This window comes from Xenopus laevis, chromosome 3S (genome assembly GCF_017654675.1).
Source record: "Xenopus laevis strain J_2021 chromosome 3S, Xenopus_laevis_v10.1, whole genome shotgun sequence".
Taxonomy (NCBI): Eukaryota; Metazoa; Chordata; class Amphibia; order Anura; family Pipidae; genus Xenopus; species Xenopus laevis.
Window position 1 is genome coordinate 54,213,083 of NC_054376.1, and position 119,255 is coordinate 54,332,337.

The 119,255-nt window shown below is 38.2% G+C and overlaps 1 protein-coding gene and 1 long non-coding RNA gene across 4 annotated transcripts; one reads left to right on the forward strand and one right to left on the reverse strand.

The window, feature by feature from the left end:
* Nucleotides 1-14,181: 14,181 nt before the first annotated feature.
* On the reverse strand, nucleotides 14,182-29,999 carry LOC108712934. Its single transcript, XR_001935076.2, has 3 exons — nucleotides 29,863-29,999; nucleotides 24,793-24,887; nucleotides 14,182-14,642 (listed from the first exon to the last, which is right to left on the reverse strand). It is a non-coding gene; the product is annotated as an uncharacterized LOC108712934 (long non-coding RNA).
* A 45-nt stretch (nucleotides 30,000-30,044) lies between these two features.
* cgnl1.S (cingulin-like 1 S homeolog) lies at nucleotides 30,045-101,051 on the forward strand. 3 transcript variants are annotated; one of them, XM_041588319.1, is made up of 20 exons: nucleotides 30,152-30,176; nucleotides 33,733-33,803; nucleotides 56,048-57,605; nucleotides 62,363-62,457; nucleotides 63,199-63,292; nucleotides 68,316-68,411; nucleotides 68,817-68,962; nucleotides 71,010-71,148; nucleotides 72,340-72,552; nucleotides 77,711-77,917; nucleotides 78,751-78,855; nucleotides 81,771-81,923; nucleotides 85,271-85,441; nucleotides 85,769-85,930; nucleotides 88,670-88,759; nucleotides 95,429-95,512; nucleotides 96,411-96,535; nucleotides 98,942-99,050; nucleotides 99,322-99,485; nucleotides 100,517-101,051. In XM_041588319.1, exons 3-20 carry the CDS (start codon nucleotides 56,067-56,069, stop codon nucleotides 100,650-100,652), a joined length of 3,828 nt encoding a protein of 1,275 aa, XP_041444253.1. In that variant the 5' UTR covers nucleotides 30,152-30,176; nucleotides 33,733-33,803; nucleotides 56,048-56,066; the 3' UTR covers nucleotides 100,653-101,051. The 3 variants fall into 3 exon arrangements, with proteins under 3 accessions (XP_018110961.1, XP_018110962.1, XP_041444253.1); XM_018255472.2 differs by lacking the exon at nucleotides 33,733-33,803 and having other exon boundaries at nucleotides 30,045-30,176; XM_018255473.2 differs by lacking the exon at nucleotides 33,733-33,803 and having other exon boundaries at nucleotides 30,045-30,176; nucleotides 100,520-101,051.
* The last annotated feature ends 18,204 nt before the right edge of the window (nucleotides 101,052-119,255 follow it).

Here is a 119,255-nt window from a genome sequence, read left to right on the forward strand (position 1 = left end):
TACCAAACCAGTAGGGGATTTCCAAACCAGCAGGGCATTTAACCCTATAGGTCCACACATTATTCAAAGAGGCAGTATTTACAAGTGCACAAAATATCAGATTGTACCAAAGAAAAAATACTGCTGTTTATTAATTCATTTTGAAGTATGTACTGTCTTATTCTTAAAAAAAAAAAAACTTTCCTATCTGCCTATACATCAAGTCAGAGCAAAGAAATTAGAGAGCTGATGAGAAATCCTAATTGGCTTTCCACGGATGGTGTCGCAGTGTTGATCCGATGCGACACGACTGTCACACCATCTGACAAAGCATTCACTTACCTTATTTCCGTCGAATGCGATTTGACGCTTGCATTTGTGGGCAGCGCATCGGAAAATGCCTGTGTAGTCCTACCCTAAAAAAGAAGGGTTATAGGGGCATTGTGAGAAGTTGTAATGCAGGAGTGGCCATATTTTACTAATATGAGGTGTACTTTTCGTGATGTTGTCCTATAATGATCTACATCCATAAAAGCATTGTTAGCATTCTTTTTCCATGGAGAATTACATGGAGAATTACTTAAACATTGATTTATGAGAAAATGTATATTGCTTTATTTAACAAACATCTATTTCTCATGCAACCTTAATGCTATAAATATCTGAATGAAAATTATGAAACAGGAGGGTGATTTTTTGTTGTCTGGAGATCTACTGATCATCAGCTAAAGGTCTACTGGCAGATTCTGATCTACCTTTTGGACACCCCTGTTGTAATGTATTTGAGCAAGTGGAAGATCTCGTAGATTTCAGTGCATAAGACAAGCCAGCAGAAATAGAATAGTATGTTACTAATTTTATGACCTATAGTCAAACACTCAGTTAAAGCCTTTACTGCCACCTAAATAATTAATGGTATTAAGATGCTTGGGAAGCTACAAGTATACATCTTTCCAACAACAGATGTTAATATGCCATGTGATGGGCAAACTGTGGTCCTCCAAATGACTTTTGATTAAAACTTGCAGCTTATTGACTGCCTGCTCTAATTCTACTACCCAATCAGAAGGTAGCATTTTATATATAAATATGTAATTATTTGCTTTTGGTTACTAGACCTGCAGCAAAAAATGTGTCTGCTGTTAAACTTTGGGTCTGTAAATGTTAGAGATTGGGGACTCATGGTTATGAAAATGAATAAAACTTGCTGACATTGGATGAAGGGAGTTGTAGTTCCATCATAATTCACCTGCGGGAAACCAGCAACCTACAGGTACTGTACTGTCCATAAACAATATTTTAGCCTGTGTGACTCCAAAAATGTAAAGCTGGCAATATTAAAAACAACAATGAGTAGACTTTTCAGGATAACTCTGTACAGGCAGGACAAGCACTTTATTCGTAAGGAGGTGATTCCCAGTTGCTTTATAGCAAGAAATCCATGTTACTGTGTCTACTAAAGTTTTCTGTGTACTAGGAAACACCACAAACCACATTTCCTTGTTGGTCCTGCAGCTGAAGAAATGGTTATACAGCAGTTTCAATTTCAAAATACAATATCTGGGAAAGTTTGTAATTCCTGTGTAAGAGGGATTGTGAGCATGTGTAAATCTCTCCCGGCTGAGAGAATGCCCAACTAACCCTCCAACTCAGCCTGAATGCTTGTGGCTTACAAGGATGCAGGATTTGCCTGCTTCAGAAAAAACAACCTTCATCATAATTCCCAGTGTCGCATTTGTGCGATGTGGTCAACAAGAAATAAATTGTGTGAACAACACAACAGTGAGATTTAAGTGCAACATCAGCCAGTTCAATGCAAAGCACAGGAATAACATGACATCTGATTGCAGGTACCTGTAACAGTTTGCTCCCAGTAGTAGAGACAAACATTCCTAAAACCATTCAGATGTTTTTGCATTTGACATTTGGTCACATGCCCCAATTTATAACAAAGTGACGGATAGTATAAATTAGTTCCATTGTGCAGCCATCTGAAGAGGTTGTGATGTAATCTGCATACTCATGTTCAACTAATAACAGCATTTAATAACAACACTGACAAATTAAAGTGTTTTAAAGTAATGAAAATATAATACTCTGTTGCACTGCACTGGTAAGACTGCTGTGTTTGCTTCAGAAACTCTACTATACTTTATATAAACAAGCTGCTGCGTAGTCTTGGGCAGGGGCGATCCTGGCCCCTCCGCCGCCTGAGGCAGCAGCAGTTGTTGCTGCCCCCCCCCCAAAAATTCGCTCTTAAAGTACCAGAAGCAGCATTTTTGCTGCCTCTGGTACCTAATAGGGCGCTTCTGCCTGAGGCGACAGCCTCAACTCGCCTCATTGGCGGAGCACCCCTGGTCTTGGGCATAGTTATTCAGTCTGAGAAAGGCACAGGTTATATAGCACATAACAGATAAAGCAGTGTGTTTAAACTCCAGTGTAAGAACTGAACCCATTGTATTCCACAGAGCTTTTCTGTTATCTGTTATGTAACCTGTGCCTTTTTGACCCATTCAACGTGGATGAATACCCTCATTGCACAGCAGCTTATTTATATAAACTATGGGGTTTTTCCTGAAACAAACACACCAGTTTTACCAACGCAGAGAAACATTAAATGGCACAGTGATGCACAGCATTAAACTGAACTTTGACTTTCAGCATTTGTTACTTCCAATATGAAATAGTGAGTTCCAGAATTAAATTGCACTGTGACTCCCAGCATTAAATGGTACCGAAGGTTCCTAGCATTAAATGGTAGTGCCCACCATGTTAAACCACTGTAACTTCTTTTAAAAGACATAGAAGCTCCTAGCATTAAATACCAGTGGCCCACAGCAATAAATTATACAGCAATCTACACAGTGAGGCACAGTGACATAAAAGGCACAGTGAACCCCACAATTAAATTCCACACTAGAGGGCAGATTTATCAAGGGTTGAAGTGAAAAATGTTTAAGTGGAATTGACTAGGGAATAGTTAAAATTTGATATGAGTTTTTAAAAAAATTCAAATTCGATTTTTGAAATTTGTCATGTACTGGCCCTTTAAGAATTCAAATTCGACTATTCGCTACCATAAACCTGCCGAATTGCTGTTTTAGCCTATGGGAGGCATAGAGAAAAAACTAATTGAATTTGATTCAAATTTGATTCGAGATTGCGAGCCGATCACATTCACCCGAGTTTGAAAAATCTTTTAATGTAAATTTGAATTGGTTGTTTTTATTCGAATTTCAAGTTCATGGGAGTTAATGGGAGTTTTTACAAACTCTAAATTCGAGCTGCCCCTAACTGTCAGCTACAGAACATGGTGTTTCTATAGAGATACTCAAAGTTGTAGTGCAACAACAGTTGCCAGGTCACATTTAGAATATTGAAAAATCTTTGCACAGTGCAATAATATTCAGTTTCCTTTTTAAAGACATTTTCATAGCAATAAGGCCTTATGGAATAGAAATAGTGGAAGCAGGTCCTGCATCTGCAACCATGCAAAAAAGTAAAGACCCTTTCCTGAAGTTTTTAGAAGACCCCAAAAATCATTTTGCTGGGGGGTTGCAGAAACTTCTAGTAACAGCATTAATTGGCCTGGTGCACATATCCTAAGAACTGGTGACAGATACTACCGCAAATAATACTGTCAAATAAACACTGATGGATAAAATACTAGCTAAAGACCCTTGCAGTTGCCATCCAACAAAACCCCCCACTTTTCATATGCAAACAGCTTGTCAGAGAATGATTGCTCTGTGCCATTGTTCGCCTTTACAAATGCTTATCTGTTAGAACTATAAATATAATCCCCGGTTTAATAGAAAAGGTGTGAAAGCTAAATGTGCCAGAAGCTTGATGTGTGAGGAAATAACATCACACAGCAAGATGTGTATGGATATAGCACCTATAATTCCCACAGATCACATGGCTGCAGATTAATTTCTATGCTTGCTAAGGAAGTGCACAGGATCCTAGTTAACCCTGTCATGCCACACAAAGCTGCACTAACTAGTCAGCTTCAAGTATTTAGGTTTCAGCAGGAATCAGCATGATTTGCTCACTTTTAATAGAAATGTATTTAATAAGTGAAATAAATTAGGCCAAGAAAGCAGGCAGTCAGGGGTTAGATCTGATTATCTTTCTAATTTCTGGTAAACAAACCCTCATTATACCCATTGGAGATGGATGATCTTTTGTGATAATCATTTCTGCAAACCTCCCCCCCCCCACCCACTGCTCTATACGCTTGGTTATATGATATTTCTTACACCAAGGGACAGATTTACTTAGGGTCGAATATTGACGGTTAATTAACCCTCGATATTCGACTGTCGAAGTTAAATCCTTTGACTTCGAATACTGAAGTCGAAGGATTTACCGCAATTAGTTTGATCGAAGGATTTTAATCCATGGATCGAAGATTTTTCTACGACCAGAAATTTGTTAGAAAGCCTATGGGGACCTTCCATTGCACTTCGATAGGTTTTAGGTGGCAAAGTAGGGGTCGAAGTTTTTTTTAAGGAGACAGTACTTCAACTATCGGATGGTCGAACGATTTTTAGTTCGAATCGTTCGTTTTGAAGTCGAATGTCGTAGTAGCCAAAAAAACACTTCGAAATTCGAATTTTTTTGCATTCAAATCCTTCACTCGAGCTAAGTAAATGTGCCCCCAATGTTAGGATAAACTGCCCCATACATTTTAAACAGTCTTACACATTTAAAATAATTTCCTGCATTTTGAAAATGTTCTTTCATCCCATCTCACCTTAAAACAGCCTCATTTATAATTATTTACATTCAGCCCTATTCTTAAAGGGGGTGTTTCACCTTTACGTTAACTGTTAGTATGTTATAAAATGGCTAATTCTAAGCAACTTTTCAATTGGTCTTCGTTATATATATATATATATATATATATATATATATATATATATATATTATTTTTTTTTTTAATTATTTGCCTTCTTTTTCTAACTCTTTCCAGCTTTCAAATGGGGGGTCACTGGCCCCATCTAAAAATACAAATGCTCTGTAAGGCTACAGATTTATTGTTATTGCTATTTTTCATTACTTACCTTTCTATTCAGGCCCTCTCCTATTCATATTCCAGGCTCTTATTCAAATCAGTTCATGGTTTCTAGGGGAATTTGGGCCACAGCAACCAGACTGCCGAAACTGTAAATTAGGGTGCTGCTTTAAAAAACCCTAAATAACTCAAACACCACAAATAATAAAACAAATTAAGAACAATTGCAAATTGTTTCAGAATATTACTCTCTACATCACACTAAAAAGTTAGTTCAAAGGTGAACAACCCCTTTAAAATCCTGTTATGATTATTAATTCAAAAGTTAAATGAAGTGAAATTACTTTTCTAGACATCCTGATGATATATTGCATATTCCCTGAGTGTTCCAGTTCATGTTCCTTTTGTTTGGCTGCCATGACTAATATTATCAGTCTTTTCATAACACACAGGGCTGGTTGTTGCCTACAATTCAGTGATTTCTGGCCAAATGTACGATTATTGTTTTGTCTGTAGGCTCCTCAATTATTATCCAAAAGAGAAAACTTGAGCCATCTCTAGGAATAATGGTTCTACAGGGTCTTATAAGCCAATGTTTTCACATGAGAGTCTTAGTGGACACCAAGTAACATACTTACACCAAGTTCTTGTGCCCACAGTTCATGAAATTACATGGGGGAAATATATTGCTTAGCAAGTTATTACAATATAAATTCTAGAAAAAACATGTATAAGTGTTCTGCATGACATTTTGATGGAAGTTCAGGTACTCTAGGTACACGGTCAAACGTCCATGTGTAAAGGCCGTAATATATTCTTTGGTCAAGAAACATAAGGAGCACCTGTTGGCCAGAAAAATTATCCGCAATCAAAGGTGCGGGCTAATAAAGCCCACAGTCCTGTTGGGGGTCACAGTATTTTTTTTAATTGCCTCCTGCCAGTGTTAGGAACTCACACTGTGAGGGAGCTCCCGATGCGAGCGGCTACGTTGTGCATAGCTCATGTGCATAATGCACTTCTGATGTCACATGCATGTGCATATTATGGTTGCCACCTTTCTGTTTGCCTGACTCCGGGCAGGGGGCGGGGCAGGTGATGTAGGGGGTGGGCCGGGTGATGTAGAAGGCGGTACCTTTGCTGTATAGACAGGGCTGATAATCCTAATTTGGAAATCTGAACAGGCAGTTTTCAGTCAAACAGCCCTTCTGGGTGAAAACCAGACAAGTGCAACCCTAGTGCATATAATGAGTACGTCGCGGCATTCGCTCATTACAGAATTCACTTTACTGTCCAGTGATCTGTACACTGAGAACCTATTAGCTACCTACTAGCCAATCTTAAATATTTTATTTAAAATTCACATATATCTAAAAATATTCCTAAATTTCCGCCTATTTACTGACTTGTATTTGGCTAGCAGAAATCTGTCTCTTGGTACCTCATCTCCATGTTTCCACTTGATGTCTCTTTTGTAGTGGAGTAATCATAGTTGTATATGCATGTGTTTTGCATGTGAATGATTAGCCTTTCATTTATGTCAGGATTATATGCTATAAATATCTCTTTAATCTTTTTCTGCATCATATTGTGACCACAGCAGACTACTTGCTATTTCTGCTCTTCCAACTGATGACTGCTGCTGAGTGACCAGGCAGGGGGCAGTTCATTCATTACAGGATGTACTGTAGAATCCAGCAAACCTTTTCCAAATTGCTTTTATAATTAACTGAAAGACATAGGAATTCTTTCTTTGCTTTCTGGAAATAGGGAATAAAATGAACAGCTGCTGGTGAGCTGAGACAACTGGATGAACATAAGTTGCTATAGAGGTTTAAATCCTACATACATACAGAAGCACACACACATATATACCCACCTATGGGATCTATTATGTGGAAACCTGTTATATTTCTCACTGGGGAATTGTATTTATACCCCTATTGTAGATATTCTGAATAAACAAAATAATCATTAAAATATTACATAAAACAAGCATATGAAGGCAGTTTTTATTAGTAATTTAAAGGAATTGTTCAGTAGAAAAAAACTGGTTAAATAGATAGGCTGCACAAAATAAAAAATATTTTCAATATAGTTAATTAGCTTTGCAGCGCTCTTGGTTTACACTAATTGGTTACCAGGCAGTAACCAATCAGTGACTTGAGGAGGGCCACATACTATATAAGAAACAATGTTTATTTTGCTATTTTGGCTATCTTTTTACCCAGTGTTTATTTTTACACTGAACTGTTCATTTAATATTTCATTCAGCATACAGGCATTATAGGAGGAAGTCCTGGAATCTGGAAATATGTATGGAAAACATCAGTGCTCCAGTGTGCTCAAATATCGCATCTAAAAAAAGTAAGTGTTATTCCCCTTGTACCTCCCTATCTGTCCATAAATTGTTATCATTGACCACCATTTTTATGACTTTGAGCTGGCTGCAGGTGACAGGTTTTGTAGCCTCTGCAAAGATGGGACATGCTTTGAAAAAGACTAAAGATTGACTTACAGACATTCAAAATGTCAAATATAAATTAATATTTGTGATAAATAATCCCCGTTGTTGAGTTCTAGAACATATTAACTATAATATAACCCTCTTTTTGACATCCAGTTTGGCTTATGTTGAAAGGTACATAAACACCATGTGAACTTCCAAAAATAAACCTGGTTCTACAGTGGGAAAAAAAGCATGATACTTATACAATACGACTAATTTCCCAACATGCTTTAGACAAACAATGTAATGCCCACCCCTACCTTGTTTCATTGCAAAGTGATAGATTCTAGGAAGTCTCTCTGATTTCCAGAGAATCTGTGCATCACAGAATTCTCTCGGGTGCCCCATGTTTTTTTCATTTTTTATTGCGGGTGACCTACAATTTCAGCTGGGGGTATAGGGGCCTGAAAAGAAATTGTGTTTGTAGGGGGGCCTGGCCCCCCAAAGTTATGCCAGCTGTTTCATTATTGTGTAAGTTTAATTGAGAATGGTTAATTGGTGTCTGTGTACAGAAATAGACTATCATGGTTTCTTGGTCTCTTTACTGTAGAAAAAATTAAATAAAAGTATATTTATTTTGGGAAGTTCAGTCTTTTTGCACCTTTTCTATATAGGCTGAAGAGAATAAGCTCAGGGGAGTAACTATAAAGAAAGCAGACCCTGTGGCTGCAGGGGGGCCAGGAGGTATAGGGGGCCCCATGGAACCCTAATTAATGAGCAATTTCAACATAAATTACTAAAACAGGATAACCTTTTGTTGGGGGTCCTAAAATTCATTTGATATGTGGCCCAATAACATATAGTTAAGCCACTGAATAAGCTCAAGGGGAAACTATTTTCTCCATAAGGCTGATTTAGTAAAGATGGAAATTTGGAATCCAGAAGGATTCTCAGCAATTAGATCTGTTTTAGTATTTTTTCAAAACTTTCCTGGCATACTTTCAACTAAAGGGAACAGCTAAAACTAGGTAAATCACCTGGAATGTTTTTTGCTTTTTGTTAATCTTGTTTTCTTGTCTGTTCTTCCAAATCTAAACTAATAAATAGCTTGCCAGGTTTAGGTGTCAAGCTTTTTGTTTTTGAAGAAGAAATGACAAAAGAAAATGTAAAAAAGCAAGGCAAAAAAATATTAAAAACTCACTCATGTTTTGTACTCCATTTTATCCACTCAAGTAAGATAAAAAGATAAATCAGCCCATATCGGCAGTGCTTGAGCATGGCAAATAACTTGTTAAAGGACCAATAACACCAAAGAAAGAAGGTTTTAAAGGAGAATTTAACCCTTAAGCTAAAAAGACCCATACCCCCCCCCACAAAGACCCCTCTTCCGGGTCTTCGTGTCTTCTTCCGGTGCTTCAGCAATTTCCGTCCATTTTGGCAGTTGTCGCAAACCAGTAAATTGCTCCGTCTCAGCTTACCGAAGACCCGAAAGATGGCTGCGTGGAATTCCGATGCCTGAATCTGCGCCGAGGGGTAAGTAAAAAGTTATGGGAATTTCCCCGGGGCAGCAGTTAGGCTAGAGGGAGGAGGGAGGGGGGAAGGTTTTTTTGCTAAAGGGTTGAATTCTCCTTTAAGGGAATGCCAATATAATGTACTGTTTCCCTGCACTAGTACAACTGGTGTGTTTGCTTCAGGAACTATACTAAGGTTTATATAAACAAGCTGCTGTGTAGCCATGGGTCAGCCATTGAAGCACAGGACACACTGTAGATAAAAGACATTTTTGATGAATCCCATTTTTATACAAAAGAGCTAATCTATTATCTGCTGTGTATCCTGTGCCTTTTTCAGCTTTGAATGGCTGCCCCCATGGCTACACAGCAGCTTGATTATATAAACTATAGTAGAGTTTCTGAAGCAAACACACCGGTTGTACCAGCACAGAGCAACAGGACAGTATATTTTCATTGCTTTAAAATACATTTATTTTTTGGTGCTACTGTTCCTTTAAAACCTTATGGTAATGATGCTAAGTTTTAAATCACCTTTTGTAGCCTGACCTGTTTTGAATCTTATCCCTGGAATCCATGCAAAATAATTTAAAAAATAAATATAGATTTCTGTTTTAAATTTTCCATGCAATAAAACCTATTTTTATATATTTATTGAAACACTTTATACAAACATACAATGGCAGAAAAAAGAAAAGCTAAAGGCATTTGGATTCAATATAAATATCAAACAAAGCCCTTGGATTTCAGTAATGAAACAAGCATAAATAGCCCTTTTGTAATCTTTCACCAGTATGGATCAAATATAACGCTCTTTCCATTGACGCATGGCTGCCTATCTAATTGCTTTGGATGCTAACAATGAGTTTAGGGTTGAATGCAAGAGAAGTCTAGTAAAAACACAATTATTATTAACATATTTCACAAAAAGGCAAATGAGCCAATATGGAATAACATCTTTCATTCTATAATGTCATAAATTAAGTGCATTTCATTGATAATTTATTGCTTTGAAGTCAGTCCGAGCTTGTTTTTTTTGGGGCCAATAAAGAATTTTTGTGACGCAATTATAATGTCCAACTTCTGTTTTCAAGACTCATACAAAAGTTCCCTTGTTTAGATGTGATGAGATCCCTAGATTCCTGTTGACTTTGATCTGAGCAGATAAATTGTAAACCAAAAAAAAGAGCTCAAATAGACAAGAATGACTCTCTCAAACGGAACACATAATAGGAAGTTTCTTGAATGCTGAACAAAGTAATTGTGATGTAGACAAGGACATGAAGCTTTGACATAGTCCACATAATTTTGTCGAATTGAATCCATCTGAGTGCTTTCAAGTACGTTTCTCTAATCCCTTCATTTAGCCTTTCATTCTGTGCTGAGACATAAGTGTTCTTGTTGCTGATGGAAGCAGATTCTCTGGAATCTTTTTTTTTTCTAGTTTGGCAGGCTGTTCTTCTACCAGTCATGTTTATTTTTTTCGGAGCCAACATTAAAGGTCCAAATGGTCCAAGCTTATGGAACATGTGCAGCCAGCAGTAAGTTGGAGAAAGGTAACACAGCAGTTTGTCAAGACTACTACGAATTACATGGACTCTGTGAGTTCTTTGAACTACAGTTTACCATATGGTAATGATTTGACTTCATAAGACATTTGGAGGAAGGTATAAAATCTATGTCAACTACAGTAAGAATACAAAAAGTGTACTTAATATTACCTGCCAGATAAGAGATAGTGTGTGTTGCTGAACCTAGGGTTCTGTCAATAAACTTGGCAAGGATTTAGACAATATTGCATCACAGTGGCATGCTGTTATATATTATAAACACATCACAGACAAAATATAGCTCACACAGTGACTTTGCTTTCCAAAAAGATCCTATTTCATAACAAAAGGTGCATCAATGAATGTCATCTGAGGCACTTACTGTAATTCCCTTGTGCAAAACACATATGTCAGATGACAAGTTTCTACTTTGGTGTATTTCGGATGGAGGAAAAAAACCTAAATTGTATGACGCGCCTCCTATCTGTAATACTTAAAGACAAGTAAGTTGCCCTTAGAGAATAAAAAAAAACTTGGTTTCTCACTGCTGTAACTTCAAAAGGGTTTAACTAAGCTGTACATTGAAGAAGAAAAAAAAATACAATTCTGCATACTTAAAAATAGGCAAATTGCTTGCAGCAGTCAGATAACTTGGTTAATTTGTACAAAATCAAATTTGTGGGAAATGGGAATAATTACACTGATAAAGATGAGATATTTTGCCTTGTGAATGGAAAGAATTAGGAATGTCCTGGAGTATATATTCATCACCCACTATTTTTTTCTATTCTGTTCTCAGGAAACTGGAGGTACTGCTGTTGTTTTCAAGAGGCTGGTACCAATCCAGATAATATCAACCAGATTAAAACTCTTTTTTTTTTGTTAGGTTACTTGGAAGCCACAGAAAGCATATTATAGTATACATTATAAAACTATGGAATGGAGAAGGTAGAGCCTGAAAGTCAGTTAGTGTGAGATATGGTGTGATATAGCGTGAGAGCTTGTTTAATGTGCTGAATATCACTGGAACTACAGATGGGTGACTTGAACTATGCTTTCATACACATGTTATTTTATCCTGAACTACCTTAGCCCAAACAAATAGTGGACCACAATGGATAGATTGGGCACAGAAATTCCCAAAAACCACACATATAGGCTGTCACAGCCTATGTATCTACAGTATATAAAATATGCTGGAGCTCCAGAATAAAAAAAGGACACTATTAATATACAGACCAGGATTTGTGGGTAGGCCACATCTGCACTGGGGACTGAGTGTTGACAGAGAATTAAATCTTCTGCCCAGTTCTCAGTGAAGAAGATAATGTTGGAGTGGTGGTTGGAGGGTGGCACAAGCAGACAGGGGTAAGTGCATGCTGGAGGGGGGAGCAAGCAGCTGGGGGGCCTAGGGGCGCACAATTTTTAAATCAAGCCCTGATTATATAAAGTGATATGCAGTGTTTTGGCTTGCTGCTTTACAGCACAGAAAATGAATGTCCTTCAACTTATAGGTTTCTTAGATACACTGAAATAAGATGTTCTCATGTTTAAAGCTGAAATGCTAAGGCAGGTACTCAGTCCTTCATATTATAAAACACTTGAAGGGGTTTTCAAACACTTTCTCAGTTCAGTAGCCTTCAGATTGTTCACTGGATATAAAGACTTCTTAAAACTGATTTCCATTTTTTTTCCAAAATTGAAGTTTTAAGGGTGAACAACCCAATTAAGGATAACCTAGTCCAAAAGATTTAATGGACCACAATCCAAATATAATGTAACTGCTGATAGAAACCTAGTGCCTTAGCAAATGATTTGGGAAAATATTGTAATATAAAGAGAATTTAACATAAGGAGAGATATCTTGATCCTGCCAAATTTTAATATCATCTAATAGTCTGTTTGATTGAGCAACATTACTTTAAAATTTGAATTATATTTTAATAAAATAAACTCAGGTTTTGAACTTAAACTCCATTAGAAATAAACGTGTGCCTACTTGCCCTTTGCTTTAAAAGCATACTATGCCAATTTGCCTGTGGTGTCTACTCTGAGGCACCAGACAAGGCACGAGTACAGGGGAACCCTGTATTAAAGGAGAAGGAAAGCTACGGAGGCATTTTATTGCCAATAGATTAGCTGCAATAGTGCAAGCTAGAATGCTATATTTATTCTGTAGAATGTTTTACCATACCTGAGTAAAAAGCTCTAGAAACTCTCTGTTTGTTTAGGATAGGAGCTGCAGTATTAATGTGGTGTGACATCACTTCCTGCCTGAGTCTCTCCATGCTCTGGGCTCAGATTACAGTAGAGAAGGGAGGGGAGGGGGGGGGAGAGAAGCAAACTGAGCATGCTCTTGCCCAGGGCAATGAGGTTTAAGCTGAAGGCAGGAAGTCTGATACAGAAGCCCATGTGTACACAATAGAAGGAAAGAAATGCAGTGTTTCTTTTGACAGGGGACTCAGAGCAACATTACTTTGGGGATTTACTGGTATATTTAAATGGACCTTTCTGATAAGGCTTACTTAGTTTTAACCTTTCCTTCTCCTTTAAATACATTCCCTAGTTTTGCCCATTCAGCGCTCACTATTGCAGCTGAGGGATATTAGGCAATTGAAGGCCAAGTTTACATGATGGGAAAAACTTGCTATTTATTGCACACAGTTAACAAATCTTTGCACATCACTAAGGGCACAATATGCACTAGTTTGCAGTGGGCACAATTAAGTTGGAATCCTGGAAAGAACCCTACATTGTGGGTAAAGACAAGGCTTTAGAAAGTAAAAAATGAAACTTTACACTTTAATATTAGAAAACCATCACAAATAGAAAAACAAAGTAATTGGAAAAAGTCTTTCTTCCTGGTAAACAATCTGAAGCCAACTGAACTAAAAAAATAGTTTGAAGGTGAACAACCCCTTTAATATGGGCCCCAGTTAAGTACCTGCTTACACAACTAAAATAATTTATATATTATAAGGACAATTTTAAATGTTTACATTTGGTAGACACTTGGAAATTAAACCAAGTTTTTAATCAAACTGAAATTTGAAGCTGGAAATCTCACAGAACACAATTATACTGTATGTAATTTAATCTATTCTTTTATGGATGTCAACATTTTTGTCAGAGAACATTTGGGGGCAGATTTATCAAAGTTCGAAGTGAATTTTCGAATTAAAAAACTTCGAATTTCGAAGTAATTTTTGGGTACTTCGACCATCGAATAGGCCAAATTCGACTACGATTCGAATTGGAAAACCTTCGAAAATTCGACCACTCGAAAATTTAAGTACTGTATCTTTAAAAAACTTCGACACTTCGTACACTTCCAAATACTGAAATTCGATGGTTGAATTTCGAAGTTTTTTTACTTTGAAATTCGATCCTTGATAAATATGTCCCATAGTGTTTAGTTTATTCTGAAGCATGTCAACCAATCTGCTCTAAATTAACAGATTTTGAGAAAAAACACATTCATTCTGCCCAGTGTCGGACTGGCCCACCAGGATACCAGGAAAACTCCCAGTGGGCCAAGGTGTCAGTGGGCCCTCCTGTTTCCAAACATTTGGCCTATTTCATGGTCATTACCAATTTCTACGAGAACAAAGAGGATAAATAGATGGATTAATAGATTATAATATGAGGAAGAGAAAGAATAATAGTACTGAGAGTAGGCCCCTGGTCTAAGGTCTTTGGGTGGGCCCCTGGTGTCCCAGTCCGACACTGTGCGGGGGCCCCCGAGGTAACAGTCCCAGTGGGCCCAGGACCCCAAGTCTGACACTGGTTCTGCCCATGTTACTATACTGTCAGTCTTTTTTTGCAAACAATATTTGCCTACATCTTACAAAATATCACTGAAGAAAGCATTTGATCATGTGCTAAATGACTATTCATACTGGAGGATTAAATGTATCTCTAAGCATTTACTGAAAGGCTGCACAGTCACATATACACACACAGATATGACTGCATCAGGGCCCTATATAAATAGCTGCATTTCTTTACAGTTATATAAATTAAGCAGCTGATGAAAAAAAGAAGTTAAAAGAATCCAGTAGCTGACATCTCTCTTGTACTTTATCTTGATGCTCAGAATGCTGCACTTTGTGATGAAGAACCTCCAGGGGGAATGTCTAAAAACCATTAACGGAAGATATATTTTGTTACTGATTGAAATTACTGCACAGTCACGAATCACAAAATGTGAACATGTCAGTCTGATGCAAAGTGTCAGCATTCAATTGCAATTTCCAGACTCATCACTAAGACTGTAGATCTCTCAATAGCAGAAAATCACTGTGTCGCTTATACGGCCAAAACTAATGAGGAAGCATTCTAGCCTTATTTATAATGTTAAAATTATACTTAGAGAGACTTTACAGTATTGTAATGTACAGTATATATGTGTGTGTATATATATATATATATATATATATATATATATATATATATATATATATATATATATATATATATATACAGGCAGTCCCTCTGTAGGTTTGGTCTTAAATTTAATTTGTATGTTAGTTAAAACATATACATGTACTTATTAAATGCAACTTAGACAGATGTCTGTCTTAACATATTATTTATTTGTACCTTTCTGTGCATATTTATTTGTACCTTTCTGTGCTCTGCAGCAGACAACACACACCAGAGAGGATTGGGGCAGGTGGTTTATTAAAGCTAAATACTAATAAAAGTCAAGCAAATCACAGTATGTTACTGTAATAGCCCCCGTTTGTAAGATTAAAGTTGTATGTAATTCGGGTGTTTGTACCTCGAGTACTCCCTGTATATATATAAATTACTAAGAATATTATCTTCACAAAATAAAAGTGACCCAGATAAGCATGTATTTATCTAAAGAAAAATAAATAAATATATATAATATATACAAGTTGCATGGATTAGCCAGCAATTGGTTGAGCTAAGCAAGAATTCCTTCTGTTTTCCAATTTGGTCCCTAGAGGGCAATGTTTCCCTTGAGTTAAGGAGGAGAGTAAAGGAAAACAATCCCAAAAATTAAAATATATGTATTCTAAATATGACCAATTTAAATTATTTCTAGAACAATCAAACTACTCCATGTTTGTGATAGTTTACCATTTACCATTTTGCTCCAACAATTATTAATATGGTAATTCACTGTTTTATAAGCAAAATTAGCCTAGAAAAAGCTGTCATAATATATATATATATATATATATATATATATATATTATTTTAATGGATTCACAGGAAGTGGAAACGTTACAACATCTTCTTAAAGGGGACTGTCACCTTAAGAAATAATTCCAAATTCTATTTTATGGTGTTAGTTAAAATAAATCTTACTTAAACGATCAATATTATTTAAATCTTGTTTTGTTATAGTCTTGGAATTCACACTCACAGCAAGATGGCAGGTGCTATTTTGCAGATGCTGTTATTAATACAAGCTTTGCATCACGCCAATATGTTGTTTATGCGCCACAATGGGGGGCCTGATGCCCCTGCCCGTCTCACTAGTAATGCGGCCCCCCTTTAACCCACTCCAACGCTGATTTTTTTAAGTGCGGAGCAAGATCGGGGGGGTGACAGCAGCCCCAAAATCGCCCCTGAGTACAGTACGGTTGACTTACTTTAGCTCAAGAGGAACACTAACTAGAATTAAATATAGAAAGAAATAATAAAAGTGTTCTTGCTACAGAAGAAATTATTTCCATGTGGTGTTATGAAATATAAAGAAACAAGTATTTATTTATCAAGAATGAATAAGAAACCAGTACTGTCACCATAATGAATACAATATTCACATTCTCTGTGTCCATGCACTTAAATATCTTCTTGGTTATAGTACTGCACCATTTCTTCTTTTAATCCAAAAAGTTTATGCTTGCATTGTTTATATTGGTCGTATATTTTAAATACCTCACAAACCTGGCATTTTATCCTTTATAGAGACAAGCCCTTTACTCTTAAATATCACATGATGCATTGTGTGCCTCATAAAACGGTGTAATTGCAAATGCAGACATGTGGAGAGCCAGTTAAATAGAACTAATGGCAAAAACACTTGTGTGTGGATTATCATGAGGCAAATTCAGTAATATTTACAATCTCTATGGAATACAAAAAAATGCAAAGTAAATCTGGTGTATTTTTTTTAAAGAAAATACAATGCATAAGATGTTAGCTATTCCATCAAAACATTGCTCGAACAGCTTTTTCATATGGCCTCTTTCCTGTTAATTTTGACTACCAGAAACAGGTATAGTTAATAAAATGCATTATGAAAAACAGAGTTGCATGAAGAGCCAAATGCTCTGGGATATTGCAGATATGAAACTCAATAGATAAGGGTAGCCTAGAAAAAGGGACGAATGAGACTCCAATGTTACTTACTGGATAGTCTAGAGAAGAAGGGGCCCAGGTAGTGCAGGAAGGCAAGGGCCCCCAGCTTGAGCTGAACCTATATACATAGTATGTCCAGTGTAATTATCCCAACTATTGCACTACAACTGTCCCAGGGTGTTGGTACAGTGCAACAACTCCTGGCGCACTGCTATTTAAAAGTGTACCTACAGCACCATCATAGCATTGTGGCACATATTCTTTAGAAGCACTGTAGCGCTTTTCAATTGGTCTTCATTATTTTTTATAGTTCTTTTTAATTATTTGCCGTCTCTTTATGACTCTTTACCCCTTTCAAATGGGGGTGTCACTGACGCCATCTAGAAACAAATGATCTGTAAGGCTACAGATTTATTGTTATTGCTTTTCTTTACTCATCTCTCTATTCAGGCCCTCTCCAATTCATATTCCAGTCTCTTGTTCAAATCAATGCATGGTTGTTAGGGTAATTTGGACCCTAGCAACCAGACTGTTGAAATTGCAAATTGTAGCGCAGCTGAAAAAAAGCTAAATAACTTAAAAACCACATAAAAAAAAGAAAACCAATAGCAAATTAACTCAGAATATCACTCTATAGGTCATGCTGAAAGTTAACTCTAAAGGTGAATAGCCCTTTTTTTCAATTTGTGACAGCTTTTCTAATATTGAAGTGTAAAGTTTAATTTTTCACCTTCTAAAGTGTTTCTGGGGTGGGTCGCCAAATCTTTTACTGTTGTAAATTGATACATTCAGGGGCATATTTATCAAGGGTCGAATTTTGAATTGAAAAAACTTCGAAATTCAAATTCAAAAAGACCAACCGAAATTAAGTCTTAGTTTTTTTTGGTCGAATAGGTCCAGTTTCGATCGAATAGGTCCGTAATCGACCGAATTAGAATTGTATGAATCGAAGGAATAACGCATTTGATCGAATTTGAATTTCCCAAAAAAACTTTGATTTTTTAAAGTCCACCAATTGACTCCAAATAGGTTCTAGGAGGTCCCCCATAGGCTAAAACAGCAATTCGACAGGTTTTAGATGGCGAATGGTCGAAGTCGAATTTTAAAAGACAGTACATGATAAATTTCGATATTCAAATTTTCCCAATTTTTTCAAATTCGAATAGAATTTGGACTATTCAATAGTCGAAGTACACAACAAACAGCTCGAAATTCCAAATTTTTTTCATTAAAAAATTCACCTCAACCTTTGATAAATCTGCTCCCTCAGTTGATACATTTGTTATAGGCCCTGCTGAGCAGAATCGGTGAGGTTTTTAAAGGCAGCTATTGAATTGATAACATAGCTGCTAATATTCCATAGATACTGCTGAGAAATATATCAACTAAATGTAGCAACAAATGTATCAAATTGTGACAGTTCAGAATGCTCTGGGATCACGGAGCTGCCAGACTTGGTGAATATAGTTCCTTAATATATAAATCTCTATGTTGCTGTTTATTATATGGGTTAGTCAGTATAACATGCAAAAACAATTACAGAGCCTTCTATCTATGGAAATAATTACTGATCAGCAGAAATGTTTCTGTTTCCAGAGTTGCCAAATCTTTTTTCTAAACATAGGCTGAGACTGATATAGATACTTTAAACATGCTGACAGCTACATATTAAAACTGTAAGGAAAGTAATGAGCCTTGAATCAGTTGTCACAAATAGTGTTTGTCTTCAGACATTCCCACGGGTATAATGCATACAGTACAGTCATGGACAGAAATATGTAACAAGTGCCTATGTAGAACATTTATTATTATTAAAATCAAAATGATGCCTTCATGTGTATAATTCCCTTGCTAATCAAGGTGAATGAGTGTTTTATATAGTAGTTGGGGAATATGACCTATTTCAGAATCCCACTCTGATTTGTCTGTGCTTCCCACTCTCATTTTATTCTGTGCATTTCCAGAATCCTGAACCCCATTCATAATTGAGTGTTGTAATTTACAGAGAGAGAGGGAGAGATTCATATACTACCTGGCCATTTCCAAACTTGTAGAAGGGAGTCTAAGCAGACTCTGCTGATAACGTTATTAATTGGGGGCAAAGATAATAAACATTGGAGAGTTAGTATTTTGACCTTGAGAACCCTACCCACACCCAAAAGCAGATTGTCCATAGAAAATCAATTAACATACCATAACATTTGTGTGTCAGGGCAGGGTCGGACTGGGGGGCCCGGGGCCCACCGGGGGCTGCTGTCCAGGGCCCCCCTACTGTGACGGTGCGCATGCGCAACGATGTGCCAGAAAAAAACATTTTTTTTTGGAAAAAGAGAGGAGAGGAAGTCTGGCTCGGCGGGGGCCCAGCAGGTTTTTTCCTGGTGTCCCGCCGGGTCAGTCCGACACTGTGTCAGGGTGTTGTGTGTAGAAGTGGATAGAGCAGGGCCGGAAGTAGGGGTAGGCAGAGTAGGCACATGCAAAGCTGGGAGGGCGCAAGACACGTACCTCCTCTGTCGCCTACCCCAAGTCTGGTTCCCTTCAAATGCCCGACGCTCTGCGTTTCTTCTCGCATTTTGTGCTTTTACGCACGCGAGCACAAATTCGTGCATGCACACGCGAGCGCAAATTTGCACACGTGAGCGCGAAACTCGCGCATGCGCACGCTAGGCCCGGAACTGGGATAGAGTGGTATTAAATCTTTGTGAATACATTCAAGTAATAGTAACATCTAAAAATAAAAGTGTTTTAACGTAATGACAATATAATGTTCTGTTGCACTGCACTGATAAATCTGGTGTGCCTGCTTCAGGTAGACTACTAAAGTTTATATAGTTTATTATAACAAGCTGTATATCAATGGGCAGCCATTCAATGACAGGATACATTGTAGATAACATATAAACTCTGCGGAATCCAGTTGTATATTACAGAGCTTATTTGTTATCTGCTACACAGTATATAACCTGTGCCATTTCTTCTTTTTCAGCTTTGAATGGCTGCCCACATGGCTACAAAGCAGCTTGTTTATATAAACGATACTATAGTATAGCACACTAGTTGTACCAGTTCAAAGTAACAGTTATATTTTTCATTACACTTTCTGTTACTGTTCCTTTAATGAACCATACTTGGCACATCAGTGCAAGTTATTTGTTTTTTTGTTTGCCTCTACAATGCTGGATAAAGAAGTGTTGTCTGCTGAAACAGAACTGAGTCTTTTTTTTCCATTTTTTTGCAGAACAGATTTACCTAGCTCATTTGGCCTGTAAACACTATTTTTTTTAATTTCCTACAATTTCCCATGGTGTTAGTCATGCAGTAATATCAGTTTGGTGGCCTTTGTTGTGTGTATATATATATATATATATATATATATATATATATATATATATATATATAATATATATATATATATATTGTGACAGCTAGATAGCCAGAGAAAGCTTTGATACAATGCATGCAATGTTCCTATAGTTGTGAAACCCTAAGTAAGCATCATTCTGCCCTCTAGTGTTAGTACTGCGCATCACAGGGGTGATTGGAACAGAAACCATCAGACATGACCAGGGAGCAAGTTTATGACGGCTTTAATTTAAAATTTAGAGGTAATGGTACATTTAAATAAGATTTAATAAAATCCAGAGGAGAAGGGCAAAGAAATGCCAGAAGTCTGGGTCATGTTATATCCCTTCCTCAAGGAATAGTAAACTGTGTTTATAAATTCCTAATACAAATGTAAACTTGCAACAGTGCAGTGGTGACATATATCAGTTAATTAATGTTTGCCTATTACAGCTGGAAATGATCTACATATAATAAAATGCTGGGCTAGCTATAGCTACTAATCAAGCATTAGAAGCAGTGTAACAAAGATTCCGAAGTATTGGCTCCCTTAAAATACCTACTATGGGTTCACTCCCTTGTGGGGGCTGATTGCATTGTAACAGAATCCTACCTTAAGCCATCTACACTCAAGGAAAAAAATCCATACAAAAAGGCTATAATATGTATATCTGTAAATCTTGCTATGTGCTATACATATTAAATAACTCTTGAGGTTATACTGTATGTAGGTGAGACAATGCATAAATTAACAGGGCAGTTCACCTTTGTGTTAACTTTTCAGTATGAAGTAATTTTTTTTAGTTATTGTGGGTTTTTTTTTAGCTATTCAGAGTAGTGGCTTACATTTTAGATAATAACTAAGGGTTAGATTGCTTACACAGGTTCCACATCTTTTCATCCTTGTCTGGGCAAACCCTGTTTATTTTTGATGTGCGGGTTTACTTGTGAGTCGGGCGAGTTCGGGCTGAAATTTTTTATCAAATTCGAATGGAATTTGTACTATTTCCTTGTTTGAATTAGAAAATTGACCTCGACCTTTGATAAATCTGCCCCTAAAAATTTTCTTTTTAAAATACGAATCTACATTAAAAGTTACATATAGGTCATGCTGATCTTTTTTCACTGATAGGTCTGCTTTTGTAAGTAATTATTATTTGAAGTTCCTTAAAGGAGAAAAAAAACCCTCCCCCGCCCCACATAGATCCCCCATCCGTCCTCCCCCCCAGCCTAGTTAGGGGAAATGTCCCTAACTTTTTACTTACCGCTCGGAGCAGAGTCACAGCATCGGAGTTCACCACAGCCATCTTTTCCATTTTGGCGCATTCGCAGTTGTCGCAAACAGGTAAATTGTCCCAACTGCGCATGCGCTGTTCGGCGTTCTCCGTCTCAGCTTACCGAAGACCCGGAAGATGGCAGCTTGGCTGGGAGGGTGGGGGGTCTACGTGGGGTGGGGGGGAGGGTTTTTTTTCTCCTTTAACCTGCTGTTTTGCCAACCTGAAACTTTTAACCTGTCAGTTAACAGTTTCTAATGCTAACGGACTACTACTGCACAAATATGGCAGCCCCCTTACAGATGAACATGGGGGTAAGAAAAGTAATGTAAACGCATCAGGCAAATACTTTTATGGCAAAATTATAAATAACTTTCAAAGACAATGTTATGACAGATTTTAAAAACGATTATTTTTTGGTGTCAGTATCTCTTTAAGTTACTATATGATGGGCAGTAGTCACATCTTAGGGTCCAGTAGTACTGGTGAGTCCATTACATTGTGTATACATTTTTTATTTAATAACAGTAGTCAACAGTTGCAGTGCAGGTTCAGATTAATCAGTGACATCTTCCTGCTAAATATGAGCACCACATTTCTGCCAGGTTATTTTGGAATATTGGGTACATTTAAAGGGATACTGTTGTGGGGAAAAAAATATTTCAAAATGCATCAGTTAATAGTGCTGCTCCAGCAGAATTCTGCACTGAAATCCATTTCTCAAAAGAGCAAACAGATTTTTTTATATTCAATTTTGAAATCTGACATGGGGCTAGACATATTGTCAATTTCCCAGCTGCCCCAAGTCATGTGACTTGTGCTCTGATAAACTTCAATCACTCTTTACTGCTGTACTGCAAGTTGGAGTGATATCACCCCCTCCCTTTCAAACAAAAGAACAATGGGAAGGTAACCCTAACACAAGATAACAGCTGCCTGGTAGATCTGAGAACAACACTCAATAGTAAAAACCCATGTCCCACTGAGACTCCTTCAGTTGCATTGAGAAGGAAAAACAGCAGCCTGCCAGAAAGCATTTCTCTCCTAAAGTGCAGGCACAAGTCACATGACCAGGGGCAGCTGGGAAATTGACAAAATGTCTAGCCCCATGTCAGATTTCAAAATTGAATATAAAAAAAATCTGTTTGCTCTTTTGAGAAATGGATTTCAGTGCAGAATTCTGCTGGAGCAGCACTATTAACTGATGCGTTTTGAAAAAAAACATGTTTTCCCGATGACAGGATCCCTTTAACTTAGTTGGGTCTCACAAGGGTGCATAAAACCTGGATGTCAAGCTCCTTGCATATACTCATTACATATTTGTACCCAGACACAAAAATCTTTATAATAAAAGTCCTTTTCAAATTAAACATGAAATCCAATTTCTATTTTTTATTAAAGCATTCATAGCTGTTGTAAGCTAATTAAATATCTGAGCTGTCAATCAAATATTGTCTGCCCCTCCTCTATCCCTTAGGCATGGAGTGGGGGCAGACAATTACTTTTACTTTCCATTCATCACTTCCTAGATGTCACTGATCTCCCCACATTCCCTGTTCTCTTCACCATTTAATTGTGTAGCCAGGGCAAGGGGATGGACATCGGGTCCCCCATTCTGGTGCACATACAAGATTCTGAGATGATGCAAGGCTTGCCTTAATAATAGTGTCTACAAAATGGCTCCTACCTGCTTGCTCTAATTACCAATTATATATAAAGATTCAAATAATGTATATAGTGTAATTAAAGTACATTTTGCTTGACTAATGTGATAAAATATGATTTTGAATAATTTTTTTTGGGTGACGGGTCCCTTTTAAAGAAAACAAGGATAACTGAAAGGCATTACATTTTCAGTATGGTAGCGGTTAGCGTCATGCCATCCAAATCCAAAATCAAAATCTGGGACAATGCTAGGTAAACTTCTAATTTGTGTACTAATAGGAGTGCTAGCTGTTTGTCTAATCTTGATAGGGTCTTATATGATGCAGAGTTACAGGAATAGTGTCTTGTATTTGGGCTTTGGTGTAAACCATACCCAATTCAGTTACAAGTTTAGCAAAGGAATAGCATGTGGTTATTGGTCCTCCAATATGTAGCACAGCCTCAGACAATAATCTGTCAAGTTCTTCATCTCATATACTGTTACAGTGCCAAAACACACACAGCTAGATTGTTTAGGCATTGTACTATGCATAATGCTCCATTACGAATTAGCTTGTGATACAGAGGTGGTTTATATACATCATTGTAAAAAAAATTCCCCACCAGAGGTGTGAGCTACACGAGAGAATATGTGGCAATATTTAGGGGCAGGCTATACTTGAAAACATGAAGAATATATGTCCAAGCATGATAGTGTTTTTAAGACAGCAGTGAATTAGCTGGCTCAATAAATATTAACATGTTCCAGTGGGACACACAAAAGCTGTATTTGAAATTTCCACTAGGTGGTGATAGTGCATAATATCAAGTTAACTGCATTAGTGAATTCCCTCTTAGTTAATGGAATTATATTACAGAACAGGAGGAACTATAGTTTTCAGAGGGTAATATTACTTGTATAGAATTTTTAAGAACATATTTATGAAAAGGTCAAAAGAGATTTCTAGTTTCACACTTTAAACATGCCCCAGTGACTATGTTTTAGCCTAAAAGTTTCCACTGCTTAAAGGGCAAGTAAACTCCAAAATAAAAAATGCCTAATAAAAGAAAACACAAATCTAAGCAACTTCCCATATAACATAGATACATTTATTATTATTTTTTTGCTTTTAAAGTTTTTGTTAAAACATTTGCTATTGCATTTGCTTAACTCCTGGTCGTTACTTTTTAAACAATGTTACAAAAATCATAGTTTCCAAGCAAAGACAGGGTTGTTAATGAGCTGGCTTGACTTACATTGTTTCAAAAGTCTGAGCCATTATGGCAGAGAAAAGAAAGGACAGACAATAGCAATACATATACAAATAACTTAAGAGAATTTGTAATGAATGTATTTTGCAAGTTGCTTAGAATTGCTTTATTTTATTGGGCAAAAATTATTTTTGGGTTGACATTAAGGGACAATTACTCACGGAAATTTTTTCTGTGGGCTTACAGTCTGCTGAAAAATCTCATCTTAATTCTGTTAAAACCTACCATAATTCCTTTTCAAAATCTGTTTGCATGTAACTGACTTTTCAAACGTAGCGCAGCATAATTTTTTGACCACGCCCCTAATTATCATGTTCATTTTACTAAATTTGTCAGGTTATGAAAGTTTGAATATATTTCGCCTTATCTAAACTGTTTTTTTGTGCCTCAAAATTGTTACAAAGTATCTTATTTGCACCTGTTAGCTGTCCTGTGTTCTCTGCTCAAAGCCAATTAAAGCTGGCCATAGATGCAAAGATCTGATTTCTTCTACACTGGAGCTCTGCTGGATGCCTATAAGAGAAAATAAAATGTTTATTGTATATATTAAAGGAAAAGTAACACCAAAACATTTAAGTATTTTAAAGGAATAAAAATATAATGTAGTGTTGCTCTGCGCAGCCAAAACTGTTGGCTTCAAAAACACAACTATATGTTATGTAAACAAACTGCTGTCTAAATTCTGAAAAATCACATTGTATAATACAGAGGTTTTCTGCTACCTGCTGTGTATCCTGTGCCTTTTCTTCCTTTTAAACTTTGAATGGCTGCCCCCATGGCTACACAGCAGCTTGTTTATATAAACTATAGGAGGCTTTTGACTTACTGAAAAATCTTTTTCTAGAGGACCCGAACTGTCAGTGCAGACGCCATGGGTTTAGCATTCAGCTCCGGAGGCAGGACAGAAGAAGAGTAACAGCTTTTGGCTCCACCCTCTCCATATAACCCCTCTTTTTGCCTTCAGTTTATCTTAGCAAGAGAAGTTAGGAGGAGAAAAAAGGGACAGACAGGTACAGAGCCAGGATAACAACATGTCATCTGTGAACTATCAACTATGAAATCAACTGAGAATGCTAACTGAATAAGGGAGGGGCTTTCTGCACAGTTCAGGACATCTAGAAAAGGATTTTCTGGTAAGTCAAAATAATTCTCTCTCTAGAACTGCCCAACTGCCCTACCAGTCAGTGCAGACACTGTGGGGACATCCTAAAGTTGTCCCCTAATACTGGGATGGTCTAATGAAAACCCCCATTAATGTTGCACAGCTGCCTGGAGGACTTTACTACCAAAGGCGGCTGGCGCAGAATGGAAGACATGGAGCCTATAAAACTTGGTAAAAGTAGAGCATGAAGCCAAGTCATTTTCCAAGTGAGGAATTGTAAAGCACAAGAAGCTAGTGGCTCAAATGATGGGTTCTGTAGAGCTGTAAAGATTAAATTGAGGTCCCAGAGAGGTGTAGGGTCCATGTATGGTAGTCTTGTTCTTCCTATGCCCTGCAGGAACTGGATACGGTCTGGTTCCCTAGCTCACTGGTGGTGAAGGAGGAGTGAAAGGGCAGAAATCTGGCTAAGGAAAGCCCAGGTGGAAACCACATGCAAGGAACTCCATGATTGTCTTGATGGAAGCTTGTTGCCATGGAGTGTGGGCTGAGTCAAAGCACTCTATAAAAGTCCTTCAGGTTCTATAGTAGACATTTGTTGTTCTGGGTTTCCTCCCTTTTAGCATGATATGGACTGTCTGTTCCTAGAACCCCTTTGAGCGACACATGTTGTACTCAAGAGCCAGGCTGTTAAATGCAGCATTGCAAGATTGCTGTGCTTGATCGGGCCCTGCATTAGCAAGTCTGGTCTGAGGGGCAACCCCCATGGTGGAGCCACCAACATTGTGATGAGATCAGAGTACCATGCCCGTCTGGGTCAATCCGGAGCAATTAAGATCATTACAGTCTGCTCCTGTTGTATCTTGCAGATTATTCTCGGCAGAAGGTCCAGCGGAGAGAAAGCATAAATTTTGTTGAAAGTCCAGGGTATGACTAAAGCGTCTATGTATGATGCCCCTGGGTCCCAAAATCTGGTGCAGTACTTAGGTACCTTGAAGTTGTTTTTGGATGCTAGCATGTCTATATCTGGCTAACCCCATCTGACTACAATTTGGTCGAAAACCTCCTGGTGAAGTGCCCATTTTCCTTGGTCTATACTTTGCCAGCTGAGGTAGTCCGCTTCCCAGTTTTGTACTCTCGGGATGAAGACCACCTAGATGGCTGGGACATATGCCGCCATCCAGCTTAGGATCAGAGCCACCTCTTGCATGGCCTGTTCGCTGCTGGTACCTCCCTGTTTGTTGATATAAGCCACTGCTGTGGCATTGTCTGGCTGCACTTGGAGGGGTCTGCCCTCCAAACAGTGGCAGAACTACCGGGGGTGCGATTGCACTCAGGCCCTCCGGCGGTTTGTGCGGATGCAAATCCACTGAAAAAAATCTCCTCTGGAGGGGGTGGGGGGCCCAGCTGCATGACCTGCGGGGCCCAGCTGCATGACCTGCACCTGGCCCCCAGCACCACCTAGCTACGGTACTGACTCCAAATGTTTGGACCAGTGCAAGATTGTGATTTGTATGGTCCTGATCTCCAGAAGATTGATCGGTAATTTTGCTTCCTCGGCTGACACATCCTCTGACACGTGCGAGGTGGAAGGATCACTGGCAAACTGTTGTAAGTCCCATTTCGTACCCAGTGTCAGATTGTGGGGTTGAATCCACCACTGAAGAGCTTGATGGACCGCTCTAGTCTGGGAATGAGTTGAGGTAGGTTGGAATGAGCCTTGTTCCAGTGTTGTGGAAACGTCCGAAAGGGAGGGCTTTCAGAGCTGTTACAGTTTGAGGCAGACCTCTGCCATTAAAGATCTCTGATCGTTTATGCACTCCACTCATGTTGTGTCAAAGTAGTAATGAAGATCTGGGTATCCTGCACATTTTGTTCGTATGATGCTGAGAGAACCAGGATGTTGTCCAGACAATATGTCTAGCTTCATGTCAAATTTCTTAAATAAATATAAAAAAATCTGTTTGCTCTTTTGAGAAACGGATTTCAGTGTAGAATGATGCTGGAGCAGCACTATTAACTGATGCATTTTGAATTTTTTTCTTTTTCCCATGACAGTATCCCTTTAAGCGCTTTTTCATTTAGCAACTTCCACTGGAATGTACAGTCAGGGGCGTAACTACAGAGGAAGCAGACCCATGGGCTGCAGGGGGCCTGGGAGGTATAGGGGCCCCATGAGGCCCTACTCAATGAACAATTTCAATATATATTGGTAAAACAGGAGAACCTCTGGATATTTTGGGGACCCTAAAATAAATTTGCTTTAGGGCCCACTAACATCTAGTTATGCCACTGTGTACAGTACTTACAAAGGTCGGAAGTAGTGTAAAATAATGGCAGCAAATCAGGCGTTTGGTGTAAAATAAAACACACCTTGACAAATGCATCATTTTATTTCACACAACTTTTTACATAGTTTTTTTTGGCGAATTTCATTCTACACAACATAAAAAATAGGCCTCAGATAGGGTTGCCACCTGGCCGGTATTTCACTGGGATGCTTGATGCCAATGTTATTAATATGAAAAAATGGCAAGAATATAGGAAGGCTGGTATTTGTTTCCAGAAAAGATGGCAACCCTAACCGCAGAATGTAAAATGAAGTATTTTGTCCTCATATTTTATGTCTATGGTTGATGGTTGTTACTGACAGAATCCTACTGCGCATCATTTTATTTCACACAGTTTTTTACACCGTTTTTTTTGTGATGAATTTCATTCTATAAAACATAAAAAATAGGCCACAGATAGGGTTGCCACCTGGCCGGTATTTTACAGGGATGCTTGATGCCAATATTATTAATAGGAAAAATTGGCAAGAATATAGATAGGATGGCCGGTATTTTGTTCTAGAAAAGGTGGCAACCCTAGCAGCAGAATGTAGGGGTGAAGTATTTTTTCCTCATAATTTATGCCTATGATTGATGGCTGTTACTGACAGAATCTAACAGTGCATCATTTTATTTCACACAGATTTTTACATCATTTTTTTGGGCGAATTTCATTCTACACAACATAAAAATGGGCTGCAGATAGGGTTGCCACCTGGCTGGTATTTTACCGGGAGTCCGGGATGCTTTATGCCAATGTTATTAATAGAAAAAAATGGCAAGAATATAGATAGGCAGGCCAGTATTTTTTTCCAAAAAAGGTGGCAACCCTAGCAGCAGAATGTAGAGTGAAGTATTTTTTCCTCATAATTTACACCTATGATTGATGGCTGTTACTGACAGAATCCCACTGCACATCACTTTATTTCACACAGCTTTTTACAATTTTTTTTTGGCGAATTTCATTCTACACAACATAAAAATGGGCCGCAGATAGGGTTGCCACCTGGCCGGTATTTTACCGGGATTAGGGTTGCCACCTTTTCCAGAAAAAAATACCAGCCTTCCTATATATTTATCTTTTTTCCCTATTAACATTGGGATCAACCATCGTTTTTACCGGTCAGGTGGCAACCCTAACCGGGATGCTAGATGCCAATGTTATTAATAGGAAAAAAGGGCAAGAATATATATAAGACGGCCGGTATTATTTTTCAGAAAAGGTGGCAACCCTAGCAGGGCCACCATCGGGGGGGACAAGTGTCCCGGGCATGAAGGGGGGCCGGCAGTGCTACAGTTTTGAAAAGAGCCGGGCCCCCCTTGAGAGCGCCGAAGCCATGCATGCGGCCATCCCAAACAGCTGAAGGACCCGAAGCCACGAAAACAGCCGAAGCTGAACTCCTGAAGCGGCGAAAAGACAGCTGAAATTGAAGTCCTGAAGCTGCGAAAAGACCCCATGTCACGAAAGGAGGCGAAGTTGAAGTCCTGAAGCCACGAGTTCAATTCTACTGAACACCAATGTGGGTTGTTGTTTTTTTTTTGATCCCCTGGCCACCAATGTATTATTTTAATATTCTATAGGCCCCTGCCACCAAAGTTTTTTGTTTTTTTTTTAACTTATAAGGGGGTCCTGATCAATAGCTTTTTATAACTTGTGTTTAGCGTTGGGGGTTACTTTTTTAGCGCTGATGTCTGTGTGGTCTTTGGGTGGGATGGAGTAGGCAGGATCTGGGGTGGGGGTTGGGTGCTAGTGCGGCCGGGCCCGAAAATTTTGTTGTACGCCCCATGATTTCTAATAGCGGCCCTGCACCCTGCAGAATGTAGAGTGAAGTATTTTTTCCTCATATTTTACTCCTATGATTGATGGCTGTTACTGACAGAATCTCACAGCACCACATTTCTTTCAGTGGGCAACACATGAATGACGTCACCTCAGGAATCCATTTGAGGCGTATATATGTGGTAAAAGTGCCCCCCCAGTACAGCAATACATTTTAAACAAGTGAATGGCCGCACCTCAGGAACACATAGGGAAAGTGCGCGTGTGGTAAAAGTGTACCTCAGATTAGTTTTCTCCCAGTAAATCAGCGGCAGTTCACTAGTCGAGGAGCAGAGGCCGGTGCTAAATTATTCCCTGCTGCTACTAATTAGCCCCCCTCCCCCCACAGATCATGGAGCTGCTCATTTGAGTCCGGCTATTCACATGGAACAGTAGATGGCAGTAAAAAAGCCGGTCCAGATTTGAGATTCCGATGAACAAAAGAAGGAAAGGGGCGGTGACCGGTGCAGGGGAGGGAAGGCAGGAAAACTGAGCAGCAGTGTTTGGGAGAATATGTTAATTGTCTCATATGGCTGAGGGACATTCTGCAAAAGGTAAGGCACGGGGCGCTCCATTGAAATCCTTACTTTCCAGTCTGTCCCCTGTTCTTTTCACTACTACGGAACACATTTTAGGACATCCTGCAGCGAAACACCTGTGGTATTTCGCTGCAGAATGTCCTAAAATGCGTTCCGTACACTACTGCTTTGCTCCTTTTTTTTTTTTTTTTTTTTTAAAAATCTCTTCAGGTTTTTTCCTCAACTGTGTAACCTGCATAGCAAGGAACCAGTGGCCTATATGGCTCCCCAGTCATTGATGAACTACAATGCCAACAACATCCCGCCGTGCATTGTGGGAGTTGTAGTTTAGTAGCAGCATCTGGAAAAGCAAGAAACTTTATGACCGTTGAAAAAAAGTTGTGTGTTTGAGTCAATTCTATAAGCAATGAAATGATAGCCGGAGAACTGAAAAGGAGGGGTGTACTGGCAGTGAATAGGGGGTGGGCAGGCCCATAAATCAGGGTTGTCCAACCTGCTGGTCCTCTAGATGTATAATTACAACTACTAGTATCCCCAACCTTTGTCAGTCTATAGGATGCAGAGAGTTGTAGTTAAACAGCAGGCTGGATATATTGTATGTAACAATTATCAATCTTCCCTTTGTAGTATGGATGCTTTTTGTCCTAAGTGGTCCCTTAATAAATTACATTTCTGCAATACTTTAAAAGCTCCCAAACACTTTAAATATCGGAAGTTTTCCTGGGTATTTAGACACAGTGTATGTGAGGCAAGCAGGGAGTTGGTTTGAAAGTCCCAAACGACCTTGGTTCCATTTTGGCCCCTGTGTTGTGTATTGGTTTGGAGAGATCAGTATCAGCGGGCAATCCCCTGTGCGCATGGCCATGCTTTCTGCTGCCTCTCATCTTTTGGAAGTTCCTAAAACTCATGCTTACATTTATTTGGGAATAACATTGTATTTGCTTCCTATCTCAGCTGTGTTAGATGTATTCATAATACATGTGTGGCTGCACAGGATAACATCCCCTGTGTTTGGTGGCTTTAAAGGGCTAATATATCCCTTTTAATAACTTATTTATACTACTGCATAATCCTGTTTTCTAAAAAAACCAGAGTACCTCCTAAGCATTTCCTATTCCTTTTACCAGGGAGGAAACACATGGCAATGTGTCCACAGTGATTAAGCCGTTTGTTTCCCCCCTGCAATTACATTGTGTGGCAGGAGATAAAATATACATATAAATAATGTCTGAAAAAAAGTGAGGCTTTGTTGGAAATGCAATTTCTTTTGTAAGTTTCTGACAGGTGATTTATTCTTGTTATGACCTGGATTCAGTACAAAAACAGAAATCCAGGGCCCCCCTGGTCATTGATCTGTCTCCTAAAGCTACAATCTGCAGACAGGGAGCAGAGGTTTGGGACAGTAGAGGGGTGCTGCAATCACCAGGAAATAAACAGTATTTTGTTAATTAAAACAACAAAATTAACTGGCTGTCAGAGGGAGAGAGGACCCCTGGGAAGTCACACAGGCTACATGTCCACCCCTGGAAACAGGCTTTTCATGTCCCTGAGTTATATGTTACTGTTTGCATGCTAACAAGCCCTAGGTGTTGAGGAGTAATTAAGAGTATTTTTGCTAGAGACTAGTTTTCTGTAGCAACACTGTTATGGTACATGTGCCATTTCCCTTAAATGTATTCAATATTCGTTGTGTATAGCGCCCATTTTTTCTCCAAGGTGTGCACGATGAATTTTTCAGGTGTGGGGATTTCCTGCCCTACAGAACTTCCAGTTTGGTGGGCAAAGGAGCTGTATATTAGGCAAGCCGATTAACATAATGTATATTTAATTGCACATAACAGAAGTTCCTGATCTGCCAGCTTTGTCCCTAATACTAGGGCAGGGCATATTACATCAATCATGAAGTGTTGATATACAACTCCCAGCTGTTGGACATGCTGGGTATTGCCATTGAGTAACACTTGGAGGGTTGCAAAATGCAAATTACCCATCACTGTCTTCTATACAGGGCTGCCATCAGAAACTCCCTTGTGATCAGGATCAGTGCCCTTTGATCCTGTTTTTATTCTGTAACCTTTTTTGTTAAATTATTGTAAGACCCTTGTTACTGTAATTTTTTGGCACTACACAAAAAATGAGTTGTTGCTTTGCTTTTAGACATCATACTCGGCACAGGCAATAGGTGTAACATTGGTGCTTTTTGGTATATAGAATTAGCCAACAGTATGAATTATAATGTTGTCAGGTATGCAGGGAATTACACAATAGTACATACCAAATGTTGTGGAGGGCACAGGAAGTGAAGTAAATGTACACAAATAGATTTATTTTCCCTGTAAAGTGCAGTGGAATATGCCTGTGCTATATAAAAAAAATTTTTTCCTTCCGATACTAAAGCAAAGAGAATGAGTCCACGTCCATTGTGGTGGTGGGCTGTGGGCAGAGTACACCGTATATATAATCCAACCTGCAGCTCTCCACTGTTATTGAATGACAACCCTAAACTGCCAGTGAAAGGTGACAGTTGTAGTTCAGCTGCAGAAGCTACAGCATGGATATCTTGTTTAACTGACATTGTTTTGCCATTTTATACATATAGTGCCACAGTTTCAGATACACAGTGCAGTTCTACTTTTCCCCACCTGTTCTTGGGTGTCTTGTGATCACCCCCTACTTGCACAATGCACACCCTAAAGAGCCTTGGTTTATATAATTATTTTATGCAGTCATATGTCTGTTTTCACAACTTATTGCTAGGGATGTAGCGAACCGCCAATAATGTGTTCGCGAACGCCGGCAAAAAATGCGAACAGTTCGCGAACAGTTTGCGAACTTCGAACATCCGAAAATCGTTCGATTCGAACGATCGAAGGATTTTAATCGTTCGATCGAACGATTTTCGTTCGAATCGAACGAAAATCGTTCGATTTTAGCGATCGAATGGTCGAACGATTTTGACGCGAACGCCTATTGGCGAACGTCGCGCGACGTTCGCGAACTTGCGGCGGACGCGAACAGCCGATGTTCGCCGCCGAACAGTCCGCGACATCCCTACTTATTGCATTCGCTTATTGTAATATGCTAAAGTTCAATAGAGGTTACATGTATCATTAACTCTGGGGGGGGGGATTCAGTGTTTGCCCTGCTTAGTAGGACAGATAACGGAATTTGTATTATTTGTGCTACTTAAGAGAACAAATATAGCAATATATCTATAGAATTAATGGCTTGAAGAAATGTGATCTAGGCCTTTCATCAGATAGAAAAGAGATACTACTGTATGAAAGTAGATTGTGGGTAAATATAAACTGTTAAGAAACTTGTGCACCATTGTGCCAGTATCTGCTATTACTCATAGAACAAAGAGAAATTGAAATAGGCACTCTAATTGCTTACAGTACATGCAGGGCTTCATACATTGAAACTGAACAGGCTGCTTTATAGCTACTTGATTAAATAATGTAGTCAAATACAGATTTTTTTTTGTGTGGGTTTTCCCTATAACATTCTTTGCATTCCTGAACGTTTGATCATGCTTTGACTACTCCTACTCGCACTCCTTTGCTATCAGTCAGTTGGCTCGTAAAGTGAGGAAAGAAGTATGGACCTTAAGTTTTCTCTGTGCAGAGAAAATTCACCACAGTAAGGGGCCGATTCATCAAGGGTCGAATATCGAGGGTTAATTAACCCTAGATATTCGATTAGGAGCTAAAATCCTTCGACTTCGAATATCGAAGTCGAAGGATTTAGCGCAGATAGTACGATTGAAGGATTATTCCTTCGATCGAATGATTAAATCCTTCTTATCGAACGATTCGAAGGATTTAAATCCAACGATCGAAGGAATATCCTTCGATCAAAAAACTTAGGAAAGCCTATGGGGACCTTCCCCATAGGCTAACATTGACTTCGGTAGCTTTTAGCTGCCGAACTAGGGGGTCGAATTTTTTTTTAAAGAGACAGTACTTCGACTATCGAATGGTCGAATAGTCGAACGATTTTTACTTCGAATCCTTCGATAGTCGTAGTCGAAGGTCGAAGTAGCCCATTCGATGGTCGAAGTAGCCCAAAAAAACTTCGAAATTCGAAGCTTTTTACCTTCGAATCCTTCACTCGAAGTTAATGAATCGGCCCCTAAGTGTAAAAGGCTCAACTAATGACGAACAATTATGTTTTCCTGTAAAGTGAATGTGACACATACAGGAAAAAGTTTCTGGCTGTGGGTCAGTGTATTTTATTTACATGGGTTAACTAGTATCTCTGTTAATGGAACTGAACACTTTTAGCATTTTACTGCCAAGGATTGCATTATATACATGTATTTCACTTTGTCTTATCAGTATGACAGCTCTCAAACACGTTGTGGAAGAGCATTAGTAATATCCAAAGCATTCCTGTCAAATATGTTGGTTGATGCAGTTTCCATTCACTGTTAACCATTTGATAATTTATGCCAATTGAATGCAGATCAGTGGCTGGTACTTCTGTCACTTTTTGGGAGGGTACTAATCATCTTGGCATATTTTTAATTTAGAAAATGGGCAAGCAGCTTATGCTTTGCACCTTTATTTGGGAACATTTTTGTACCTGTAAAGGATAGTTTGGGGCAGTTTTAGGTGTGGATCATTTTCTATGTTTGTCCTGCATGAGGCTCCTTGTAAATTCGCTCCGCTTCTGCTTTCTCCCAACAGATGCTTTTTGTATGGCAGTGATTAATATTGTTTGCATTAAAGGCATTCATTATTTGACTTTTAGTGAGCAGAACATGTTTCACAAGTGTTGCCATTTAGAACAGGAAGTCATTTGCTCATGTTTATGCTAACCGTATGCATGTCTGATAGTCTCTATTATTGCCTCTTTAAAAAAAAAAAAAAAAAACTATATAAAAAAAACTCCTATCTATCTATCTATCTATCATCTATCTATCTACATACCTATACAAACAATGGAACATTTACATTATGTATTTGGCTAGGTTGTGTCTACCTGTTTTATAATCTATATTAAAAATTAATTTGGTGGCTAGGCCAAGAAGGGTCAGGACAATGAAAGTCTATTGGTTTGAAAAAGTCCCCTCTGAATCCAAATGGTTCATTCATAATCAGTTGGTAATATGTTGTGGGCTACAGTGGGAGGTCCTTTGAAATGGAGTCAGATGGGGAAGTCTCTGGCCGCTGTCAGACTGTTGCACTTTTTCTGGCAGTAAGGTGACCCCACGAGTCTTTGTTCTCACTCTTGTAGGCCAAGAGTGGTGCCTTCTTGGTGGATTTACTTGCTGTACAAACTCAACAAGAATCTGTGGTACAATGCCCTAGGGCACAAGAAACTTAGTTGTGTATACTACAGCAAGTGATTTCTGTAAACAATCACATATTTAGCGACAACACTAAGCTTCCATTTTTCATTGCAAAAATTGGGGACTGGCAAGTAACCAGCTTTTGAGATTCACTGATGGCCCCTTCCTGCACTTATTTTCCATCCAGAGCTTATGAACACTGCCATCATGAATCTGATTTAGCCCTGAATTCAAAACTGGTGGAGTAACACAAGTTTATGCACTGGAAACTGCTTCATCAAAATTTTGAACAAGTGAGTGATAAGGTAGAAACCATGGCATTAGGCTGCCATCATTTTTCATTCTATCATGCCATCATTTTTAGTTCTCTTTTACCCTGGAATCCCATAGTTCATAGTTCATTTGCACAATTTTTAAAATAGTGATTTGCCTTTTAGTAGTGCCCATTAAATCTTAAGTGCCCAAAAATATATTAATTTGCCTTCATTTAGCAGAACTGTTAAGGAAGCCTTGGGGGGGCAAGCCTCGTCAGCCTTTTTTTTTGCACTGACATGATACTGTAGTCCCTTGCTACGATCCTGTCACTGGACTGTTGTATTGTTGCCATCAGTTAAGTTTCCTTGAGACATTGCAGCATTATTTTTCTGATTGTGTGGTGTGCTTGCATAAGACTGTTAGCATTATTTATTTTAGCAACTTTGTGGCTTTAATGTTTCCTTTCTCTAGTGATTGAGGAAATGTTTTGATACTGCAATAAGTGTTCTACTATTAAAAACACTTTCATAAAAAATCCATGTTTATTTTTTTTTTTTTAGGTATATAGCAATATAGGGCATTTTACTGTGCCCATTATTCAGACAAATGGGCAGCTACTTATGAGATACAGTTCACTATTGTTAAGCATTTTAGAAATGTGGGACTAGTTTAAAAAGTTTGCTTCCTTTTTGTATATATTTTAAAGGGGAAGTATATTCCTTGTTCAAAGTGAATTCAATGAATAGGGCTTGTGCTAAACATATAAAATAATTTTTGCCTGCTTTTATCATTATTTCTTGAGCTAAACAGATAACTGTAACTCTTAAATGTGCATTAATTTGAATGGGCACTTTAATGTTTAAAAAAGAGGGACAGTTTACTACAACAAAGCATATCCTTTTCAAATACAGGTATAGGATCCCTTATTCGGAAACCCGTTATCCAGTCTCCCATAGACTCCATTTTATCCAAATAATCCAAATTTTTAAAAATGGTTTCCTTTTTCTCTGTAATAATAAAACAGTAGCTTGTACTTCACACAACTAAGATATAATTAATCCTTATTGGAACCAAAACCAGCCTATTGGGCTTATTTAATGTTTAAATGAATTTCTAGTAGACTTAAGGCATGAAGACCCAAATTATGGAAAGATCCGTTATCCGGAATACCCCAGGTCCCGAGCATTCTGGATAACAGGTCCCATAATACCCTACAAATAATTTTAGGGGCTGAAGCTAAGAAATGTATCAATTTAAGTATCACATTTTAACAGTTTGAAAAGTTTGTAACCTGGTTCACAATGCTTATATGAAAGGAAGAAAATGCTTACAAAAATACTAAGATTTAAACCATTTAAATTTGAATGAAAACTTAAATTGTATAGGACAAAGAATGTTTGTTGTGACTTAGAACTGTGCATTTTAATGCAGGGAAAATAATGAACTATTTTTTTAGTTGATTAATATTTTAGAAAATTGTCTTCTGAGCGATAATCTGTAGAAATATTTCCTTTACTATGTTTCTGAAAGACTTGGGTAATATGAACGGGCAACCAAAACCAAATTTCACACCAAAATTAAAATTATATACAGTATATTTTGATTTTGTATAGACATATCAATTCTTTTATGGTTATGCTCCTCTTATTGACAGCCATTACTGCCGTTGCTTGTATGAACGTTTTGTTCCAACGCTTGCTTTATTTGAATATTGTAGATTTACTGAATGAATGGGTCTTGTGTTCCGGGTTAAAGATCGGAGTAGCTAGAGAAAATTAGTCACAATGTGTTTATTTTCTTGAAGGTCACTGGTTTTCAGTATTGAAATTTAGTACCTTGAGGTATTTGTATTATAGTATTTTTAGATTTGTACTTGGAACATAAAGGAACAGACGATATGTTGGACATTTTGTTTTTTAAACAAAGCAGTTAATGATTTATTTACAGAACTGGAAGTTATATGTTCCATAATATCTGGGAAACCAAGGGTTATGTTCTTGGATCAGACCATTTCCTCTATGTTATGGTGTAACAAGAAAATATAGTGCAATACTGCATTGTTAATCCTCTCATCATGGATCTGATGCATCAGGTGGCTGGCTACAAACCAGTCATTGTATTCAGAGACATAACAAATTTAGGATAATTGTTCAGTGTGGGAAGCACAGCACTGCTAGAAGTAACATGAGATTCAACAGATATGGGGGGAAAAAATCAGATGCAGGAGAATTTCAACCTCTTTAAGGAAATGTATAGTGAGTTAATATATTCTTTTTTTAATGAAAGTAGCTAAAGAACTACTCCTTTTCCTAAGGGAAACACAAAGAAAAAATGAGCACAATCCAATTTGGCATGCAATGATGTACAAAATAGAGACAACAAGCTGTAACTTCATTTTCATTTCAACTTCATTTCAACTTCATTTCATGTGTTTTCCGCTTAGCAACTAAAAAGTCTGACTTGGCCAGTCTGACTAGTTACTATGTTGAAGAAGAACTTCATATTCCTTTTCATATTTTTAAAAACTGCTTTTTAAAATCGAAGCATCCGCTCAGTTTGTAATAAACCGAATATGAGTTAAGTTAATCCTATATTAAATTAAACTTTCACCTCCTTTATATTGCAACTCTTGTTTTGGTATGTGTGCCTTTAGTCCTCAAGCAACATTGAATTATAATTTCTCAAGAGAAAACTATTCTGTTATACTACTTTATATATAAGTAAGAAGTTAAGTAATGTAAACTACAGTATTTCACATTTTAGCTAATAGGTAAAAGAGGTAAGGCCAGTTTGTGTGACATGGATGAACACGAGTATTATAGTGATTCAAAGGTACTTCATGGGAAGTACACCCTTTGTCACCACTTAAAGGGATACTGTCATGGGATTCTGCTGCTCCAGCAGAATTCTGCACTGAAATCCATTTCTCAAAAGAGCAAACAGATTTTTTTATATTCAATTTTGAAATCTGACATGGGGCTAGACATATTGTCAATTTCCCAGCTGCCCCAGGTCATGCGACTTTTGCTCTGATAAACTTCAATCACTCTTTACTGCTGTACTGCAAGTTGGAGTGATATCACCCCCTCCCTTTCCCCCCCCCCAGCAGCCAAACAAAAGCACAATGGGAAGGTAACCAGATAACAGCTCCCTAACACAAGATAACAGCTGCCTGGTAGATCTAAGAACAACACTCAATAGTAAAAACCCATGTCCCATTGAGACTCCTTAAGTTACATTGAGAAGGAAAAACAGCAGCATGCGAGAAAGCATTTCTCTCCTAAAGTGCAGGCACAAGTCACATGACCAGGGGCAGCTGCGAAATTGACAAAATGTCTAGCCCCATGTCAGATTTCAAAATTGAATATAAAAAAAATTGGTTTGCTCTTTTGAGAAATGGATTTCTGTGCAGAATTCTGCTGGAGTAGCACTATTAACTGATGCGTTTTGAAAAAAACATGTTTTCCGATGACAGGATCCCTTTAACATTGTTACATGAAAATTATGTATTGAAAAGGTTATCTGTGTATGTATTTCTTTCAACGTTTGTATTAAGGCTGTACTGTTGCATAAAGAGGAGGTTGTTCTATTTAAAGGGATACTGTCATGGGGAAAAAAAATTCTTTCAAAATGAATCAGTTAATAGTGCTGCTCCAGCAGCCAAACAAAAGAACAATGGGAAGGTAACCAGATAACAGCTCTCTAACACAAGATAACAGCTGCCTGGTAGATCTAAGAACAGCACTCAATAGTAAAAACCCATGTCTCACTGAGACACATTCGGTTACATTGAGAAGGAAAAACAGCTTGGAAATTGACAAAATGTCTAGCCCCATGTCAGAATTGAGAAATGGATTTTAGTGCAGAATTCTGCTGGAGTAGCACTATTAACTGATGCGTTTTGAAAAAAAACATGTTTTCCGATGACAGGATCCCTTGAAGTTACATTTAAAAGGGATATATATAGATCCACGCAGCAAATCCTTTTAACCCTCTTTCTATTTCCAAAATGTTGGGAAGTATGCATACATGTCTGATAAATAGCAAAGTGCATTCTTATATATTTGCACAAAGTTAAGTTACTAGACTGTTACTAGGCTTAGGTCACTGCAGTACATTGGGTTTCTCATTTGAGAGGGTATTCCAGTTCTCCAGTTTGCTTGTATTAATTCAGTGACTTGTTTAGGAAAGGAGCAGAAGCAGCAAAATGTGAACATCTTCATTTTGCATTTAATAAAGATGAGAAGGCTGGGTCACTTGGGTGAATGCAAACTGATTGCTGTAATCTGCATCTTATATCTGAGGGTTACACCTCCTAAATGTAAAATTACAAGATGCACTTAAAATAACCAGGTCATCTGTTTATCTGGGTTCACGTTTACAAAAATGTTTGCATCTCAGTGGGACTGTAAATGCATGCCAGTTGACTATAATTAGCTGTTAAAGAGATACTGACACCTGAAATTAAACTTTTTTTTACATCTATTATAATATTGGCTTATTGCAAGCTACTTCTAACTTTGCCATAAAGTATGATCCCCCATGTTCCTGTATGAGGGGGCTGCCATATTTGTGCAGCAGGAATCCGCTAGCATTAGAAACTGTAACTAACAGGCTGAGATGGGACAGTCAGGTTGGCAAAGTCAGAGTGTCAGAGAGTCAGGCTTAGGAACTTCAACTAACAATTATATTCAAAAACAAACCTCTCAGCAAAAAATGATCAACATGACCTATAGGTAACATTTAATGTACATTCATATGCTAAAATTAATTTTTTAGTGTCAGTATCACTTTAAGTTACATTCATGCTGCATAATTGCATGCATCTAAATGAAGTGCTAAATGCCAATTTGCCCCTTAAAGGAATTGTTCAGTGAAAATATAAAAACTTGTTAAATAGGCTGTTCAAAATAAAAAGTGTTTCTAATATAGTTAGGCAAAAATGTAAGGTGTAAAGGCTGGAGTGACTGTATGTCTAATATAATAGCCAGAACACTACTTCCTGCTTTTCAGCTCTCTTGGTTTACACTGACTGGTTACCCTGGTTACCAGGCAGAAACCAATCAGAGACTTGAGGGGGGCCACATGGGTCATATCTGTTGCTTTTGAATCTGAGCTGAATGCTGAGGATCAATTACAAACTCACTGGACAGTTATGTACCATGTGGCCCCCCTTCAAGTCGATGACTAACTCAGAGTTATAGAGCTGAAAAGCAGGAAGTAGTGTTCTGGCTATTATGTTAGACATTCAGTCACTCCAGCCTTTATACATCACATTTTTGCCTAACTATATTAGAAACATTTTTTATTTTGCACCGCCAAATGTTAGGCACCCCCAAATGAATGTATTTACCTGAAACCCCGGGCCGTTGCTCCTATCAGCAGAAAACTGCACCGGCCCAGGGTTGTTCCAGTGAGCACCATGGAGCAATCCTCTTCTGGCGTCTTTCTTCAAATTTCCTGGGGCAGACTCATGCGCAGTAGAATGAAATGGCTGACTTTTTCATTCAGCTTTTCATTCAAATGCGCATGCACAGCAGCGAGAATCAAGACAAAGCCGGGAGAAGATCGCTCTGTGATGCTCCCTGGAATAACCCCGGGCCAGTGCAGTTTTCTGCTGATAGGAGCACCGGCCCGGGGTTTCAGGTAAGTAAATACATTCACTTGGGGTGCCTAACACACCCCAAGTGTGAAACAACTTTCCTTCTCCTTTAATACTGACCACAAGTCCTTGTGCTGCGTTATTAATAATAGTAATAAAACATGGGTTCTGTGAATGCTGTAATATATCTGTAAATTGGAGTTGAATATGTTGGTACTATATAAAGGATAATAAATAATATATAAAATGCAAAAAGGAAAGGTTGTGGGAGCACTCCATGGCTAAATAAAAATGTACTAAAATACAATAGAAGTGCTACTAATCTGGCCAAATTAACTACAGACAGAGAAAAAGAAGAAAAATTGATCAATGCACATTCCCTGGTCCCGTCATATAGGTAATCTATGCAGATGCATGTATTTACAAAGACAGGGTTTTTTTATGATCATAAGATTGATAAGCGACCATACCACGTCAAGGTAAAACCCATATGGCGGTCCCTAACTATTTACCTCTAGTCATAATTTCAAATGCTAAAGCCTCCTGGCATAAGAGCATTACCTGAAATAAAAGGTCTCCCGACCTGGGCATTGGTTTTCATCATAGGGCTTAGTCCTCCCCCGCCATTAGCTTTCAAAGGGGAGAGATAACCTAGACCCAAGCATTGGTTCCATGAGATTAATCCTCCCCCGCTTGCGGCTTTTAAGAGAGAGAAACTGCATGCATAGTCCGGTTGTATAAAGAGGAAACTTCCTGTTTGTGCAAGATGCCCGCCCTCCTCCCCAAATCATCCTTTCCGTGCAGGCGTTTACCTCAAAACCTCAAAATTTATTGTTTTGGTGACCAAAGTATTTTACATATGAACGCACTACTACTTGTGAGTGGGTATCCTTATCTTAACATAGGCATCCATGTTTTACGATAAGATTTTTTCCCATATGGTCTAAGCACAGTGAATACAATTTACTGTAACAGCAAGTGATGTGTGATTGGCCAGAAACTGATGGCTGAGCTTTTAAGGGAAGTTTTTACTGCCTTTTTAGCTGCATCAGGCCCTGCTCTGTCTCTGTTTGTGTATACTTCAAAAGTAGCCTGAATCTGAACCTTGGCTCAACATTTGAAAGTTTTAATTTTTCATAGCCAACTAACAATATTGTTCATCTTAATGACAATAACCTGTTTCAATCCTGTTATGAATTTCCCTATGTACATGCCCTAGGGAAATGTTGAAATACCTTTGAACCGCCTGGCTTTTTGCCAACCAGAAGCTGTCCAGACAGGATGGAAGCTGAACTGCACACAGGTGGCAAACATCATAGGGGTGATTTATAAATGTTCAAATTTGAATTTTTTGCCATTTGAATTCTATTTTCAAAAACTCGAATGTTTGGTATATGTAGAGTTCATGTAGAAGTCAATGGGAGTTTGCCTAGGCAAAATCCAAGCAATTTTTTTAATTCAAAATTTTTGAGTATTTTTAAGATTATAATCTCATATTATTTTGAGTTGTCACGATTGTATGCAATCAAGGTTTTTATATTCAGATTTTTTTTAATAAACAGACATTTTTTTTAAAATTGTTGGTATTTTAAGTAGGAAAAAAAACTCTTAAACCCAACAAATTCGATTTTTGATAAATAAACCCAGTGTCTACGGAACCTTGTTCTGTCCCTGTTAATGTCAGCACAAACCAAGAAATAACTATAAACACACATGTACATAATTGACACAAGTAAAATTCTTTGGCAGTGTTCATTACATTTGCTAATTGACTTTGTAATTAAAGGGGTTGTTCACCTTTGAGATAACATTTAGTATGATGTAGAGAGTGATATTCTGAGATAATTTGCAATTGGTTTTAATTTTTTATTATTTTTTGGGTTATTTAGCTTTTTATTCAGCAGCTCTTCAATTTGCATATTAAGCAATCTGGGAATTAGGGTACAAATTACCCTAGCAACCATGCATTGATTTGAATAAGATACTATGATATGATTAGGAGAGGACATGAATAGAAAGGTGAGCAATAAAAAGTAGCAATAACAATACATTTGTAACCCTACAGAGCTTTTTTTTTTTTTTTTTTAGAAATAGTCAGCGACTCCGATTTGAAAGCTGCAAAGAGTCAGAATAAAAAGGCAAATAACTTTATAACTAAAATAAAACAATGAAAACCAATTGAAAAGTTGCTTAGAATTGGCTATTGTATAACATACTAAAAGTTACCTTAAAGGTGAACCACCCCTTTAAGTGACTCAAAATTATGGAAATCATTGGTAAGTGAGATTGTGTTGCGAGATTACCTAGATCACTGCCTTTTAAAAGATTTTTTAGATACATGGTTAAGAAATGTATTTATATAGTATTTTAATTGTGTTTTAAGTGTATATTGTAGCCTGCAAGCCAGGAGAGTTTACCTACTTCTCCATTTCCCCAAAATTTGTTGCGTTTCAGAAGTCGTCCTAAAATAGTTTTCTAACTGACCATGCCAGGATTCTTTTTACAGTAACTATGGGTAAATGATGGCATGTCTGGATATAGTTGTTTCATGAAAACAAAAAAGGTAGAAACTTGTGTTCTCTGAAGATGTGTGTACATTGTACAAAATTAGTGCCAAGCTTTTTTTTCTTTTTGGCATGGGGATGAGGTATGTTTTGTCCTGTAGATGAACACACTATTCATTTCTTCCACCAACCTACTTCCTTGCCAAGGCTGTCCTTGAATCAGTGTTTTAAAAGTGAATTTCTTAACATTTTTTTTTTGGGGCAGTCAGTGCACCATAACTCCATTAGAATCTGGACTAACAAGATAGCATGTTTTGTGTACATATTTTGAGTGTTTACAGTTTGTGATTTCATGGCATCAGGAAAAGATAAGCCCAAGGTTATTTTGCAGTAGTCTAATATATGCATTTGTGAAAAGGGACAACTACTAGACAAATGTATAGCCAGAACCCAGCTTGTAAATTTATATACTTTTAAGGGTTATCTATCTTTTAAAGGACAGGTAAAAAAGTGACAATTGTATTTTTCAGCTATTCTGGTTTTTCAGTTCACAAAACACCTGGTTTATGTGTGTACTATAAAAAAAATTCTATTGCTAAGGGAGTGAATGTGGTAGAGGGATGATGCACATTGATATGTAACAATTCTGCAACGCATGACTTTCTTGCAGTTCATAAGTACCACATAAAATCCTAAGTGCCCTGTTATATTTCTCTGTGGCTGCCAGATGGGCAGGCATTTCCAGATACATCTGTGCTTTGTGTCCTTTTAGCTAAGGCATTTGTAAGTCCACATATAGTGAACATTGACCTGATCTAACAGGAGCAAACTACTTCTTTTATTGTAGGGCCTTGCCTAGTCTGCATGCATCGCTTCCTCCTGTAAAATCCAGTAGCACTTCTTTCATATATGAACAGCATGTCCTATTGAACACCTTCTAAATTAAAAACTTGAATTATTTCAGTTTTTTATCCTTTCTGCATATGAGGTTTGTGCGTGTCCTAATTTATTTTGTTATACAGAATTATTCTTTTGTATGTACTGTTCTACTATTTTGCACAAAGTAATTCAAGCATGAGCCCGTAGCCTGCATTTTTCCTCAGTTTGATGCCTGAGACTCGGAGGCATTGAATGCTACAACTTACACAGGTATTGCAATCAAAACTTGATGACAAAACCTGATATATTCTAAATTGACATCAGAATGACACAATACTAAGTTCAGGTGTCCAAGGTTACATGCGTCATTATAGCATCTCAACGGTCATATGATGTTTCTCTAGAACGGCCCTTCCTGTCAGTGCAGCAACCATGGGTTAAGTATCCACCCCCGGAGGCAGGACAGAGGAAAAAATAGAATCTCAACTCCGCCCTCTTCATATAAGCTCTTGCTCCTCCTGATTCCCCTCAGTTTTTTTCTTCTGTCATACTAGGAGGTTGGGACAGTAACTAGTTTTATTTATTTATATATTATTTTTCCTTTATAGTATTATTCTGTTTATCTTTCTTTTCAGGTTTTTTATTTTACCAAAGAAGCCCACTAATGAGCAGGAGGCATCCTAGCTCAGGAGACATTTTATTGTGTTAATCCCAAGCTTGGATACCACTCCTTCAGGACTGGCAGGTTTCTAAGGGTGCAATAGGGGGGCTGGAGGTCCGCGCTTGCTGGGTGTCAGGGGGGGGGGTTTGAGCTGCACCAGGAAAAAGTGGATCCACGTATCCACAGATGAGTAAATTGATAAAGCAGAGGTAGGTGCGCTTTTGGCTGGAGTAACTGGTATTGCCTAAAAGAGAGAAGAGGGGGACCCGATAGTGTATTATCCTTTTATTAGCAAGTGTGGTGTATGCTGTGGAACTACTCACGGGGAGATGTGGGTTTGTTTCACAAAAGAGACTCCTAGTGACTTCGATCTGGCTTGTGGTTCCTAGTGATCTGTCTGGAGAGAAATTTTCATAGCGCAGAAAAGTCGATGTGCGGGTGCGGGAAATAGGTTTAAATACTCTTACCGGACTTCACAGCATTCTGGAATTATACTGATGGGTATCGGTTGGTGCCTTCCTCCTGGGTCTGATCGATCCGTCGGATTCAGATGTATCTAGGCAATTGGAATCCTTGTGGGTAGCGGTCCTGTGGCGCCTTTCGCTTAGGATTCTTGTCGCTCTTCTCGGCGATCTGCAGGTATGGTTGTGGGGATTAGTGATGGCTGCTGCCGGAAGCTGTTTTTCTCCTTGTGTGTAATTCCTCGGGACTCAGCGTATCTTTTCGCTGTAGATTTCTTTCAGGCACTTAGTTAAACACAGCGCAATGTTTCCATAATTAAACTTTTATTTGCATAAATTAGAATTTAACAGAGCATAAATAGCCCAACGCGTTTCGTATCTTAAAATACTTCCTCAGGGGCGAATTTCCCACCTTCCCTTTTGCTTCTATTTATCGGGTTTGTGGGTGGGTATGTCAATTACCTTAATTGGTGTAATTGAAAGTTAATTGGCTGCAGGTGAATGATATTCCGTTTTAAAAAGCCTTCTGAAGACGAAATAAATTACTTTAAAAACGAAGTACCTTAATTGGTGTAATTGAAAGTTATTTGGCTGCAGGTGAATGGTAATTCGTTTTAAAAAGCCTTCTGAAGACGAAATAAATTACTTTAAAAACGAAATTGCTTAATTAGAGGACGAAAATGATCAAACTTAAAAACAAAATTAGTCAGTTAAAAAACATTTCAAGTCTATCTCGATATTTAATCCTTTTGGTGTTAAGGTTTTTAATTTATGGATCCAAAAGGTTTCTTCTTTAGAAATTAAATTAGTTATATTGCTACCCCGCCAATGGGCTTTTTTAAGGGTTATTCCCATAAAGGTCAATAATGAAGGATCGGAATTGTGGTGGTCTTTAAAATGGGCGGAGACACTATGTGTCAAAAATCCTTTTTTGATATTGTTAAGGTGTTCCCTTATTCTTATTTTTAAGAATAAGGGAACACCTTATTGCATCTATATACATACCACATCAGGAAGACCGCTGCTGCTATCGATGGATATCTTCAACGAATGGAGGAACAGAAATGTGGACATTAACCATATATTTAAATATAAGGACGATAAAAGTATGAATGCAGACTTTATGATCAACGAACTATATAAATTACTTAACAAAGAAATGAAAATTTGGTGGGACATGGTAACTTTAGAAAAATATTTGGAACAAGACATGATCCCACAGGGCTTATTGATATGTAAAGAACCCTCTTTCAATAGTATTGATCCTACCTTTAAAGAAAGATGGGACTTCATTCTAAAACGTACATCGTTTGATCTTATGAGCCTCATAATATTAGACCATAAAAACCAATTAGAAAAAATAGAAACAGAAATCAACACGATACAAGAAAAATTGGAGCCAATTAAAGGCATAAGAGAGTATAAAGATCAAGCAACTATTATACAAAGTAAATTAAAAAAAACTGAAAATGAAATAATAGAAAGAAAAAGAACAAAATTCTGGAGGGACAAAAATAGACCCCCAAAAGAATTAACAATTATAAAAAAAGATCGAAAACAACCCAAATACTCAGAGACACGCAATAGAGCCCCTACGAACTACTATAACAAATACCCACCATATTCAAACACACAACCTCATAGAACCCATTCAGAATATAAAACACATAATCCACAATTTAAATCCCCCTGTTTTAAACAACAAAGAGAACACCATCACTATCAAAATTGGGATTTTCAGGAGAACCGGAAGAGAGAGAAAGAAAAAAGACCTTATCACCGTATAGGAGGACCGCCAATAGCAGGCACACCGCACAAAAAAAGGAAAACGTTAGACTCAGAAAACGAGGAAGTAGAGGTGGAAAGAAATCCAGCAAACAGAGAACAAACAGACAGAAGAAAGATGTGGATTCCCTTTTAGGGATCTACAACCTAACCAACAAGAACCTACAACCAAATGAAATTGCAGTACTACAAAAAGGCTTGAAATTTGCTCCAACCAATAACTTCGACAAATTCCAAACCTATATAGACACCCACAAGTTCATTAGAAAACTCAGTTTGAAAAAATTCTTCAATAAGAAAGAGGAAACAACAACAGATCCAGCCCAGACATTTCAACACACCGCCCTCAAACCTAAATCTACATTCAATCCTTCTTATTCAAACAGCCATTTTATCAATACGTTTAGAGACCTAGTCCTGGAGGATTTAGACAATATAACCTCGCACAAACCTAATAAACTTAACCTAACGACAAAAGAACGACAAGCCCTCAAACAATTACAAAATGATAATACTATCGTGATCAAACCGGCCGACAAAGGCGGCGGAATTGTTATTATGACCAAAGAATACTATATAGAGGAAATAAAAAGACAACTATCAGAAGACACTACATATAGGAGACTAAAAATCAACCCCACAAACGAATATAAAGGACAGTTAAATAAGTTACTCGAAAATGCCAATGCAACAGGGATCTTGAATAAAAAAGAATTTGAATACATTAAAATAGAACACCCAAGAGTCCCTGTTATATACACCCTGCCGAAAATACACAAGAATGTCCAAAAACCACCGGGCAGACCAATCATTTCAGGCTGCGGTTCATTAACCTCAAACTTGTCTGAATATATTGACCTTTTTCTACAAAAATACGTAATCAATTTACCTTCCTACCTAAAGGACACGATCGAAACGATTAACTTTGTCGATACTATCACCTGGCAAGAACACTACATTATAGGTACCTGTGATGTCACCTCATTATACACAATAATCGAACATCAAATGGGAATAATGTCAGTAAATTACTACCTACATGAAGATTCATCTATGACTTCTACACAAAGAGAATTTATAATTAAAGGAATAGAATTCATATTAAATAAAAACTACTTCTGGTTTGAGGGGGACTATTACCTCCAAATTAAAGGTACCGCCATGGGAACGAGATTCGCCCCCAGCTATGCCAACCTGTTCATGGGACATTGGGAGAAACATTTCATTACACCAGTATTAAACCAAAACAAAGGACTTTTACACTGGAAACGCTATATCGATGACTGCATATTCATCTGGCAAGGATCTGAAGGGGAACTAATTCAGTTTTTGGACTCACTTAACATCAACGACTACAATATTAAATTGACTTCCAATTACAGCAAAACCAGTGTTAATTTTTTAGATTTAATTATCACAGCAGAAAACAACAAACTATACACCAGCCTATACCGCAAACCGACCGATAACAATGGATTTATCCTTAATAGCAGTTGCCATCATAAAAAATGGCTAAATAATATCCCTCTGAGCCAATTCAATAGAGCAAAACGTAACTGTAGCAAACAAATGGACTATGCTAAAGAATGTGAACTTTTACAAAAACAATTCAAAGAGAAGGGATATAGTGACCAAATTGTCACAAAGGCAAAACAAATGTGCGACTCGAAAGATCGCAACGAAATGTTAAAAACCAAAAAGAAAAAATTTGAAGAGAAAAAATTTGAAAATAAAACTAATAAATACATTCCATTCATTACCACATACAATCAGTCAAATAAAACATTCCAACACATTCTGGAAAAACATTGGCACCTTCTAAAAAAAGATAAGGATTTATCTAACCACATATCAGATAATCCACGAATAATATATAAAAAACCACAAACCTTAAAGCAAATTTTGGCACCAAGCTGTATACCACCAAAACAGAAACAAAAACAAACTTTTCTTTCACAAGAAAACAAGGGTTTTCTCTCCTGCAGGGATTGCAAAGCTTGCAGAACTTGCAAAAATAACGAAAAAAGGATCTTTAAATTTAAATCCAACGTAACAAACGAAACATTTGACATCAAACAGCATATTAACTGTAACAGTAAAAATGTCATATATCTATTAGAGTGCCCATGCAAACTACAATATGTAGGTAGGACAGGTAGATCCCTAAAAATAAGAATAAGGGAACACCTTAACAATATCAAAAAAGGATTTTTGACACATAGTGTCTCCGCCCATTTTAAAGACCACCACAATTCCGATCCTTCATTATTGACCTTTATGGGAATAACCCTTAAAAAAGCCCATTGGCGGGGTAGCAATATAACTAATTTAATTTCTAAAGAAGAAACCTTTTGGATCCATAAATTAAAAACCTTAACACCAAAAGGATTAAATATCGAGATAGACTTGAAATGTTTTTTAACTGACTAATTTTGTTTTTAAGTTTGATCATTTTCGTCCTCTAATTAAGCAATTTCGTTTTTAAAGTAATTTATTTCGTCTTCAGAAGGCTTTTTAAAACGAATTACCATTCACCTGCAGCCAAATAACTTTCAATTACACCAATTAAGGTACTTCGTTTTTAAAGTAATTTATTTCGTCTTCAGAAGGCTTTTTAAAACGGAATATCATTCACCTGCAGCCAATTAACTTTCAATTACACCAATTAAGGTAATTGACATACCCACCCACAAACCCGATAAATAGAAGCAAAAGGGAAGGTGGGAAATTCGCCCCTGAGGAAGTATTTTAAGATACGAAACGCGTTGGGCTATTTATGCTCTGTTAAATTCTAATTTATGCAAATAAAAGTTTAATTATGGAAACATTGCGCTGTGTTTAACTAAGTGCCTGAAAGAAATCTACAGCGAAAAGATACGCTGAGTCCCGAGGAATTACACACAAGGAGAAAAACAGCTTCCGGCAGCAGCCATCACTAATCCCCACAACCATACCTGCAGATCGCCGAGAAGAGCGACAAGAATCCTAAGCGAAAGGCGCCACAGGACCGCTACCCACAAGGATTCCAATTGCCTAGATACATCTGAATCCGACGGATCGATCAGACCCAGGAGGAAGGCACCAACCGATACCCATCAGTATAATTCCAGAATGCTGTGAAGTCCGGTAAGAGTATTTAAACCTATTTCCCGCACCCGCACATCGACTTTTCTGCGCTATGAAAATTTCTCTCCAGACAGATCACTAGGAACCACAAGCCAGATCGAAGTCACTAGGAGTCTCTTTTGTGAAACAAACCCACATCTCCCCGTGAGTAGTTCCACAGCATACACCACACTTGCTAATAAAAGGATAATACACTATCGGGTCCCCCTCTTCTCTCTTTTAGGCAATACCAGTTACTCCAGCCAAAAGCGCACCTACCTCTGCTTTATCAGGTTTCTAAGGGGATCACAATTCTTAGCACAGCCACCCATTCTCACAGCCTGGTGTTGCTGTTGCGCTGCACTATTGGATGTAAAGGGATCGCTGAACGCACTTACAATTGCTGTGTGCATTTCTAAGGCGCGAGTACTAGGCGCACTTCCAGGTTTTGGTACAGAAGGTGCCAAGACATGGCGTTTCTGAGCATGCGCACCTTCCGGTGACGCAACTGCAGGCGCCATCTTGGTTTTCCACAGTGCGCATCACATTGAACGGAGCAAGTACCTCACTGGTCTTAAGGTAGCGTTTTTAATCCGAAAAGGGTTTTAACCCAAGCGGATTCTATTAGGCCTGAAACTCGTTTAAGCTTTATATAACATTAAAAAACGCTCTTCCCTACTATAAATGCCTACAGAGCATAATAGGGATAGAACTGCCATGCAAATGCCTTCAGGGCAAAGGAAGGCAGATATAGAAATCAGTTGTATTTTTTAACCATATGTTGATGAGTCGGGATATTAATTCTACTTACAGATATTTCACCATGGATACAGCCATGGGCCTAGAGGAGCTTAGGAAGGATATGACTAGCACAGCTACACCCAAGACAAGGAAGGCAGATAAAAAAAATCCCACAAACAGTTAAAGAAATGCAAGTTCTGTAAACATACAGAAAGGAAAGGGGAACAAGGAGTATGTATATCTTATCACCTCATCCTATTCCATTGCAACAGGCTGAAGACAGCCCCACAAAGATCAAGTCCCCTCTGCATCTAAATCTCCTCAGTTAGAGGAATTATTTGACTTGATTAAGTCGACCATTCAGTCTTCCATTAATCAACCTGCTGCTCATAGCAAAAAACAGAAGGCACAAGCAATCTTAGATACAGGTTCCTCTAGTTCCAAACAGGAAAGTGATCTTGATAGTGACATAGAGCCAGGAGTTCTCTCTGACAGTGAGAACTCCTCTGATGACTCAGACACAAAACGGCAGTACCGTTCCATTGCAGGGCCTGACACAGCCAAACCATTATTGCGTGAGATGCTAGCCACGCTAGAGATAAAGGATGAAACAACGGCTGTGTCAAAGGCTGAAAAAGTGTTGGGGGTGCAACCTAGAAAGTCTAGAGCCTTCCCCATATTTAAATCCGTATCTCAGATTATAGAGAGCGAATGGTCAAAACCAGATCACCGTCTTGCCCAAACCCAACTTTTCCTTACCACTACCCTATTCCTGAGGAACAACGTAAAATATGTGACAAGGCACCTAAAGTAGACTCTGCGGTGGCTCGCCTGTCCAAAAACACTACACTTCCAACAGAGAACGTGGCTTTCAGAGAGCCTATGGACAAAAAGATGGAAGTGTCTCTGAGAAGGGGGTATACACATGACATATCTATTCTCAGACCAGCAGTGGCATCTGCAGGTTTAGCCCGTACCGCCAGATTCTGGTGTCAGGAGTTACAAAAATATCCCACTTCACCAGAGGAACTACGTCTTAGCTCGGCCTTAGCTTTTTTGTCAGACGCTGCCATGGACACAGTACGGCTGGCAGCCAGAACCAGTATTGACACAGTAGTGGCAAGGAGAGCGCTCTGGTTACGGCATTGGTCAGGAGATACAGCATCCAAGACCAAATTAATGAATCTAAAATTCACGGGGGATATGCTTTTCGGACCTGACTTGAAGCAGATTATTACTGAAGTTACAGGGGGTAAGAACACCTTTTAACCTTCGGGCAGAAAAACCCAGATCTGAATAGACCAATAGATCTTACAATAGGACTTGGAGCTCCCAGGGCCGCTCCTTTCGTCCCTTTCGAAACACATTTCGCCCTTCACAATCAAGTGGAGAGACAAAAAAGAGTAGGCCTACCTGGTCGAATCAACAGAGACAGACTAGGAAGCCAGATCCGTCAAAGCCCAACTCAGCCTGACTTCAGGCTCAGCGTAGAGTGGATAGGAGGCTGTCTTCAACAGATTTTTCCTGTATGGCAAGACCACATACAGGACAATTGGGTACTCTCAATCATAACAGAAAAGTACCGAATTCCATTCGACAGCCTACCTCCTCGCACCTACAAACGCTCATCCACTCCAAAAAACCCATCCAAGAAACTCGCTCTAGCTACAATCATGAACAAACTGAAGCACAGCAATGTTATTGTACCAGTGCCTGCCAAAGAACGTTATAGAGGGTTTTACTCAAATCTCTTTTTGGTCTTAAAGAAGGAGGGCACCTTCAGGCTGGTACTAAACCTATAATCTTTAAACAAGCGGGTGTCCAAACAAATTCTGGAGTCCTTCGGTTGGTGGTAATGTCAATGACCCACAATTGCTTCATGACCAAGGTAGACCTTCAGGATGCATACTTGCATGTACCCATCAGAAGGGAATCCCAGCAATACCTACGGTTCACAGTGCTAGAAGAACATTACCAATTCAGGGTCGCTTCCCTTCAGACTTTCCACGGCACAAAGATACTCAGCCACCTGATTGCACACCTCAGGCGTCTAGGAGTCTCAATCACACCTTATCTAGATGACCTACTCATCAGAGCTCGTCCTACGACCAAAGTCACAAAGACACCCAGATTTGTGTCACGATACTCCAACAGTACAGTTGGATCTTAAATTACAGAAAGAGTCAGCTCACACCCACACAGCAAATTAAATTCTTGGGGATGTTCTCATCAGACTATATCTCTATCTTCAGAGAAGATTCAGACAATCATGCTCACCGCTCAACAGGTCTGCACTCAGACCACCATTTCAGGGGAGCGGTGCCTACAGTTATTGGGCTACATGGTAGCAGCGTTAGAAGCACTACCATTCGGCAGATTTCACATGAGAGACTTTCAGAACCATTTCCTAAGCCTTTGGAACAAGAACCACTCAGACTTATCACAAAGAATTCCACTTACCATGCAAGTCAAATGTTCACTGAGTTGGTGGACAACATCTCACAATCTATCTCAGGGCAAAACATGGGCCTTACCCCAGTGGAGGGTACTGACCATGAACGCCAGCCTTACCGGATGGGGGGCAACTTGGCCACCTCGGACATGCCAAGGGACGTGGTCACCAGCAGAGTCAAAACTACCCATAAACGTACTGGAGATCAGAGCAATACGTAATGCCATAGTTCATTGGTCTCGAATTAAAAAACCTGCCACTGCGCATTCAGTCCGACAATGCCACAGCAGTAGCCTATGTCAGAAAGCAAGGGGGAACCCACAGCAACAGAGCAATGAGAGAGAGAGCTCAAATACTCACCTGGGCAGAACTTCATGTTCCAGCCATCTCCGCAGTTTTCATTCCAGGAATACTAAACTGGGAGGCGGATTAACTCAGTCGCCAGCAGATAGACCAAGGAGAGTGGTCTCTCCACCCGGACATCTTCTCATAGTTAGTAACCAGATGGGGAAGACCAGACATAGACATGCTTGCGTCGACACAATTTCAAAGTTCCTACGTTCTGCGCAAGGTCGCAGGACCCAAGGGCGGCTTGATGCCTTAGTCATACCATGGACTTTTAAAAGGTTCTATGCCTTCCCCCCACTAAACACGACAACCTGCAAAGGTTGCATTTGACGGCTTGGCTGTTGAAACCGAGTTGTGGCACTCCAAAGGGTTTTCAAAAGAAGCCACTAACATACTGTTGAAGGCCAGAAAACAGTCCACATCTAGAGTCTATCATAAAACTTGGAAAACATTCATAGACTGGTTTGAGTCCAGGCAGTTTCAGTGGCAGCAAGCGACAATTTAAACAATTGTCAAATTTCTTACACAGGGGCACCATTTAGGTCTTTCCCTAGCCACCCTCCAAGGCCAGATTTCAGCCCTTTCTCTGCGCCTACAACATCAGTGGCCAAGGGAACCTGATCTCATACAGTTCATGCAGGGGGTGGGTAAAGTTAGGCCTCCCTGAAAGGATCCTGGTTCAAAACGAACAATTGCCAGATGGCTGGTTGAGACAATTAACTGTGCTTATGACCATAGTCACAAATCTAGACCCTTCAAGGGCTGAGCAATTGAAAAGTTGCTTAGAATTAGCCATTCTATAACATACAAAAAGTTAACCTAAAGGTGAACCAACCGTTTAAGGTATTTGTGGCTAACGCTATTATCTTTGTCATATGAAGTACAATCCACCCTGATATATTTTCCTATCATTTTTTTTCCATCCATTTTTCCATTCTTGTTTTCTCAAAGTAGTTCTATAAGGCCCTTGCTTTGTGCTTTGAGCCATCATTGTGCTAAAACAGAAAATGGATACATTTTGAAAGAAAGGGAAACCTTGTTTGCTCTTCTACAAATTTACTCTCTCCATTTCTAGTTATGGGTTATATAAAGTATCAAATGATAGAGAAGATAACAAGATGTTGTTTTTTTTGGACATGGGACTGATTTTATATAAAATATTCATATAAGAGAGCAATAAGATGAAAGCAATTAAAGTATAGACTATATAAATATAGACCGATTAAAAAACTATGAAATCCACTTAAACCAAGTGGGGAGGTTTGGGATATAGAAAAAAGACGAGCTCCTCTGCACTCGCCGTTTCAAGTGGGGGTTTGGATAACTTTTTAGCAAGTGAAAAAATACAAAGTTATTTGAAAAAGAGAAGTTGATCTAGGGAATTTTTTTTACCCCCCTCTGAGATGAATTGAGGAGGCTTCAAAAATGGTTTCATGCCCTTCCTCAACTAGTCTTGCGGTTTAAAATACCTTTTTCTTTTTTGCTTTTATGTTTGCAGTGCCAAGCCATGACCCAGTATCCTAGTGATGCTATTTTTTTTATTTTTAAAGTGCTACATTTTAAGGGCAGCAACTAGAATAACCTTATGCAATTTATTTCTCTCATTACCCCTACTGTGTTCCCCTATTAGAGATTGATATCATGAAAGCACAATGCATTGCATAGATTGTAAGCTCTTTGGCAGTGCACCACTTTTCCTCTTGTTTTGGTTATTGGCCAAGGAATATGTTAGTGCTTTATAAATATATGTTAACAATACGAAAGAAATTGAAATAATTTCCTTTTTTTTCTTTTTAGGTGACAAGTAATCGGTAAAATGGATTCACGCTTTGATGGTTTAAAATATATTCAACAGGACTGTGGTGTTCTCCACCGAAAAAATGATGAACAACCTCAAAAGCTTAGATATTCAAACAACATAAAAGAAGGCACTTATGGTGTAAGTATTAGAGTCCAGGGAATAGATGGACACCCCTATATTGTTTTAAATAATAAAGAAGGACACTTCTCAGAAAATGACTACTTATCAGACACTAGTTCCCAGTCTTTAAGAAGACCTGCAGTTATTTCCAGTGAACATTCATTTCCTGAAAATCCGTTTGAAACATCCATTCGCTGTGCAAATAAAACACAATATATAAATTCTGGAAGTGGATTCAAAGATGGGGCTGTAAAACAGTCAAACATACTAAATTTCCAAAAGCATCCAGAACTTCTAAAACCATACGATCCAGATGAACACAGACTGAATGATGACGATTTCAAATTGTCCAACAAACAATGCAAATTATCTGCTGGAGAGGAACCAAAGAAAAATCATAAACTTTCAGGTTCCATCTATAAGGGGGTTTCAACTACATATTCAAGTATAAAACCTGTGGATACACCAAAATACAAAGACAAGGCAGCGTCACTAAATCAAAGCACTAAACAAGAAGTCCAAAGCAGATTATCAACAGATAACAAAAGCCTTTTAAGCAGCCCAGGTGAAAAATCTACCTCAGATTCTTTCTCATCAAGTAATGGATCACCTTTGAGTAATCGCTCATCAGCTTATGTAGAGGCCAAAAAATCAAGGCCAGATGTTCTGCAGTTCAGAAGACAGAATTCTGCAGGAGCAGTTGAAGGGTCTAGCTCACGTAGGTCATCTGGCTCCTCAACTGCAACTTTTCAGTCTCTTCAGAAGTGTTTCACTGATGAACAAGAGGATACTTTATATGCAGATAATGTAAACCGTCATGAAAACAGAAGGTATATTCCTTTTGTACCAGGAACAGGCCGTGACATTGACACCGACTGTATTTTGGGAGTGGATGAGTTGATTGAAAAGTTTGATAGAAATATTTCCATGCAGCGGAGAGGTAGGTCTGCAAAACGAAACAGAATAAATCCAGAGGACCGCAAAAGGGCGAGAAGTGTTGACAGTGCATTTCCGTTTGGCCTTCAAAATAATTCAGAATATTTAAACGAGTTTAGTAAAAGTTTGGGAAAGTCAAATGAACATTTACTGAAACCCTCCAAAATCAGCCCACAGAAAACACAAACTCAGTACTGCAAAATGTCCTTTAAGAGACAGAACATGACAGGAAGCCTTATCTCTCAGACTTGTCAACATGATAATGCCCAGAGCAAATGCTATGGATCCCTGCAGCATCAGAAGGAAAGAAACTATAACACAGAAGAACCAGACTGCATATCATCTATTGCATCCACTTTGCCAAACAGGAGTAAAAAAGATGAAGATATAAAAATGATTAAATCAACTTTACAGTTAAAGGACTGCATGTCAAGCCCACCAAGGGAGGGGATAAGGAAATCTGCTGCTACAATGCACAGCTCCTCTCAAGTTGCTCAAGTAAGTGTGAATGTGTTATTTTCTTTTTTTCCCTGTAATTATATGGGCAGTTTCCTTATGTTGTCTCAGGACCCCAACTGTCGCTAATAAGAAACTGCTAAATGTAATGCAGTATATACTTCTTGAATATATGTTAAAATATTCAAGAAAGCACATGTAATATAGATAGCTGCCTACTTACTGCTGCTTTGTGTTGTCCAACCCGTTGTTATTTAGAATGATTCCATGATGGATCCATAACAGCAGAATGCTGGGGTTTTTTTATATCTAGGGACAGTATATAGTGAATTTGTATATGTAATGCATAAAGTTGTGTCTGACTCCATATGGCACAGGAAGAGGAGAAACTCAGGCCATTCTGTCAGAGCAAGGTAGGTGTAGCAGCTCTTGCAAGGGAAAGGTTGACCCAAAAATTAGACCAATCTTCGTGGGACGCAAGGTGCACTGCTTAATGTGATCCACCGTTTACATAAGATTGTTTGTTTAATAGTTGTTCAATTTAGTCCAATGTTACTTCTAAAGTGATACTGACACTAAAACACTAATCTTCAAAATATTAACATAAATATAGGGGCAGATTTATAAAGTGTGATTTTAGAGCTCACCGCAATAAAACTCACTCACTTTCTGTTCATGCCTATGGGATTTTTAAAAGCATATTTATCAAATGGTGAACTCTATTGATAAATCCGATTCTGAAAATCCCATAGGATTGAATAGAACATGGGTGCGTTTTTCTGTGGTGAGCTCTAATCTCATACCTGCATTTTGATAAATCTGCCCCTAAAAGTTACCTATAGTTCATGTTGATGAGTTTTCCCTGACAGGGCTGCAACAAGTAATTGTTAATTTCTGGTGACTGTATCTCTTTAAGGAAAACATTAGCCAATATAATAAGTTCAAATTTTTTGTAATATTTCCCTATAATATATACCTTTTGTAATTGTAATATTATTTCTAAACAACAACAATCTACCTGTAGCTGAAAAAGAGGATGACTGCCTGATTTAAATGTGCAAAATATTTAATTAATACAATACTGTGACTAGAATACATTTTCCACTATAGCCCCCACCTCCTCCAGTGTCTACAGTCCCCACTTAAAATGTTATATACATTTTAATAGCTTGATGTTTTCATGAAAGTCCTTTTGTTTTTTGGTAAAAGTTTTTAGGTTTTATTAAAAAATAATAACAAAGATGGTTTGTTTTATCAGCCAAATCCTGGCAACTTTGCGAAGAGCAACACATTTTTCTTCTTCACAATGAGCTTTCATAAACTCTCCTAGTGCAGACACCCAGAATAACTGCTGTGACCCCAATCATTTTAATAAAGGCCTTGTCAGTCTCATTAATCAGCTCGCTGCTTTCTCTCTATCTGAATACTATTGGGCTTTTAGCCATTAAGACAAGAACTTCATTATGCATGATTAAGTACTTCATTGTCTGTATAAAGTCCCTTTTACTATAAAAAGTTCAATCTGTGGCTAGTTTTTACTTTTAAAAAACCTACATAGAAAAGACTTTAAATGGTTTAATATTTTTTTTTTTTTTTTTTTTGGCTCATGGAAAATGCAGCAACTTAACTTTTTTTTTTAAGAGTCACGACCAGTAATTAGTGCAGAAAACGGAAAGGGATAAACAAATGTTGCTTTCAGTTGCAATTACATTTACAAATAACTATAAAAAATACTATATATTGGCCAGTTGCTTAGCTTGGCATATTTTGATATACAAAAACATCTTGAAAAGTGGAGTGTAATATGTGTACAAAATCCTTTGTACAAGGAGAATAGTGTGGAACCAATTACCAGTTTGTTTTGAACAGTCTATGGGTACTTAGTACCTGCATTAGTAAATGAGGCAGTGTTTTTGTAACAGGTCACAGACCTAGATCCGGGGATCAGTCACTAATTATTTTTTAAAATAATCATAAACTCCTTTAATTGCAGGAGTGCCAGCCACCTTATTATTAAACAACACCAGTGAATCACGCATTTCCTCCTCATTTGGCAGGGATTTTCATTTCCATATTTGGCTGCCCTTACAGTGAATAATTTGTACCTGTGGTTAGGCTGAACGTTCATGTTGTTCGTTTAAAAATGGGTGTAGTCTTGTCACGTGCCTAGGTATGGAAAGATGGGTAGATAAACAGGTGTTCACCTTGCATATAGTTTTATACACAGTATTCAGAGAGAGAGAGATGGATGTATGTTTGTTGGGCTGTATAAATAAATCTACTCTCTCTGAAGGTGTATACATGGGATTCTGTATCATCAGCATCAGCTGCAGTTAAAAAAAGGCCTAGTGCCCTTTGCTGGTCTGCATTTTGTAGCTGATTCTTGGTACAAACAGTATTTTGCATATAAGTAATATTTGTTTCAGGTGTTATGTACCCTTTACATGTCTATAGAAATGCCCATGTGGTTGATTGCTCTTTAAATTTAGTATGATGTCTAAAACAGAAACACAGGTTTTGGAGATTGAGAAGTCTTATCAGACAAACACAGTCTGGGGATTCTTTGTTATAAAGCCCAGTTTCCAGAGCTTTTTAAGCATCCCAACAGGAATGAAATCATTCCTTCTGTGATATTGTTTTCTCTCATATAATGCAAATCATGAACAAAATGTAAGTGATTCAATAACCCCCAAAACAATCCTATCTAGCTCTGACAGAGTTGGGTGGAGTAGCACAAGAAATGCCTTCCATCTTTCAGTCTCCACCCTTGTATGTGTGAGAACTGAAATGATAGTCATTTGGGTGGAGTGAGGATTAACTCTGTTGCCTTTCAGAGAAAAATTACACATCATATTGGTAATACCTGCCCTTTGACAGCTGAAATTTGCTGTAAGAATAAAAACTTTGTACATATTGGTGACAACACAAATCCCATCTTGTCCATGGGTTAAAATGCTACCTGCACCACCTGTATCAAATGTTGCTATGCTGGTTGCTTTCCCAAATAGTACTTAGTGAAAGCATTATACCTACAGTACATTATGTGCATGCTTTGTGTCCCAAAATGGCCACCTCTTGCAGGAGTTTCATACAAGTGTGAGCGGCATATTGCTAGTTGGGGCATTTTTTGGCCAAAATAGTATTATTTCCCTTAACCATATATAATAGATGCTAAATTTTAATTGAGGCAAACTTATCAACACATGGAATAGGGTAAAATTGTTCCTTTGCATCACACGTGCAATGTGGCCACATGTGAATTTTAACACTTTGGCCATGCATTTTAATTTTGTAGCCTGATATATGTGTCCAGATACAAGCCCGCAGTCTCAGGTTTCTTATTGAAATGTTTCTCTTTGATCTCCTGCACGGATACCAGAAAAAGGTAGAAAGCTTCTGAAACTTACAGGGGTGGTTTAACTTCAAGTTAACTCTTAAGTATGTTATAGAACGGCCAATTCTAAGCAACTTTTCAAATTGTCTTCATTATTTTATCTTTTATAGTTTTTAATTATTTGCCTTCGTCTATTGACTCTTTCAAGGTTTCAAATGAGGGTCACTGACCCCCCATTTAAAAAACAAATGCTCCGCAAGGCTAAACATTCATACTTATTGCTACTTTTTAATTACTCCTCTTTCTATTCAGGGCCTCTCCTATTTATATTCTAGTCTCTTCATAAAATCAAATGCATGGTTGCTAGGGTAATTTGGACCCTAGTAACCAGACTACTGTTCTTCTGACTCTTTTCATCTTTCAGATAGGGTCACTGACCCTCATCTAAAAAACAAATGCCTACTGAAATTTCAAACTGGAGAGCTGCTTAATAAAAAGCTAAATAACTCAAAAGTCTTAGGGATACTGGGACTTGCAGCTTAGAGGGCAATTTCATATATATACAACAACACATAGGGGCACATTTACTAAGGGTCGAAGTGAATTTTCAAATTTCAAAAACTTCAAATTTCTAAGTAATTTTTGGATACTTCGACCATCGAATATGCCAAATTTGAAAAACTTTGACTTCGAAAATTGAAGTACTGTCTCTTTAAAAAAGTTCCTATCTATAACCGAGTGTTTTGGCAAATTTTGAGAAATCAAAGGATTTTTGGTAAAATCGTACGATTAAATCGTTCGAGTCGTTTGACACAAAGGATTTCATAGTACGATTTTAAAAATCCTTCGACGTCGAATGTCGAACTCCCTATTCGATGGTTGAATTTCAAAGTTTTTTGCATTTTGAAATTCGACGCTTGATAAATCTGCCCCTAAAAACATGATTCTAAGACCACCAGAAATGTGTTTATACTTTCCATAACCTGCCAAATTTTGTAAAATCAACATGGTAATTAGGGGTGTATGGCCACAAAATAGGCGTGGCAGATCTTTTTGTGTCCATTTCCGATTTTCAAATGTTTGGAGGTATGGAGTGATGTCATTGGAGGTTGATAAGCTAACTCAGTGGTGTCCAACTTCTGTGGTACTAAGGGACGGAATTTTCCTGGCCTACATGAGGGAGGGATGATAATGGAAGCCAGTGCTGACCACTCCCTGTTTTTAAATCACACCTATTTTAAAGCATAGGTTTAAACCTATGATTAAGGGAGTTGATCCCGAAACGCGTTAGGTGTTATCAGCATACTGCTGTAATAAAGCCCTTTCCAGAAGTGCCGTCCAACTTTTCTAGCTTATTACTTTAAACCATACCCATGTTACCACAAGACCATGTCCACATTAATGGTGGTAGCACACCAAATTTTGGATTCCCATTTCTGACTAAAAATACTTTTCCTGTTTTCAGGCAACTCCTGATCTTTTGAAGGGACAACAACAAGTTGCACAACAAACCAATGAGGAAACGGCGAAACAAATACTATTTAACTATCTGAAAGAAGGGTCGGTATATTAAACTCTTTGTGATTACCATTATAATCAATGGGGAATGCCTTGTATGCCTTAATCAATGGGAAATGCCTTGTATGCCTAAAAGAAGGGGTTATTGTCTAAAATATCCTATGTGCAATTTTTTTGCATGTGTTTTCTTGCCAAGTGTTTGATAAATGATCATATATACAGGTACATCTTAACTTTTCTTCTTTATCTTCTGTCAGCTCTAAAATGTAGTGGCCTGCAACATAAGTATGTTTTTGGGTAGGCAGGCATCATTAAACAAGCAATGCTATATATAAATAAAACTGGATTATGTAGATGGTCTCTAGTTTGATGACCAACAACATTTTTACTCTTTGTGTTTAGAATTTTTAAAATGAAATTACAGATGCACCTAACATTTTCCCATTGCATATTAAAAAAATGTTTAGGCTAGTAGTAACACATTAAAAGTAGGGCTGTCTGCTTTGAGCCCTATGATATTTTTGTGGCCCTCGCCCTGTCCAAGGGTTATACGGACTGATTTGTTTTGCTGCATATAATGGTCCTGAACAGGTGCTGCAGTGACTTTTTGTCCAACACATGGAAAACGTTGGGCTTTTTTTGCTTTAAATGATTTACAGCATCATTTAATTTGTATTAAGCTATGATGGCTTGACAAACTGTATTTAGATAGGAAAGGATGGACTTATTATATCAATTTTATTAGAGCATTTGTTTATTAAGTTAAACAATATTGTGTTTTAGGAGCTCTGATAATGATGACGCAACTAAAAGAAAAGTCAACCTGGTGTTTGAAAAAATCCAGACTTTAAAATCAAGAGCTGCCAACACTGTTCAGGTTGGTATTCCTGTTACATTTTATAACAAGTTATTAAAATACTATTTCATAATGAAAATCTATATCTGTCAAATATCAGGATCTGAGATGGCGTTTTCTTTGCAGTCAGAAGGTTATCAGGTTATATATATCAAATATATAAATATAGGGAGGTTGTGATTATTTGTACCAGGCCTACTACTGTGAGCTTTAAATACATACAATAACTTGAAAAAAAAAATGACCAGGTGTTTAGGTGTATAATGCATTGCCTGTGATGTGGGTGAGCAAATAACAATAACCAGTGTGGTTTTTTGCATTTAAAAGCCCAACAAAATTGCTCATCATTTTCTTTGTTGATGTGTACAGGGCTTCTGTACAATTTCCAGTGAATACTGGCATGGAGAACAGTGGTCATTGTTTCTAACTTACAGCCTTGGGCTTCATTGCTGCTAAGGCAACTCTCTGGTGGAGTTCCAGTTTCTTCACATTCCCGCACATCCGAAATTAATTCTCCCAAACTAGAGGGAAATTAGACTATACAGTTTGCTAGCATGGTTTGCCTTTAAAAATAATTATTACAAAAAATTAGGTGTTGGTGGCACACTGGCCAAAATATGTAAGCTCAAGTGCCACATCAAGGCTTCTCATTGTACGTGAGTCCTACACTATCTGTGAGAATTTTACGTTTTTAGCATATTGTGGGTTAGACCAAGTGATGGCACAAGGGTGTTTCTAGCAGCTTGTCAATGCCACAGCGTGGGTTAGACCGAGTGCTAGGAATTTTTTTTCTGTTTTTAGTATAAAGTTTGCTAGAACTAGGGTGGTGCGACTGGTTAACATCTTTGTAAAATCCTGTAGAATGCTGTCTGTGCTATATAAATAAAGGAGTATAAATAACAATGCAGCCCTATTAAACTTCTGTTTTAGCTATCACCCACTTTCCATTTTCAGGTGCCTTTTGTAGTCTTAATCCTCCTCTTCCTCTAAGGCTAAGGTGCATATTAATTATGCTGTGTAAAACGAAAATCAAATAAAAAAAAAAACTGTGTACAAGGCTGTGTAGAATATTGCATGGTGTGTGTCATTTTACACTTCAAGAACTCCAACTTTGGGCTGTTATTTTACATTGCTTCACTCTAAGTAAAACATTTGAAGTCATTTTTTTACACTGGTCCTTAAAGGGGAACTCCACAAAAACATTGAGCTTTTTGAAAAGTAAACACAATTTCAAGCAACACATGCAATATACATCAATTAAAAAATATGCAGACTTTTCATGATTTGTAATGGTTTGAAACAGTTCCCTAAACTTAGCCCCCTGCTCTCCTGCTGATCTCTCTGACTACTTTGCTGAGCTGCTTGACTACCGTTACTTTGTATCAACAGCCAGCTGTCCTTAGCCGGCATCCTCCAAACCCCACAATTCCCTGCACACGTGATTTCAATAAAGAAAAGAAACATCGCAGCGCAATGTATTGTGGGTTATGTAGTTCCTGCATGCTGTCTGTAAGCTGTGGAGAAGTTTTTACAATTTCTAACATTAGTGTTTTAGTCCGTCCTTCCCTGCCAGGATTTCAAATGATGCAGAAAGAAAAGAACGGTTAAACAGTTGGATTTAAGCATAGAAAATGGCATTTATTCATACTTTTTGAGGAAACCGATAACGGTGATGGGTATATTAGGGGTTTCTGTGTTATGTGGGCCTCTATACCAAGTTTTGGTTTGAAAGCCGTTCCCCTTAAATGGTCAATTCTATTACAAGCTGAACATGTATTATGTCTGTACTGTAATTGTTTACCCACACTGTGCATTATCAAACTTGGTAAATCTGTTATCCTAAAAAGTACTCTGTACATTGTGCCTTTTTTTCCATATACCAAATAAAAACCTACCCAAATTAAAAAAAAAAAGTTAAATAAAGGGCCCTTTAGATCTATAAGAGATGATTTTGCTCTAGTATTATTTCATGGTATAAATAAAAAGAGTAAAATGTTAGAGGGTTGTATGCAACCTAATTATAGACTTTGCGTATATATATATATGCCTACAACTACTCTGAACTGACTAAGGAAAAGCAGGGTTTAATAAAAATCCCCACATCACCATTTAATGTATCTACCAGCACAACTGAAATAATCCCTTGGCATTTAGTCCATTGTAAATAGTTTTTGTCCTATAACAATCATTCAGATACACTGACGTTGCACCCCTAACTAGGCATGCAAGTGCCCTTGTTATAGGTTTCTATACTACTGAAAATATCTCGGACTCAATGGATCTGTAACAACTATGCCTTTACATTATTCATATATAACCAAAGTTTGATTGCAGTAACAGAGCAGTAAAAAGTGCTGTTTAATAGTGCAAAGCTTTCATGCGTGTGTACCCAAAATAAAAATAAAAAGTGGCTGCACCCACTATTAAAATTCACCCTGTGTTTCTCAGAAATAATGTTGACTTTTAGAGTAAAGGGGAACTATCGCAAAAATTAAAATGTAATATTAGCTTCAGCATACTGAAATAAGAAACTTTCTAAATACAATGAATTAAATATTCTGTACCATTTCTGAAATAATCAAGTTTATCTTCACTATTCCTCTCTCAGCATCTGTATCTTCTCCTCATTCTGTCTTCATCCAGGAGTTGGGTGTCAGATGAATGATCCAATATATCTTATAGGGGGGCTCCTTTTGCCTAGAAGATGTATTAGAGCTCACTCTATTAAAATCACCAGAAATTCTGACTCTCTACATGTAGAATTTGTGCAAAAGGCAGTTATTTTGTTTGTACTAAAATCAGTTATTTGAGTGAGCTTTAATGCATCTGCTAGGAAAGGGATCCCCCCCTATACGATATAGTGAATCATTCATTTGACACCCAACTGCTACATGAAGACAGAATGAAGAGAAACAAATGCAGAGAGAGGAATAGTGAATACAAACTTGATTTTTTTCACAATGCAGAATTTTTAATTGATTGTAATTAGAAAGTTTCTTACTTCAGTATGAGGAAGCTTATATTACATTTTCAATTTCGTGATAGTTCCCTCTTAAGTACATGCTGTAGCTTTTGAATATGGTACCCAGTCTGCCATTAATATACCTTTAAGGAGACATGTATATAAAAAAACTTTGTAGGCAACAGTGAACATTATATGGTGCTGAATTTGCTTTGGGCTAAAATATTGTCTTTAAAAATGTCCCCTTTTTTGGAGCTCCCTAAAAATCTGCTATAGTCCCTGTCAATGTTTCAAATAAGGGGTGAGAGTGTCTTAAATGAGAAGGAAAGGCTAAAATTAAGTAAGGTTTATCTGAAAAGTCTATATAAATACACCAGTAAACCCTCAAAGTAATGCTGCTCTGAGTCCTCTGTCAAATGAAACACAGCATTTCTTTCCTTCTATTGTGTACACATGGGCTTCTGTATCAGACTTCCTGTTTTCAGCATAAACCTCCAGGGATAGGGCTTGAGCATGCTCAGTTTGCTCCTCTCCCCCTCCCTCACCCTGATCTTCCTGATCACTAACGATTTCTAACAGTTTGCGGGCAAAAATCTGGTCTATATATGCTCTCGCATTTCAGTGACATCAGGGAAACGTAGTGTGCATGTGCAGCACAGTTTCGGTGGCTTCTGGAGACTTTCTGAGCATGTGCGCGACATAACTTCCACTGACATCACGACCAGTAACATCGCAAACCCAGAAATCCCCATGCCAAGCATTAGAAGAAGTTGACCGATCTGAGATGGGCAGGACAAGTAGGGTTTTTGCAGAAAGTTTCAATAAATAAACACAAAAACACTACTTTTTTTAAAATATAGAAAAGAGTAAAAGGCACTGGCATGTTGTTTTTTGCACAACAGACATAGTTCAGTAATTTTACATTCAGGTGACTTTAGAGCTTGAAGTGGAATTCTGCCGAAGGTTATTTCTAGGTAGAAGGTTACGCAATTAATGTTCTGGCTCTGAAACAGAAATGTCACCGACTGAGAATGAATTACATTTAAGTGGAACACAAAATATTTGACTCCTAAGTCAAATAACTAAGTATGGAAGCATGTGTTTTTGTAAAAATCCAAATCTCATGACTGCTTGCTTCATCAGATTAATAAAGCCCTGTTTAGCACATGTAGTCAAGTGTGCTTCAGACACCTAATCTCTGCCTAACAAATCCATATTATATTCATTATATGCACAGTGAAATGATCTTTTTTTTTTTCCCCCTGGATGCTTTTCTAAACCATTCCCAGTGGGCATAGTTGACCATACACAAACAAGCATTTATACTGTGGTTCAGACAAGAGTATAGGAACTGGTGGACCAAATTACTCATACATAGTTGCAGTTTAAATACCGGTCAAAATGTGAGATGTTTCCAGTATTTAGGATCTTTACGGTTCAGTGGCTGAGGTTCAGTTATTTGTCTAGTATATAAATGAAACTATCCAAGTTAGGTTATCCTCTTTCATTATCCCTAAAGCGATGCTAATTTTTTCATTTGCTTTAAGATTTTTCTGCTAAATTCTGCATAGTTCACACTAATGCCCAATATAAGGTGGCCATACATTATAAGATCCGTTTATTTGTTGAGGTTGTCAAACGAGCAGATCTTTACATCTGTGTCTGCCAAAGGGGGGGGGGCGATACTGGCCTTTAATCTGATTCTTGGCTCCAGGGCCAAACAACCAGATTACAACAGTGGGTATTAGAGCAATCTAACCCATACGGCCCCCGATTTGACGGGAAAATCAAACCTACCCATTTTATTTAATAAACCTAGGTAGGGTGTCGTGCTGCAGCTTTGTCTGTTATTTTTGTAATGACTGGCCAATAGAGCCTGAGTTTTTATTCATGCTAAAAAGTTAACACTTCAAAAAACAAAACTAAAGAAAAATAATTATACGTTCAGCTTGATAGAAAAATGTAAAGACAAACAAACATACACTTTATTTTTTTTCATGACTGTTCAGTTTTGCTGACTTTTTTTGTTGATTGTAAAAGGCTTTGCTGTCACATACTGAAAACAACCATTGCATTTTGCAGGAGCCTTCTGCAGATATCAAAGTTTTGCAGGAACAGAAAAATGAACTTGAAAAGAAAGTTTTGGCTTTGCAAGAAAGACTTGATGAAGAAATTAAGGTATGATCGAGGCTGCAGGTTAAATCTGCTGATCTAACCCTTGTTCCACATATTGTTATGTTAGGAAATTCTGTTTGTGGAAGGGTCTAGTTAGCCTGAAGCTTTATAAATACAGGTATGGGATCCATTATAAGGAAACCCATTATCCAGAAAGATCCAAATTGTTGAAAGATCCATTATCTGGAAAACCCCAGGTCCCAAGCATTCTGGATAATAGGTCCAATACCTGTACAATATTTCGGTAAAGGATCTCTTTACCCTTCTATCTCAATAATGGAATGCACTAAGTTTACTGTTGCTTCCTATTGCTGTAGATACTAAGAGGTTGAGACCATAGAGCGGTCCGATGTAATTGTTTTCATAATGTGTTTTTGTTACATGGACTTGTCCACTTGATTACCGTAGAATCACAAAAGCAACAAAGGAGAACCAACGACCAAAGCATACATGAAAGACATCCCAGACCAGCTAGAGAAAAGCATGGAAGAAAATGTTGTTCTTCGTAAGAGACTGGGTGAAAGTGAAAAGGAATTAAGAAAACATCTTGAAGAGTAAGTTTTTGGGTGAATGTGTGTATTCCAATACATTTTATGTCAATGGTTCCTTTTGTTGAAAAGCTTTCTTCCCAAGAGATTGTTGGATGAAATCCAAGCCTGAGATGTTTGTCAAGGGAAGACAGAATGTTGTGTTTTTAGGCACACTTGTACATTTAATCCAAGTCTGCCTCAGTGATGCTGCAGTTTCACACTGAGAATCACAGAGGGTGGAGTAAGATGAGAAATAGCAAATAAATGGTGGAAACTGTTTGTTTTGTGCATAGTGACTTTTTTTAAAAAAGCTAGCTGTGTTTTCTACATAATAAAGTCTTACTTGTTAAGCAGGAACAAAGGAACATTTTTTTAAGTTTTTAAAATGTGAACTCTGTTGCAGAACAGAAAAGGGTTCGTCAAAATTTTGATTTGCAAAAATCAAAATTGTAAGCATTGACATGGTATATCTTTATAGAGTGAAAACAAATGCTTCCATGGTTTGAGATGCTTTAGAGCTTATTGAATATGGGCAAGGAGCAAGTGCAGTTTAGGGTCCATTGTGTTGCTTCTGAGTTGCAATCTAAATTCTGTGCCTTGAACTGAAGTACAATCTGGTGCAAGGATCTCTGTAACAAATGCAAGTAAGACCTATAAATATGGCCTAAAGGTACAGGGTTCCAGGGCACCAGGTGCTTCTCCTTGTGCCTCCTGAATGAAGTGCAAATGAGGGGCATGCAAGTGGTATCCATGTACCACCAATCCTGTAAAGAGACAGTAAAGGAGGACATCTAGTTGCAGCAATAAGCAGCAGGTGCATGATGGACTAAACATGACACATTGTGCCTTTTACTGCACTTTGCTTAATTAATTAGCAATTTATGGAAATATGGGCCTTTGTAGGAACAGAACAATAAGTGTATGAAAAACTGCTGACTGTGAAGGTTAATAACCATTTACTGTCAGCAGACAGAAGTACAGGAAAACTCAACAAGAAAAGGTACAAGTCCTATTCTATGAATACTATCGAACAGTGTTCTGTCTACATATGTGGCATGGTTGCCATTTTATATGCCAGTATGCATACTGCTCTACCAATCACTCTAGTATTGAACTTTCATCATAGACATGATTTCTAACTATTTATTTTGATGGTCTGGTAGATTAAAAGCACTACAGAAATCTTGGCAGTTATTATCAGGGCAGGAGTTGGTGGCATACCCAGTTATTTTGCAATTGGTGACCAACGTCGGTGCTTCTAACAATGTTTTGGCAGCTCCAAGGGCTAGTTGTGACTTTTTTTTTATTTAATTTTTTTATTTTAGAAAAGTACCTTTATGGGTAATTTTGTTGCTTTGCAGCATGCTGCAAATCATTCAATAAATCAGCAAGGGTTTACCCTGCTAGCAGTCCCTGTGTGCCAGTGAATTCTCTTTTGATCCGTCATTACAAGGTGGGATGCCGATTCCTCCATTGCTGTGCACCAGGGATTATCCTAATTGAAGGCCAGGGTGTGCGAGTGCAACTCGATTATTTTAATTTTGTTGCTTGCCAGAAAAACAAAAAATTTATACAATTTATTTCAAGGAACAGTAACCCCAAAAAATAAAAAGTATTTCAATAATGCACTGTTGTGCTGCACTGGTAAAACTGGTGTAATTGCTTCAGAAACTACAATAATTATATATAAACAAGCTGCTGTGTAACCATGAAAAAGGAGAAAAGGCACAGGATACACAGTGGATAACTGATAAGCTCTGTAGTATACAATGGGATTCTTCAGAACTTATCTGTTATCTACTGTGTATCCTGTGCTTGAATGGCTGCCCCCATGGCTACACAGCAGCTTGTTTATATAAACTATAGCAGAGTTTCTGAAGCAAACACACCAGTTTTACCAGTGCAGGGCAACAATACATTTCATTGTTGTTCCTGTAAAACACTTTTGTGGTGTTACTGTTTCTTTAAAATTTGTTGTTTATGTATCCACCTATTCTTTTTTAGATATAAAACAGAATAAAATTTGTGTATTATTTTTACTTTGATTGCCTGACCATTTGCTTTTTGATAGATTGTTTGAACTAAAGATGGAACATGAACAATATCAGACAGAGATCAGAGACTTGCAGGAACAGCTGTCAGAAATGCACGATGAATTGGATAATGCCAAGAGCTCTGTTGATGATGGGGAAAGAGAAGCATTTGTAGAGGTCAGCAATATAAACATACAGAGAAATATGGTTTCAAGTGGTTTCACTGTGTATCGATCATGTTGTGTGTCTCCTACAGGCACATAATATGTGAATGTGTATTAATATATATGCCTATATTTGAAAATGTATGGGCACCTATACTGTTTTATTCCAAATATGACTTTAACAGGGATTGTAGCATTGGCGCTACTTACTCCCCATCCATGTGTGTCTCACTGCATTTTCAGACTGGATGTGAAGATTTGGTTTCCTAGTTCTACAAGCAGAGGAATGATCAAAGCTATTTTGTGATTGGTTGCTATGAGTTAATGCACTGGAGCAAAGTTCATCAAGTGTGAGTGAATAAGCCACTGTCATCACCAGTGCATTGGGAACTCAAGAAAAGCTCCTTCAATTTATTTTCAAGATTTACACCTTCAAGTTTGTTAGGCTGAGGGCACGCATGCCTTACCTTAACTTTTCTCTGCATAATGAAAATTGAGGCAGAGTGAAGTGGATGCTCTGAAATCAGCTCTACATTTAAAAGAACGGATTCCGCTTTTGTACAGTTACAAAGAGCAGAGCGGAGATTGGCTTCAAGTTGCCTGCTTTCGCGGTTTTAAGGCCGATCTCAGCTCAACTCTGTGTATCTGCACACAAGAGTATACTGTTACTTTAAATGCCGATACAGGAAGTATTAATATCATATATCAATATATTAATATTAATTAGGTGGAGCGAAGCATAGCAACTGCTTGTATGCCCTCGGCCTTTGGGCTTTGTCTGCTGAGCCTGTTTTATTTAGTACTTTTCACCTTATCAGCAATTCCATTATTTAATGTAGGGTTTTTTTTTATATACCAGTGATGTTTTTCTCTTTTTGTGCTCTTCTCCAGTCTGCTTCTAAAGCTATAATGTGTAGATTACATCCCTTGTAGTTCGATCTATGGGATTTTGAAATCTAACATCTACAGAAAATCTTAATTGAATAATACAAATTATACTAATGTTTCTTTTTCCAGTTGTTTCAATGACACTGAAGCAGAATCAGTTCAGGTCTGTATTGGACCTGTTGTGTCTAAATTGTGGTTAAATTGGCCAGTGATCTGCCCCGTTTTAAAGTCTTGCACTGTAAGAGCCACAATTTTACTTTTTGCTCATTAGAAAATTATACTTGTGTTAACATTGTCCATTTCAATGTAAATCTAGGAGCTGATCGAAATGAAACAAAGGTTCGAAGAGATCCTTTTGGCTAAAGAAGAGCAGGAAGACTTAATAAGGAAACGGGAGCGCGAACTTACTGCACTGAAGGGAGCGTTGAAGGAAGAGATATCCACTCATGACCAGGAAATTGATAAGCTCAAGGAGCAGTATGAGAAAGAGCTGAAAAAGATCAGAGACAATCTAAATGAAGCAGTAAAGGTAAGCTGTGATGTTTCACATGTTCATTTCAGGAGATGGGCCCTTTAGGGAAGTGGAATATGTGGCATTTTGTTGCCCATGTGAAAATGTCCAATAAAACTGGTGTACTCTGGTCCACATCTGTTCTGTTAACACTAACAGTTATGGTGTATCTCTGTTGGTGCTCACAGGGGACATATGTTGGCTTGAAATTGCATGTTTTGGTCCATATTCTCTCTATATGAGAACTGACAGACAAATGATATGGTCAGCAGGCCCGATCTCTGATTCAGAATAGGCCTTGGCACTTCAAGTACACCGAGGCTCAAACAGCACACCAGCAAACAAAGAATACTAGTCCAGACCTGATTGTCAGTGCTTAGAGAACATAGTGCGAATCTCTGCTTGTGATTTAGATGTCACTTTTTGGGAAATCTGATTCTGCTACAGATTGTTAGCCAGTTTACACTGGTTTGAGTCTGGGAGTATTTTGTTGCCATTATTTGCTGAAGCAATTTGGATTTGTACCTGTGGATGGAAAAAAACGAAAACGATCAACAAAATCAAATATTGAGGGAGTTTACACTCCAAGATATGACTGGTTAATGATTATGCAGCCTTTATACTTCTGAAACACCAAAATATTTATGTAAATTGACATTTATATATTAACAGTATTTCAGATGGTTAACCTGTAATTGTCTGAAATACTGTTATTACTTGTATAAAAAGTTCCTACTGTATTAAATTATTTGAATGCAATTTTAAATTATGCACTGTAAAAATGATTCCCTCCCTCACAAAGACATGCTTTGGGGATAGAACTGGTTAGCAAAGCTTGAAACGTTATCAGAACTGTTCAGAGTTCATCAAATCAGACTGTGTCTCTGTGGGGCCAGCTTTAGACCAAGTTATATTAAAGTAATGGCAAACCGAAAGCACAGATATTTTTTTCCCTCAAATAGCATCAAAAAATACTGACTGGGCAATGTTTTGTAGATTTTAAAAACAAAAAAAATTTACAGGACATTTTTACCACTTGACATTATTGTTAAGTAAGTGTCCATGTTGCTGTTAAAAAAAAGTGTGCTGGAACAGACCTGAAGGATTACTGATGCTTACATTTCTTGCATAGCTGTTATTATCAAAGCAAACTGAGCATTTGACCACACATATTTGCTTATCTAGTAATAAACATTCCACTAAATGTGTTTGGCTTTTACAAGGTCATACATAGTTGGGCCAATTTATAAACCTAGCCAGTAGTTAGTGTTAATTAGTGCAACTTTTTGTTACAAAAAAGAGGCTAATTTATCATTTTTTTTTGCAATTTGTAAAAAAAAATTGTAAAGTTTTAATGTAGCTTCCCTGTGTATGTAAAAAAAAAAACCTGTGCTCCAAATGGATATATTTACAATCAATATTTTTTTCACTTATCGCTAAAAATGTGTGTTTTTTCTGTATTTCTTTAAAACTCAGAAATGTAGAGGTTTATTAAGTGTAAAAAATTCGAAAAACGCTATTACAGACGTGCGGCAACTAAAAGTTTTTGAGGTCCCATTGAAGTCGAGGGGAGCTGTCTGGTCCTATTGGACCACTTTTAATCAATTCAGACTTTTACAGGTTTTTGGATTTTTTTTGGTAGTAAGTTTTAGAGGTTTTCTGTTTTTTAGGCATTGTTCAGCATTTTTTCCTTTCATAATATTTATATTTGGCATTTCTGGATTTAGAGAAATAGAGTTCAATCGTGGATTCAAAAGCCATTAAAACTGCTAAAATCCAACCTTTAATAAATAGGCCTTCAAGAGTCGTCCCTGTGTTCCAGAACCTTCTTCTGCCTGATCTTTGTGTGTAGATCATACTACTTTCTTAGGCAACAATAAAATTCCTGAAAGAAGCGTAATTTAGGGGCTATGACAAATGTTTTGTCATCCAATGGAAAGCAGTGGTGGCCAAAATGCACCTCTCTACCATCAATTCTAACTACAGGTATGGGAACCTTTATTCAGAATGCTCAGGACCTGTGGTTTTCCGGATAATGGATCTTTCTGTGATTTGGATATTCATACCATAAGTCTTCAAGTAAATAATATAGAACTAAAGCTTAACTAAAGAAGTAGGCTAGAAATGTTGTACATTATGTTTTGGGCTTCTGAACATGCCCAAGGGAACCACGGCCCTGAAGATCTGTGCCTCTGAAGATGCCCCAGTAGCTCCCCATCTTCTTTTCTGTTGATTCACCGCACATGCTCTGTGCTGCTGTCACTTACTGAGCTTCGGGACTAACTCACAATATACAGTACACATAGAATATAAATGTCACAATATAAGGCTGATTAGTAAATAATACAGATAATTACTACATGGCAGCACAGAAACCAGTGCAATTAGCATGATCATTTAATAATCAGCCCTGTAGCTTCAACTTATATTACAGGACAACCTCATTTTCTTCTTGATAATTTGTGACGACCCCTAAGCTTAGCTTCTCAACAGCTGCTCAGAGCCCACTGAGCATGTGAGTGGCACAGACACTTTTCAAGATGGTGACCCCCTGTGACAAGTTTGATGTGATCATTGCTGCTATTGACAAGCAGAAACTTTAGGCTGGTGCAACAAATTTAGTATATAAAATGGCATTTTTAGCCATATTCAAATTTATGGTTTAGTTCTCCTTTAAATAAACCCAGTAGACTGGCTTTGCTTTCAATAAGTATTCATTATATCTTATTTTGTATCCATACAAAGAACTGTTTTATTGTTGTTATTATTATAGAGAAAAAGGAAATAATTGTTTACAATTTGAAATATTTGGATAAAATAGAGTCTATGGGAGACTGCCTTCCCGTAATTCGGAGCCTTCTGGATAACGAGTTTCCCGGATAACTTATCCCATACCTGTACTACTGAATGGAAAGCCACCTGTTTGACACCCTTAGGAGTGATGGCAGACCTTGGAGCCAGTATTCTTGAGTGTTTAATTTTTCAATTAAAACTGGAAGAATGCATTTCCAACACAAGCCCTAGTTTTGTTCAGGGCTGTTTTTACACTTAGAATTACTTCACATAACATGAAATGACCCTCACAGGAGGTGACAGGCCAATAACATTTTACACAGCTTTTTACACCGTTTTCTGTGAATTTTGTTTTACACAGCAAAATAAATAGACCCCTTAGAATTTGTTTGAATTCTGCAAAAAGTGCTTATGTACGGAGACCATACTTGTTTTAAGTAAAGCCAGATATTGAAGCTCTGAAAATATTATCCAACTGGTGTCATACGGTGGGACGAATATCCATTGTGCAAAAGGTTTGGCGAGATTATAATGATGTAATTCAAATATGTCTGCGGGGTCTCTAGGCACATTGGGAGTAGTGCAGTTTTTATCGACAATTTGTTATTTTGACATTTTGCTATGTTGTTTATTCATAGGTAGCCAGAAGACTTGTACAGGTATGGGACCTATATTATCTAGAATGCTCGGGACCTAGGATTTTCCAGATATTGGATCTTTCCATAATTTGGATTTTGATACCTTAAATCGGCTAGAAAATTATTTAAACGTTAATTCCAGTAGGTTTGTTTTGAGTTGTTCCCCTGCCCGATATTTTGCTATTTTTAAGCGTCTTCAATAAAGCAGTATATGTTTTAATTTGATGGTTCGTACCTGTATTACATTTGGAATCGGTTGAGCCACACCATTACTTCATTCCTTGATGATCATTTTACCACTGCCAGAGCTGATTGTGTTGCTCCACCGGCTGGCAGATTACCTATAAAGGGCTCAGTCCCCGCCAGGATAACGTCTCCTCTCTTCTGAAGTGTTTGTTTTGCCTCCAGTAAGGATTCATTATATTTTAGCTGGGATATTCTATTCCATAGAAAAGGATGTCATTTTTAAAAATGTTAATTATTTAGATGAAATGGAGTCTATGGGAGATGGTCTTCCTGCATTTTGGAGCTTTCTGGATTACGGGTTTCCAGATAACAGATGCCATACCTGAATATATGTACATTAAAATGTTTTTTTGTTTGTGCAATGTGAAGCTGTTAATAATAAATAAATCTACAGACATGGCGTTGCATTCATGATGATAACAGATTAATTTAGTAATGAGACTGGCAGCTGCTTTTAGCTTAAAACTGGGAAAAACAAGTGTATTTGCTATAGGCCCCACAGGAACTAATGTGGGTGAGGTGTAACAAGTAGAGTAAGCAGTGTTTATTTACACATTGGGTTGCAGGAATTAATATGACCATTTGAATCACTTCAAAGACAAATGGGAGTTCTGTTATTCGCTCTGTTTATTTGCATTCATCATTCTTTTCAAACACTAGGGGCTTTGGGGGTTGGTGAACTTAAGTTAATTAATGCAGTCAAGAAATAATGGTAGCTTGCTTTTAGCAAATTTCAATTAGGAATCATTTTAGCACTATCAGTTTGTCATAAGCTATTAATATGACGGCCATTGCTGGAGCCATGCTGCATTGTTTCACTGTGATTCAGGGCATTCCCACACGATCTACTAATGCTGACAAACATGGAAATAAAGCTGCTCTCTTGTAGCTCCTAACAACCTTGACTTGGCCTTCTTCCTGTTCTTTGTCTAATGGCCGTCCTACACAAATTTGAAGCAGGTCAAGCATTAAAGGAGCATGTTACATTGTCTCCCTGTTTGCTTAACCTACTCTTTTACTTACAGCTGAATCAAATCCATCAAGCAGCAACGTTTCTTTTTGTATTGCTGCTTATGTTGGGATTAGGAATCACAAATAATCTTGTTATTCTTCTTTGAATTTGACAAACTTGTAAATATTGATCACTAAATGAAGTGGCAGGAATAAAAGATACAAAAGCCATCTAGTGTAAAAGATTATTAATGGCAAGCCTCGAGTTGTTCACAGATGAACATTACTGTTGAAATTCCTGCTGGTAAATATATAGCTATATATAGCTTTATAGCTAATATAAAAGCTAACTTTTATATATTATAATAAATTGGCATTGTCTAGCAGGTTTTTGAGTACAATAATCCTTTTGTTTGCATTACACAGTACTTTGAGTTTTGCTTGAAATTAATCTTCTCAAAATATATAGTACTATGTTTGTATACACAACAAGTACTTAATTTAACCATATTTGTAATATTCAGCTTCATTTGTTTCTATCAAAACAGAATTCCAGTGATATAGCTAATCAGAAGAATGAGGCCAGTCAACTAAAATCTGTGTTTGAAAACAAAGTGAAAGTGCTGTTGCAAGAGAACGAGGAGCTGAAAAGGAAAACCGAGAACCTTGAGGTCAAAATTGCTGGACTTCACAAGGAAATAAATGACTTAAGTGAAGAGAATGAGAGACTCAAAGACAAACTTTCAAAGTCTGAGGTGAGAAAATATTGAAAGTAAAGGTATATTTAAATCATTGTAACTAGAAGTGATTGGGTCCCAAAGCAAATTAATTTAAGGCCTCCACATTGATCATAAACCTATAATGAAACTACTTATTAGTCAGTTCCCCTGCTTGGCCCCACACAATTCAAATGATTGTTTGCAAGTGAATAAGCTTAAAATAGTAGTAGGGCCTGTTCTCTTGATAAAGCCTGAGGTACAGTAGTGAGATGACTGCAATTTTTATAATTTTTCAGCTCTTGACCCCATGATCAATATTTTAAATTCCTTTAGATAGAAGTTATGGTTTAGTAGAAATCAACTTCTCCGAGTTAGCTTACATAGAGGGTGGTGCAATAATATACACAGTTTTTTAAATTAACTGTGGGAGGCTGGGTGTGAGGATACTTAATTGATATTGTTTGTTGCAGTAGGGCCTGTGCCTAGGGGGGTAGCCCTAGGTGCCTATATAGTAGATTCATTTTTAAAAAATAAAAACTCTCCCCAGCTGCTGCCGTAGTTTCTCCTCGTGAATAAGGTGGCATCTGTACAGTGCCTTTGGTATCAAGCAGCATTTGTCAGAAGGGCCAGTTAACTCACTAATCCACCTCTACTGCTAAGAAAAAGTCCTGAAAGTGTATACTGCCGGCTGGGGTACTAATGTACTACATTTTTTGAGTGTAATTACATCCTGTTACTAGTTGAGATTGATGGTGTTCAAGGATCTGACACACTGTGTGCACTTAGGCATTGCCTTTGCTGGAAATAAATATTCAACATTTGTTGTAAAAGCTGTAAGTGGTCATTATGATGTACAAATATTGCTACAGAAAGAAAAGCAGCAGTTGGCAGTTGCCTTGGTAAATGCAAAGGACCAAGACAAGGAAGCTGTGCAGTTTGCAAGAAAGCTGGAAAATCAACTTGAAGACACTAAGGTATTTTTTTTCTATTGTCTAAACAATGTAAATACGTTATTTAGCATTTTGTAGGGTTACTTTTCTTGGGAAACACTTTTCACTGTTTCAGGAAAACCCTTCTGTAACACTTAATAAGACTGTTACCTAAACCTACCTGCTTAAAATATTAATTCGAGACTTTCAGTGCCTAATACAAGTGGTGCTCTGCTTTAATAAAATATACATCTTAAAGAGGTGCAGGACAGGGGGTGTAGGGCAGGGGGGTTCTGGCCCATCAGGGCTGCCTCATCAAGGGCCCACACACAGCCCCGGGCCCCTGGTCACTTCTATGGACCCTTTCACCCCAGCTGCAAGCCCTCTCCCTTGCTGACGCTTACTTTCTTAGCTCTTCAGGGCGGGGGGAGGTCAGGGAGCAGCGCACAATTTGGGCAGCCATGGGGAGTGGGTAAGTCGGGGAGAACGGACCCAGTGAATGAGGCCAGTTAGAGACAGGATAATATCTCTAGTAGTACTCTCTAGGAGAGTAAGATAGTAAGGAGAGAGAGCATCAAGTATTGTAGCAGGGAGTAGCTTCCCTAGGCTATAAGATTTGCCTACAGAGAAGGGACCACAGTGGATAGGGTGTCAGGCTTCGATTCTTCTCACTGACCACTCCACTGGGTGGGATCAGCACCACTTTTGAAGTATATCCGCCTGGAGGTCTGCCTTACCACTTGACTACATCCGCAGAGGAGTCACATTCTCTGATGTCTCATCCACCTGTCCTAGCCTGCTGATATTATTCTGCATATGCCTCATTGCTTATAAGTAACCCTGTGGATCATTTGTCTCTGACAAACTGTTACTCATTTATTTTACTGCAAGAACCTCCTGGGGTCCATTATTTTATATTTATATTGCACAGTAGCCTGTGGGAGTTGTAGTTACACTACACCACACCTTTAGTCTTCCACTTAGCGAAGGCCCTGCCTTAAGTGTTAGTCACATGTAAATAGACAATGGTTTAAATCTTGCGCAAAAATGTAGTAAACTTCGGATGCGCAAAATACAAAGGGATTCCACCCCAAAAAAAGAAATTAGAACAAACGGTTTGATATGCGCTTCCGTTTAAAAATAAAAATAAATACACCAACTTTCAGTATCCCCCAGTTGTCCCAAAGTTTCCCTATAGTCCACCAGGGTCCGGAGCCGAAGATGGTAACCCAGAAACCGCTTCCACAGCTGGCGATCGCTTCTAAGCTTTAAAACAAAGAAGAAACAAAAACCGCACCAATGTGAAAAACTTTTAAAGCCGGTGTCAAGGCCCTGCTCTGGTTACTACTTACAGGATTTCCCGGACACGGCTTGCACACAAGAACAGATCTGCGGTGAGGTAAGTCTCAGCTTGTCCTCCTATGCGATGCCGCTGGTGTACTTCACAATTCCACGGTCCTATGCGCTAGCTATCTCTGCGATTCTGTTCCTGAGCGTTCAAGTTGATTCATATCCCACAGTCTTGGCGTCCTCTCATACACTTCCCAGGTCAGTCAGGGTCAGGCACTCACGAGTTGATCAGAGAATTGGGAATGCCTTGTGCTGGGAGATTATGTAAGCAACGAAGGGATACTCAAATAGTTGAAGGTAATTACCTTCAACTATTTGACTGACCTGGGAAGTGTATGAGAGGACGCCAAGACTGTGGGATATGAATCAACTTGAACGCTCAGGAACAGAATCGCAGAGATAGCTAGCGCATAGGACCGTGGAATTGTGAAGTACACCAGCGGCATCGCATAGGAGGACAAGCTGAGACTTACCTCACCGCAGATCTGTTCTTGTGTGCAAGCCGTGTCCGGGAAATCCTGTAAGTAGTAACCAGAGCAGGGCCTTGACACCGGCTTTAAAAGTTTTTCACATTGGTGCGGTTTTTGTTTCTTCTTTGTTTTAAAGCTTAGAAGCGATCGCCAGCTGTGGAAGCGGTTTCTGGGTTAGTCACATGTAACCCATGCTAAGATCTAACTGGATATTAACCCCGTTTGACCTGTATAGCCCAAAATAGTGTTACACACCCATAGCTATAATTTGTAGTTTTTGCAGTAATCCTTCAGTTTGGTAAGGGCTGAATTTCATGAGGCCTGGGTGGAAAGTGGTTGAAAGTGTAGTCAAGCTAGTCTAGATTTTAGCATTTAAGTATGTCTGTAGAGAATGGTTGGTGCCCAGTTAATCTGTATTGTGGCTCCCACACATGCACAACTGTTAATATTCAGGGAAGGAATGTAAATAGTGAATATGGGCCAAGACCTACTTATATTATGACATTGTAGCAAGGGATAGCTCATACCTCATTTAGCTGTAGTAAAAGATAAAGTGTAGCTGATAATAAAAATGCTGAAGATAAAAAAAGTAAGCTGTTTCTCCTTACCACTCTCTCACTATAAATTAAAGGGAGAAACAAATCAGATTTCTTTCTTTGTAACTAACCCCATTCCAGGTTTCTAAGGATCTAATAATAAAAATAATTAATAATAATAATCAGCAGTTAAAGAAAACAGAAACAACTACGGCCACAGCCTTTCCATGTGTGACGGAAGCCTTAGGTCCTAGAAACACTAACGTAAGCATTTTGAAACCAAAATCCACTCTGCGTGTGTGTGTTGTTGACACACACACATCTTAAAGGCTATTAAAAATGCGTAAAAAAAATATCTCTCTCCTCCATCTCTCCCTCTCCCCCACCTCCTTCTTGATTTCTGGATAATAGGTCCCATGTCAATAATATCCGATCATTCCAGAAGATAAATCTAAAGCTTATGTAAGATATGCTACAGATGCTGCTGACAAGGCTCCCTGCACAGATTCCACTCTCACTTCAAAATGAATGTTTTATAGTGTTGTATATAAAATGCATGTTCTGGTGCACACGTTTAGCAATTTGGATTTTCTGTGTATTACAGAGAAGCCTGAGCAGAGTGTCCCATGAGCACCAGCAATTAACAGAGAGGTTAAAGGAAGAAGCTAACCAGAAAGAACAGCTGAGGAATCTGAAGAATGAAATGGAAAATGAGCGATGGCAGTTGGACAAGACAATTGAAAAATTACAAAAAGAGGCAGGTTGAAAAGCTACCATTTTTCACTTCCATTTTTAGCTTTCATGTTGTTACATTTGTTAGCTATCAGATTTTCAGTTTGACGCCTAATTGTGATTCTTTAATCTTCAACAGATTTCCAGGTTTTTATTGTGCTTTACATCATTCCAGTCTTTGCCCTATAGGTTTACTCTGGAAGGTGGCAGTACATCCACTAAGTCACAATTAGCTGATATGGAGAACTTCAACCTGCGTTAGGAACAAGTATTGATTTTTAAAAGTAATGCAAACACCTATGCAATATAGACCCTTTGTAGTTGAGATCAGCATGCAGAGGGTATGAAAAGGAACAAGCCTTGTCAGGGTTTTACATTTGGCTATTTTTTTTTTTTAAACTAAGCTTGTTGCAGGTTTCGTATCAAGTTATTTTCCAAAGATCTAGTAATAATATATGCTGGTCTTTCATGCAGTCATTCCCATTATAGTTTTGAACAGACCAGCGGTAAATGTGCTTTAATAGTTCTCTTATTCTGTTTTAGTTGGCAATATCCATGTGAGTGACTTGGGAAACTTCAGTTTAATAAAACATAACATGAATTTTCTATGCCATTGAATTCTGTATGTTAGGGTCCCCCTGCTGCCCATTTTCAGAAAGCATAAATGATAGGATTCATCAAAATGTAAACTCAATGCCTTAATGTGTGACTAAAGAAGCTAGTTGCTTGATTAAATGTTATTATATACAGAGGTGCACTTTATCAGTGTTCCTATTCAGTGCTGTTTGTAGTTCCCAATTTACCATTTACATACTTACATAGGCAAGTGGGGTTGAAAATAAGACCAAAGTCCATCACGTTCAACCCCTCCAAATGAACTCCAGTGCACATACATACACACACCCACTGAAACTACATATACCAATATCTATATTAATCATATCACTGTAGCCTTTGATATTGTGCTTGTCAAAAAAATCATCCAAGCCCCTCCTAAAGGCATTAACAGAATCAGCCATCAACATATCTGACATCTGGCATTCCACAACCTCACTGCCCTCACTGCGAAGAACCATCTACATTGCTTCAGATGAATGTTCTGCTCATTTGACTGGTTAGTCTGTTACAAATAGAAAAAATAAAATTTCAGTAGGCATTTCTGTAGGAGAAAGCAATGTAGATGTCATCACAAAAAAAGAAACAAACCTTTGCAACTATTTTTTTATGTTTTACACATATCAAGACAATGCTTGCATTTGCTTTCTACTACAACTCAAAATATTTGTTAATATGCTGTTTCAATTATTAATTATTATTTTTGACTTGTATTATAAGTTCTGTGTACCTAATGAAAGAACTTCCAACATGTTGGCAGAACTAATCCAGCACCAAATGTTGCAGAGAACTCCTCTGTTTTCCCATGTAGTAAAGCGCTCAAGCAATTGATTGTGCAGTGGCAGAAAGTACACAACTTGTTCCTAAAGTCCTTCCCGCAAATAGCAAATGTAGCAACGCTGAGTTTGTTAATCATTAGGCTGGACCTCAGCATGGTGAAACATTTTTATTCGCATTGTTCAGTTACTGCATTTGCATCACAGGATTCATTACTATTTATAGTATAAAGAAAATGTATTCAAGGTTATTAGATACTTGAATTAATTAAATAGCAAGTGTCAGCACATTTACCACCAGTAGCTGCAATGCGATAATGTCATCGCTACAAGGTCAGTTTGAATATTATTGCAAGTGATTATTACACATAGAGCAGAAATGATTTTACAAAAATAGGTATTTGCATAGTCTCAGCAAGAGATATTCTTAAATCATGTATGCAATACCAAGGAGAAGCAAGAAGAAATGTTTCACCATGCTGAGGTCCAACCTAGTGATTGACTGATGATTAACAAACTCAGCCTTGCTCTATTTGGTGTTTGCAGGGAAGGATTTTAGGAACAAGTTGTGTACTTTCTGTCACTACACAATCATTTGCTTGAGTGCTTTACTACATGGGAAAATATTGGTTGCAGTCCTTAAAATATTGCCTTGATGTAAAGGCTCCAGACATCACAGAGAGCAGCTCAGCATCTGTATTCTTGTCATTCTCCTTTACAAACACTAAGGGGGTATTACATACAGTACTTTACACACACGTTTTTCGCAATAGAGTTAACAACCTCCAACACTGAATGCAGATTGATTATGATACTAATTAGAAGTAACTGGTGTATCCATATAAGCACATTTTAATTTTTAGTGCTACTGGTCCTAAAATGCTTCCTTTATTTTATTTGCTACATGTATTTAATTCCCTGACTATGCTTGTGACCAATTCAGCAGTGCCCTGGGTGCAATTAGAAAGTGTCCCTGCCCAGATTATCTTATAAGACGCTTATAGCGTGGAAATCACAAAAATTTTGTCAATATAACAAATTCACTACATGTATCTGTCCGTTTTATTGATTTCTCATTATGCCTCCAAATTTTGAAAAGTGTTAAGATTAATGGTGAACCTAATGTAATGATTGTTTCACCTAATTCTCAAACGTGTTGTGTGAGTGTGCCAAAAAATCTTTTCTATAGTAACAAAATGATGTATCAATATTTTCCCTAACATTTTCAATGTGGCAATAGCATTTTGGCAGAAATAAGGACATTCAAAATGTTGTAGCTATCACAAATTCTCAGATATGTCGGTTACGATGGCCCAAAGCTATATGCCCATTTTTAATAACGACATTTTTTAACTGACAGTTGTAGTGAAAAAAATATACATTGTCTGAATTAGTTGGAATAGACTACACGTACACTCCACATTTTACTTTATGTACATTTTTCTTTATTTACACTTTTTTTGTAAACAAAATGTGCCATTGCATTATACACCCCTTTAAAAAAGAGATGGAGGAAAAAAACCTCTTTAAAAAAGTGCCACTTTGGTTGCTTTCTCCGGCTGTGCAGAAGCGTTAGCAGCGCTCAATACTTTGCACTGGAAGATGCCAACCAATCCCTATGTGGTGGGGCAGACAGCCCGCAGCTAAATGGACTTCCCTGTGTGAGCTCTGATTGGCTGCCAACATCCTACTAGGTTTCTGGGTAAGGACATGCCCACTGCTCATTTGTAACATCAACAAGAACAACAGGGAATCTATGGAGAGATCTATGAGGGTCATTTTTTTATTTTTTTTAAATATTGTACTTTCATCATAATTATCTTTGGATAAGTGTCTCTTGCAAAACTAGTTTCTGGCAAAAAATACTTTGGTGACTTTTCTTATTAGCAGCCATAATGTTGAAATTCATATAACCGCATGGCAACATTTTGTAGCTCTCCTTCTCATTTCGGACTCATTCCTTCTGTCCCATATCTGTCAGATTTCAGAAAATGTTGAGTATTCACAGATGTCCACAGTGGAACTTCAGAAGCAGTTTGATGAATATAAAGACAAGTATCGTAGGGAAAGTGCTGAAATGCAGCGACAGATAAAAGATAAAAATCTGGACGTAGAGAGTGCTTGCCAGACTATCAAAAAACTGCAAGATGAGGTAAATATTAAAGAATAGTAAAATAAGCACATTTTTTATTTATAATGTACAAGATGACTATCTGCCTACTCGTTGGCTTTAGCAAAAAATATGTTTGTACAAAGCTCATCCTATGCCCCGTGTTACTTTGTTTTTATAAAGATTAATCTCTTTCCCAGGCTTATTAAAGATTGCCTAATTATCCAGAGAAATACTAAAACGTTTTCTGGTGACTTTTCCAAAACTTTTTAACTAATTATTTTTATAATCCGCAAGAGAAATCAGGCTAATTATTGCTTTTATAATTGTCTGGTATCATGGCTCATTTTTTTCTACTTATAACTTTAGGTTCGCCATTTGGAGGAGAATTTGCAAGATTACCAGAGAGCCCAGGATGAGGCTTTAACCAAGATTCATCTTCTTCAGCAGACCATTAAAGACCTTCAATACGAGCTGGATGCTAAAACTCATGTGAAAGATGATCGGATCAGACAGATCAAATCAATGGAGGTATTTTTTTTCTGAACAGAACTCAATAATTCCTTCTTTATTTATGGTACGCTTAGAGTAAACTGTTAACATAACCCTTGATCCTTAACACGTTATACAAGATTGGGTATACTATAGCTATAGGTGGCAAAATAATTGAACACATCATTATGCATACCTAATTATGATAACCAATATTTTGTTATTTTGCTTTGTGTAGTTCCTCAAATGATGAGCACGTGTTGACTTGGATTAGTAACACCAAAAAAAGGAAAATGCTTTAAAGTAATAAAAATATAATGTAGTGGAAAAGCAGAGGATGCTTAATAGATAACAGATAAACTCTGTAGTATACAATGGGATTCTTCAGAAGTTATCTTTTATCCATTGTGTATCCTGTGCTTGAATGGCTGCCCCCATGGCTACACAGCAGTTTGTTTATAAACTATAGTAGTCTTTATGAAGCAAACACATCAGTTTTAACAGTACAAAGCAAAATACATTACATTGTCATTCCTTTAAAGCACTTTCAATTGTTGGTGTTACTGTTCCTTTAAAGTTTAAAGAATAAATGTATACAGGTACATGATCTATTATGGGGTGAGGATATTTCTGTAATATTTGGATCACCATAATAAAACTTAAAATAATTTAAACACAAAATAAACCCAATAGGGTTATTTTCCACCACTATAAATTTATGAAAATCAGTATTGAAAATATTATTTTCTTAAATATTAACATACATATTAAACACAATTTTATGTACAAGTTAACATAGTGGTAAAAATAGAGGTCTGTGAACCCGAACCTGCTTCTGTACTGATTCTTATTTCTTCCTTATTTCTCCAACATATGTATAATCTTGTCTTCTTACTCCCCCCATATCCATCAGTACCCTGCAAGTTGTAAAATAAGGTGAACTAAAATCCCAGGACCTAGTATCATTTGCTTGCTGTGAACCCCCAGTATTTACCTCTGGCCTTTTATTAGGGAATGAAACATTGTCTTTGGATTGCTGTGTGTTGGCATCATTCAAGCGGGAAGATACTGTAGCCAAAGCTAGCGTGCATTGAACATACAATAACAAAGTAAGATACACAAGAGGAAAAAAAACAGTTTAGAAATGTTATAAGGCTAAGTGCTGCATTAATGTTAACGAGAGCAATAATTATGATTATCTTCTTGTCAGGTGTCATTTAATGGTTGTAATTATGATTGCTGCCGTAGATGCTTAAAATAAGCCTTTTTTTTTTTTTTTTTTTTTTTTTTTTAAATCCACTAAAAAGAGAGCCCCCAGAATAACCTAGGGCACACCTGCAAGGGAAAATATTCAATTATTATAGACTCCACTTCCATCCATCCTGACTTGCTTTAAGTTGCTACCCACAACAGGGAGCAGGGGGGGGCGAGGTTAGCAGAAAGGGGGTTGCTGCTGTTACTGCAGCAGGCATGGAGTGAATGGCAGCTGGGACAAGTGGTACTTGCCTTGGACACAAGTACATCTTGAACAAGCACTGTAGCTTATATTCTTATGGCATGTATAGGACAACAAGTAGGCAATATGGGCATGTAAGTGCATATTAGCAGGCAGTGTGTTTTACCATCAATTTACCTTTAAAGGAGAAAGAATGCTACCAAAGCAGATTATTGCCAATAGATTAGCCACAATAGTGCAAGCTATAACACTATATTTATTCTGTAGAATGTTTTACCATAGCCGAGTAACAGCTCTAGAAACCCTCTCTCGGTTTGTTTAGGATAGCAGCTGCCATGTTAGCTTGCTGTGACATCACTTCCTGCCTGAGTCTCCCTGCTCGCTCTGGGCTCAGATTACAGCAGGAGGGGGGGAATGGAGAGGGATAGAGGAGCAAACAGAGCATGCTCAAGCCCTAGCGCTGGAGGTTTATGCTGAAAACAGGAAGTCTGATACAGAAGTCCATTTATACATAATAGAAGTGAAGAAATGCAGTGTTTCTTTTGACAGAGGACTCGGAGCAGCATTACTTTAAAGGGTTTACTGATGTATTTAGATAGACCTTTCTGATAAAGCTTACTTAATTTTAGCCTCTCCTTCTCCTTTGAGGAGATGCTGCTTTAGTAGTGTTTAATGCTTATAGGTTGTTGTCCTGTGCGATTAGATACATGGAATTGTAGATCTGAGTGACAGAGGAGTCCAGAAGAAATTTAAATTTTTAATATACAACATGTAACATGAATGAAAGTGCAGTCCCTGGGATTTTTTTTCATTTCTGTGATCAAAAAATATAATTTCTGTGATTAATAAAAATGTGATTGGTAAAGGGCAAACTGTTCATCATTTGAAAAACATGGATATTCTTTGTGAGAGAATGCATTCCATGTATATTACATATGTTTGTAGAATAATCAATCTTCTCTGACACACATTCACAAGAACCTTATGTTAGGGGAGTGAGGAATGAGATTTGATCTGATAGAATGTTTTGAGAATGGCTGCATGCTTGGCATTTGCTAGTTTGTTTGAGCAGTCTTTTACCACAATACTTTTTCCAAGTTCCAAAATTGCAGGTCAAATTTTTATTGTTCCCTCTTTTGTGCCATTTAGATTTTTTTTAGGCCTGGGTGATGAATTGCTATTGGTTGATTTGCTTTAATAGCAAACCAGACTGGCATATCAATCATCACGGTAACAACAAAGTTTTGCTAAAGATCTCATTCATTCATTTTGGGATTAGTATGTCAATGTTTTAAAAACAAAGCCATTTTTGTTTCTCTTAGGACAAGATATCGCAGTTAGAAATGGAACTCGATGAAGAGAAGAACAATTCAGACCTTCTGTTAGAGAGAGTAACCAGATGCAGAGAGCAGGTACGTATGTTCATAAATGTTTGCTTTCATTTTTTGTTGCATTTTTACTGGTCTAATAGCTTCTGATTTCCAAAAGACTGAATCTGAAACGTGTACAAAAAAAATTAAAAGATTTTTTATTAACAGATAGAGGTCCATTTATCAAAGTCCGAATTATCTCATTATTTTCTGAAAACTACTCCGACCAAATCCGCACGGGTTCTCCCCCTTATTTATCAATACATTTTCCCGAAAATTTCATGTGTGGGGAAAGTAACTGAAAAATTGTAAAAAAAAATCTAATTGTACAATTGTTTCCTAAAACTCTTTACTATCAATATTATCAGATTATTGCACGAAACCCAGTGCAGATCAAGATATCTTCAGAACTTCTCCCATTGACATATATGCAAACTTGGCAGTTCTGAGATGCTGGATTTTCGTATTCTGATTTAACCATTCTCGGGGTATAATAAATCCAGAAAAATCTGAGATTTTTTTCCCACTAAAAAAAACAAATTTTTCGTATTTTTGTCATTCAGGCTTGAATAAATAACCCCATTAGTGTAGTACTGTTACTGCTTCATAATCAATAATATATATATTCCAATGAGTATCTGCACTCCAAGGCTAATTTAGATAGAAGGAGGGGTGCATGGTAATCTTGTATACACCAATAGTTTCCAGACCAGCACTCCCTTTAGTAAAAGAATATAATTTTTATTGTTGCATAGTATCAATATCCAACGTTTCGGTCCCCATTGGGACCTTTTTCATCCTTAACAGAAATCTGAATGTTTATTATGCTTTATTAGATGTAAGGTATTGAATATGCTATCCTGGGTTTTACTGAGGGCCGACACGGAAACACATAGCAAAGCTTTAGGAACACACTAGCAGAAAAAGAAAGGACTTCATTTGTAATCGCTTCAAAGTGAGGGAAAAAAACCTCTGAACTAGAACCTTGTAGCTGTGGATTTCTTCGCAGAAACCGTGGGAGAGTGGTTTGTTTCTATAGCTACCATGTAAATATGGAAGGATAAAGTTACAAAGGCTTTGCAATGGTATTTTTTTTCGTGCGTCTCCGCAACATTCCCAGAAGGTTTCCCAACACCTGCTCCTCTGGCCACCAGGTGGATGAAACCATTAAATAAAAACTCGCCAGTGAAGTGCCTACAGTTTGTGCTCTTTTTAATTGGCACTTCCTGCGTTTTTTTGGAGCTGCCTGTCTGAAGCAATTGAATTTCGAACCTATCAGAACAAGTGTCCCCCTCCCTCTCCACCAGCCCTGAGATTGAACACAGTATTTATGAGAACCGCAAGATGGTTTCCAAACCGTAACCAGTTTAAAGAGACATGAAGGGATGGATCCAAGCTTTCTGCTATCAATAATTGACAAGAAATGAAATTGTGTAGTTTCATTAGCGGGAAAATGATAACCAGCTGTTTTTAATACTGCGTGCACCACAAACACAAGTTCTGCTTATTAAATCCATGTTTATTCTCACTGAGCCATAAAAGCCCTTTGAGAACCCTTTGTTTTCAGTATTCACCAAACCCAGCTGTGATAACTTCTGCCGAAAGCGAAGTATTTGTTGTTCCTCTGTGGGTGAAAATAATGAATAAAAAAAATAAACAGCTTGTTTGCCAGAGAAACCTGCACGATATTTGGAATTGCTGGCCCCCATGAGCACAGGAATCATTGCTCACTCTTCTTCAGAAATAACATTTGCACTTCTATAAAAGGAAATTGCTTATGGTTGATGGAATGATTCCTGCGATATTGAAATTGTGTGTTAACAAAAAGAGCTCTTGCAGTGGAATACTTTCCTTTGCGTTTTAAATGCAAACTTTGAACTATTTTTTTTTTACCAATCCAAAGCACGTGTTTCTGTGGTTGCTTTCATTTAAGAGGCAAACTTACCTACCTTATCAGTACCTCTCAAAGGAAAAATCAGTTTGTCCAGTTATTTCTATCTAGCAATATAAAGAATGCTCATTATAGGTATTGTCACGCATCAGCCAACTGTGGCATTCTCTTAGCGATTTCCATTGTTTGAATTTAATGAGGAAGGCCACTGCAGCAAAATACCAACATTGCCATATATTACATTATCCTATTTAATATTATTGTGGATCATGCTGAACAAATGCATCTGATGCTTTTTTAAGGAAATCTACCAATATCTGTTCTGGGAGTTGCAATTAACTCACTGGGAGATGGAAAGCTATTATCCCAGACTGCACTTAATGCAAGAATCTTTGCAATCATTGCCTACTGAGCATATTCAATAGCCAACAGCCAAAGGAGGGGAGGAGGAGAAGGAATCCTAAGTGATTAAGGGGATGCTGCAACCTTACTATTGACCTTTGAACAACCAGAGTGGCATGTATTTAAAGATTTCAAAAAGGCTGTTCATTGATTCAAATTTTGTGTGTGTGGGGGGGGGGGGTTACATGTCCTTTAAAGTCAGCACAGAGTAGCATTTACTCACTGAAAAGGTTTGAGTATTTGAGTGCAAGAAGGAGGGAGCAAGGTGTGCAAGTGTTTTTTTGGCTGCACTTCTTATTGAATAAGTGGGAGCCACAATAGGTGGTCACTGGTGTATTACACCTGGCTAAAATAGGGTTGTGGTTGCCATTGGCAAAATGAATATCATCATTCTGGTTATGAATTCAGATCTTAGGTGCCCCCAACATCTAAAACTTTCTTTTAAAAAATCAGTTAAAGGGGTTGTTCACTTTCCAACCCCTTTCAGCTTTTTTTCAAATTTTTGTCTTTCTGAAGCAGCTCCAGGGGGGTCGCCGACTGTAAACTGTTCTAAATACATTTAATTGATTTCTTATCTTTGTCCCTACTGAGCAGAATCCCTGAGTTTCATTAAAGGCCACTGTTAGAATCAATACAATAGTTGCTAATATTCCAGATGCTGCCGAGAAATGTATCAACTATTGTTTCTATATGTTTCAACTAAATGTAGTAGATTGTAACAGTTCAGATTCCACACCTGGATTAAAGACAGGAACATTAAACTTTCATATTGGAAAAACTGTCAAAAATAGAAAACAGAAAGCAATTGAAAATATCTTTATTTCTGGAGCAATCTGGAAACAACTGAACTGAAGTTTTTTGAATGTGAAAAACCCATTTAATAGTATTATTTTCCTTTTATTGATGATTAGTTGCTTGTGTACCTGAATCTATCTACCCCATTTCAAGCATCATGCTAAAATTGTTATGAGTCAATGCAATAAGGTGCCTATGCTTAGCACTTTAAGGAGGTTATTTATCAAAGTCCAAAAAGTTCTCACTATTTTCTGAAAACTACTCTGACCAAATCCGCACAGACTTTTTCTCTTTATTTATCAATACATTTTTCTGAAAATCAATAAATCATGAAAAATCCAAATCGTAAGAATTTTGCGGATTTGTCGCTGAAACCTGCAACTTTTTCCGATTTGATGCCCGAAAACACGACCATGGACATCTGCCATTAACTTCTACATGAACTTGGCAGGTTGAAGTACTTTTTTATTTGGACTTTTAACATCATTGGGGTTTAATAAATCACAAAAATGTTTAGGTTTTTCCCCCTTTAAAATCCTGACCAGAAAAAATCAGACTTTAATATATAACCTCCTTACTGTCTGTAACATCCGAAAGTACATAAAGCTGCTCCTCTGATACTGAAGTCACCACACCTTATAAAGTTGTCGTACTTGTTTTAATTGTACAGTGATTTGCAAGTGAAACAATTATATATCTATATCTATATATATCTCAACATGACTGGAGAGTCTTTGCTCAAACAGACTCCACTACTTGCATTCCCCCCCCACACACACATCCGCATTCCATTCTGTCGTATGATTACAGTAAAGCCATGATAAATCACAATATGTAACAAGACTTTGCTTTACTTCTGCACCTTGTTAGATTGAAAGTTTGAATCAAAAAGTTCATTTTTGAGGCCTACCCATATGTGGGTTATGCCTTTAAATTTGAGGTACAGATGAAGAGACAACATTGTGTCTATTTCATGATGCTATGCAGTGAATGTTTCACATGTGGATTCTGTAGGAGAGACAGGACAGAAATGCCTGGGAAGGTTAAATATGCACCAGCACACAATAAACCAAAGAAAAATAGAAACACCCGTTTCGTTACACTTTTGAAAACAGGAATTATATGAGCCCTGGATTCAACCTTTCCTCTTACCGGTATCTAGAATATACGACACCAAAAAAAGTGGGTAATACAGTATACCGTGGTACACATCTAGTTTGCTTTAAATGATATGGCCAGTACTTTCAGCTTCATTTTATAAAATGCCTGAAGAAGGGACCACATAGTCCCAAAAGCTTGATGTGTAATATTTCTATACCATTATTCAAAGGAATCACTTCTGTCACTCTTGTTTAGTTAACCTTAAAATTGTTTCTTCCTGCCAATAAGTCTCATGATCTGCCAGTTGTGCATAAACTGTTATCTTTATTCCCACATTTTTGTTACTGCAAAAAATCTCAAATGTACAGGCATAAAGTATAATTATTGCACCTTGGGGCTGCTTTGTACAAATACAAGCCCAGCCATTTATGTTAAGTAGGAATGAGCCCATGTGAGCTCTCCCTAACTGCTCTGGAATGTGAGGCCATGCTTTAACAGTAGATTCCGGAAACATACGTGAGTCTGAATGCATTATGAGAGCAATCTCTTCATAGGAAATGTTAACAATTTGGTGATTTCAATGACCGATGCCATGTAATTAGTATAGGAACTCTTATATGATGTCCTTGTCTCACCATATAAAGGGCAAATCCGTTTCTTCTACTGAAAAGCGGAATATAGGTTACCTACAGTAGGCCTCTTTGTTTTAGTCTAGACATAGCCCCTCCCCCTTATAATTCTAGAGACCTCTTTAGAACTTGACGTATACATTATTTGGAGATCTTCAGGTTATTTGGAACTATGATTTATATCTGATCAGGCCAACACATCAGACTGACTCCTTTTACATATCTCAGCCTAGACAAGCTGCATGGTGCTGGTCTTATTGACCCATAGCTAGGGTTGCCACCTTTCCCCAATTAATAACACTGGCATCAAGCAACATTTATACCAGCACAGCAACATCCATGTGTCAACCCTACTCATAGCCCTGCACTAACAAGATTGCTATCCGCATGATACCCTGGCATTGGTTATTATAGCAACAGCTGAATTTGAGCTCTGTGTAAATGGGATTGTTGGGTGAAGGGGTCCCTTGCTGCCAAAATGAGCATGTTTGAAAACCTTACATTTGTAGTATGTTTCCCTTGCACCACTAAGGAGGCCTCTTCCATTTCCCTGTGCTGCTGTTCCTCGCACCCTAAAAATCTGTGTTCAAATACATAGACATTTACAGATATATTTACAGTAATATAAAAAGAGGTGGCAAACTGTTAAACAAGGGTACACTAACAGTATTTGTTCTGTTACAAGAACTATATAATCCAGAATGTGTTTTTTAGATAATGTAGTATGGACCAAACCAGAGTCAGACTGGGGGTGTGTGGGCCCATCGGGGCTTCCACATCAGGGGCCAGTCCAACCCTGGATCAAACATTGTAACTTACAGATATATAGATGCAAATGTCAGTGCACTAAGGCCTTTTATTTCTGAGTCCACGGGTTGGGCAGAAATTATTTACATTAAATCAGCCCTCAATCAGGATGTTTGCCTCAGGCCAAGCACCAGTAAGCCCTATTTTGTGCTCTGCAGTAAACTAATAGTACCTAATAGTAATACTAATTAGTAAACTAATAAGAGAAATATTAGCACAACATGTTATTCATATTATACAAAAGCATTGTTTTTTTTTCATTAAGCAATGTTAATGTTTACTTCAGTAATTGTTCTTATAATCATGGTTGCTGGCTATATTCTGCTATAAACATAACATTAATTATAAATTATATAATATTATAAATATACGAAAGTACAGCAGTAGCTTAGGTAACAGCAAGTGGTTCATAATGCAACAAGTTTTTGCAGAAATAACTTCTGAAGCAAAGTGTTTGTATCATCCTTAGTCTTCTGGACTTTAATTTCTCTGAACAGTTTTCTTTTTTTAAATTTCTGTGCTGTATTTTGATGTATGTATTGCCCCCTGCTGGTTGCTTTTTCTCCTTTTAGCAGTAAAGACCTGTAACAAGGCAGGTCACATGCCATATACCTTCAACACAACTCTGTGTGACATTATACCTTGTGAATAAAGTCTGTTGTTGCTTATAGACTTTCATTAAGGGCACAAACAATTTGTTTTCTGAAGCCTGTAGTGTAAGCATATGCATCAATCGGCAAAATGTGCTGCACATGAGTCACTGTGTGTCAATGTTGTAGTGCCACTCCATGCATTCAGTTATAGACTTGATGTGTGGCAGATACATAAAATGACATAAGAAATATATGTCCTTAGTGTCCCCAAAAGAACTAGTGTTCCTTAGCACTATAGAAATAAAGGATCATTATAACTCTGCTGAATAAAATAAAATTGCAAGTGAGACAGCATAGACCAGCATGTGCTACATATCAGTGTTCTGTATATATGTGCTCACCCTGCAATTTGTTTGGCACATAATCCCAAAAACCCTGTTGCAAATTAGACATGTTTACTTCCATTAACCATAATTTTCACTTTTCATGGCAGATTGAGCAAATGAGGAGTGAACTTTTTCAAGAGAGAGCAACAAAACAAGATCTAGAGTGTGATAAAATATCATTGGAAAGACAGGTAATAATCGGCTGGGGCAAGGCCTTTGCCAGGAGTTGGTAGTGTTTGGGAACTGTGTATTTTGGCAATGACTTGCCATTTGTTTGCCACTGGCAACGAAGTGAATAAAGATTGAAAGAAAAATAAGACACATCCCAAATACAAAGAAAAGTAGTAGTAAAATAATCCAGCCTTACATGCAGTAGACTTTCTGAAGGAACAGAAAAATAGATACCGGCACTCATGGCAATTTCAAACCGGGGACAAGCCCCGTACGTGTTTATTTTAGCGTCACAACGTTTCGGGGGCATTCCCCCTTCGTCAGGTGATATGAAACCCTGACGAAGGGGGAATGCCCCCGAAATGATTGGACGCGAAAATAAACACGTAAGGGGCTTTGAAATTGCCACGAGTGCCGGTATCTATTTTTCTGTTCCTGTCTGTTTGGGGGAAGTGCCGACTTCCCAGGGTCCATGCATCTGATTTAATTATCTCTGAAGGGCTCGGGTGTGCACATGCTTCACTTGCTACAGTAGACTTTCTGAAGTCACTGCTTTTTGATTGCCAACACTTTAGCATTTGAGTTGTGGGCTATCTGTGACAGTTGTACCTGCCTTAGGCATTGTGATTGCCATTTATCGCTAACGGACACTTTGACCACCACTGTTTTTTATTTATAAATGATGGTGGTGAAAATGCCCCTTGTGCCATAGCACTTAAGTATTTAAAGTATTGGGTAAATTTCCCCTCAGAACGAATTTAATACAAAGGCATCACAAAGCTCCAATATCAATGAAGAGAAACTGTGCATTAGGTGTAGATTTACAGTGAGCTACACAAGTATTTGTCCTGTTTTGAATTAAGTATATTGTCATTAAGTTGTGTATTGTTGTGAGACCGCTGTTTTTATTATTTCTAGAACAAAGACCTGAAGAGCAGAATAGTTCATTTTGAAAATTCACACAGATCAAATAAAGAAGGGCTTGTCACACAAATGGAAACGAGAATAGCAGAGCTGGAAGAACGCCTGGAAAATGAAGAAAGGTAAAGTGAGGGTACACATGAGCATGAATAGCAATTGTAGGTTTGCACATGAGAACTTCAGAAATGGTATCATGTAACCGTACCTCAAATATCTTGTTGTAGTAAAGTGAATTATGAAACTGAAAGTGATTGCTTTGACTTAACATTCTTTTAGTATATTAGTTGTTTGTGATCACTCTACTGTGTTCAGCTATCTTTTATATGTTATCTAAACAAAACCCCACCCACTCTATTATGGAGCCTCATGACCTGCTCCAAACTTGCTGTTGGTCAGTATTCTGTGGTCTAATTCTGGGCAGTGTCATTCTGTGGCTACTAAAGCAAATAAAGTTCTGTCTGGCATAAAAAAGGGCATTAACTCAAGGGATGAAAACATAATTATGCCTCTTTATAGGTCCCTGGTAAGGCCTCATCTGGAGTATGCAGTGCAGTTTTGGACTCCAGTCCTTAAGAGGGATATAAATGAGCTGGAGAGAGTACAGAGACGTGCAACTAAACTAGTTAGAGGGACAGAAGACTTAAATTATGAGGGCAGACTGTCAAGGTTGGGGTTGTTTTCTCTGGAAAAAAAGGAGCTTGCGAGGGGACATGATTACACTTTACAAGTACATTAGAGGACATTATAGACAAATAACAAGGGACCTTTTTACCCATAAAGAGGATCACCGTACCAGAGGCCACCCCTTCAGACTAAAAGAATAGAACTTTCATTTGAAGCAACGTAGGTTGTTCTTCACAGTCAGGACAGTGAGGTTGTGGAATGCACTGCCGGGTGATGTTGTGATGGCTGATTCTGTTAATGCCTTTAAGAGTGACTTGGATGATTTCTTGGACAGACATAATATCAAAGGCTATTGTGATACTAAACTCTATAGTTAGTATATGGGTATATAGAATTTATGTGAAAGTATGGAGGGCTGTGTTTATGGATGCTGGGTTTTCATTTGGAGGGGTTGAACTTGATGGACTTTGTCTTTTTTCAACCCTATGTAACGCCCTTTAAAGCTTTGCAGAATAAACAGTATTTCCCTTTTGTAGGACAATAATTCATCTTTCTTTGTTGATTTTTATACCCTGTTTTGTGTATAAAATTTCCAATGAAACAATTTAGATTCCTTTTTGGTGTAAGAGCTTTGTGCTCCCCCTGTACATTATACGAGTCTTGATTCCTGAGCATTCTCTTAATTATCAATCTCATTATCAAGCCTTATAAGTTATAAACAGTGATTAGGTACTTGGCTAGGTCTGGCTATTAATTGGTCAGTACTTGGAATGCAGAGGTAACCACCTGCACTGCAGTATTTGCTGTGGGTTCCCCGCAACTCAGAACTGTTCATAGTATTGTAGTTGTGCGTGCTTTCACAATGGTGTGTTGTCACACTACTATAATGTGGCTGGGGAGCATACTAGTACAGACCTTCAGGGCAGGTCCTTGCAGTGCTGACCTGTTCTGGTGAACTCTTAAGTGTATGTTCTTGCCTCTGCGGAAGGTTATTCTGGGTACAATTAAACTGGCCAAATCTGCCAGTAATTGCTGTAATAGCTATGTTTAAGTACAGTATATCATACAACAATATATAGACAATCTACACCAAACACTATTTATAATGGTTGCAATCAGCAGCCTCACTGATTTTCTCTTTATGTGTAGAGGGGTGTTTATAAGATGCCTATGATTGAAGTGTTGTTAGAACACGAAACACGTGAGGCTATAATCCACACTTGTACTTCAATAAAGGCCTTTTTTACTACTTCTGACTACTTCTGACTGAAGGATTGCTCTTTAAGTGCCTACCCTACGAACAATACGGTGGTGTTTGTAAGGTTGGCAAGGAGAATAATGTGAAGGTTTAATTAATCGCTTTAATGTCTTTGTGTTGTTATTTTGTCACTTTATGTTGTCATGGCTGCACATAGTAGCAGATCACCAGGAATTCTTAACAAAGCTGACCAGTAAATGTATTTAAAACCTGTATGAGGCCACCTTGTTAAGGAAAGAAATCTGTAGGTATTTTCATGGCTGAATAGTCCGTTCCAATAATTGTTTTGCAATTACATTGTTTATTCCTGTGCATTTTACTCGGCAGATAAAGTTTAGAAATCTAACACTGTAGTGGTGTGCTTTACAATACTAGTATCAATGACAATGCTGTCTCCAGTACTTTAAGGGATCTCTTTATAATTATGTCTGAACAGCCATTAGTTGCCAACAGGCATAAATGATTTAGTGAATATATTTTTATGACTCTTCTGAATGTTCAGCGCTTCCGCTGGTAATTGCTTGGAATATTAAAAAGGGTTGTACATTTGATCAGCATTCTGAGTGAAGTGAAAGGAGACAGCTGAACAAGTGCTGGCTCGAATTCCTGCTTAACATTCAACCAATGTTCTTTCCCTCTCTCCTAGGGACCGGGCAAGTCTCCAGCTCAACAACCGCAAGCTGGAACGGAAAGTTAAGGAGTTAATGATGCAAGTGGATGACGAGCACCTTACGCTAACGGATCAAAAAGATCAGGTAGCAATGATTTGGTCCGTTTGATGCATATTTATCCTTCTCTAGAACTTTGCTACATAGTATTTTAATTTGTATATGTGCTCAAGCTGCCCAGACCTTTAAACTAATGCTGTGGATTAATACCTTTATACAGATTTAGTTTCAGAGGTTTTAATTGCCTTGTGTTTGAAATCAAAATATTTAATTTCAGTGGCTCTCCGCCAGTACATCCATCACAGAGAGAATATTAAATCTATTAAGCCCTGCTTGTGTTTCCATTTCCAACCTTTAGTTAAGTTTGAGACTGAAGTCAATGAAGAGGCAAGTTGAAGAAGCTGAAGAGGAAATAGACAGACTAGAGAGCACTAAAAAGAAATTGCAGAGGGATCTAGAAGAGCAAACGGATTTAAATGACCAACTTCAAGCTCAATTTACCGCTGCTAAAAAGGAACTCAGGTGAGAAAGCTGTGAGATTACTGACCATAACTGGTTCTTTTGTATTATTAATGCAGCTTGTTGCTTGTAAAATTAGAAATGTTATATTTGTGTAATATAGTAGACAAAATACAATCTGTAATCCATAGAGCCAGCTTTTAGTTCAAGAGGAGGATCTTTAGACCGAGGAGCATTCTGGAAGTAAAGTGTGACACTTTGGGGCATAATTATCAAAGGTTGAGTTTATCTTATTTAAGGAAAAACTCTAACGTCTAAAGCGTGAACGAATATTACAGGCCCAAAAACTCGAATCAAGTTTGAACCTAATTAGACGGAACTCGAATCAAGTTTTTTCTCTGCAAAAATACTTGAATGTCAGGAAGGCTATTAACTTCTTCAAATGGGTCACTGGACCTCTGCCATTACTTCTACATGAACTCCGAAATCCGAATTTACCTCTGTAATGGCTCTATACATCTGATTGGAATGCACAGGTCATTTCCTTTGCACACTGTTGTGAATCTGCCTGAAAATCTCTTGGTTTCTTGTGCATTATTTATAGTCATCCATGTTAAAGTCCATGAAAGGCCCTGTGTATTTATTAACACAGAGTACTGTAGGCCTACAGTCATTGTCCATGCAGTTAAATTAATTTGCTCTATCATCTATAATCCCAACATAATGTAAAATGCCAGAGATCCACAAAGAGAATGTAACAATAGGTGCAAAGTTAACCATTCTGGAGTCAGAAAGGAACTGTCTTTCATCTGAAGAATAGTGATTATGGAAGTGAGAGTGTTTTATGCACATGTATTTTTATTTTTTCAGTTTCAATAACTATGTAACTTCTCTAAAATAAATTGACATTACACAATGGCAGTTGGGTTGACCGGAAGTTCTACAACAAATCAAGATTCCGAGTAAAGATATACAGTAGATAGTTAATTTCCTTTAAACGGTTTCAGTTTGGCACTGTGCATAGTTTTAGTAGCCCCAGAAAACTGCAAATGAAAAAAAATCTAAACAGAAATCTCACCTATTTATTCCAATAGCAGACGCAAAAGTTCTCCAAGCCGAATGGTTAATGACCTTGAGGATGATGACGATGACCTGAGCACTGATGGGGAGAGCCTTTATGATAGTCCATCTATATATACATTCTCTAGGGATGATGGTATACGAGCCTGAGCTGCATATTATATGTAATTATATGTATTATTGGAAAGGCAGCTGAATTTTCAGTTGCAGTATTCTGATTTTTGTATGTAAATGTTATGCTTGATCTAAAACAATCATTTATACTTTGCCATGCAAATTATTTCACTGAAAACCTTCCAAATTGCTATTATGATTTTAAGTCTATGCGCTACAGTTATTTAATAACTATTACATAGACAGAAAAAAAGATGTATATATTTGTTTTATTGATTCATACACTTCAATTTTGTAAAATCACATTGGTGACTTAATTTCTTACCATTATCAAATAAACTATTTTCTTTCTAATATTACCTCTATTACTGGGCCGCATAAAGTCATGTTTAAAATGGTGCCAACAAAGTGGCAGTGCCAGACGTGGTATAGAAATTCTACAGTTTGTTTTTCTTCGTCTACTTTCTCCAAGAAAATTGCTTGCCCCCCATCCAATGAAGGTAGGTTCCTTCTGGGCAACTACAGATTGGCTGTGATAAGATAGACTTGCAGAACAATGTGTCCAGACAATTGGGACTGTATATAAGAGGACAATGGTTGACCCAGAATGGATAGGAGGATAGGACCCTCTCATCATTGATCAAGCTATAAATGATGACGAGAAGTAGTAAGGCAGTTGGGCCAATATTGGGGGAGGGGCAATAATCCTCCTATTGTGGTGGGTTGAGGAGTATCTGCCTTGATGAAAATGTTCCCTTGGTTGGCCAAATGAGTAGTGGAAAAAGAGTTGCAACTGTGCAGGTCCTTTTCTCTTCCTGCAGTTCTGATTGTTAGGGCAACTGGACAGAAGTAATAGAACAATGGAAAGTTGTGATCCATATGCATGGCCAAACAGTATGTACTTTTGTATGGAAATGAATGTGCTGTTGCCACTATTGTGCATGTGGGTTTTATAGTTAATAACCTGCTGGGGAAGGGTCCATTATAATTGTTAGTGTAGCCAATGATCAGAGTGATCCAAACCATGAAGAAATACAGCAGTTTTATTCACACCCACATTTAAAACCACTGATTTGGAAAGTAGAGACACAGCAGGTGCACCTCCGAAATAACTGTTTTCCTTTGGCACAGTAGCTCCAGCAATGTATGGCAAAGGGAAGCCAGCATTTCATGATAATGTCCCCAGAAATATATGATGGACACAGCGGCCCACATACAGTATATCAAAGTTCTCCAAGTGTTTTATGACTCAGTAGCACCAGACCCAGCATAATATAACACAGTGGCCCCAGCATTTTAGACACTGACACAACAGCGACAAAATAAAAGCTATGATATAGCCACATCCCACCCCACTTTAGCCCCTAGCTCTTGGGCTTATCTGGATGCCCAATCATTTACAGTTGCCTCAAACACTGAACCAATGGCTTGGTCTTACATTTGATGTATTTTCTCAAAAGAACAGCTCCTGATGAAGGAGAAAATCAGAACGAACCATGGTCTAGCAATTTGCTACACAAAGGTTAAATTGGGTTGAAAAAAGACAAGTCCATCAAGTTCAACCCCTCCAAATGAAAACCCAGCATCCATACACCCCCCCCCTACTTTTAATTAAATTCTATATACCCATACCTATACTAACTATAGAGCTTAGTATCACAATAGCCTTTGATATTATGTCTGTCCAAAAAATCATCCAAGCCATTCTTAAAGGCATTAACAGAATCAGCCATCACAACATCACCCGGCAGTGCATTCCACAACCTCACTGTCCTGACTGTGAAGAACCCCCTACGTTGCTTCAAATGAAAGTTCTTTTCTTCTAGTCTATAGGGGTGGCCTCTGGTACGGTGATCCTCTTTATGGGTAAAAAGGTCCCCTGCTATTTGTCTATAATGTCCTCTAATGTACTTGTAAAGTGTAATCATGTCCCCTCGCAAGCGCCTTTTTTCCAGAGAAAACAACCCCAACCTTGACAGTCTACCCTCATAATTTGTCTTCCATCCCTCTAACCAATTTAGTTGCACGTCTCTGCACTCTCTCCAGCTCATTTATATCCCTCTTAAGCACTGGAGTCCAAAACTGCACTGCATACTCCAGATGAGGCCTTGCCAAGGTGTTTCCCTAACCAAAGCTTGGCTGCATGGCAATTAAAGAAACATTTCAAATGCACCTAATTACAGTATGTATTTTATTTTTTGCACATTTTCACTAGTAATTTTGAGATTTGAGAGTCTTTAATAACTGGGTGTACCCGGGCCACCCCATTGAACAGGTCTCGAGGGTGTGGAGTTATAATTTAGGTTTGTGGCAGTACTAGACTTAATACAATGACTGGAAGCGGAGGTTTGGGGTGCCCATATCTGGAGCTGAGTACAATGCAGTGTATATGTGTTACATAAATGACATAGGGGTGGCAGGGCAGTAACAGAAGAGAAGGAAATGCTGCTTTATTCCTATATTGTTCCTGAGGATAGGACTTGACACAGCCACATGTCTGCTTGTATTTGAGCCAATAAAGCACATCTTTATATTTACACAAATTACAGTGTGCTGCAGTATATTGGATGCCACATGTCTGCTTGTATTTGAGCCAATAAAGCACATCTTTATATTTACACAAATTACAGTGTGCTGCAGTATATTGGATTTCTTGACACAGTAGGATGGGCACAGATGCCTTTCAGCATGCTAGCACTGAACCTCCAAGCTCTTCCAGATCAGCCCCTTTGTCCCTGTTCTGTCCCGCAGGGGCCACACAAATGCAGAATCCCACAAGCCAGATATCTGTCTGGGAAGTAGTTAAGGTGGTCCCATACATGGATCAATATGCTGCCAATATAGTTCGGTGTTATATGATGGAAACAAAATAAGGGTTGATGGCAATAGTCATGGGCTGGGGCCCACCAGGATGTTGTCTGGTATTCTGACAAGCAAGTGTGACCCTCCAGCTTTTAGAAGTCAGAGCCAGGCTAATAGGTACCTTTATGGATGTTATGGCATCTGATAGGCTTGGCTGGACCACTTTCTAACATCTATACATTGGCATTTAAAGGAGTTTTTGATTGCTGTGTCCGAAGATGATACCGATCTACATCATCTGGTAACAACTCATAACTTGCAATGCTTAATCTCTAGTTAGGAGAAAAGAAGATTTGTGGGTCAAACAAGGTTGATGGCACAACTTATTGATCTCTCCAACATGATTTATAATTGTTATGTTTCACTTGGGCTTTGCAAGGTTGTTCTAAATCTACAATCAATATTCTGACACCCTGCGCATGCATATATTTTATCCTGACACAATATAGGACATTGCAAGGTGACCAATGGCTTTTCACACACCTCTGACTTTGGAAAGACCTTTATGCACAAAGCCACCACGGAAACCTTTCAGCTATGAGAGCGCAAAATTAAATCCTGCTATGTCAGTGCAGCCCTGCTATCACCTACTGAATATGTGACATGAGATTTGCAGAAGAACACTGCCATCTGGTGTCCAAATACAGTATAACACTTTCTTTCTAAGGATATGACACTGAAAAGAAAAATATTGTTTAATCTGTAAATATATTCTGACTGCTCTTAACCTCACAAATAACAAGGGTAATCATATAATTTTAAAGGAGAACTAAAGAAGTAGGCTAGAAATGTTTTAAAATTATGTTTTGGGTTTCTATACCAGCCCTTTAGCAGTAAGGGCTCTTACTGACGGGCATTTTTACCTGCACTCCGTTTTTCTGCGTTCAGCCGCAGGGGAGCGCAGGAATAGACGCATTACTGCTGGTTCACAGAACATGCTCTGTGCTGCTGTCACTTACTGAGCTTAGTGACCCACTCACAATATACAGTACACATAGAATAGAAATGTTACAGTATAAGGCTGATTAGTTATTAATACATATACCGTAATGCCTATATGGCAGGACAAAAACCAGTGCAATTAGCATCAGAATTTAATAATCAGCCCTGTAGCATCAGCCTTATCTGCTTGATAATTTGTGACGGCCCCTAAGCTTAGCTTTTTTAACAGCTGCTCAGAGCCCACTGAGCATGTGAGTGTCATACTTTCCAAGATGGTGACCCCCTGTCCTGGATCATTGCTGCTATTGACAAGCTAAAACTATAGGCTGGTGCAATAAGTTTAGTATGTATCGTGGCATTTTTAGGGTTTAGTTCTCCTTTAAGACTTCATTCAAACTCAGTTCATGTCCATGGTAATCATGGATTTGTTTTTTTTACAGTCCCTTCATGTTCATTTAATGTGTTTCAATGGGACACTGTCAGTTTTTCCACATTTTACATCATAACTTCTGCCCATTTTCATTAAAAACCCTGTTTATCTTCTGTGAATATTAGCGTTTTCCAAGTCTTTTTTGTGGTTTACACCATTTTTTCAGGAAAACACTGAATTTCTGTCCCCCCCCCATTTTAGCATTTTTCCCCCAGTCCTCTAGTAAATGTAAAATTAGGGTTTGACTGTACACCGGCACATATGTAAATATACAATTTACATATACAGTACATACATAAATCTGATTAAATCCAGTGCAAGTCTTAAACAGGATGTTCACCTTTGAGTAAACTTTTTTGTAGGATGTAGAGGTTGATATTCCAAGACAATTTGATATTGGTTTTCATTTTATATTATTTGTGGTTTTTAATTTATTAAAATTTAGCTATCTGGTTGCTAGGATCCATATTACCCTAGCAACCATGCACTGATTTGAATAAAAGACCAGACTATGAATAGTTGTGGGCCTGAATAGAAAGATGAATAATAAAAAGAAGCAATAACAATACATTTGTAGCCTTACAGAGCATTTGTTTTTAGATGGGGGTCAGGACTGGAGTCAGAAGAAGAAGGCAAATAATTCAAAAACTATAAAAAATATAAAATGGAGACCAATTAAAAAGCTGATTAGAATGAGCAATTCTGTAACATACTAAAAGTTAACTTAAAGGTGAACCACCCCTTTAAGGTAATGTCTGAATCCTGAGTCCTGCAACTTAGCCTGATACACAGACGGGTTACCCCATGACTACGCACACAATCAGGAAATGGGAACTTTCTGCCCAAAACCCAACCACCTTGCAGGTATTCTGCAGGTACCTATCCCAATGCAGGAGGCTGTTTTATACACTGGGTATAGGGCGGGACACCAGCAGATAATTATTTGCAGACTAATGACCTCTTCCTTCCCATCACAAGGCTACAATAAATGAGAACAAGTCATTTTATCAACTGCTTTTCAAAAGAGATGCTCACTAGGCTCAAAAGCACTTTCTTACTTATCAGACCTATAGATGTCTTCAGGCATTAATCTATGCATCTAATCCAATAATCTAATCTTTCTCTAATTTATGCAAGCAGGTAATATTATAGTCTTGCATTAATGATTGGATGAGTGCATAAAAAGTGTATGCATATGTGTATTTTTTATTTTACAGATCAAACTAGTGGAACATTACTTTTGTCAGATAAGGACTTGATAGTCTATAGCAGGGCTGTCCAACTGGCGGCCCGCGGCCCCCCCCCTCATGTGGCCCTCCACATCAAAGTCTGCCTCCGGTGTCTGCTTACCATATTTAAACTTTAAAAGTTATCACTACAGAGATAAATTGGCCCCTGCATTGTCTAAACCTCAAATTCAGACTAATCCCCTGTATTGTTCACACCTGTGATCCCCCTGTATTGTTCACACTTGTGACACCTCTATTGTTCCCATCCTAAAACCCCTGTACTGTTCATACCTGAGACCCAGACTGAAACTGCCCACATTGTTCTCCTGTTCACACTTTATTCAAAATGCTAATGAGGCACCAGCACTGTGTCACTGTATGTAGTACATATTAGACTGGTCCTGATTCCTGTCTCCTGCTCTGTTCTGTCTTCCATATGCTCCCTGTGTGTCATACTTTGGTATTTGTTCTGGGGGTTTGTTAGCATTTTAAAATTATTGTTAGTGGCCCCTAAGGTGTTTAATCATATGCTGGGGTACTGTATTATACACAGGGGAGGTGTATTATACACAGGGGAAGAGGAGGCATATGGATTTATGGGTATGTCTTATATGACTTAACTTTTTTCACATATGAGTGACATCCTTGCCAGGACAGGCACAAGGTAGTTTGGCACCCTAGGCAAGAGCTTCACTCAGTGCCCCCCCTGTCCTGCATTACCATTTCCCTCCTTACCATGATGGTTTTTAAATAAAGAGAGCAAGAAAGTGTACAACAATTTTTCATTTATATTACTGCCCCCTGCACCTGTACCAGCAAGCTCAGCAGCCATCCATCATACAGCCCTCCTGCAGCCATCATATTGCCCCCAATATTTACCTGTGTCAGCAGCAGCCAAAAATAAATCTGATCACATCATATTGCCCCCAAGTATTTATGTACCTGTGCCAGCGCCCAGCCCAGCAGCAACAGCAAACATATGGCCCCCAAATCTGTACCTGGCTGTGCCAGCAGGAAGCTTCACACTTTACAGTAATAGAAAGAATGTCTTTAGTTCAGTGCAACTGTGCAAGGCTGAGAGCAGTGAGAGCCACACCAAGCAGCCCCCCAGCTCTCTGCCTCTCTCTGTCACCCAACACATCAGTGACGTCATTGACGCGTGTATGCACATCGCGGTGCACCGCACAGAAGGAGCTATTACTTGCTGGCAAGAAGGAGAAGGGGAAGGAGATGGATTCCACCCAACTGGGTGACCATGATTACTGAAACAAATTATTAAATAAACTCTTGAAAAGTGCGCCCCTCAATGATGGCATCCTAGACAGCCGCCTACTCTGCCTACCCCTAGTTCCAGCCCTTATCCCTGCAGTGAGCACCAACCATTTGGTTTTTTGGTTTGCTATTAATGTGGACATGGTCTTGCGGTAACATAGGTGTGGTTTAAAGTGGGTGTGGTCTAAAAACAGGGAGTGGCTAACACTGGCTTCCGTTATCGGCCCTCCACCATGTAGATTGGAAAAATTCTGGCCCTCTGTACTTTAGAAGTTGGACAGCACTGGTCTATAGCATGGCTTTATTATTGATTGCACCACCCACACGTATACACGCAGGCAACCATGTGCATGTATGTAAACACGAGTGAACAGGCGCATATCAGAGGAACACACTCCACTGGATTAGGGGTAGGCAACAGGGAAGGTACTGTACATGCCTGGCACTCCTCAAGCTTTGCACCCTAGGCACGTCTCTTCTGCCGACCCCTACTTCTGGCCCTGATTGTGTTGCTCTCGATCCTGTGTGTGTCCACCTGTATTGGACAGGCCCTGGGAAGAACTATACAACTAATCACAAACACTTTCCCCTTTTTGTGGTGTGTGTGTTTTATTCCGTTTATTGTTACACACTATTCATCTGGGGAAAGTGCTTAAACCTAAAATCTTGTGGATTTCACGCAGTGCTAGACTGTGGCGCCTGTGTAATGGGCCACCAGATGTGTGATGGTGTGAAAGCCTAAAGACATCTATAGGTCTGACAAGCATGAAAGAGAATTTTGAACAGTGTCATAATTTAACAAGTGACTGGATATGAGGAGCACATGACAGCGCAGAATCTAGGAGAACCCCAACGCACCGAACCTGGGGATTGGGGGTGATAGTGGAATTGTTACCATTATAGCTATTGAAGGCGATAATTGATCGTATTTTGGATATGATTTAAGTGACACTTAAATCGTATCCAAAATACGATCATTTATCACCTATGCTGTCAAATTCTTAATCACTCTCTCATCAAATCACCTCTGGACTACTGTAACTCAATATTAATTGTCCTTTCCCACCAGAGACTCACCTCTCCAGTCCATATTGAACACTGCTAGAAAGTGTATTGAGCATGCACATTCAAAACAAAATGTTTTACAGACAACTGGAGGTATAAGAAAAAAAATCTTTATATTTCAAATAGTAAAACATACATCAAAAACATTTTTGCCATTCAATATAGTACATAGACACCAGTATAAGCAAAGATACACATACCCCCCAGGAAAGTATTTCAAGGCAAAAAGGAACTAAAACACCACAAGAAACGGATACACTTGCCAAGGATGAGAATGCCCCAACGTTTCGGCACTTAGCCTTTGTCAAGGGGAATTCTGATGTGCAACCTGTCTGTGTTAGGTATTAATACCCTGTTCAATTTCAAACAATATTTTGATTGACAATTTTGTCATAACAAATAGCTCCTTAGCAACTAGACTGTAATGTCTAAAATTGAATGCTAATACAGAATGCAGCATATATCCCTGTCACTTATCCCAATAAGGTATTGCTTCTTTTGTGGGCCTACAATATAATACACTTTTTATTTGAGTTTTTGGGTATGTACTGTGGGTGTACCCTTTGGGCCAATTGCATCTCGCTCACATTCTATTTAAAAGGAGTGGTAATATAATATACTCCTTTGTAGTCGTGTCTATTTTCATAATGAACACTGCTGCCACTCTGCCAATCCCTGCACTGGCTTCCACTGCCTTTCAGTTCATAACTCTGCCCCACCCTGTATCTCTGAACTTATCTCTAGATACTCACCCAACCACTTACTAGGCTCCTCTGTTGACCTGCTCCTCAACTCATCTCTCATTACCTGCTCACATGCTCACATTCAAGACTTTACAAGGGCTGCACCCCTCCTCTGGAATTCTCTCCCACATTTTGACTTTCTACCAACCATTCTGCTTTCAAAAGATCTCTTAAAACACACTTATTTAGAGAACCCTACTCTAATTCTGTTTAGCTACCAAATGCAATACCTTATGCTACACCTCTCATCTTGCTTATTTCTGGTCTTGCCCACTCCCACACCTTGTGTCTCAACTTTTATTTTAGATTGTAAGCTCTTTTGCGCAGGGACTTCTTCACCTTTTGTATCGGTTACTGGTCACTATGTTTGTAATTCTCTATGTTCTATGTATGTAATTCTGTATGTTAGGAATAGACGCATTAAGCTTTTTTCAATGGGGCTGTACTCACACAGGCGCGTGCAGGAGCAGAACGCAGGAAAAATGCAGCATGTTGTGTCTCAACCAGCGTTTGACGTGTACACGTGCCTGTGTGAGTATAGCCCCATTGAAAAAAAGCTTAATGCGTCTATTCCTGCGCTCCCCTGCGGCTGAACGCAGAAAAACGGAACGGAGGGGATCGCAGCTTCAACCGCTAGTCAGTAAGAGCCCTTACCCAAAACTGGAGGAGTCTAGCCCTTCCTACCTTTTCTAATTGGAAGCAAGACACCTGCAATATTGGACAACTAGTATATACCAAAAAATGTCATAAAATCTGGATGGATATATAACCCCTTCACCCACAACAACCCACAGTGGAGTAATAACAATATTCAGACAGTAGAGATGTACCTGGTATAACTTTAATATGTATAAGATCACAGCAACATGTAATGCATCTTTTATTAAGATGTAATTCTAGTCAAAAAAGACTGTAGCAATCACACCCACACCAACCCATAGCCTGCATGGCTAATTAGCAATTCATTTAGATGCATGATGTATGGCTGTACATTAATCCGTTCAGTCTACTGCATGCATCTAAATGAATTGCTAATTAGCCATGCAGGCTGTGTAATCCATATATATGTTCGGTTTTTCATTTTAAAGGGGTGAAGTGGCAACCCTACCACAAAGGCCTAGGGCAGCTAGATTTTAGGGGTGGCATGCCGCCCAGCTGCATTGTTTCTACTAGCCAGTGCAACGCTACTCCGTGAGCCTAAGTGACTTGGTGGGGAGGGGTGGGGGCAAAGGCGGGCACTAGGACCATGCAGCCTAGGGGCACCAAACTGAATCTGTTTTATTCACATATAAGCTGCACACTTACACATTATTTTATGCCTCATACATTAAATGGGTAGTTCACCTTCAAGTTATTTAGTATATTATAGAATGGCCTGTTGTTCGCTGCTTTCTAATTGGTCTTAATTTGCATCGATTTTTTTTAATTACTTGCCCTTCCAGTTTCCAATTTAAAATGCTTCTGGCTAATAGGGGTCATATCTTAGCTTATATGGGACTGAACAATCACATGAAATTCCACACTGGAGAGCTGCTTAAAAATGATTAAAAACACAAAAGACTAAAATTTGTCTTAAAATGCAGCTGGCTGCATTTAACTAAAAGTAAATTTTAAGGTAAGATAGTACTTTAAGTGCCAGAGAACCCAATTTTTATGGCACGATTATAACTGCCCCATGTATTCTGAATGGCACTTGTCTTTGTGCTGCTTCTAAGGATTTGTTTTGTTCAGTAAATAAGATCAGTTGTATGAAAACATTGCACTGAAACTGACATGAATGAATATATCAGCAATGGTCTCTCCATCCTGCCAAAATCCCCAAACACTTTCTTCGTAGGTTTTCCTTCCTGACTATCTGACTCTAGATCTCGCTTTCCTGACAATTTCCCCTCAATAACAAAGCGGTTCCCAGAAAGAGAGTCATGGTTTTCAGTTGCCCCTCGCTGCTCTGTCTCCTGAGCATTACAATCTGCAAAAATTCCATGAGGTTGTGCCAGGAAATGGCAGTTGCAGGGAGAATGACTCCCTTTTGTGTTAGCACAAGGGTGACAGTGCTGTTGAAACACGCCCAGGCTCTAAGTATATATAGCAAAGAGCAATGCAGCTAACTGCCATTCACAGGGATGAAGGGAAGTTTCTTTTCACAGTGGCCACCACCACTTTTCTCATTTGTTACACACTGCAAAAAGCTTGACTTACATTTATTTTAATAGAAATGTCTTATAAGAGGGTTATACAACTGTGCCAGTCAGTATACTGGGGAACTTCTCAACTATGGGTCTCATCATAGGTTAGGGCTGCCATCTAGCCAGTATTTTACCGGCCTGGCCGGTAAAAATAATGCTTGGTGCCAAAAAACGTCAAGAATATAGGAATGCCGGTAATTTTTTCCAGAAAAGGTGGCAATCCTACCATAGGTGGTATGAGATAAGTTATTTTTCTAAAAGTGGCCATAGATATAACCATTACAATCTATCCTGTAACATAGTGACTGATGTTGGCGCTTTTCCGGCCAGCCCGATTGATGAGCCGACTAATATCCAAGTCTTCTGGTGACAGTTGGCTTGTCTCCCGCCATACACACTGTGGCTTGTCAAAATGCAAATTGCGCTGAATTGTAGAACGATGTACAGATACACCATCTGCAGCAAGATGTTCTTGCAGGTCTTTGGAGGTGATCTTTGGGTTGTCTGTAACCATTCTCACAATCCTCCTCATATGCCGCTCCTGTATTTTTCTTGGCCTGCCAGACCTGGGTTTTACAGCAACCGTGCCTGTGGCCTTCCATTTCCTGATTACATTCCTTACAGTTAAAACTGACAGTTTAAACCTCTGAGATAGCTTTTTGTAGCCTTTCCCTAAACCATGATACTGAACAATCTTTGTTTTCAGATATTTAGAGAGTTGTTTTGAGGATCCCATGCTGTCTCTCTTCAAAGGAGAGTCAAACAGAAGCACAACTTGCAATTGGCCACCAATAACGTAACTAGGTGAGGGAGGGCCCTGGTACCCCCTGCTTCCCCCGTAGTTACGCCACTGTTGGCCACTTTAAATACCTTTTCTCATGATTGGACGCACCTGCCTATGAAGTTCAAGGCTTAACGAGCTAATCCAACCAATCTGGTGTTGCCAGTAATAAGTATTGAGCAGTTACATGCATTCAAATTAGCAAAATTACAAGGGTACCCACATTTTTGCACAGCCAGTTTTTCACATTTGATTTAATTTCATACAACTAAATATTGCTTCACTAAAAATCATTGTTCAGAAAACACCCCAGTAGTGCTCCTGGGAAATTAAAGACATACCACTGTTATTTTTTTTGTTGAAAGTAGAGTAAGTTGAGTGTATATATATATATATATATATATATATATATATATATATATATATATATATATATATATATATATATATATATATATATATATATATATATATATATATATAGACAATCAATGGAAAAACTTGGCCCACTGGCCCACCCTCAAACATTTGCTCTGGGTGAGAAAAAAGACTAGGGGAAACCTGGCTGATCTGTGATTATACTCAAGTTGTTCAAGGAGAACTAAGCCCTAAAAATGATTATATCAAAAAATGCCATATTGTATATACTGAACTTATTGCACAGCCTAAAATTCCAGCTTGTCAATAACAACAATGATCCAAGTCTTCAAACTTGTCACAGGGGGTCACCATCTTGTATAGTGTCTGTGCCACTCACATACTCAGTGGGCTCTGAGCAGCTGTTGAGAAGCTAAGCTTAGAGGTTGTCTCAAATTATAAAGCAGTAAATGAGGGTTGCCTGTAATATAAGCTGATGCTACAGGGCTGATTATTAAATTCTGATGCTAATTGCACTGGTTTCTGTGCTGCCATGTAGCAATTATCTGTATTAATTATTAATCTACCTTATATTGTGACATTTGTATTCTATGTGTACTGTATATTTTTCCTAAGCTCAGTAAGTGACAGCAGCACAGAGCATGTGCAGTGAATCAGCAGAAAAGAAGATGAGGAGCTACTGAGGCATCTTTGGAGAGACAGATCTTCCATGCTAAAGGGCTGTGGTTGCCTTGGGCTGGTACAGAAGCCCCAAACATAATTTACAATATTTCTAGTCTACTTATTTAGTTAAGCTTTAGTTCTCCTTTAACTGTCTTAAGGTGGCCATACACATGCAGATTTAAGCTGCTGTTTTGGGTCCTTTAGACTGATTCAGCATCTTATCTGCCCATATATGGGGCTTTCCAACAGGCCTCACCAACCAATATCTGGCCACAAATTAGCCAGATATCAATCAGGCAGGTTTGGTTTTCCCTGCGATTGAGGAACGCATCGGCTTGTTAATGCAGTACTCGTGCCATCGGCACCCAATTGAAGTCACACTGCTGGGTCACACTCACCCGGCTTTCAGGAGAATGTAGATATGAGCATCAAGCACTTTTACAATAGAACTTGGCTCAGGTTAGTGTTCCAATGGAGCACATAGGATGTTATACGCTTTTTCTTTGTAGTGAAAAATCACGTGGGCCTTTGTTGGGTTCCTTCAGGGTCGGACTGGCCCGGCGGGACACCAGGGAAAAACCTGGTTGGCCCCCGCCGAGCCAGACCCCCTTGCACGATATTTAGATTGTGTAAAAAAAAACTGCGGTGCCGAGCGGCGTTTGCGCATGCGCGCTGAGCGGCACTATTTATGCATACGCAGCCCGCGGCACCTTCATTCATGCACACCGAACCATCGCAGTAATGGAGCCGGAGGGGGACCCTGGACAGCGGTCCCGGGGGGCCCTGTGCCCCCCAGTCCGACCCTGGGTTCCTTTATTAATATTGGTATTGATTCAGCACAGTGCAATATGTTGGTGCTCTAAAAATACATGTTATTAATAATAAAATGTGTCCACCGTAGCTCTTTTACTTGTAGTGTGCTTGCACTAGAGGGAACACTTTATATACTGTCTATTGTATGTGCTGTTAGAGTCAGTGTGCTGATTTATTTGTTAAAAAAAAGACTTGTGTCTGTGCTAATTTAAACTAAGGAGTCAGGTTTGAATGGCTGAATGCAATGTATAGTATTTACTTCCTCATTTGACCGAAGGCGTTGATGCAAAAACTTGTTTTTGGTATGGTATTTAGCTGTGAAAAACAAGATTGAATGCAGCAGGTAGAGTGTGGGGAAAGCATTCAGATGACTCCTTGTAGAACAGCATACACAAAAATCTCTTTTAAAAATACACATAAAATAGAATGTCAGTGGTGCAACTAGAAGTTACTGGGACCCACAGCAGAATAGGTTCCCCTAAACATAATGATTAAGACATTTTTTATAAACATATTGACATTACTTACTGGTCCTCCTATACCTCCTGGGCCCATCAGATTTAGTTATGCCCCTGGGGATTATGCTTAAACAGCACCTTTTATTCATAACTGAGGCAACACATCTAAATGTGTGCATTTCACTGAGCTGTTATTTAATATACGGTAGGTCTCCTTGTAAAAACTGCATGGAGACAGGAAGGGAGAGAAGGAATACAAGAAGAACTGAAGGAATATAGAAGCAGCAATAAAGGCTGCATAATATCTAGAAGACTCATAGGGCCAGATTAAATTCAGTGAGAAAAAGTTATCTCATGGTTTATCATGTGAAAACTCACGGAAGAGATTTAATTTGAGGAGTTTCTTCAGTTCCATTTTTACCCCGTAGACTTCAATAAAGTTTTCACATGATGAGATCGTTTTTTTCTGAATTGAACTGCATCTGAAATGGAATCTCTTCCATGAGTTTTCACGTAATAAACCCTTTTTTCACTGAATTGAATCTGGCCGATAGAATGAGAGAGACAGGACTTGCCCCTATTCCCATAAATTACCTAACCCCACCCATTACACCCGCCACCACCTGCTTTGGCAATGATAAATGTATTTGGTCCTGCTAATAAAGCTTTTTGATTTAAATTGATTTGTAGTGGAAGTGGAAAAAGAGACATTAAGGAACCTGGACATGTAGTGTGATACGGTTCAACAGGACTGTTGGAAGTCTGGGACTTTCCTCATGAACTTTGTGTTTATTTACAGTGTCAAACAGAATACTGTATGTATCCTAGGGCAGTTTAGTGAAGTGAATAAAAGAGGTTCTTTTTGGTTTAACCCTTTATAGAGATTAAACCAGACATAACAATTCAGTGCTCTTAGACATTAACACACTCACAATGAAACACTGTTTCTCCTGCTTCATACTTCTAGTAAACAACCTACTTTATTTAATTCACCATAACTATCTGTTACATTGATATTTAGGCTTGATACATTTTCATAGAATTATCTCCAGATGTTTATGGTTTTTAAAATCTTAAAGCAAGTTATTCAGGTTATTTTATTCTTGCTACATGCTGAATATGTTGGACAGTATCCGACTTTTATCTTATGTTTTTATTATAGCTATTGATTTGCCTAATAGATTTATTAGGGACTGGAAGTACCATTATTATTATCACAAGCTCTTTACAATCTTCATTGCTTCTATTGTGTTTAAAACCACTTTATTTGAAGTCAAAATTTATATGGTCTAGCAGCGCAAGGGGTGTGGCATGATATTATTTGGGGGTGAGGTCAATTGAACAGTACATTAAAATGAACTTTTATCGCTGACATCTCCTTAGGTTTTCCTCATCATCTTTAATTAGATCATTTATAAGCTCCTGTAGTAAGCACAATTCTGAAGGAAAATATAAGGGTGTAGTGGCCTTTAAAAACAACAGGAATTTTCCATTTTTTTTTCATTTTAAGTTAAATCATCTATCCCTGATTTCATGTGTTCAGGCTGTTTGATGCTGAGTGTTGCTTGTAATCCATTATTAGCAAGGAAGGATGGTGGCCATAGTGGCTACAGAATGAAGTAGGAGCCAATGGAAAATAAGTAAATGACTATAAAGCGATTGTGCAGTCCTAAAGAAAAAAAGCATATGAAGTGCTTCCTTTAGATCCATTTCAATTTTTGTTACAAGTCTTGTGACCCTCAGGAGTAGAAATATTATGTGATTACTAAACGTGAACTTAACTGGGACCAGAAGTAATATCTGTGTTTGTCATACATATTTTCTTCAGCAAGAATGTGAATATGTACTTTTGTATTTGTCAGTCTATTAGCATTGTGTATTATAAAACTAGAAGCTTCGGACCAAGTAAATGGAATCCTTTGTATCTCAAATGAGTGCAACATATCTTGCCCAGCTTTCCCTAGGATAGTATGGAAATGATAGATCAGGGGTTGCCAAAGTGTAGGCATGGTCTCTTGAAGCAGTATCTGGAGGGTCTAGTGGGAAGATAGTTTTGAAAGATAATGTTTGTTTCCTCCGCTACATACTCCAGCAAGTGCAACTGGAAGGTTGTTTAGGGCAAGATTTGGGTAAAATTCGTATTTGTCTATAAAGATATAATGAAACAATGGTTAATTGACTGATACAGAAACATATTTGACCTTGTTATGAACTAAGCAGGGCTCCAAAACATGATGGATCTTTATGGTGGCTTGAACCTAAAAAGTCTAGAAACCATTGCAGTAGACCTTGAGTAAACCTGTTGTAAAACTACAAATACACTGCCTACATTTAATCAGCTGCTAAACTCAGTAATGTAACTAGAGGGGGCGGGCCCTTATATATATATATATATATATATATATATATATATATATATATATATATATATATATTAAGAAGAACCGGCACTCATGATACTGAAGTCACCGATGCCTGGGTGCAGTCCTCGGTGAAGTAAAATCTGTGGAGGTGATAGAGATCGCACTCACAGGTCTTAGGAGAAATAAATGGATTTTTATTTGTGGACAATCGCTGATGTTTCAGCTGATACAACAGCCAAAGGCAAATTAATTAAATGCTAATTTACATATAATAGTCTCAGGAAAAATGGTAGGTATAACAGAGGACTGTTTCCATGAAAACAACAATGAAAAAAGTCAGCAAAACTAGTATAAAGCAACAAGAAACAGAGCAAAAAAACAAAAACCCTTTAATACTTATTCCAAGCTGGTGAAGAAGCAGCTGTTTATAGTACCTGTGAATTGAATGAAAGCAGCAAACATGCCCAGCTGGATGTTCCACTCCAACTGCTTCATATCAGTCTAACTCAGTCTAGTTATTTAACGAATTGAACCTTACTAATTAGGAAGGACTACTAAATTCATTTAGCACTGTAGCACTTTATAATCTAATATATTCAATATTCTCATTTTAGTCAATCAATTATAATTATTAAATAATTTTTTTAGCACTACTAGTAATTTAGAAATTGGTGATCAATTTGGTATCACTCTATTAATTGTCTAATAATATTGTGGGAAAGAAGAAATTTGGTCTTTCAAGCTCCTCACTAATAATCCTTGCACTGCACTTTATAATTTATTGCACAGCACTTTATAACAATTTAATAAGTGGCATATTCAAGTGTCTATTCAACTAACTATAAATAAGTGTGTCAATAATACTTTGTGACTGCCTGAGTTTAGTCTGTTCTAGTGGGGGTTCTTTTCTATTCTTTGGATATTGTGAAATCAGTCTTCCTTCTGCCATGCTGCCGTCAGGGTAAAGTTTTCCCAGCCACGCCTATTCTGTACCTGGCTGGTACATTTCACTGTCTGTAAAGTCAGCTGTGCTCTGATTGGACAAGCTACAAACCACATATATCCAATCAGAGTGCAACTGATCTCTTCAGCATCGTGGCTTGGAGGCGGACCTAAGCAATCAGTCCGTATTTAAAGGAACACTGCAGTCAGAAACGGAGCAGGTTTTATTTTGTTTTATTGGGGAGGCTTAGCCCCCCCTAGCCCTATTGGAAATCCTTATATATATATATATATATATATATATATATATATATATATATATATATATATATATATATAATATATATATATATATATATATATATATATATATATATATATATAGGGGGCGGGCATTTTTGAAAGCAGGCAGCAGGTTAGCCCAATTTTATTAAAAATGCTAGTGTGGAGATGGAGGTATTGGTGCTGGCCTCTTCCCTGGCAGGTTACTCCTACACAGTGTCGTACTGGGACACCTTTGACCAGGGGCCCACCAATTCATTTTAGACAAGGGGCCCACTCTTAGTACTATTATTCTTCCTCTCCTATTCTCTTAGTCTCTTTTCTTTATATACTATAATCTGTTATTCCATCTATTTAGCCACTTTGTTCTCATAGAAATAAGGAATGGCCATGAAATAGGCCAAATGTTTAGCAGCATGAAGGACCACTGACACCTGGGCCCACCGGGATGTTTCCTGGTATCCCTGTGGGCCAGTCCGACACTGGACTCCTACACAATCAGAACACAGCAACACCAACTCTAGTGGGTACTAGGAGTAACCGCCTGAGAAAAGCCTCAAGGGGGCACCATTAAAAAAAAAAACAAGAATATGTAGGTAACCTGAAACAGATTCAGCTACTCCCTTTCCATGATCTGTTGAGTTTTACATATGGGGACACTGGTGTCAAAGTACATTTTAACAGAATGTGAATAATTTATAAATATGATGTGCACAGAACATATAATAATAAGTGGTTTATAGTGTATACACCAGGGGTGTCAAAACTGCGGCCCGAGGGCCGAAATGTGGCCCAGGATGGATATGAATGCGGCCCAGCTTGAAACACTCGGTTCCTGAGGAAATGTCATAATAGTAAAATAATACATCTATTTACTCTAATATGCAGGTGTCCTATATTCCAGTGTATAGCTCCGACTGGTTATCCAAGTGGTATTGTAGTTATTTGATGTGTATTTTCTTTACTTTTACAAATCAAAGGTATCTGTGTATGTGTGGCCCCAGACAATTTTTCTTTTTCCAATGTGGCCCAGGGAAGGCGCAAGTTTGGACACCCCTGGTATACACCATTCATTCTTTGACAGTTTCTTTGTCCCAAGTAGTTCTGTTTCAGGTTTTCCATCACTAGTGAACTACAGCAGAAACATATTGTAGCAGTGAGTGTCCCTCCGGCAGCTGACAGGTTAATGAGTGACCAGGTTAGGGCAGCTCCTCCCTCACTGTAATAAGA

Excerpts from the sequence above, each read along its gene's own strand:
- cgnl1.S (XM_018255472.2), top strand. The coding sequence starts at position 56,067 with ATGGATTCACGCTTTGATGGTTTAAAATATATTCAACAGGACTGTGGT. Across the intron at positions 57,606-62,362 it reads GCTCCTCTCAAGTTGCTCAA|GCAACTCCTGATCTTTTGAA; the intron begins GTAAGTGTGAAT and ends TCCTGTTTTCAG. Across the intron at positions 68,412-68,816 it reads GACTTGATGAAGAAATTAAG|AATCACAAAAGCAACAAAGG; the intron begins GTATGATCGAGG and ends TGATTACCGTAG.